Source organism: Labeo rohita, chromosome 21, assembly GCF_022985175.1.
Source record: "Labeo rohita strain BAU-BD-2019 chromosome 21, IGBB_LRoh.1.0, whole genome shotgun sequence".
NCBI classification, from domain to species: domain Eukaryota; kingdom Metazoa; phylum Chordata; class Actinopteri; order Cypriniformes; family Cyprinidae; genus Labeo; species Labeo rohita.
In genome coordinates, this window is record NC_066889.1 from 17843835 (window position 1) to 17978558 (window position 134724).

The 134724-nt window shown below is 35.7% G+C and overlaps 11 protein-coding genes across 13 annotated transcripts; 7 read left to right on the forward strand and 4 right to left on the reverse strand.

Moving 5' to 3' along the window:
• Positions 1 to 4222: 4222 nt before the first annotated feature.
• LOC127152352 (uncharacterized) lies at positions 4223 to 6038 on the forward strand. Of its 2 annotated transcripts, XM_051092966.1 has the most exons (3): positions 4225 to 4883; positions 5221 to 5408; positions 5539 to 6038. In XM_051092966.1, exon 3 carries the CDS (start codon positions 5567 to 5569, stop codon positions 6032 to 6034), a length of 468 nt encoding a protein of 155 aa, XP_050948923.1. In that variant the 5' UTR covers positions 4225 to 4883; positions 5221 to 5408; positions 5539 to 5566; the 3' UTR covers positions 6035 to 6038. The 2 variants fall into 2 exon arrangements, with proteins under 2 accessions (XP_050948922.1, XP_050948923.1); XM_051092965.1 differs by having other exon boundaries at positions 4223 to 4883; positions 5221 to 6038.
• A 7215-nt stretch (positions 6039 to 13253) lies between these two features.
• On the reverse strand, positions 13254 to 15471 carry htr1ab (5-hydroxytryptamine (serotonin) receptor 1A b). Its single transcript, XM_051092958.1, has one exon. It carries the CDS (start codon positions 14751 to 14753, stop codon positions 13482 to 13484), a length of 1272 nt encoding a protein of 423 aa, XP_050948915.1. The 5' UTR covers positions 14754 to 15471; the 3' UTR covers positions 13254 to 13481.
• Positions 15472 to 15594: 123 nt separating this feature from the next.
• On the forward strand, positions 15595 to 20144 carry rnf180b (ring finger protein 180b). Its single transcript, XM_051092957.1, has 7 exons — positions 15595 to 15742; positions 16172 to 16270; positions 16969 to 17061; positions 17137 to 17781; positions 18918 to 19131; positions 19208 to 19333; positions 19848 to 20144. Exons 1-7 carry the CDS (start codon positions 15725 to 15727, stop codon positions 20039 to 20041), a joined length of 1389 nt encoding a protein of 462 aa, XP_050948914.1. The 5' UTR covers positions 15595 to 15724; the 3' UTR covers positions 20042 to 20144.
• Positions 20145 to 20845: 701 nt separating this feature from the next.
• c6 (complement component 6) lies at positions 20846 to 36918 on the forward strand. Its single transcript, XM_051092658.1, has 23 exons — positions 20846 to 21173; positions 21747 to 21913; positions 21996 to 22126; positions 22345 to 22489; positions 24424 to 24494; positions 24595 to 24682; positions 25884 to 25930; positions 27113 to 27287; positions 27357 to 27513; positions 28895 to 29039; positions 29197 to 29344; positions 29503 to 29635; positions 30796 to 31231; positions 31355 to 31477; positions 31570 to 31736; positions 31866 to 32091; positions 32467 to 32635; positions 34531 to 34648; positions 34725 to 34857; positions 35392 to 35586; positions 35956 to 36043; positions 36123 to 36364; positions 36469 to 36918. Exons 1-23 carry the CDS (start codon positions 21024 to 21026, stop codon positions 36648 to 36650), a joined length of 3636 nt encoding a protein of 1211 aa, XP_050948615.1. The 5' UTR covers positions 20846 to 21023; the 3' UTR covers positions 36651 to 36918.
• A 39-nt stretch (positions 36919 to 36957) lies between these two features.
• c7b (complement component 7b) lies at positions 36958 to 45954 on the reverse strand. The gene is made up of 18 exons (XM_051092952.1): positions 45795 to 45954; positions 45128 to 45189; positions 44958 to 45033; positions 44721 to 44862; positions 44493 to 44634; positions 43997 to 44135; positions 43772 to 43906; positions 42980 to 43223; positions 42562 to 42675; positions 42306 to 42472; positions 41996 to 42224; positions 40118 to 40289; positions 39943 to 40030; positions 39688 to 39820; positions 39368 to 39556; positions 39199 to 39292; positions 38930 to 39111; positions 36958 to 37253 (listed from the first exon to the last, which is right to left on the reverse strand). Exons 2-18 carry the CDS (start codon positions 45187 to 45189, stop codon positions 37084 to 37086), a joined length of 2478 nt encoding a protein of 825 aa, XP_050948909.1. The 5' UTR covers positions 45795 to 45954; the 3' UTR covers positions 36958 to 37083.
• A 450-nt stretch (positions 45955 to 46404) lies between these two features.
• On the reverse strand, positions 46405 to 55681 carry oxct1b (3-oxoacid CoA transferase 1b). Its single transcript, XM_051092954.1, has 17 exons — positions 55472 to 55681; positions 54369 to 54480; positions 54063 to 54153; positions 53654 to 53789; positions 51081 to 51230; positions 50872 to 50978; positions 50603 to 50663; positions 50230 to 50337; positions 50034 to 50148; positions 49851 to 49945; positions 49707 to 49755; positions 48265 to 48337; positions 47675 to 47750; positions 47490 to 47579; positions 47321 to 47401; positions 47129 to 47230; positions 46405 to 46871 (listed from the first exon to the last, which is right to left on the reverse strand). Exons 1-17 carry the CDS (start codon positions 55565 to 55567, stop codon positions 46836 to 46838), a joined length of 1578 nt encoding a protein of 525 aa, XP_050948911.1. The 5' UTR covers positions 55568 to 55681; the 3' UTR covers positions 46405 to 46835.
• A 1984-nt stretch (positions 55682 to 57665) lies between these two features.
• Positions 57666 to 66969, forward strand: ghrb (growth hormone receptor b). The gene is made up of 9 exons (XM_051092953.1): positions 57666 to 58059; positions 59974 to 60057; positions 62238 to 62373; positions 62551 to 62717; positions 63156 to 63340; positions 63615 to 63756; positions 63866 to 63956; positions 65229 to 65298; positions 65384 to 66969. The coding sequence occupies exons 2-9, from the start codon at positions 59982 to 59984 to the stop codon at positions 66203 to 66205; spliced, it is 1689 nt and encodes a 562-aa protein (XP_050948910.1). The 5' UTR covers positions 57666 to 58059; positions 59974 to 59981; the 3' UTR covers positions 66206 to 66969.
• A 145-nt stretch (positions 66970 to 67114) lies between these two features.
• LOC127152349 (coiled-coil domain-containing protein 152-like) lies at positions 67115 to 69519 on the forward strand. Its single transcript, XM_051092962.1, has 8 exons — positions 67115 to 67272; positions 67395 to 67500; positions 67730 to 67798; positions 67881 to 67945; positions 68366 to 68468; positions 68608 to 68735; positions 68842 to 68937; positions 69051 to 69519. The coding sequence occupies exons 1-8, from the start codon at positions 67210 to 67212 to the stop codon at positions 69174 to 69176; spliced, it is 756 nt and encodes a 251-aa protein (XP_050948919.1). The 5' UTR covers positions 67115 to 67209; the 3' UTR covers positions 69177 to 69519.
• A 1383-nt stretch (positions 69520 to 70902) lies between these two features.
• nim1kb (NIM1 serine/threonine protein kinase) lies at positions 70903 to 76704 on the forward strand. Of its 2 annotated transcripts, XM_051092956.1 has the most exons (4): positions 70903 to 71560; positions 73386 to 73679; positions 73816 to 74084; positions 75022 to 76704. In XM_051092956.1, exons 2-4 carry the CDS (start codon positions 73403 to 73405, stop codon positions 75775 to 75777), a joined length of 1302 nt encoding a protein of 433 aa, XP_050948913.1. In that variant the 5' UTR covers positions 70903 to 71560; positions 73386 to 73402; the 3' UTR covers positions 75778 to 76704. The 2 variants fall into 2 exon arrangements, with proteins under 2 accessions (XP_050948913.1, XP_050948912.1); XM_051092955.1 differs by lacking the exon at positions 70903 to 71560 and having other exon boundaries at positions 72957 to 73679.
• A 1529-nt stretch (positions 76705 to 78233) lies between these two features.
• Positions 78234 to 79802, reverse strand: gadd45gb.1 (growth arrest and DNA-damage-inducible, gamma b, tandem duplicate 1). Its single transcript, XM_051092967.1, has 3 exons — positions 79514 to 79802; positions 79197 to 79404; positions 78234 to 79084 (listed from the first exon to the last, which is right to left on the reverse strand). Exons 1-3 carry the CDS (start codon positions 79654 to 79656, stop codon positions 78971 to 78973), a joined length of 465 nt encoding a protein of 154 aa, XP_050948924.1. The 5' UTR covers positions 79657 to 79802; the 3' UTR covers positions 78234 to 78970.
• Positions 79803 to 82500: 2698 nt separating this feature from the next.
• Positions 82501 to 83838, forward strand: LOC127152351 (growth arrest and DNA damage-inducible protein GADD45 gamma). Its single transcript, XM_051092964.1, is given in 6 exon segments — positions 82501 to 82701; positions 82704 to 82790; positions 82793 to 82833; positions 82836 to 82966; positions 83065 to 83266; positions 83366 to 83838. Coding segments are annotated over 6 exon segments (621 nt in total). The 5' UTR covers positions 82501 to 82655; the 3' UTR covers positions 83480 to 83838.
• The last annotated feature ends 50886 nt before the right edge of the window (positions 83839 to 134724 follow it).

Here is a 134724-nt window from a genome sequence, read left to right on the forward strand (position 1 = left end):
GCGGCGGTCAAATCAGTCAGCAGGACAGCGGAAGTTTTCCTGACTGACTGCAGGGCTGCACACATCAATGCTGTTTACATTCGAGTCCAGTCGGGTTCGAAAATAGCCTAAATGCCATCGGTTCGGTTATGACTCAGGTCTAATTTCATCGAGTCGGGTTTTTCTTTTAAAAAATTAAAGAAGTTCACTTCCAGAACAAAAAATTACAGATAATGTACTCACCCCCTTGTCATCCAAGATGTTATGTCTTGCAAAGAAATTATGTTTCTTGAGGAAAACATTCCAGACTTTCTCTTCATATAGTAACCTTCAATGGTGCCCGCAAATTTGAACTTAAATGCAGCTTCAAATGGCTCTAAATGATCCCAGCCGAGGAAGAAGGGTCTTATCTAGCTAAACGATCTGCCATTTTCGAAACAAATTGACAATTTATATACTTTTTAACCTCAAATGCTCATCTTGTCTCGTCTCACCTCACATGTCAAAAAACTCCCGTCTCATTTTCTTCTTCAATGTCAAAATCGGCCTGTATCGTTTGATGTTCTTTGCATGTTCACTTTGTAAACACTAGGGGTGGGAGAAAAAATCGATTCTTCGATGCAATTCTCTCTTCAACGATTCTGAATCGATTCTGAGCTAGTTTTTTTCCCGCATGTGGCACGTGTGCGTGCTAGTGACGTGGCGGCCTTCATTGCACAGAATTTGCCCTGTGAGAAGCAGCTTTCACACCGAACGCAGAAAGCGTTCTATTTCTATAAGCGTTCTATAACTATTTTGAAATTTAAGCGCGGCGTACGTGGCTTAAGCCCCGTTCACACTACAAGCCACAGGCAGCAACAAAGTGACACAATCTCATTCATTTCAATGAAGAGCTGGCGATTACCGGGCGACAAGCGCGACATCGAGCTACAGCGACCGTTGGCGACTGGATGGGGCGTGTCCAGCGACGCGACAAAGTTCAGAATCCCTCAACTTTATGCAAATGAAGAGCGACTTTGGGGAGCGACAGCCAATAGGAAAGAAGCGCTTTTGTCGACGCAGAAACAGTTTTGAAAACTGAGGATGTGATGCATAGTGATACTGAGTTGATAATGAAATTTGTAATTGAATTGAATCATGAAACCAGTGAGGATTCACACACCTACTTTTAAGATGACAGTACTGACATACAGAGATTTTGGTTAAATGTAAGGTTGTAAAGATGTATTTGTACAGCAGAAGAATTATTTGGGGAAAAATGTAGATCAAGAATCGTTTTGGAATCGGATTGTTAAGTGCCTGAAGATTCCTACCCCTAGTAAACACTGGGTCGGTACTTCTGCAGCGATGTAGGGCAATTTTGAAGTTGGGGAAGAAAACGAGATGGGAGTTTTTCGACATACCCTAACTGTATTGACCATATTGAACCGGAAAAAAACAGAGTTCACGCAGACCTAGACAAGATGAGCATTTGAGGTTAAACAGTATAAAAATTGTCAATTTGTTTAGAAAAAATGACCAAACGTTTTGCTAGATAAGACCCTTCTTCCTCAGCCGGGATCATTCAGAGCCATTTAAGCTACATTTAAACTGCATTTTAAATGTTCAAACTTTTGATAAGAAACATAATTTCTTATCAACTAAAGAAAGACACAAACATTTTGGATGACAAGGGGGTGAGTAAATCATCTGTAAATATTTGTTCTAGAAGTGAACCTCCTTAAATGAACTGTGTTTTTTTCAGTTGTCAGTAATGAACAAATAAAAATATCATATGAAAGTATGAAATTTTCAAATGCTGATTGTGACAGATTTGCTTATTACTGACCTAGAAATAGTTCTGAATCATCAGTATTTTTGTCATAATGTTTTGTGTTTTATTTTCTTTTTCTAAAACTTCTGTTTTAAAAGCGGTTTATTTCCTGGTTTCAATCTGATTTTAAATGAGACTTTTTACTCCGCTTTCAAGCTGTAAAACTCAAGTAACCATTCAGTTGTCCTCTTTTTGTTTTTCCATTATATGCCTTATTTATTTGAAAGATTGTATTCTATGTCAAGAACATCATCTCCACAGCAATTTAGACAAACAACACAATCTCATTTCACTCTCATAACAGGAAAAGCAATTATTCTTCTGAGCAACATCTAAATGGTTTCACAGAAGGACCTGTTTTTGTTTCTCAACTGGTGGGTCGTGACCCAAAAGTGGGTCATGGAGTGTGCAGTCAAAGAAACAGCATCAACTACAAGAAAAAACCTCCCACAATTCTAAATGTTTTTCTGAGACGTGACTTTTATTTTGAAAGACGTGTGTGAAAGCTGTTGACATTCCTGTCAGATGCAGTTTATGTAAGAAAAACACACTGTCCCGATTCAGTATCTGCGGTCAGATGAGATGTTGTCAGGCTTAATGTCAGAGTAATTATTCTGACGTTATTTTCGTACTAAATAAAAAGCCTCTTGCCTCAGAAAAACGAACTATACTATCCTGTCAAAAGCAACTGAGGCTGCTTTTTTTCTTCCCTTAATTTTAAGTTACAGTTTTAACTCACAATGTGACTTGGTCTTTGCCTACAAGACATATCAGTGTGATGTCGAAATATAGCTACTTGTGTAGAGTCCTGCAGCACCTAACTCTGATAACCTGCAGTGGCCTCTGAGAGCTTCTGCACTTTCTTTCCATTATTGCTGGGTCCATACTGACCCACCTGTCCATGGGGAACACACATGAGTGATTGTGAGCTGGCTTTAATCTGTCTTGCCGCATTGTGCCTGGGGAGGGCTGCAGGTGGCTCAGACCACAGTAGAGCCGATGCCAACAGCACAGCCCTTCCTAATACACAAACCCTCTAGAGCAGCACCACTCCAGCAGCGACAGATCCTCAACTGAACTGTGCTGCAGATGCAGATCTCAGAACGAACTGCAGTCCTACGATTAGTTATCTGATTTTGTGTATGGTCTGTGCCTACAAACAAATATTGATGTTCATTAGAGACGCTTCTCTCACAAGACTTTTGAAGTGCACGTGAAAAGAGAAGAAATCAATAGATAATTTAAATATTATTGATTAATCTATCATTTTGAATAGGAGTTTTTCATTTGTGATTTTTTTTCTTGCGGGTTGAATCAAGAAAGAGAATACTCTGAGCCCACATAATGTAAAATCTAGACATAAATGTAAAGATTAATAATTTAGTGTATTAAAAGGGGAAAATAATGTAGCATTATGACAGAAATGAATAAAATGATACACCGTGAAAAGTTTTTGAACAGTGAGATTATTAATGTTGTTTTAAGAAATCACCAAGCCTGCATTTATTTAATTTAAAGTACAGCAAAAACAGTAAAATTTTAAAATATTTTTACGATTTAAAATACCTGTTTTCTATTTGAATATATTTTAAAATGCAATTTATTTCTGTGATTTCAAAGCTGAATTTCTAGCATCATTACTCCAGTCTTCAGTGTCACATGATCCTTCAGAAATCATTCTAAGCATTCTAACATATTTTATTATTATTATCAATATTTAAAACAGTTGAGGACAGTTTCTTTAGAATTCTTTGATGAATAGAAAGATCCAAAGATCAGCATTTATCTGAAATAAAAAGCTTTTGTAACATTATGCCATTTAAAAGCTTCAATAGAAAAGTATATTTATTTATTTTTTTAAATAATTTTATAGAAATTAATGCTTTTATTTAGCAAGAATGCTTTAAATTGATCAAAAGTGATGATAAAGACATTTATAATGTTACAAATTGTTGTATAAATGCTGCTCTTCTGAACTTTCTATTCATCAAAGAAACCCTGAAAAAATTCTACTCAGCTGTTTTCAACATAAAAAAAAAATGTTTTCGTGCAGCAAATCAGAAGATCAGAATGATTTCTGAAGGATTATGTGACTGGAGTAATGATGCTAAATATTCAGCTTTGAAATCACAGAAATCAATTATATTTTTAAATATATTGAAATAGAAAACAGTTATTTTAACTAGTAAAAATATTTCAAAATTGTTCTGTTTTTGCTGTATTTTGGATTAAATAAATGCAGACTTAAAAAAATTAAAAACATAAAAAAAAAAAATTAAACATTAAAATCTGTTAGTGTATGAATATGCACTATTTATATATACTATTACTCCAGTCTTTAGTGTTGAATGAACTTTCTGAAATCAATTTAATATGCTGATTTGCTGCTCAAGAAACATTTCTTATTATTAAATTCAAAATGGTTGTTTTATTATCCTTTTTTGTTTGTTTCTCTTTTTTTGAGGATTTCTTGGTGAATAGAAATTTGAAAAGAACAGCATTTATTCAAAATATACATCTTAAAAACTTTTACTGTCACTTTTGATTAACTACAGGCATCTTTGTTGCATAAAAGTTTGAATTTCTTAAAATAATCATACAGTATGTTCTTTTACACAAACTTGAAATAGTTAAGTTCACGCTAATTTTTTAAATTCCATATTTATAATTAGTTTATATTAATTTGTATAAACCTTTTGATCTGAAATGTTTATTTGACTTTAAAATGCTACATTAATTGAATTTAAAAAAGTAAACAGTACTATGCGAAAAATGTTAACAACCTTTACTGAGCTTGAAGAGTCATTTCACACAGACTCGTGCCCCAGACAGCAAGCCTGCGTTTTTTGATAAGTCAGTTCTTTCCTCTCACATGAGAATACTTCAGCGAAACAGCCCAACATCCTTTGCCAGTTTCCTGTAACCATAGAGATACTGAGTTCAGCCAATCCCCAGGCAAGACTGAGTGGAATGTTTTCCTGAACTCTCTATAAGTTTCCTTCCACGACAAACGCTCTCTCCCGCATTTTTAGAGCGCAGCTCTCAGTCGTTACCCTCGCCGGGAATACTTCCATGGAATTCTGTGGAAAAAGTAAGTTTTTACTTCTTGTAAAGTTTGATTTCTCCACAAATAATTAATTTCCACACAGTTATAAGTTATGCAAACCTCAGAAGACTGGATGATTATGCAGTTGCAAAGTCTGTAGATAGCACACTTCATCTTATAGCAACAGCTCAACTGCCTCACAAGTGCTTCAACATTGGCTCAGCCTCGGCAGCTTTCTGGTGTGCAAGACTCACCGAAGCCTTTGATTAAATTCTATATTAGAACTGAGATCTCCACAGGATGGCCAGCTCACTAGACTGATCTCAGCAGGTTAACCACTTACATATTTCAGTCATTCACACAAAGGCTCATTCTGTTTCAGTCCTGTTTTAATTGAGCACCAGGAGTCGCCATCAGGCCCTGATCCAATTCCTGGGATTGCAAACCACGTTCTCCAGAACAGATGTTCAGCAACGGTCCACTGCATTCGCCTCTGCTGAGACACTTCCGAAAGCGGGCTTTCGCAGAAATGCAATAGAAGAACCATTTTGAGGTCCCTTTTGTGAAATGGTAAGGTTCCAATAAAGAACCTTTATTTTTTAGAATGTGTGATTGAGAAGCACGCATCCGGATCGAAGGGAGCTATGCCCAATGAAAGCACGGACAGAAATGTGATTGTTTTCCCCACTGTTCTTCTCAGGAAGCTATCTTCTGTGAATCAATCTTCCATGGGTTGTCGGACCTCAACTCTACCCCATGTTTGCGGGGACTTTGAGCTCAGTTTGGCTGTGGTGTTCATGGTTTTGGCTGGGATTTTGATCTTTGCATTGCTGTACTGGGCGCTCCTGCTGCGCCACAAGCTTCGCGCCGCTCAGGCCGGGAATGCTCTGGAATACTTTGGTTTCTACCACATGGCTCGGTATGATCTAAAAGAGCCCAACCTGTCTGTAGTGACCCCTTCTTTTTCCTCTCCACCTGTTCCTCAACCTCCTCTTCACGTCACTCCACCTCCACCACCACCGCCTATGTTGTACATGTCTCCCCCCATCATCCACACCACCCCACCCAGCCCTCACCCGTCATGCGGAGCCAGCTCGGACGCAGAGGTGTATTCGCGGATCGGAGTGCTGCGACCTTCAAGACCCTCCAGTGTGAGTCAGACCCAGGTGATCCTGTTTGAACACTCTGCTCTTTGACGGACTGCTGCTTTCAAGTACAAGCACAGCTGACTTTATTTCAGCTGTTTAAAGTCGTGTGGATGTTTTAGGCTGTTTTCTGTCATATTTAGTGTCGGCGGTAGATCAGACAATCACTGTCTGATTTTTTTTTCTTTATAGTTTTTCTGTACCCGTTTTTAGATGTGTTACATTTAAAACTTTCAAATGTGTTTCCTATGTTAGGAAAAGTAACAGGAAAAGAGTTTGTTTTGAAACAAACATACTTCTTTTTCCTGAATCTGCCTTTGCAATTTCCTTTAAAGGGTGGGATTTCCTGAGATTTTCCATTGCTTTGTTCTTTTCTGCCTCTTAGGATTTCAGTGTTTAATGTTCTTTCCCTCTCACTGTCTTAGTAAATGTACACTACCAGTTAAAAGTTTGTAATGTTTTTTAAAGAAGCCTGCATTTATTTGATCCAAAGTAAAACAAAAACAGTATAATTTTGAAATATTTGTAGTATTTAAAATAACTGATTTCTATTTAATTATATTTTAAAATGTAATTTATTTGTGTGATTTCAAAGCTGAATTTTTAGCATCATTACTCCAGTCCCATGATCCTTCAGAAATCATTCTAATATTCTGATTTTCTGCTCAAAAAACATTTATTATTATTATTATTATGTTGAAAACAGAACAATTTTTTCAGGGTTTTTTTGATGAATAGAAATTTCAGAAGAACAGCATAGATAAAAAAAATAAATTTGAATGGTATAGTTTATAACGTTACAAAAGTGTTCTATTTCAGATAAATGCTGATCTTTGGATTTTCTATTCATCATATACTCAGTACTCAGCTGTGTTAAATAATGGTAATAATAAAAAAAATGTTTCATGAACAGTAAATCTTATACAAATCATTAGCAAATCGAATATTAGATGATCTGAAGGATCACGTGATATTGATGACTGGGGTAATGAAGCTGAAAATCTAGCTTTGATCACAGGAATAAATTACTTTTTAAAATATATTCAAATAGAAAACAGTTATTTATTGTTTTTGCTGTATTTTGGATCAACTTATTTAAAACATTAAGTAAATATCAAATTAATATTTATTGTAAAGTGTATATAAGATTTTTAATGTTTTTTAAAGAATTCTGTTATACTCTGTTATTACTTGATCAAAAATACTGACAAAAAACCCAGTAATATTGTAAAATATTATTACAGTTTAAAATAAAAGTTTTCAATTTTAATATCATTTAAAATATAATTTATCCCTGTGATGCAAAGATGAATTTTTAGCATCATTACTTCAGCATTCAGTGTCACATGATCTTTCAGAAATGATTCTAATATGCTGATTTATTACTTTTATTATCAATGCTGGAAATGGTTGTGCTGCTTATTATTTTTTGGAACCTGTGATTCTTTTTTCAGGATTGTTTGATCAATAAAATTCATATTTTAAAATTAAATTTATTTAAACTTTTTTTAAATTAAAGAATCATTAAATTAAATTAAAGTATCACAGGTTCCAACTAAATTACTTTTATGATTTCTGAAGGGTCATGTGACAGAAGACTGCAGTAATGATGCTGAAAATTCACAGGAATAAATTACATTTTTAAATATATTCACACAGAAAACTGTTATTTTACTAAATATAAATAATATTTCACAATTTTGCTATTTTTTTCTGGATTTTTGATCAAATAAATGCCGCCTTGATGAGCACAAAAACTTTTTTTAAAAAAATAAAAAATCTAACTGATGCCAAACTTTTGAACGGCAGTGTTTTATTATTTATCTTTATGTGGTATAATTATTTATAGAAATATTGACCTGTGTGGACACAGCAAATACTTGCTCTGAGTTGCAGTAGCAGTGCAAATTTCAGCACATTGCAACTGTGTCTTTTATCATCTCTGAAATGCATATGTTGTTCATGTACAAACATTCCAAAGCCACAAAGTATATCTGAATAATTAATGACTCTCTACCACTTCCCTTTCTCAGAATGTATAATTTAGCATTGTGAAATAGCTGCGGGAGGAATATGATAATCGTGGAGCCAAAGTTCACGACCTCGTTTTTGAACTGAAAACTTGCCATGGATTTAATATTTTACTCCGTACAGATCAACCTTGAATATAACTGGTCTGAATCGATTTTTCCATAACATTTGATGTATTTAAATCAATGATTAAGACACTGTATGCCAGTCACAGCTACTACAGTATGACTGAATTATTCAGTCACGGTTAATGTATTGATGCTCAAAGCACTTGCTGGTAAAATGTTCAAGATTTACTGTCCTGTTTAATTGCTGTAGGTTTGCCCGTATTTGTTTATAAGTTCAATATCACTTTTGATTGTCTGCAAAAATATACTGCATTTTTGGATGTCTTTATCTAATGTTTTTAGACACACACACACATAAAAGAACAGTGGCTCCTATGCAGCAGACGTGACTTTGATTCTAGTATCACGTACCGATCCCACTTTCCCTTGCCTTCATTTCCTGTCTCCTCTCAACTGTCTCTTTCATTAAAAATGGCAAGAAGCCCAAACCTAAAATAGCAATGAACAATAAATTTCAATTTTGTAGAATACGGCCTGTTTCTTTCTCATAGCGTTTCTGATTTCGAATGAAGTGTTTTGGAAATCTTACCTTTCATGTCTTCTAACTGCAGTCGGAATACTAGCACCTGCCACCTCTGGAAAAGCTTTCATTGACATACACTCCAGCTGTAATTGTGAACCACAGAACCACATTTTTGTTTTATTTTAGGTCTGTTTGACATTGTTGCTAGTGTGCACAAGTCTCAAGAAGGACGTTTTTTTTCAATGTACCAATTCTCCTGTGACTTACGTATGGCTGAGCTGCGTTCTTGAGTTTAAACCTTTGTATCTTGCCCGCTGTGAACACGGCCACTCGAGAATCAGCGTTCAGCTGGCTGGATTACGTCGGACTTTCCGGAATCTCTTATTTTGACGGTGCATCTGCCTCTGATTATTCTTGGTTGAAAGACTGAGAAATATGCAGAATTTATAGATCACAAACTTAACTACCAGAGCTTGCAGCATTTGCAGTTCTTGCCATTTTATATGATTGCATACAGTGTAATTTTTTAAAACTGTAGGGTAGATGTAACAGATTCTTGAAGTATGTTTTACTACTTTCTGAAACTTCATATTCAATATTAGTGTTACTTGGCATTTCTTCAAACAAGAAACACACTTGAAATTGCTAGTAAATGTAATAAACAATTGAAAAAAGGCAAGTAACACATTCAATGAAACATGACATTTTGAAAGACTGAAATAGTACTTTCTTGTAGAAAAAAATACTCCAGTAAACTTGTATTTGTAAGTAATGTATTAGTGAAAATAGTTTCTAATTAAATATTATATAGGATTTGTTTTCATTGCCAATATTACACTAAAAAATATTAAGCTAAAAGTATGTGCTTACTAGTATCTGTAGCCTAGCATTATTCAAGTATATTTTTAATTATATTTCAGCTAGACTTCTGAGGGCTGAAGCCCTGCAAAAACCTAAATATTGTGATTTTTCCTCACAATAAACAACTGGATGGATTTAGAAGATTTGGAATATAGCTTGGTGGACTAATGGATTATTTCTGATGTTTTTTGCTCCTTTCAGAGATAGACTCAGTTGCTCTTTTTGGCTTAAAGAGGTTTATTTGTTAATTTCAAACTTGGCTGTAGCCAGCTATGAGATCACGGACCTCTGTACAATGTTCACGTTCAAAAAAATTAATTTGTTCAATGAAAGAATGAAAGTGTCGGCATATATAATTAAGTTTAGACAGTTTGCAAGAATGATTAGCGTCCATGGTATGAAACTGATCGTTACGAGATGTTGACGGAGTGAACGAGGCTTGAGATTTGAGAGTGAGGGCGTGTTGCCAGATCCAGTCTTTTCCACTTAATTTCAAACTTTAGAAAGTTAATAAAGTTGGAAGTTGCAGCTTAAGGTTAGTGTTATCTTTGTCTTATCACGTTTGCAAAAGATCTAAACTAATTTCGGTTTATTTTCTATATTTTTCGGTTCACATTTGTTTTCATAGCAATATCTGGCAACAGTGCATGATCGCCAGCTTTTCAAAAAAGCCCACAGATCAGCAAGCCGACATGATACCACGTTCAGTAAGGCAAACGCAAAAAAACATCATGATATTATTTTTTAGAAATGTTATCAACGTTATTAAAAATAGTAGCATTGAACATATCCATCTTATTTTTCCCATAAGAGTGGGCGCAGCCATTTGTAAATTTTACAGGTCTAGTAGGGGTGGGAGAAACAAACCTTTTCGAAGCTTCGAATCTATTGAACTAATTGCTTCGCAAAATGATTCGAAACACCACACGCTAGTGACGCCTGCTGGTCAAAAGCGTGTAAATGCAACAAAAACTCAGGCTAAAACATGCATAAAAACAGCTTTTAAACCCCTACTGCAAATGTTTTATTGAAAGTAAAATACATTAAATGCAATAAAAATAATAAAATACCATTAAATATGAAGTGTCTGTATAATGTGTGTTTTTTTTTTATAAAATATTTTATATTTGCAGGGCTTGCTTTGCACTTGCTTTGTTTTATAGACAGCTTCTATATAAAGGTCAGTAGAGACTATTAACTACTCATTCTTTTGTCTCCTTAAAAATGTCTTCAATTTGATAAAACTGGGTTTACAGAGATCGTCCACCAACGGCAAACCATTTAATTTTTTATTTTTTATTTTTATTTTTTTTGGCTAACAATTGAAATTTCAAAACAGTTATGACATAATGAAGCCTCGTTTACTGAAATCACGTGACTTTGGCAGTTTGATACGCGCTCCGAACCACTGTTTCAAAACGATTCACAGAAGTTTCAAGCTACATGAAGCAGTGCTTCGAAAGTGCCCATCACTAGCTTCCGGTCTCACCCGCATCCAGCTATTTTTAGCTGTACAAAACAGCTCGTTTTGCTGTTTGATACTGCATATAAGTGTGTCTTACCATATTATTTTAACGTATTATCTTAATTATGAACGCACTGGTTCATAGTGCAAACAGTTTTACCACGTGGTGATTCTCATTTCCCTATAGCAGCTAATGAACCGGAAATCTTACCCATAGGCTTAATTCTGCATTGAAGAATAAAGTGGATAGTACACAGATCTGTAGAACAAGTAGGTTATAGAATGAAATTAAATATGTGATCCCCCACCGCAAAACCAGTCATAAGTAGCACGGGTATTTTTGTAGTAATAGCCAGCAATGCATTGTATGGGTCAAAATTATCGATTTTTCTTTTATGCCAAAAACCATTAGGATATTAAGTAAAGATAATGTTCCATGAAGATATTTGGTAAATATCCTACCATAATTATATCAAAATGTATTTTTTTATTAGTAATATGCATTGCTAAGAACTTAATTTGAACAACTTTAAAGGCAATTTGCTCAATATTTTAATTTTTTTTTTTTTGCATCCTCAAATTCCAGTTTTTCAAATAGTTGTATCTTGACCAAATATCGTCCTATCCTAACAAACCATACATCAATGGAAAGCTTGTTTATTCAGCTGATGTTGTTGTTCTGATGTATTATAGTTAAATTTTCACAATACCATGCTAAAAACTTTTATAAAAGCACTAGATAAAGTTATCATCATTGCTGCATGGATAATAAGCTTCATTCATAAACTGATAAAATTATTCACCCCCAACCTATAGTAAAGTATTACCAAATTTTAATGCAGTATGGTATAAATTACCAATGCTCATCCCTTTAAAACAAAGAAAACATCCTTCACAAAAATCTACATGTCTATCTTTTTGAACTGTTTAGTATATTATTATAGCATAGTTAGGTCATGGTTTCAAACTGTCTCTACAGTATATTTGTTAGTAAGCTCTCAAGCCTTTCTTGCAGAGCTGTAACCCAGAATAGACAATTATGGACCTCACCACTGTTTGTTGAGCGCTCAGCAGAGGTTTCTCGGCAGGGTTTTGGAGGTTTCTCATTGTTAATAAATAGCTGTGGATCCTCAGGTCGCTAAATCATGCCAGCTGTGGGTGTGCACGTGGGCTCTGTGTATTGTCCTAGGCCTTTGATCAGATAATTGCACCTCAGACCCAGAGTTTGAAACATCTGAGTGTCGCTATGGTGACCAGCATCACTGTGTCTGCTCTGTTGAGTGGCTTTTAGCGATTCAAACACAACTGGACGGCAGGCCTGCTGTAGCAACTTTCGAGACTATGCGATCCTGGTGCAATCCAGAAAAAAAAAAACTATTCCATAGATTTGTTACTTTAATGGGACACAGAAGAGTTTGAACGCACAAGTCATAATGTAGCACAGTTGTCTGTTTTATTGACTTTTCACATTTTCATTTTCAGCACTGATGGAACAAACAGACAATTTTGTTTCTACAAGAATTTATCAGTTGACATAAACAGCGCCAGCCGGGGACCTGTTAATATAATTCACTGGAACAATTTGCACTGGCACATTCCTGATCATGTAAAAGCCTTGAGATTTCTATCAAAGAGATATGTGCGGCGGAGCATCTTGTTGCGAAAACATTCTTTTATGAAGGGATTTGTTAAGAGGATCTTTTGACCTCTCCATTGCTCCTTTGTATCCATTGTTTCACGCAGGGTTTCCATGGGGGATGAAGGCGCGAGTCAGGATTAATGGGTTTTAAAGTGCTTAAAGTATAAAGACGCATTTAAATGATGGACTGCGAAAGACTCATCAATAAATATATACCTGTCTCTTGAGAAAATAACAGCTGCCATATTTATAAAAATGTTCATATCGATGATGCATTTTGAATGCCATCAACTGTGAGCAAAGGACATCTTCTGTTTTTTTCTAATATTTGTGAAATATTAAATGTGTTCGTCAGACATAAAATGTAAAAAAAAAATACAGTGCATACTGATACTTATATAATGGATGTGCATATGCCTCCCTCCATCCCATTCAAGGTGACGATTCATACAAAATCGAATTTAATTTTCTTGCTGCTGCTTATTTAATTTGTTTGACAACATTAAAATTTAATATTCCTCAAACAATTATTTATTTTTCATTATTTAAGTAGTTTTCTTGAGCTTGATCTTCTCATTCATAAACATTTGGATTTATCATTTTTGGTTTGTGCATGTGATTATTTAAATAAAAAATTCAATCACAAGGACACAAGGTACACAACATACAGTGAGACTTTTTATTTTTACATCATGGACATGATTTTTGTTTGTCATGGACATGAAATAAACATTTTCCGTACACATTATGTAACCTGATATCATAGCATATACATCTGATATATAAAATCAATCATGTATATTTATAGAGCAAGTTTTCAGTGCTGTTAAAATACACCACTATAGTTTTCTGAGCAATCAATACTGGTTAAACTCGCGTTTCTGACAGTTAAAACTCAAAAGACATACTGTTTACGGTCTGCAAAAATGGCATTTAATGATTTTCTTGAAGGCGCTCTGAAAGTCTTTATTGAAGTACGCGTAAATGATGGGATTCAAAAGCGAGTTTGAATACCCGAGCCAATTAATGACGTCGATGAGCCACAAAGGCATATCACAAGACGGACAAAAAGGCAACACGAGTGCTTTGATGAAGAATGGCAGCCAACACACAATGAAAGTGCCCATTATAATGCCCAGAGTCTTTACTGTCTTGCGCTCCCGCGCCAGGGCGAGCTTCCTCTTCGCCTCGGTGTTCTTCTCGTGTTTGTTCTCGAACAGAGGGACAGAGTTTGGCGTGTTGGGCAGAGGCAGGTTGTTTTTGGAATTGCTGTGAACCTCGATGATCTCAAGAGACTCGCCGTCCTCAGCGTGCTTAACCGCGCCGTTTACGCACGCAGCGGGCTTGGGTTCGACTGCGCTTTTCCAGTTTTTGCCCAGCTCTCCGTTCGCCCGCTTGAACAGCGCAGGTGACACAGTCAAACACTTCACCCTCTTTTTCTCAGGTTTTCGAACGGTTTTGCGAATGCGAAACCTTGCCGCTTTGAATATGCGTCCGTACAAGACCAGCATGAGAATCAGAGGGATGTAAAACGCGCAAAACGTGGAATAAATAGTGTACCACGGGTCGTGGCTGATCATGCACGCTTCAGGATTGGCCATGTCTTCTGCTTTACTCTTGGGTTGAGATTTCATGATCAGCATGGGTGGAATTGATATCGAAAAGCCGACAAACCAGGTAACGGTGATTAAAAGAGCGGCGCGTTTTAATGTCCTTTTCTTCATGTAGTCTATCGGGTCGGTGATCGCCCAGTATCTATCCAAAGCTATAGCGCACAGGTGGAGAATTGAAGATGTGCAACATAAAATATCTAAGGAAATAAAAATATCACAAGTTACCTGTCCAAGCGTCCACTTGTCTAAAACTTGGTAAAGAGCCGCCATAGGCAACACAAGCACCGACACCATGAGGTCCGTCACGGCAAGGGATCCGATCAGGTAGTTTGCAACATTTTGCAAAGATCTTTCCAAAGCAATAGCCGCCACAACACACGCGTTTCCAAATATGGAACATAGAATGAGCGCGCCGATCAGCAAAGACGTGGAGATCTGATAACTTAGTGGAACCTTCACAGGTAAAGTCACATTGTCGATCTCCTGATCTAAACCGCTGTCGTTCTGAAATAAGAACGTGTCGTTGTTTTCTTCCATGTCGTGTAGAGCGTAAAATTTGCAAAAGCTCATTCAGAGGAGCTCATACACTTGACGGCGATGCCAACCATCAACATTGTTACTGACGACTTGTGACGACGCGGCTCCATTTATATCAGCAGTGACTCCAGACGTCAGTTACCTACGCAGGTGTGTCGGGTGGGCTCGGCATAGAATATGCACGCGCGTTTTTTCCCCCCTGAATTTATTCCAGTGAGATCCATCCATCCATCATCATCATCTGCTTATAACAACAAACTACTGAAGCAGTTCCAACCGGTGATGACTTGAACAAAACATGCCAGATAGGTATCCAACTTCCTGAGTTTCCGAAAGATTAAACTTTTTCTTTGAAAATCAACTTTTTACTTCACCCTATGCCCGTGTTTTCGATCAGCTCGGCACCGCAGTCAGCGACACCCGTCGAGCTGAAAATTGTATTGCTGCTGCTGCCACCTGCTGTAGCGCGTCTGCTGCTGACAAAACGAAACGTTTGGGGCAAATACATATTTCATTCAGACCTCCACATACTGTCCCTATACCAAGAGTGCGAATTATAAGGATCTTGACTCCACGACTGAGGCTTAAAGCTTATTTAAACATTCAAAAATGCGTATTCAAACATTTCAATAACCAAACAGTTGAGGAAGTAACAGATCGCCGCTCCAGCTCACTTCATCAACAAAACACAGTCACACAGTGACTTTTGTACATATTCACACCACAAATAACACTTCTCTTATGAGTTTCATTATTTGTGCATTCGTATTTAGGTTAGAAAATCGTGATTTATCGAATAAATGAATGAGTTAAACTTTATAAGTGAAATAAACTTTATGAATTTTTGTGCACTTACAGTATTTACGCCTGTTCCGAGATGTTTTGTTCCTCGGCGGCTTCCGTAGCGAAAGCAACTGTACTCCGAGCAGTACAGAGCCAGACTGTTGTTTTTAGCATTTTAGCTAAACAACTTGAGGTGTTCTTCAGACATCCCGTCGAAGGAAATGGCTACCTCTTTCGTGGTATGACATAATTTTGGTATATACGTGAAACAAATGTTTAACTGAGGCAAACAGGAAGTATTTAAATAATAATGACTGGAAAACACTGACAGGAAATACATTGTAGTTTTTCCATTAAGAAAACTACACGTAAAAACTGGATGTCAAATCTAGTGAGAGGTTAAATAGTAAGTTAAATACAGCAAATGTCGTGCTGTATCAATTTAGACGTTGTTTGTTGCAGCGAGATTGTACTGACCTATTTTATGCGCAAGCATAAAGTTTGCTAATGTGCAAAAAGACAGATTACAAAGCCATAGTGATGACAACTTAGCACACTACATAAGAACAATCAACTATTTATGCATGTATTATATTGTTTGTGGTACCAATCTACCAGAGGATTTGTGTAGGAATAAAAAATGGTTGACTAATGCACATTTCAAACAGACTGAGGAACAAGAACAATCAGGGACACCAGAAGATCCAACAAACCTTCGCTGCAGAAAGTGCCGCAGATGTCTAATAGACTCAACCAGCCTCCTTAAGGTGGGTGAATTACTATCTAAAATTTATAGAGTTTGCTCTTACGTCACAGTCATACTGGCTATGCTCGGATGTAAACAACAGCATGGATTGCACGATTAACACTACTGAATATGTTGTTCTGCTAATTTATGCTGTCTAAACTATGAAAAAACATGTTGAAGCTGCCAAATCATATAGAGAAGGGCTTAGCAAGCAGGAAAGGTTGCAATATTTTAGCAAACTAAAGTTTGAGCAGATATTAGCCTAATATTTCACCTACCTGACTGGAAATGATAACAACAAACACGAATGTTGTCAAGATTCTTGCCTTGTAAATCCTGGTTCTGTTTGGCTAACCACAAATGCGTTTTGTTTCTCAGACAGTGTTTTGCACTCTTCTCACTTGTTTTGTTATAACTTTTGGCAGTCTTTAGTACTCCAAATGTTTTTCCCAGTCTGACCCATTAGTACAGCCCAAAACATTACAATAATTGATCATTTTCAGCAGCAATAATCAATAACAATATGTGAGTTTCGTTCAGTTCAGCGGCATTGTTTACGCTCAGTGCCACCGATATGGCGGACTGATGATGTGTTGTGAAAACACTGTATAATAAATGTGTTTAAAAGGTAAATACTGTATATTACACATTGGGAATGGTTACACATCTTCATTTGTGTTAAATTAATGATAATCATTTATAACAAATATTCTACAGGTAGCAACATCAAGGGAGGCTGCAGCCACTTGCAGTGTGTGGCATTTGAATGCTGAAACTTTGCCAGATTGGATTTTAGCAAGTGTTGATCAGGTATGGAGTTTTCATTTCTTTATTTTTGATTGATGCAACTTCGGTCTATTCTGATAAAATGTACATTTCTTGCAGGCCAATTGGAGAGTGGGGAAATTAAACTGCCAGTACTGTGGAGCTCGCTTAGGAGGCTTTAATTTTGTAAATTGCTCTAAATGCTCCTGTGGACATGATACAACTGTACATCTCAGTAAGAGTCGTGTTGATCAGGATGTAAAACCTCCAGTTCTTTTGACAAGATTAGGAAGGACTAGAGAACATACCGTGAGGAGGAAGAATGAGGTGGAGTCTCTCCCTCAGACAATAAGCTCAGCCCCCTCTCCATCTTCAACCCTTGGCATCTCCCGTACTGTGTCCCATGTAGCCTCTGCTGAAACTGAACTTGACGTTGAGTCAACTGAAGAACCGCAGATTCTTAACACTCTTGAGAGAGGCACAGATGTTTCTTTACCTTCTGTATTGCAACCACAACTGTCTGATTATCAGGAGAGCTTAGAGGAACGGCAAATAGGTTCTACTTCCCAGAGTAGACACTCTCTGGACAGTGCTGGGAATCCAGAGGGGGTCAGACTCAGAGTGATGGAGGAGCCGTCGAGAAACACCTCACCCAACCTAGAGTCAAAGCTTTCCAAGAGAGAGAAAAACCGCCTGAAAAGCCTAAGAAGGAAGCAGAGGAAGAAAGAACGTTGGATTCAGAGAGCGCAGGAGGCAAAAGATCTGGTGAGATGTTTTAAAGACATGGGTGGCGCCTGTCTGACTCACCTTGTTCGTATTTGTGACTTTAACAGCTACCAAAAAAATTGTGGCAGTATTCAGAATTTAAGAAATGGCTTTGTTAAATTCAGTTAAATCAATTTGGCTTCCTGTCAGGATGTTCATTTGGAATTTATTGAACTGCACTTGGAGACATTCAAAACAGTCCAAAATTAGTTTTCTGCCCAAACAGAAATAATTAATTTTGAATAATTATGCTTATTTATTCCCTGGTATGTATTAGACATTTTTCATATTTGAATTGCAATTCTGCACCCTGTTTGTTTCCTCAGTTCTGAATGGTGCACAGCTCTAGTTTGTTTAATCTATGAGGTGTTAGAGAAGCACAAAATTTATGTGAGCTATTAAATGAGCTGTGTTGTCCTGAAAAGAGCTCTGGCAAAATGTCAATAATAGATCTGTGGATCAGGACAGGCATAAATCCACATAATACGCTGCTGCAAGAATCCTGAGGATCTTAAAGGGATAGTTCACCCAAAAATGAAAATACTGTCATTAATTACTCACCCTCATGTTGTTCCAAACCTGTAGGACCTTCATTCATCTTCGGAGCACAAATTAAGATATTTTTGATGAAATCCAAAAGCTTTCTGACCCTGCATAGACAGCAACGCAACTGACAAGTTCAAGTTCCAGAAAGGTAGTAAGGATATTGTTGAAATAGTCATGGAAATAGACTCGGAAGAGTTGTAATTTTTGTTTTCTTTGTGCAAAAAAAGTATACTCGTTGCTTCATAAAATCAAGGTTGAACCACTGATGTCACATGGACTATTTTAATGATGTCTTTACTACCTTTCTGGACCATGAACGTGGTGCTTGCATTGCTGTCTATGCAGGGTAAGAAAGCGCTCGGATTTCATCAGAAATATCTTAATTTGTGTTCCAAAGATGAACGAAGGTCTTAGAGGTTTGGAAAAACATGAGGATGAATAATTAATGACAGAGTTTTCATTTTTAGGTGAGCTATGTCTTTAATAAGCCATTCACAGCTGCATGTGACTCTTGCAGCAGGTATCATTTTATTTCAAACATAACGTATCAGTTCTTCATTCATATTGTATGCATTATTTCTACATATCAGGCCATGAAGTGGGACCTGACGGGCAGCGATGATGAAGAGAGGGAGGGATACACATGTGCTGTGTGTTTAGACGTATATTACAGCCCTTACAAGTGCCATCCTTGCAGTCATGTGTTCTGTGAGCCCTGTTTGAGAACTCTGGCTAAGAACAGGCCAAGCAATACCCCATGTCCCCTCTGTAGGACCCTCATATCCCATGTGCTCTTTCAGGAAGGTGAGTCGAATAAATAAATCCCTCATATTGCTTGGAAGAACTTTATGTAACCACCTGATGGGACTTTTTGTTTCAGAGCTCAATCAAACTACAAAGACTTGCTTCCCAAAAGTGTATCGTTCAAGACATGAGACCTTTCAGAAGACCAACTATTCCAAATGGCCCCTGCCCAACTGTTCAAAGCGTTTCCGGATCTTCTGGGGTTTGTCATATGTCATTTAAATTTAAAGGAGTAGTTCACTTCCAGAAAAAATTGACTCACCCCTTGTCATCCAAGATGTTCATGTCTTGTTTCTTCAGTCGTAAAGGAATTATGTTTTTTGAGGAAAATGGCTTATGAAGTTGGAGAAGAAATTGAGATGGGAGTTTTCGACATACCCTAACTGTCTTGAACTGAAATACACAGAGTTCACACAGTGCTAGACAAGATGAGCATTTGAGGCTAGAAAGTATATAAATTGTCAATTTAAAAAAAAATTAAAAAAATTGATCGTTTTGCTAGATAAGACCCTCGGCTGGGATCATTTAGAGCCATTTGAAGCCATTTTCCTCAAAAAACATAATTTCTTTATGACTGAAGAAAATAAGACATGAACATCTTGGATGACAAGGTGTGAGTAAATTTTTGTTCTGAAAGTGAACTTCTCCTTTAAGCATGTCTTTAAGACAAGTTTACAGAAACACGTTTATTTGATTGTTTTTTTTTGTTATTTCAGGATTTCAGAGACACGGAGGTCCTGCCAGTCGTTGGCAGTTCCCCCACAGAGCGTTTGGCCTGGATGCGTTGGATCTAGGGGACATGTGGGGCTGGCCATTTGACATTGACTTTGTGATCATCTCTATTTACTCTCTGCACTGGGTGATGGCATTCATCATCTTCTGTGGCCTCTGCTACTTCCTCCTCCTCTGATGTATGAAGGATCAGATCTCACTTTGTTTGGACAAATGTTGACGGTGGACATCTTATCAAGTGCCTCATACTTTTATTTCAATGTAGCTATGATGAAATATTATTAAGGTGTTTTTCTTCCTGTGGGAATCGTGTGTTTGTTTGTGGTTTAGGTCTTGCAGGGTTTGTGCAATTCATAGATATCACGTTAAGCAATTACCTTATAGCATCTTGACCTGTAAACAGTATTACAAAGCAGTAGAAAAGAAAAAAAAGCAATAATTCAGGGTTTAATGATTAGTTTGTCTGTACACTTTAATATGAGCTGTTTAGATACTTGTCTACTGCTAGAACCCAGGTTTCTTCCACTAATCTGTTGTTCAATAGATTTAATGGCTTCTTTTACACAGTAAAATGTTTGAGAACATTTTTGTTGTGTCAGTTCATTATAATAATTGGCAATGGCCTAGAATGACAGCCAAATCCCGTTTGGGAAGTTTGGAAATGTGTTTTTTCTGTCTGGGAGAACATTTGAGAAGCAATTCCAGAATGATTTGGAACCAAATCCAAACAATCTTTTGGAAGTTTTAACCATTAACTAAGATTCCAAGATTGTTGCATCTAAGTTTCTGTGTGACAACTAACTATATACTGTTTTCGAACTGTAAAACTAACGTTTTTGACTTACAATAAATATATTAAGGAGAGATTCCATATGTTCAAGGCGCCGCTTACGAATAATACCGCGAATATTTCTTTTTCCTTCGACCAAACCGTCTTTTCAGACATCGTGAAGCCCGCAGCTGTGGAGTTCCAGCGGCGCTCGGCCCTCGACAGGGGTGAAGGTGACTCGCCTGTTGGTGCGGGAGATGCAGAGGAAGCGTCACATCGTTCTAATCATCGTAACAGCCCGCATTCAAGAATCGACCTCACCCTCTCATCGAGGACAGGCGGATTAAAGACATTTTCTCAGTGAGGTGGTTTTATTCGTGGATGCGTATGCATGTGTTCTGCACCGAACGGGCGAAAGAACCGCCCCAGATCCGCAGCCAACATTTTTCAAATCGGCAAGTCTTCGCTGAGGGATCCAGAGCGCCGGGAGAGCACCGAGAGCACACGGAGAGCTCAGCGGGCGATGGATGACTGTAGAACGGTGAGCGTGCTGTAGAACAACCGCTGTCACTATTCTGCGGATGCTATGTTTGGATAAGCTTTTTTTGGTGTCCACACATTAAAATTACTATTATATGTAAATTAACTGGTTTAGCGTTACCAGTATTTGCGGGTAAATCTGTATAGCCTATTAATATTGATACTAACATATTTCTAAAAGCCTATATACGGGATGTGATCTATTGAAATATTAAATTGTGAATTGCCTAGAAGATAAATTATTTGTTCTATTGTGTTTATCATTTGCCATTTGTGTTTTCATATTGCACCATTGTTTAGAAATCACATTCCTCCCCACAATCCCATGTGTTGCTATGTGGCATCTAGATAATGGCAGCTAAACTCGTGTTTACCTTGCTGGAAAATCCAGTTTAAGCTGCTGGTTGTGTTCTGGAACAACCAACCAGCTATCATGTCAGCTTGACTAGGTGGTAACTGGTTTGGTGCTGGTCCAAGATGGTCTACCAACCAAACCAGATACATGGCTGGTAGCTTAATCCATACACACTGACTTTCTAAAAATAGACTGAGCAGGATTTGTCTCAATTTTTAGACCGTTCAGGAGTTCAACACTCTTGTGGCTCTCCATCGTGAGCAGGTCATCTCCATAGGGGAGAATACAATCGACTGTCCTTCTTTAAGGGCACAGATGCACAAGACTCGCATCAAAGGATGCGCCGTAGCCCAGGTCGCCTATCAAAACCTCATCGCAATCTCTGGGTAAGCCTGTATGTTAGAACATCCATGTGTGATGACGTGGCCGTGAGATGCCATATTATATGGTTTCTGTTTTTCTCTCTAGGCCAGAGGATGGTGAAATCCACCCAGAAATATGCAGATTGTTCATCCAGCTTCAGTGCTGCCTGGAGATGTACATTACAGAGATGCTCAAATCTATGTGTCTGTTGGGTGTTCTGCAGCTCCATAGGAAAGGTGTTGTGTCAATGACAGCCAGCAGAGGACAGCAGATTCTTTACATAAGCAGACATGAGTACATAAAGCTAATATACTGCATGGTGAAATACTACTGTCAGTCTGAAGGTGGCGGGGATGGCACAATAAATACATAAATCGGCTCCTTTGAGCATTCACTTGTTTTTTCTGTAAGCGAAACAAAGCGTAACTTAAATTTTATGTGTCACTCACTTTAGGAAACGATGTGTGTCCTGAGTCAAACATGGACTGCAAGGTGGACGAAAGCTCTGATGTGCCGATGCTGGAAGATCGGTCGTCGTCACCTGTAGATTTTCCGCAGGAATCCTGGGTCGTGTGCACGGACATTGAGAACATAGAGAGGTACGACAAACAAGATGAATGGATTAGGAAAGACGGCTTACAGTTTTTCAGCAGCGTTGGTTTTAGAAGTTCTTTTCAAATTCATTTACTCCATAGGGATATGAAACAACCTACCGGCTCTGAGATGAATCACAACATGACAAACTTTGAAGCAAAAACTATTTGAAAACCTGAGAAAAAGAAAAAGGAAGACCCTCAACTGTAAACCTTTGAGAGAAATGAGTGAATTGCAAAACATGATCAAATAAAAAACAAAAAACACTGGCCCTATAAAACTACTGAGTTATAATATTTAATTATAGGTGTTTGAATTTGAATCTTTATACACTACCGTTCAAATGTTTGGGGTGAATACTTTTTTTTTGTTTGTTTTTTTTACAAAATGTATACTTTTATTGGGATGCATTAAATTAATCAAAAATGTCAATAAAGGCATTTATAATGTTATAGAAAATTTCTATTTTTTAATAAATTGATCAAAAAATCCTGAGGAATAATACATTTGATTATTTTTTTTAAATTGCTAAATATGTATGTCTTTATACATGTATACACTACCGTTCAAATGTTTGGTGTCAGTAATTTATTATTTTTTTTTAATAAAATATATACTTTTATTTATCAAGGATGCATCAAATTGATCAAAAGTTACAATAAAGAAATTAAAAATAAAGACATTTATAATATTACAGAAGATTTCTATTTCAAAGAAATGTACTAAAAAAAAATTCTGAACAATAATACATTTGAATTTTTTCAATTGTAAGAACAATACATTTAAATACATTTGAATTTCAAAACATTTGAATAATTTTGCCAAATATTTATATATATATGCTACCGTTTAAATGTTTGGGGTCAGTAATTTTTTTCTTAACAAAGTGTATACTATTTATTACTCAAGGATGCATTAAATTGATCAAAAATGACAGTAAAGGCATTTATAGTGTTTATAGAAGATTTCTATTTCAACTAAATTTATCAAAAAATCCTGAAGAACAGTACATTTGATTTTTGTTTGGCAATTGTAAGAACAATACATTATAATTTTTTGCTAAATATGTAGATCTTTATACATGTATACACTATTGTGCAAATGTTTGGGGTCAGTATGTTTTATTTATTTATTTATTATTATTATTATTTTGTTTGTTTGAAGAAAATGTATACTTTTATTCATCAAGGATGCATTATATTGATCAAAAATTACAGCAAAGGCATTTATAATGTATATTTCAAATACATTTATTAAAAAATCCTGAAGAACGATACATGAATTATGTTTCAGTTGTAAGAATAATACATTTGAATTTCAATATATTTTAATTATTATTATTATATATATTTTTTTAACTTGTAATTTGACCGTTCAAATGTTTGGGGTCAGATTTTTTTTTTTTTTTTTTTTTTTTTTTTTTTTGAACAAAATATAAACTTTTATTCATCAAGGATGCATTCATTTTATAAAAAAAATTGAGTAAAGGCATTTATATTGTTACAGAAGATTTCTATTTTAAAGTAATTTATCAAAAAATCCAGAAAAAATGTTCAATGGTTTTCACCAAAATATTAAGCAGCACAAATGTTTTCAAAATTGATGATTACCGGAAAAGTCTGAGCACCAAACCAGCATATTAGAACAATTAATTCTGATGAAAAATTCAGCCTTGCCTCACAGGAATAAATTGCATTTTAAAATATATTTAAAAATATATATATTTAAAATTGTAGTGTTTTCACAATATTCCTGTTTTTACTGTATTTTTGATCAAATAAATGCAGCCTTGGGGAGCATATGAAACTTCAACTCCAAATTTTTAAATATATCTATAAAATGCTTTTCAGTCAATTTAATGGGGTCTTTAAGTACTTGTACTATAAATCCATTTTGCTATAATCTCAGCTGACGTCCTATGTTATGAAATTTCTTCTAGTGATATGCGAGAAATGAGAAACCTTCTAAGCAAACTCAGGGAGACAATGCCTTTGCCACTGAAAAATCAAGGTGCGTCTTCTGATACTGTACAAGATTTTTTCTACCTTCTAATAATATATATTCATATAGCTAAAAGTGTGTTTTTAATGCTGCTCTTTCATGTGTGCAGATGACAGCAGTCTGCTAAATCTGACTCCTTATCCACTGGTGAGGCAGAGGAAGAGACGATTCTCCGGGCTTTGCTGCCTTGTGTCTGGGTGAACCTTCAATACTCTCAAGTCTTCTTTTCTGATCATTGATCAATTTACGCTTCACTGTCTCCTTCGTGTCTCTGGAACTGTTTCGCTAATGTAACTTGTCCCTGGACAGTGTCAAAACTACTTAATCCCTTGTTGGAGGACACAATCCCCTCGACTCGAAACCCTGCTTATTGAGTTTTTAAGCAAAATCAACTGTCTATTTTAAGTTACCGAGAGGTTCATTCTTTGTCACGTGTTGTGAAAACATACGATTGTATAAAAAAGCAAGAGAATGAAGTAAAATAATAACATCAGTCTCTGATTTTCTTTTATCATAGTCAGAATTTGTTGTCAGTGAAAGGGCACGTTTAGTTATAGGATTTCTGGATCTTCTTGCTTCTTGGTTGTTTTCTTTTATATAAATTTAGTCACTGTGCAATGCTTTTTAATTTAGTCTTCCATAAAGGGGAAATGTTGTAAAAAAAAAAAAAAAAAAATTATATTAGTCATTTTAAGGGCACAAAAGCGCTCTGCACTAAAGCCATTGCTATTTCATTCTAAGCTTGAAACAAATATAACACAATAAAATTCACTATGTACATAATACAAATAATTGTAAATAAAACATTGTATTTATTATAATTGATTTTAAAGATTTATTTTTCATTCATCCATTCAGGTTTGTGTGAATGAATATCACAGTTTATTGAGAGTTTGCAGCATGATTTTTGCTCCTCATGTCAGGTGTCTATAAAGTATGCATAGTTTCAGCTCATATAAGCTATATGTCATTTTATAATAAATAAAGTTGTTGTTTTTTTTACTGTAATTGTTTGTTTTATTGCAGCCTTCAGTAATCCAAATTCAGTTTTTATTAACACTAACCTTTAAAAATTCTTATTAAGCAACTGATGCATGTTTAAAATAAAGTTCAAAGTGATTATGAAAATTAAGATAAAGCACAAAGATTTGGCATGAAGAAAGGCAATAACTTTGACCTGCAATAACATGTTATCCATGTACTCCCTGTCCACATTCCCATGGTCTAAAGCAGAAGCCAAATGTCAAAGTGAAGACTTCCAGCTGCAGGGGTTTACTGGAATCAAAGGGGGATGGACCAATTCTGTAGAAAAGTTCAGAGAGAAGACAATTTATTCAGATCAGAATAAGAGTTACTATTTCAGAGCAGCTTACTGTGCATCTGTCTCTGATTTTGAAGTATACTTATATTGCAGCTGGACAAAGAAACTAAAATTACAAATGATAGTGAGCTTACATGCCTTCGGAGGAGTCTGAAATTGATGCATTATTAATCAAGCTCAGGTATTATTAGGTTTTTACAACTCTTCTCAAGAAATTCTCTGTGGTAAGTCTTGATTTAATTAATTTAATTCATTTTCTTAACATCTTTATTTTTCTGCTTAGTTTTTTATGTTTAGTATCACAATGGATATTTAATATTAATATATTTAAAAAGTATTTCTTATTTGTACAAACAGTTGAAGTCAAAAGTTTACATACACCTTGTAAGATCTCCAAAATGTTAATTATTTTACCAAAATAGGAGGGATCATACAAAATGCATGTTATTTTTTTTACTTAGTACTTACAGGAGAAAATAATAGTTGAATTTATAAAAATTACCCTGTTTAAAAATTACTTTTTTCTTTGTTTGTTTAGTGATAGTTGTTCATCAAGTCCCTTGTTTGTCCTGAACAGTTAAACTGCCTGCTGTTCCTCAGAAAAGTCCTTCAGGTCCCACAGATTCTTTGGTTTTTAAGCATTTTTGTGTATTTGAACCCTTTCCAACAATGCATGATTCTGTAATCCATCTTTTCACGCTGAGGAAAACTGAGGGACTTATGCAGCTATTACAGAAGGTTCAAACACTCACTGATGCTCCAGAAGGAAAAAATGATGCATTAAGAGCCGGAGGGTGAAAACTTTTGAACAGAATGGAGATGTGTACATTTTTCTTATTTTGCCTAAATATCATATTTGTTCCATTCAGTACTAGTTGCATATGAGTCCCTCAGTTGTCCTCAGTGTGAAAAGATGGATCTCAAAATCATACAGTCTTTTCTAGAAAGGGTCCAAATACACAAAAATGCTGAAAAACCAAAGAATTTGTAGGACCTGAAGGAAAAGGAATCATTCAGGTAACAACACAGTATTAAGAAGCATTTAACTGTTGAATGGGGTCATTTTTATAAAAATGTATGTAAATGTCTTTTATGTGAAATACCTTATTGAGGTCAGTACTAAATAAAAAAATCACATTTATTTTGTATGATAAAATAATTAACATTTTGCAGATTCTACAAGGTGCATGTCAATTTTTGACTTCAACTGTAATAGCTTTCTTCGTTTGCTTTTGAGGTTTTACTCAATATATTAAAACTGATCCATATACTGGCGTATATCCTACTTCATCTACTTCCCCTTAAGCTGTCAAGTTCCAACAGGCTTTCTTCTCTATGGCTCGTGCTACCATTCCACTTGTCTTACTATGCACACTGGCTTCGTTTACCCCCATTATGGGATGTTTCTGTGACCACTACCTGTGGAGTTCATGGTCACATTGCACCAAAACCTGTGATTCTGGTACCCAAAGACGTACAAGGTAACATTTATTTAACATTTCAGATGTGGAAAGTTTATTATTGCAATATTTACATATGTTTTTTTGCAGGGCTGTAAACTATGATGACCACTGGTACAAAAACAATTGTTTTCAGCTGTGTCAGACAGATGAGTCTAGAGCGTGTAATATTGAGGCCTGTCCCATACACTGTCAGCTGACTGAGTTTGGACCCTGGTCAGAGTGCTCGCCGTGTGCCAAAAAATCAGTGAGTAAACCGCACAGGTATTAAAATTAAAAGAGATATTTATACAAAAGTTAGCATCCTTGCATCTGATTAGTCTACCAGTGTTTCACAGATATAATGCTGATATAGCAACACAACCACTTTGGGACTTTTCAGTGTTTGACCCTGTTTTCCTGTTCCTGACAAACTGTCTGTGCATTAATATATATTAATATATTTACCCAAAAATTTAAGTTTACTTAATATTTACGTACCCTCTGGATCCTCTGCAGTGAATAGGTGCCATCAGAATAAGAGTTAAGAGATAAGTAAGAGATAATAAGAGAGAGATAAAAACTATCCATCAATGCTTTATCGTTAGCTAGAAAAAAATAATTTCTGAAAGTGATTCGAACAATATAATTTCTCTGTGCCATATCCTTAATTGTGGTTTGGACTTAAGGGTTGAAAATTCTGTCATTCATTACTCACCTTCATGTCGTTTCGGACCTTCGTTCATGCTTGAAAAACAAATTAAGATATTTTTGATGAAATCCGATAGCTTGACCCTGTATACTATAGACAGCAAGGGAACTACCGTTCAGACGGCCCAGAAAGGTAGTAAGGACATCGTTAAAATAGTATGTGACATCAGTGGTTCAACCACAATAAGCTACAATAATACTTTGTGCGCAAAGAAAACAAAAATAACGACTTTATTCAACAATTTCTTCTCTTCCGTGTCATTCTCCACCGCGTGTTCACGACAACGCATGTAAGGGTGAGTAATTGATGACAAAATTTTCATTTTTGGGTGAACTATCACTTATTTTCGTTAATTTTCTAGTTATTATCATCCGTAACGTGAAGTGGTAGTGATATGCTGAAGTCTTTCTGCAGATTACATTGATAAGCAAAAAGTCTTTGATGCAGTCAACTGATTCAATATACGTTCATTAAAATGTTCGAAGTTAACTTTGCAATATTACGTACAAAATTATGTTTCTGAATATTAACTATTGTATAAAAGCAATATCACGTTCTCAACCATTCTGTTTTCCGAATGTGACCGGGTTCCCTGCTGAAAAAAAAGAAACCACAGAAATTCTAATGGTTTCCACTACAAACATTACAAACCATCAACTTTTAACCATTAAAACCATTAAAATAGGTTCATGTAGTGTGTTTTAGGACATATTCCATTAGGATTTGGTGAAAGGCGACCAATTATCAGTAGAGACTGATTACAGTTTCCATTATAACCAATAAAACTATTATAAATTCTGTGATGGTTTCTATTGTTCTGTTGTTGTTGTTTTTCAGGGATGCTAATATTTGGCAGCAAAAACATTCTTGCTAGTGTGAAAATGCTTACATATACAGTACACTGCCATAGTAAGTGTATGTTTACTGTGTGATTTAGTTCAGAATAAGGTCTGTTTTGAGACCGGCTCAGTTTGGTGGGGATGAGTGTAGTCCATCTCTTACGGAGGAAAGAGCCTGTCATCCATCCAAGGAATGTGGGATTGAGCCTGTCAACTGCAAAGACAAGTTCACCTGTGATAGTGGTAATTATCTTCATCAACGTCCTCACAACAACACATCATATTTATACCTTAGGTGTAGGTCTACATAATCTATTGATTTTATAATCTAACAAATAAGTACAGTTAAAAGTTTAAAGATGTGCATTACCACCTTGCTTTATTGCCACCAACTTGCTAGGAAGATGTATAAATGCTGCTCTGCAGTGTAACAAGCAGAATGACTGTGGGGACAACTCTGACGAGAGAGACTGTGGCCAAACAAAAAGCGTGTGTGCGAGTGAAAGGAGATTTGCTTTCATTCCCGGTGCAGACCTGACTGGTTATGGGTGAGTTATCAATTAAGATCATTTGGGTTTCTTAGCTTGCAAAAGATTTTTATGGACACAGTAAGCTTTCAGGGTGTTGTCATGTTGTCAGTTAAACAAATCTGCAAATGTGAGATTGTGTCCATCTTAAAACTGAAAAAAGTTATTTTTAAAATTAGATATGATGCTGCGGCAGAGCAGATGAGAGGTGCTGTTCTGGACAACTCATTCATGGGGGGTGAATGCATTCTACAAAGACTTAAGAGAAACTACTACAGAATCCCTGCCAACATTGAGAGATATGAAATCAAGGTGGGAAAAAGTCTTTCTGCATACTTTACTTGTCATGCTGGAGTAAAAAGATATCCAAATGACACACTATATTGGCACCATAGAGGTAGGATATATGTATTTAATTTATATATTAGCTATTATTTGATATTTAATTTCTGCCCATTTAAATGTGCAAGAAATACACAACCTTTAATGCAATTAAAGGTTGCAAAGTAATTAACCATCCGTATATTGTACACTATCAGTCAGAAGTCTTTTTGAAGAAGTCTCTTCTTCTCACCAAGCCTGCATTTATTTGATCCGAAGTACAGCAAAAACAGTATAATTGTGAAATATTTTTACTATTTAAAATAATTGTTTTCTATTTGAATATATTTTAAAATATAATTTATTCCTGTGATCAAAGCAAAATTTTCAGCATCATTACTCCAGTCTTCAGTGTCACATGATACTTCAGAAATCATTCTAATATGCTGATTTGCTGTTCAAGAAACTTTTTATTATCATCATCATTATTATTATTATCAATATTTATAATTTTTTTTTCAGAATCTTCAATAAATAGACAGATCCAAAGAACAGCATTTATCTGAAATAAAAAAAAAAATGGTTACACTATATCATTCAAAAGATTGGAGTCAGTTTATTTTATTTTATTTATTTATTTATTTATTTATTTTATTAAATTAATCAAAAGTGATGATAAAGACATTTATAATGTTACACAAGATTTCTATTTCAAATAAATGCTTTTTTTTAGCAGCAAATTTGAATATTAGAATGATTTCTGAAGGATCATGTGATTTTAAAATATATTCAAATAGAAAACACTTATTTTAAATATTAAAAATATTTCACAATTTTACTGTTTCTGCTGTACTTTGGATCAAATAAATGCATAAGAACCTTAAAAAACATTAAAGATCTTACAGTTCAAAAACTTTTGACTGGTAGTGTACATTATCAGGTTGTAATGCTAATAGCTAATTATTCCTTTTTAGATAATTTGAAACATTAATAAAGGTTTTTGCACTTTTTACAAATATAATTTGGGAGAATTCAATTTTGGTGCATCTGTAAAATGACAAAATTATATGAGCAGCTACCAATCACACAAAACACATGAAATGGATTAATGGTTGGATTTTCACATTTGATTTTATTCGATTTCCTTCTAGGTAGAAAACCTTGAGGATTTTCAAGATAAAGGCATCGAATCCCATAAAGTCGACCTGGCCGAAGATTTAGGTCATTCATATGTCAAAGAGACAGTGAAAGCATCTCAACAAAAGGCAAGGGATCTCAAACTTAAAACTACAAAGCTCTGTGTCTTTCTGGCCATTATTCAGATCTTTTTTGTCATTTTTGTGCAGGACTCTGAGTTTTACAGGGTGCGTCGGGTTGTTGCTACATCAACATTCAGAATGAAGCCTACTGACCTCTACTTAGCAGACCAGTTCCTTAAGTTTCTGAACAGTCTGCCACTGGAATACAACTATGCCCTTTACAGACAGATCTTCCAGCTGTTTGGGACACATTATTTCAGCTCTGGGACATTAGGGGGGAAGTATGACCTCCTTTTCCAATATGATCGAGAAGAACTGAAAACCTACGGTAAGTAGATATTGTCATCTGTTTGTAAGAAATTCACATTTCTTTATTGGATTGTTTTCTCTCATTTCCAAAATGCAATACAACTGTGCTCTCAAATCAGTTGTATCTCCTTATGATTCCCAGGACTGACAGAGGAAGAAACGAGTAGTTGCTTTAGCAAGGATTCCAGCATCTTTGCTATTATCTATAACAGAGAATCACATAGTTCCACATGTGGGAGAAATACATTAAAAACCAAATATGAAGGTAATGCATGCACAAATGTACTATTTAATATACATAAGGCTTATGTTTTACGGAATATAAACCCTGATTTGAAATACACTTGTCCACTCCAGGGTCAATTGTAAAAGCAGCAGAAAAGTGTATCACATCAGTGCAAGGAGGCAGAGCTGAATTTACAGCAGCCCTGGCCTGGGAGAAGAAGGGTGTATCGCCAGACAGCACCACATACCAGAATTGGATCAAATCTACAATAGACAATCCAACTGTTATAGATTTTGAGGTTAGGAAGAGAAACCTATCAATAATTTTAGTGCATAAAATACCCTTTTATTCAAAAGAATTGCAAATGAACTTAAAATAGGTACAATAAATCATCAGATTAATATTGATTTGTCAATGTCTTTTCTAGCTTTTGCCTTTAGTGAATTTGGTGCGGGGCTTCCCTTGCGCTGTGACGAAGAGAAGGCATCTTAATAAGGCGCTGGAAGAGTATCAGACCGAATTTGATTCCTGCAAATGTGCCCCCTGCCCAAATAATGCTCGGCCTGCTCTTTCTGGAACAGAGTGCATTTGTATTTGCCGGACCGGGACCTATGGACAAAACTGCGAGAAACGAGCCCGGGACTATACTTCAGGTTTACATGCATGCACAGTTTAATATATTCATTTAATAGCTAATATAATTAAAATAGAATATTAATATACATAATATGAATAAAATGCTTTTATTATGCCTCTTTGTACAATATTTATCTCAAAACCGTCTGTTTTTGTGCATATCTCTTTAAATGTATATGAGCTGCTGCTCCCCGCCCCCTTTTCCAGAATAGGGCTGTGCCTTTACAGCTCCTTCCTCAGATACTCTGCCAAAAAGCATCTGTTTGGTTTTGATTATGATGTCTATATCATGTGCTGAAATCACGCGTTTTAAACCATGTTAGTTTAACTTCTGATAAAGCTGCTGAAAATAGATAAAATGTCAGAAATAAATATCTGTCCACATCTCACAGGTGAAGTTGATGGGCGCTGGAGTTGCTGGAGCTCTTGGAGTACTTGTGACGCCACCTTGAAGAAGCATCGCTCACGTACTTGTAACAACCCTGCACCGCAGCGAGGCGGCAGAACCTGCCAAGGCCCTGAGAAACAGGTGGAGGAGTGTACCATTTCTATTTTCCAGACGTAAGTGCCCTGTCTTGTCTGTAGACTGCAAGCAGAGGTATTGGTGGTGTCAGTGGCACTCATTCACCAAAATTTCTAGCAATTGCAACTCGCACGTAACTACATGTGTGTATGCATACAAATTTGTTCTTACCTTCATTCTGATTTTGATGCATTTGTATTGTTCTAAAATAGGCAGTGTGTGCCTGCAGCTAGTCATTTGCATACAATCCATTCAGTCTCACCTCTCTTTGCTGCTCATTTGTGGTCTCACACACACACACTTTCATGATTATTGCGTAGACCTTAGAGTAAAATGTGTTACCTGGAACCACTTAAAACACGCTTTTATATAACGTTAGACCAAGAGCACGTGATTGTGCTAGTTTTTCCGTATTCATCAAAATTCGTCACGCACAGAACGTCACGGTGGTCAAAACACCTCTCTCTCTCTCAAAAAAAGCATATTTTCTTAGCAATAGATGCTATCTACATTAAATGCACATAGCGATATATGGTAGATCCTTGCACACTAAGTCCAAAATTTTTTAATGCGTTTTTTCATATTCATCAAAATTCGTCATGCACAGAACATCCTGGTGGCTCAGAATTGTCAAAACACCTCTCAAAATAATTGCTACTGGTGCGAAAAACAGAAAATTGAACCCGATCCGAATATTTTTTTATGACGGACGAAAGTTTCGCAGGCAGTGTGTAAACGTGATTGACACAGCCTGAGATTGTATTTATTTTTAACGTGCAAAAATTTCAGACGAGGAGTGAAAATAGCATATTTTCTTAGCAGTAGATGGTATTTACATTAAGTGCAAATAGCTGTAGATGCTATTTACACTAAAGGTCCTTGCACACTGAGTCCGAAATTTTCATATGTGTTTTTGATATTCGTCAAAATTCGTGACACACAGAACATCACGGTAGCTCAGAATTGTCGAAACACCTCTTAAAATAATTGCTACTGATGCGAAGAACACAGAAAATTGAACCCGATCCGAATTTTTTTATTATGCACAAAGTTTCGGAGGCAGTGTGTAAACGTAATCGACACACGAGATTGTATTTATTTTTTAATGCGCTAAAATTTCTGACGAGAAGTGAAAATAGCATATGTTCTTAGCAATAGATGCTATTTATATTAAATGTCCTTGCACACTGCGTCAGAACTTTTCATATGCGTTTTTCATATTCGTCAAAATTCGTCATGCACAGAACATCACAGTGGCTCAGAATTGTCAAAATAAAAGCTGAAAATGCAGAAATTTTAACCTGATTGTAATTTTTTAACGACGGACGAAAGTTTCGGAGGCAGTGTGTAAACGTGATTGACACGTGAAATCGTATTTATTTTTTAATAAATATGTAAAAATCGCAGTATTTTTTGCAATAATATTAGCTAGATGCTATTTCCACTACTTAGTGCAAGTGCAGATATTTGCACCTCATTATTGTAGTACGTTATAAAAAAGTATTTAATAATAACATGTTGAGTGTAAATGATCAGTTTTATTAAAATGATTCAATGGATGCCAACTTATCTAACCCTAACCGATAAACATCGGTGATGCACTTTATTTTACACTTTTCGATTATTTCCTTAATTTTTTAAAAAATACATGCCTTTCCGAACTCATATGAGATGTCAAAACGGAAAAGAACGAGTTTGGCAGTACATGGATTTCGAACTCGGGTCAAAAAGTCACTGCTATGCGCTTTACCGTCTACGCTACTGGAGTTGTTTAGCGGGCGTCTATTGTAATGTTGACAATCCCAACGGCACATTTGTGGGAGGAGCTGGTGTAAATGTGAAATTTTTATTGTAAACGTATGAATTTAAATGCATTTTAAGTTTTTGTACAAGCACAGTTTCATGTGTAATGAATGCGACACGTCTTTCACAGACAAAATGTGTGCATTAATGATGATGACTTTGAGGCTGAAGGGTCCCGTGAGAGCCAGTTGCCCCCTGGAGCTTCTGGCTGTGCAAAACCCCGTCCACCTGCCAACAGCCACCTGAGGGTGAGGAAACACTTTTACATCACATTATATTCCTGCCTGCTTCCACTAATGTCCAACTTTTTCCCTTTAATTCCAGATCAACAAACGTCAATACGATTACGGAGATCACGAGGAGTTTGTTTGCTTCACTGGTTTTGAACTGGATGGATACCAGCTCATTCACTGTCTGCAAGACGGCACTTGGGAGAAACCAAAGGGACGATGCATTAGTAAGCCATAGAAATGCTGACATATTATCAAAACGATTGCATTTGGCACTCCATACCTGACAGCTTTCATTCCGTATGTGACCCTGGACCACAAAACCAGTCTTAAGTCGCTGGGGTATATTTGTAGCAATAGCCAACAGTATATCAGTTGGGTCAAATTTATTGATTTTTCTTTTATGCCAAATATCATTAGAATATTAAGTAAAGATTATGTTCCATGAAGATATTTTGTAAATTTCCCACCATAAATATATCAAAACTTATATTTTTGATTAGTAATATGCATTGCTATGAACTTCATTTGGACAACCTTAAAGGTAATTTTCTCAGTATTTTGACTTTTTTGCACCATCAGATTCCAGATTTTCAAATAGTTGTATCTCGGCCACATATTGTCCCTTCCTAACAAACCATACATCAACGGAAAGCATATTTATTCAGCTTTCAGATGATGTATAAATCTCAATTTTGAGAAATTTACACTTATGACTGGTTTTGTGGTCCAGGGTCACATATGTTTTCCTGTCTTTCCAGAGAACGTTTGCTCTAAACCCCAAGTGCCTGAGGGCATGACGATATACCCAGAGAAAATGGAGTTTCAAGTAGGAAGTGACATCATGCTATCCTGCTTAGAGAGTGGCACGAGTCCCTCAGGACGTCAATATTACACGTGTGGGAAGAGTCTTGTCTGGGAGCCAAACATCCCACAAGACATACGCTGCATAATTGGTACGTTCGCGAAATAAATGTGCTTTTGTATAACATTTCATACAAAAGTATCCACCTTATTTTTCCCATAAGAGCATTTTGTAAAGTTTATGGGTCTGGCTTCCGGTCCTATCCAGCTCATTTTACTGCTTGATATTGCAAATTAGTGTGTGTTACCATATTATTTTAATTATAAACACACTGATTTGTAGTACAACAGTTTTACTGTTTACAACATGTTGTTATTCTTCTCGTTATTGCCTGATGGCGGCTAATAAACCGAAAGTCTCGCCCATAGGCTTACTTCCACTTTGAAGAATGATATGTATTCGCATCTTTAGCTCCTGTGATGCAAACATGGGTAAATGAATAACGCATATTTTTCCACAGATAAACCCTTTGTACCAGACAGCAGCTGTAAACTTGGAGAGATGCATGATGGGACTAAATGCATCTGCATGTCCAAAGAGAGCTGCAGGTATGAACGTGTCCCGGACTCATTTTGTCAACGCTGTGGTCTGTTGGGAAACTTGACCATGTGTTTATGTATCCTGCAGAAACTACAGAGCGGATCTGTGTGTCTTTGACGCAGACAAGGAGACTGCCATTATGATGTCCCTCTGTGCTTTTCATGCTGGCCGTTGTCATGGAGACAGATTATACTTTATGAATAACGGACCGTGCAAAACCGACGCAGGCAGTCTGGACTGGGCCAAATTCAGGGCCAGCGTATCTGAGAAGAGCTCGGTGCGGGAGCCCTGCGGTTTAGACACCTGTTACGAGTGGGAGACCTGCTCAGGTACAGATTTGCTCACGAATCCTTACGTAACGTGTTATTTTAGTATCAAAGCGTCTTTGATTTGTATTCAATTGAAATGATTCAACGTCGTCTTTTCTTCTTAGTATCGAATACATGCGAGTGCAAAATCCCCAGAGAATGCGCCAGAGATGGGAAGCAAATGTACTGCCTGAAAATTGTGAGGACGCAAAGCACACGGAGCTTGAGTCTGTGCTTCATGGCTGCCATGAAGTGCAGCAAGATGGAGTTTGAGCTTCTGCATGAAGGTCCTTGTGCAAGTTCTTAATTGTGCACCACTTTTGTACACATTTTCACAGCTGAAAGGCTCACTCGTTATTGATTTGTACAGATAACCCATTGTTATATAGTCACTCACAGCATGCTATGCAGTTATTTTTTTGAGCAATCAATGTGGAACAGCACAAAAAATGTTATTAGACTTTCTTGTACTTAAACACTCTTTCACCTGTTCAACTGTGTGTCCAATTAGTGCTTTCTTCCACCTCAGCATGTGCAGAGACGAATAAAAGTGAGCTATTTTTATGTCGATTACACATACCTGTGACTTTGATTTGTTTGTCAACCACATTGCACACAATTTAAGAACCATTTTATTAATGAATGTGCACTTATTTACAATATTTTTTATATGTTACATTTTGCTACACATTACAGTATAAAAAATCATACAGCTGCAACAAACAATTGAAAGTTGTTGTTTATGCCTGACATTCTCCAATGCTGAGTACTGTGATGGATTTGCCTCTGCATCTCCAAGCCCCCGCCTCACACTCCGAAACCATCTCAGGAGCTCCACCCATTAGAGAGACACACAGGTGGGCGGAGTCATCTGAGCAGTCTTCCGCATCTTTACATTCACATTTTGAACCTAGGGATACATATACATTTATGTACTTAGAAGTAGCAATACTTTTATCCAAATAATAATTTATAATAGTAATAATGATTTTAAAATAAAAAATGAGTATTAGCCTAAATAAAAATGTATTATTATATTATATTACACTTACAATATTATGAAATTGTTCCTATTCATTTACTTTTATTATTATAATTAATATTTTATTTATTTATTTATTTTTGTAATGAATTTTTAACATTTTCGGAACTAAAATCAGAAAGATTTTATTTTGTCGGGTTACTGGTTATAAATTCAAGAATTTTAGTACAAATAAACAATACTTGTTTTATTAAGTCATTTTATTTATTTATTTATTTCTTATTACTACATTTCTTTCCTTCATCTATTTATTTATTTTTATTTATTTTTGGTGCTCCATATGCACTGCTGTTCAAAAGTTTTGGTAAGATTTTTTAATGAATTTACTAAATTTCAACATTTTCAAAAATAAAATCATTAAGCTTTTATTTTGTCGGGTTACTGGTTATAAATTCAAGATTAAAGTTTAGTACAAATAAACACTATTTGTTTTAAGTCATTTTATTTCTTTATTTATTTTCCTATTACTATATTTCTTCCCTTCATTATTTATCTGTTTATTTATTTAGTTAGTTGGTTAGTTTATTTTAAATTTTTGTAGGTTTGGTGCTCCAAATGCACTCCTGTTCAAAAGTTTCAAAAGCTCAAAAATTTTCAAGATTTTTTATGTTTTTAAAGAAGTCTTTTCTGCTCATCATGGCTGCATTTTCATTAATACAGAAAAAAATAATATTGTAAAATATTATTGCAATTTAAAATACAGATTTTCAATATTTATATACCTAAAATAGAATTTGCAAAGCTGAATTTTCAGCATAATTATGCAGTCTTCAGTGTCACATGATCCTTCAGAAATCAATTCTAATATGCTGATTTATTATCAATACTGGAAAAAGTTGTGCTGCTTAATATATATTTTTTGATACTTTGAAACTTTGATACTTTGTCATTGATGGAAAAAAAACTTTTTATTTAAAATAGAAATCTTTTGTAACAATATACACTACTGTTCAAAGTCTGGGGTCAGAACAATTTTTTCTTTTTTTTCCTTTTTTGTTTTAAAGAAATTAATACTTTTAATCAGCAAGGGTGTGTTAAATCGATAAAAAGTGATAGTAAAGACTTATATTATTAGAAAAGATTCATATTTTGAATAAATGCTGTTCTTATTAACTTTTTATTCATTAAAGAATCCTAAAAAAAAGTATCACAGGTTCCAAAAAGTATTAATAATTAATATTAATAAATCAGCATATTAGAATGATTTCTGAAGGATCATGTGACAATGAAGACTGGAGTAATGGCTGATGAAAATTCAGCTTTGCATCACAGAAGTTTTTTATATTTTAATATTTTTAATAATATTATTTTTTTTAAATATTTTTTATAATAAAATAAAAAAAACATTTTGAATTGCAATAATATTTCACAATACTACTTTTTTCTGTATTTTTGATCAAGTAAATGGAACTTTGTTGAGCATAAGAGGCTTCTTTAAATGTGTGTGTATGTATTTTTAAAAAATTGTTAAAACCGCACACAAAATGAGCATCATGTCATTTACCCTCATATAAAAAGGTTTTGATGTTTTATAAAAAGCCTACCGTCACACGTCTCCCACTGATGGCAGTCCTGACAAGATGTGAATTTGGTTTCTGGCCAACTGCATGCAGTATCCTGTAGCAAAGTAAACGTTTGTCCCAGACACCGCAAGGCCCCGAGCTGACAGATGCTCATTCTGTTCACCCGTCCAGGACGCACAGAGGCACAAACTTGGAATGACGCCCTGGTCATAGACATTTGACATTAATTCATGCTGCTTTGTATGGTCATTATTACTTTTTGCATCCAATACCGTAACTAGTAAACTTACTTGCATTCGTATGCCATTTTGCAAACACACTGACCCTTTGCCGGTTTTTCCCATGGTTTGCACCGTAGGCTTGGTTGAGTGGGCACTGCTTGTACTATTTAGAAACATAATATTAGTACTAATTTAAATCAAGCACCTGATTGGTGTTTACTAGGAAACTACACCCTACCTGGACTGCATCGGACACTCTCAGGTGTTGGATACCAGCTGAGACACAGACGGCACATGATTTCTGCTTCACCTTCTTTCTGCATTCCACTTGGGCATGACAGGGTCACACTCTCCCCGATCAGATAAGCTTGTTTTGAGGGTGTGGCAATGACATTGCTCAGAACAGCTGGAGGATCACATGCTGTTTCTGGTGAATATACGATAAAAAGAAAAAGAAAGTAAGCAATCACTTAGCAATGCATTAGCAACTGCATAACAATGTTTTGGCAACAACATATATTTTAAAATATATGCTAAATATGTAGTTTAAATCATTACTTTTGCACTCCATGTGCGATATCCTCCAGTTCAGGTTCTCTGTACACTCAGCGATTGGATTGCCAATGCGATCATATCCGTCTGTGCAGGTGTACTCAATCTTACTGTTTACTGGATAGATGTCTTTGGGGTCCTGAATACATGATGGGTGAGATGTAAAACACATGTCTGTTGCGAGTTTTGTGTATTGAGGGGTTTTCACTAATGTGTGTATTCCCACCCCTCTCCAATTGCCTTGATTAGGGAGACACTTACCAAAACAAATCCATTTGTCAAAGGAGGTGGAGTTTTACATGTCTTCACTGGTGTCACTGAGGGATCGAAGCAGTGGGGCTCCATCGTTCTAGAATATAAAAGAAAAACTGATATGAGTCTAGGTCTAAAAAAAAAACAAAAATCTAAATAAAATGTACAAATTGTCAATCCTTACTTGAGGTGCTCAAGATCAGGGTCCTCACAGCTTTTACGCTCTATGGTCTCTCCTATGCAATTTCTGCCTCCATTTCTTGGTGCAGGATTGTTACAAGAACGAGTCCTTGACTTTTGACCTCGAGAGCAGCTACTCCAGGCAGACCAACAGCTCCAGACTCCTTCAATCACTCCTATAAAGCAGGAGCAGTTTGACAGATTTGAGACTAGATGAACAACCTTATTACTTTTGGCAAATATACTACTTTCAGTAATAATTTGCTCAAGCAAAAGTTTACACATAAACCAAATTTTTTGGTGAATTACAGCAATGTGCACAGAATCCTGTTTCCACCACTGAATAAAAAAGGTAACTGTGACCTTTTATCTTTCAGTTCTTTTTTTCTCACATTTGAAAGTTTACATCTCGCAGTTCTGATTTTTTTCCCTCAGAATTGTGAGAAAAATTATAAACTCATGATATAAACAAATTGCTAGAAAAAAGTCAGAATTGAGAGATAAACTTGTAAATGCAAGAAAAAAAGTCAGTATTGCGAGAAAAAAAGTCTTAACTCTGAGATATTACTTTGGAATTGCAAGGGAAAAAGGTCAGTCAGAATTGCGAGAAAAGTCAGAATTGTGAGATATTAACTCAGAATTGTGAGGAAAAAAGTCAGAAGTGTGGGCTATAAACTTGGAATTGTGAGAAAGGCAGAATTGCAAGAAAAAAAGTCTGAATTGTGAGAAAAAGTCAGAATTGCAAAAAAAAAATAATAATTGTGAGAAAAAAAATCTGAATTGTGAGATTCAACCTCAGATCTCAGAACTGTGAGAAAAAAGTCTGAATTGCGAGAAAAAAGTCAGAATTGTGAGATATTAACCCAGAATTGTGGAAAAAAAGACAGAATTGTGAGAAAAAAAAATCTGAATAGTGAGATTTAAACTCAAATCTCAGAATTATGAGAACAAATCTCTGAATTGTGAGAAAAAAGACAGAATTGTGAGATATTAACTTGGAATTGTGAGGAAAAAAAGTCCGAATTGTGAGAAAAAAGTCTGAATTGTGTGAAAAAAAATCTGAATTGTGAGATTTAAACTCAAATCGGGAGAAAAAAAGTCAGAATTGTGAGAAATAAACCTGGAATTCCAAGATAAAAAAGTTAGAATTGTGAGAAACGAGTCAGAATGAGATATTAACTCGGAATTGCAAGAAAACAAAAGTCAGAATTGCGAGAAAAAAAAATCCAAATTGTAAACTCAGAATACAGAGAAAAAGTCTGAACTGTGAGATATAAACTTGGATTTGTGAGAAAAAAGTCACAGTTGCAAATCTGCCTTTTCTCAAAATTGTGAGATATAAACTCGCAATTCTGAGAAATTAAGTCAGAACTGATCAAAATTTGCAATTCAGACTTTTTCTTGCAATTTTGAGCTCAGAAAAAAAGATCAGAACTGGGAGTTTATATCTTACAATAACTCACAATCGCATGTTTATATCTCACAGTTTTGAGAAACAAAATCAGAATTGCGAGTTTGTATCACATAATTGAAAGAAAAAAAGTCAGAACCTTTTTGAATTTTTTATTCAGTGGCGGAACGGGCTTCCATAGCATATAGCACAAATAGAGTAGTCTGAATTCCAAACAAATTAGCATAAAGTGCTGATTTCCAAATGCTTAACTTATCCACAATTTGTTTTAATGAATAGTTTAAAACAATCAAAGCAAGAACTGATTCATCTGATTTACTGAACTACAAGTTTTCATTAGATCTTCAGAAATGTCCACAATGAAATATTGTGGCCAAATCATTGCTGACTGATTGTTCAGATGATACTGTGTCATTAAAGACACACATATGCATTTAAGTTTACTTGTAATAAATTAATAAACATTCTTACCTGGTTGCTCTCCGAGGACATGGCCATTCTGGCAGGCGTTACCACTGGTGCCTGGCCTGCACACACAGGTGCACACACCATCAGTGAGTACAGCCATACCATTGTTCTGACATGGTCTGCAGTGACAGGGGCTCTGCACCTCCAGATAGGCCTCCAGTGCCCTCTTGAGGTGGAGTTTCTTCAGCCCGGCACATGGCACCTCTTTGACCAATTCGTACAGTGGCCGCAACTAGGAATATGACACCACCTTATTATAAATGCTTACTTCATACTTGCTTTATACTGTACACTTGTCTTTATTCTGACATACCTTCTGTTTTACTACTTTAGGGAACTCCTTCACTGACCCAGCCCATTTGGAATACATCTCTTTGTTACTGTCAGGGTTTTCCAAGTCTAGAAGACTAAGGCCAGCGATATAAGCGGGATATCCTCCGATAATGTCTGTTTTTACTGGCATCTTATGATTTCTGTTCTCTGCAAAACAGGAAGTCATAACATTCAAATCTGAAATTTAAAATACATTAATCGATTTAAAATACAAACAATCAGTTATTTGGACTAACCACTCGAACTCTCAATCGTCTTCATCAGTTTTGTACACTTGGTTGTTCTCTTTTTATAGAAAAGCCGACGCTTCACACGTGTAATACACTGGTGGAAATCAATATCTGTTTTACCTGAAATAAAATAAAACTACATTAAACAAAAAGAAAGATTCATGAATTTTACATAGGGATTTTGTTGATGAGGGAAAACTAAAATGACCATTCTGGCATCCATCGCACAAAACCTGGACTGAAGCATGCACAAAATAGATCAGAAAAGGTACTTTAAATGTGGTAATTACATCTTAATCTGTGTTCTGAAGATAAATGGGGCTTTGGAACGACATGAAGATGAGTAATTAACGAAAGAATGTTCATTTTTGGGTGAACTATCCCTTTAAATATTAACAGAGGAGAAATGGAAGTTAACACATACTCATCTCCTTCATATAACTTGCGTCCAGCTCCAACAGAGCACGATATTGGCCACCCAGAGAGCCCTCTTCCATGTAGTGTGTGCCATAACGCTGTATAAAGAATCGATAGGCCGATGGGTCATATGTGCTGGGAAGAGCTGAGAGATCCTTCCAGAAGTCTTCAGATAGAGGGAGGTATTCAGGTGCATTGTTCTGGAACTGAGCCACCTCTACCTCATTTTTTATTATCAGCAGATGATAAGTCTGAGACAGAAAGAACAGAATTTTAAATATAATATAATGATATATTTTTGCGTTTTTTAGTATTTAAAGAGTTCACCCAAAAATAAAAATTCCGTAATTGCTTATTCACCCTCATGTCGTTCCAAACCCATAAGCTCTTTGCTCATCTTCAGAATACAAATTAAGAAATTTTTGATGAAATCCCACCGCTTTCTGACCCTGCATAGACAGCAATGCAATTGAAATGTTTATGGCCCAGAAAGGTAGTAAGGATTACTACATCATTAAAATAGTCATAATACAAAAAGTATTCTTGTAGCTTCATAACATTATGGTTGAACAACTGAGGTCACATGGACAATTTTAATGATGTCCCTACTACCTTTCTGGGTCATAAAACATTTCAGTTGTGTTGCTGTCTATGCAGGGTCAGAGAGCTTTCAGATTTCATCATAAATATCTTAATGTGTTCTAAAGATGAACAAAGGTCTTACATTTTTGGAACAACTTAATGACAGAATTTTATTTTTGGGTGAACTACCCCTTTAATACACTGAATCCATCCTTACCTTGTCCTGTTTCAATTCGTTATGAAAGGTTTTATGGTCATGACCTCCTCTAATATTTTTTCTTTGTTCTTCATGCCTCATGTAGGACCAGGAACTCTCATAGTACTCGTCACTGAAATCATTTTCAACACTGACCTGAAAGGAAATACAAAAAAATGTAAGTCTATATTATAATAGTCTAACTGGCATTAGCATTTAGGAATGGATCTAAACACCAAATTTCACCTGAAAGCTATATCTGAGCAGACTCTGTGGAAGTCTGTAGAAATCTCTGTGGTCTCCACTGAAGATTTTTCTGCACTGCCCACCAAAGCTACGAGTGTTAATGACACCGGCTCTCAGCTCACCCGTCAACACATCAACCCTAATGGACGAAAAACATCGCTGCATTGTATTTTAACATGAATAATATATTTTTATAATAATTTATCCACTTTAATTAAGTAAGCCTATGAGTGAGACTTCCGGTTCATTATCCGTTATAGGAAAATAAACAGAAGAAGAAAAACAAAGTGGTGTGCTCATAACTAAAACAATACATTAAAATAATATGGTAAGACACACCAATTTGCAATATCAAGCAGCAAAACGAGCTGTTTTGTACAGCTAGAAATAGCTGGACGCGGATGAGACCGGAAGCCAGACCCATACAATTTAGAAATGTTCGCTCCCACTCTTACAAGAAGAAAAAGGTGGACACTGTGCATAAAAGCTATTTTACCCTCTTCCTGTGATGTCAGAGTTGGGCGGTGGCTTTTGCTCATTACACACTATGGTGCCGCTGGAACTACAGCGCTGCTCATCCAACCCATCTTCACAGTCATGATCCCCATTGCACACCAAAGAAGGATTGATGCACTGACCTATAAATAAACAAACCAACAAAAACTGTAAACTCACTGTAAACTGTCCACACACATTCAATATCACAGCCAGGGAAGTGACTTACCAGATGTGCAGCGAAACCTGTTTCCACATCCTGTCTGTAGAGGGCAGCTTTTCTTTGGTGAACAGGTTTGTCTCTGGATGGGCTCGCCTGTACAAGGGCTGCCTCCAAACTGCGGGAAAGTCTCTACGGGACGCATTCGAACCTGAGGGAAATACCCAGCAGGTGGTCAATCATTCAGTCGTGGCCAGAAGCAATACTCTCTAAAACTGTTTCAAATAAAGCTGTTTATTTGCTTACCTGTGTCTTGGTACAGCTGTCACACTCTGACCAGTCCCCATACGGTCCCCACCTGCAGTTTAACGGCTGCTCACACCTTGCATAACAAAAGTATGCCAGGTTAATAAATGCAAAATATGAAAAATTACATATTGCAAAGGAATAAAATCTACTTTTCTTGCAGCACTCACCAAATATAAGGCAGGAACGTGAGAAGAAGTAATAAACAGGATCTAGCAGCAGCCAGGCACATCTGCAAAACATCAGTGTTTTTTTAGTATTATTTACAGACTATTACAGTATGTTATAACTGTTTAAAGTATCGTCTAGGTTACATCTGGAACCCTCGTTCCCTGAAGGAGGGAACGGAGACGTTACGTCGAGTGACGTATTTGGGATCCCAAATATGTCACTCGACATAACGTTGGAGTGAACGACTGAAGGGGAACTTTTATTTATATAGTTTTAGTTTTTAGTAATTTCACGTGCTTTCATTTTGATTCGTTTTTTTTTCTACTGTTAATTTATTTCATATTTACTTTTAGTAATGTTAGTACTTTCATTTAAACCTATTTACTTCAGCTAGTTGCCAACCCTAAATTTCTAATGTTCAAGATTGAAGTCCACTTTAAATAGCTTGAACACTTAAAGCGACAGAGGACAAAACTGCAGCATGTTTTTATAATAAACAGAACGTTAACTATATTTAGATTTAGATTTAGATTTAGATATTTAGATTTTAATTTAGCTTAATTTCAATTATAACAACACTGGAATCTTGCCTTTTACTTCATTCTCTAGATTTGCAGTTCATTCTGTAAGTTACCTTATTAGCTCTTTATGTGAACATCTTCTTACCTTAATGCTGTAGATGATGTAGACTAGACAGATTGCGCGTTTTGGTAGATGCAGTGATGGGCCCTGCTAATATAGCAGGAGCTCTTACAGGGATAATGACATCATTTCTGCCTTGGACAGGAATTCCCAGCATGACTCAGCCAAGGGACAGTCAGTGCTGGCAAGTTTTCCCTCACGCTAACTTTGCCAGTTTATATTTCATCTCTGGGATTACTGTGTCACAGTTTCACAATCTGGTCTTTAAAACTGGAAATTCCAGTAAACAGTGTGTGCATGTTGTTTTTGTGTCTTTAATTTGAATTTAAAAAAATCATGGGGTTCATTAAGTATTGTAAGGAGGATTTTGAAATAGTATTTTGTCCCTGTGGAACACACAGACCTCTGTCTTCACAGAGTTGTGCAATGTTTATTGTTCAGGTCAATGACCAATCACAGAGTGACACTAGGGTCAAAACTTGTACTGAGCAGAGATCCACTGAATGGCCTGTTTTTATGCATTACAATAAAGCTTTGTTCATTCATTTGGCCTATTTACAGTAAATTGGGTTGCATCTTACAGTAATGAAATGACTGTAATGTGCAGACAAAGCAACAAAAAGTAAAACAAACATTACGCCAACATTATTTATTTTAAACTGTGGCAAGAACAAATGAATCAGTATCAAGTTTTTGTAGCACAGCTGCATTTTTTCACGCTGAGTAGCTTTTATTTTATATTAAATCTATTCAGATTCCATTGCTTGTGTTAAAAAGATAATGCAATTTCAGAAACAATATAGTTTGGCAATTTCTTAAACCTTAAAAGGTGGTGTTTTTCTCTCTTGGAGAGTTACTATGTTCTACTTTGTATATCTTTTGAGCAAGTCTAAATTAACATGGTGAGAAGAGTCATGCATCTATTTAACAATGAATTCTGTATTTATCCCAAATCCAAAAAAGCAAATAAATTGTTGAAATGAAGGCAGACGAGTCCTCGCTCTTGCTCTGGTCCCGTCTCAGCATACTGGCAGAAAGCCGTCAATATATATCCTCTGTATTACCTCATATCTGCTGCATCGGTCGTAAGTCTTTTGACACCTGAAAAACACCAGAATGACTTAACTGATATATTGCACACACAAACCTTTCCCAAAAATATTAGATCTAAAAGAAAGTGAGGGATAAGCATGTTCAGTCACAACAGAAAGATATAATAGTGACTGCTTTATTCCAAAGTACAAAGTTCCAACAGCTCAATATCATGTTTACTGAATGAATCATTTTTGATTGCAAAAGGACATCAAATGTTATTTTAGATTTTTTTTGTACACTTCATAAGCGTCTGTCAGTTTCACCTCAAACTCTGTCCCAGTGCATGCTCTGATGTCATCCGGTGTCAGTCCTTCCCAGATCTCGATGAGAGTTAAACCCTTGTTTTTATCAACATCAAACACCGCCTAGAACAAGCGACAACACACAACACGCTGTCCTTGAAAAGGTGGAAGATATGTTAAAAGACTTATTTCTCTCAAGCAAGTTTTACTGACCTTTTCAGTGATTATACGGTCAACACATTGTTTTCCAGTCAGAGGAAGTGTGCACTTCTCTAAGATTTTATGCTTCCCACCCTTTAAATTTACAGTGCGAATTTTACACACAGTGACAAGAAATGTTAAAACATGATGACGGTAAATTAGAGCATAAAGATTACTGTACCTTAGCAGAATGTTCCATAGTGATGACTACTTTTGTGGCGTCACTAGACACCAGATCCATTGCGCCACCCATGCCCTTCACCATTTTACCCTGAGAAACACATGGCACATGTCAAACCAAGCAAGTGAAAACATACTGCATTTTTATCAGTGATGATATAATAATATAGAGCATGAAACTCATACTGGAATCATCCAGTTGGCCAGATCGCCATACTTGGAAACCTGCATTGCTCCCAGCATGGTCAGGTCAATGTGACCTCTAAACAAAAGGGTATAAACGATAAAGAAATTAAAGTGAAAGAGGGGGAACAACATAAAAATGTTCCACAACATCTGTCCAAACAACTGCACATTTCTCAGTTCTCACACTAAAAAATCTAATTTCACATGCATTTTAATATGGCTATGGTCATAGAGATTTTTAGTTAGATGCCCAGGCTTTTTAGATCGGGTAGAATCCCAGCTCGATTGCTGGTTTCCATGGCTGTGATATGCTGTTTTCTGCTTTCTGGAAACCTGGGGTGTTGAAACACTATTAGGTAAACTGTCAGTGGTGGAATCACACAAACCAAAACCAAAAACAGACATTCCGTCATGGAATGCACATTTTCAAAGTAACTGGCTGTAGCGTTGTTTTTCAGAGAAACAAGTATGTGAATTTAGCATGTTTCCTAATATCTGTAAATTTATTTTGTTGTTTTATGCTTTGGTACAGTAAAAAAATTATATACAGCACCTTTAATCACACATGACTGATGCATTCAGACACTCACCCTCTGATCATGGCAAAGGATTCATCACTGGAGAAATAGGCAGCTCCTGGATAAACTGTTACTGTCTCCTTACCTGAACACACACAAAAGGGCCATGAAGTTGTAAAGAAGGAAAGGAGGATTAATTATTATTTTAGATTACATATTATATACGGTTGAGGTCAAAAGTTTACATACACCTTGCAGAATCTGCAAAATGTTAATTATTTAACCGAAATAAGAGGGATCATACAAAATGCATGTTACTTTTCATTTAGTACTGACCTGAATAAGATATTTCATATAAAAGAAGTTTACATAAAGTCCAGAAGATAAAATAATAGTTGAATTCATAAAAATGGCCCTGTTTAAAAGTTTACGTATGCTTGATTCTTAATACTGTGTTGTTACCTGAATGATCCACAGCTTTGTTTTCTTTGTTTAGTTATAGTTGTTCATGAGTCCCTTGTTTGTCCTGAACAGTTAAACTGCCCGTTCCCTCAGGTCACACTAATTCTTTGGTTATTCTGCATATTTGTGTATTTGAACCCTTTCCAACAATGACTGATGATTTTGAGATCCATCCTTTCACACTGAGGACAACGGAAGGACTCATATGCAACTATTATAGAAGGTTCAAATGCTCATTGATGCTCCACAAGGGAAAATGATGCATTAAGAGCTGAGGGGGTGAAAACTTGAATTTGCAGATCAGGGTAAATTTAACTTATTTTGTCCTCTGGGAAACATGTAAAACTCTTCTGTAGCTTCTGAAGGGCAGTACTAAATAAAAAAAATAAATATGATATTTAGGCAAAATAAGGAAAATGAACACATCTTCATTCTGTTCAAAAGTTTTCACCCCCGCTCTTAATGCATTAGGTTTCTTTCCTGAGCATCAGTGAACGTTTGAACCTTCTGTGATAGTTGCATATGAGTCCCTCAGTTGTCCTCAGTGTGAAAAGATGGATCTCAAAAATATACAGTCATTGTTGTAAAGTTCTCAAATACACAAAAATGTTGAAAAACCAAAGAATTTGTGGTACCTGAAGAATTTTTCTGAAGAACAGCAGGCAGTTTAACTGTTCAGTACAAACAAGGGACTCACAGCTGTAGATCATTCAGGTAACAACACAGAATTAAGAATCAAGTGTATGTAAACTTTTGAACGGGGTCATTTTTATAAATTCAACTATTATTTTCTATTGTGGACTATATGTAAAAAAATAACACGCATTTTGTACAACCCCTCTTATTTTGGTAAAATAATTAACATTTTGCAGATTCTGCAAGGCGTATGTAAACTTTCGACCTCAACTGTACATAGTGACTACATAGCTGCAATGTTGGTAGATCTCGCACTGAAGATTTTCACTCACTACTACACTTGTATATATGGAGTAGTAACTATCTAATTAACTTAACACAAAATATGATAAAGCAAAAGTAAGAGAGATCTGCACCAGCATTGATTAAATCAGGATCCACTTCACTCTCTGTTGGATAGGGACCCTAAAAGTAAAATAATAAGGGGATTGGAAATTGAAATGTGAAAATTCATTAGCCAGAAAATTACTTGCACAGGTTATTACAGAGCTGAAACTCACCAGTCCCAAAATTCCATTCTCACTCTGCAAATGAACAGTGATTTCAGGGCTTATGTAATTGCTGGCCAGCATAGGGATCCCAATGCCAAGATTTGCTGAGAGGATTGTCAAGGTATATGGGAACAAGACTGTTAGAAACTTGTACAGATATCTAACATGTTGATAATGGCTACTGAAGGATACCATACATCCCATCCTCAAACTCCAATGCAGCTCGCCGGATGATTCTCTCCCGGGTAATATCTGAGTCCTGTTTGACTTTAGGTTTCTCTTCCTTGCTAGACTGAACCAACCTTTTCTATAAATGAAAGCAGACACATTCCTGGTGTGTATGGTGAAAACAATTTGAAGTTCAGACAGGTTCAATTGTCTTTCTCACCTCAATTCGTTTTTCATAGCTGGCTCCTTTCAGTACCCGGTCAACATATATGGAAGGGATGTGAATGTCTTCAGGACCAAAACTTCCAATATCAACAATCTCCTCAACCTGTGCACCAAAGTAAGTCATTTTTTATTTTTATTTTGTAGGACCTCAAATGCGACCCTGGTGAAAAAAACAGCATATGCTGGTCCTTTGCTGGTTTAAAACATGACTAGCATAAACCGGCTAAGGACCAGCATAGACCAGCTAGGGACCAGCTTAAACCAGCATCGAAACATACCTACCAGCATATGCTGTTTTTTTCCACCAGGGGACGATTATAGTAAATGTTAAATCCACAAAGCCCATCACAAATTGAAAGGTCACAAACCTCCACTATGGTGACTTTGGCTGCTTTACACATAGGCTGGTTGAAATTACGAGTTGTTTTCCTATAAAAAATATATATATATATATCATGTTCTGTGTAGTTTAATAAAAAGTTTACACAGCAACACAGATAAAGCCTGACACCTAGTGGACAGTCTAGGGTAAGCAGGGTCTTGATTTTGAAAGATAATGAAAAATAAAATGATTTAAAAAGACAAAAGGTGTGAAAGTGTTATAAATTAAATCATTTGAATACATTAACTTCTTGACCTGAAAATAAGATTTCCCGCTTTGTCACATTTCCAAGCCTTTATTAAGGCAAAGTCACCCCTGACGGCTTTTTCCATGACATAATGTCTGCCATTAAACTCTCGAACCTGGACCAAACAATCAAAGGACAAGAACTTAGATATATGTATGTCATTTTTTCTGAGGGTGAAAATGACAGCAACCAGCAATGTAGTTATGATATCCCTCACCTCTTTGCTTTCACTTGCAATAGCAATGCTGCCATCTTTATTGTATTTTATGGGTGATCCACCCTCCTGGATAAGAGTGCCATACCCAGTGGGAGTAAAAAATGCTGGGATGCCTGCACCGCCAGCCCGTATCCTCTCTGCTAGTGTGCCCTGGGATAAAATCAAATCAGTCAAATGGTATGTAAAGTCCATCTGAATTATTGTTTGCAACCTTTTCTACCCATGTTCTGAGTAAAAAAGATATTCTGTGTTCAATTTTGAAGATTGTTCCTATTGTGGGTGTTACACACACCAAGTATGAATGCATGTTCCCTAAAGCAGTGCCTAAATAGGTATTTGGTTAATAGTTTCCAGCTTACGTTGAATACTCCTAAAGAGGTCATGACATGAGAAATCAAATTTGCCTTGATCTTTTGTACCATTAAAACATTCTGCAAGTTTCATAGCTTAAGAACGTCCTCCTCATTATAAACAAAGCATTTATTAAAACAACCTCCAAAATGGCTCGTTTAGATATGAGTTGACAGGGGGATGTCACCAGGGCACAAGCATTTGCATAAACACTGCCCCAAGAGCAAGACATCAACAAATAGTCTTCTTCTACTGGCATTCATTTGCTTAACGGCTGAAACGCTGAATGCGAGTGTCGCATGGAGTGTCAAATGGAGTGAATAAACATTTGCTTTGACGCGTTTGGTTTAAACAGCTCATTCACATCTTTGTAGAGATATCAGAAGGATTCCAGCATAAGGAACAAGTGGATATTTTATTTTTAAAGGGATCCCAGATCATGTTTGAGGATTGTTTGGTGTATTTTGTTCTGTAAATGAGGCACAGTGTCATGGAGAGTTCACAAAGAAACACTGGTTGAAAGATGAAGCAGTACTAGATCTGACTGCAGCTGCATCACAAACGGTAAGTAAATTATTTCAGAATGCTTTGTCTGGAAATGACCATTTTATTTTGATTATGTTGTCAAAACACTCACAAGCATTAGTGAGGGGGCGGGGCACTGATACTGTTTTCTATGCAATGACGTTAGCCAATCATAATAGTGGCTGATTACTGCCTTTTAAAGGACCTGCCCTTTAATAACAGGTCGTTTTAGACAGAGGGTCAGAATGAGGAGTGAAAATAATAATTTTCCAAATTTTTTATTTTTATTTTTAATTTTTTTTGTGCAAAAAACTTTATTAGCATTATAAGTAAATCTCAAGGAACATATTAAAATAAATGTAAAAATCCATGTCATGACCCCTTTAAAACTTTGGCAAGTTTGGTTTTGGCAAGTTCATAGAACATTTGCTCTTGGATGTTTATCTAAAGTTTATTAAATGTTACTACTTGTTTCAGGATGTTTAGAGAACATTCAAAAGTAACATTCCCATGTTTACAAAATGATAAAATGGAATGTTGTTTGCATAACCGAGAAAAATATGTTTTTTTTTTTTAACTGTTTTAAACATTCAGAGAGCACTGAGAAATAACATTTTCATAGTTTTTTCTTAGCAAAACATTCCTACAACATATCTTACCTGGGTTATTGCTTGACATCAGTTTTTAAAGGAGAAGTCCACTTCCAGAACAAAAATTGACAGATAATGTACTCACCCCCTTGTCATCCAAGGTGTTTGTGTCTTTCTTTCTTCAGTCGTTAAGAAATTATGTTTTTTGAGGAAAACATTTCAGGATTTTTCTCCATATAATGAACTGATATGGTGCCCCAAGTTTGAATTTCCAAAACGCAGTTTAAATGCGGCCTCAAACGATCCCAAATGCGGTTGTAAACGATCACAGCCGAGGAAGAAGGGTCTAGCGAAACAGTTGGTTATTTTCATTAAAAAAATACAATTTAAATTTTTAATTTTTAATGTCAAACGCTCGCCTTGTCTTGCTCTGCCTGAACTGAACTGTGTATTCTGGTTCAGGACAGTTAGGGTATGTTGAAAAACTCCAATCGTATTTTCTCCCTCAACTTCAAAAATCATTTCAAAATCGTCCTACATTGCTGCAGAAGTACCGACCCAGTCTTTGAAAAGTGAACATGCAAAGAAGATCAAACACCCTCAACAAAAAAGGTAAAACAGCGATATAAGACGATTTTGAAGTTGAGGGAGAACATGAGATGAGAGTTTTTCGACATGCCCTAACTGTCATAAACCGGAAAAACAGTTCAGGCAGAGTAAGACAAGATGAGCGTTTGACATTAAAAAGTATATAAATTGTATTATTTTAATGAAAAAATCAATCGTTTTGCTAGATAAGACCCTTCTTCCTCGGCTGGGATCATTTACAACCACATTTGAGGCCGCATTTAAACTGGATTTTGGAAGTTCAAACTCGGCCACCATATCAGTCCGTTATATGGAGAAAAACGTTTTCCTCAAAAAACATAATTTCTTTACTACTGAAGAAAGAAAGACATGAACATCTTGGCTGACAAGGGGTGAGTACATTATCTGTCAATTTTTGTTCTGGACTTCTCCTTTAAAGGCTACAAATTAAAGATTTTATGATAGGCATACATTTTAAAAAAGTAAAAGTCTAGACATGAAGAATGTAAACTGATCTACCTGAGGTGTAAGCTCTAATTCCAGCTCGCCTGATAGATATTGTCTCTCAAACTCAGCGTTTTCCCCAACATATGAAGATATCATGCGTTTTATCTGTTGCGTTTTCAAAAGCATGCCCAGGCCAAAGTCATCAACCCTGCCATCAGAAACAATCAGTTAGTTAGTTAGTCACACAAGAAATCATATTATGGTGTTTCAAGCCTCGATTCTTAGGAGCCCCCTTCCCTTTTTCCCTCTTTCCTGCCCCTTGACCCCACTACTTTCCAGTTCTTTTTTTTGTGTTTAAGAGTACATGACAGGAACTCGTTGTAAACATCCCAGTGTTTTCAACCACATTAGGGAATTCTCTAGAAACGCTGTGTGCCCCTTCACTTACTTTACTGAGATGTTAATTAGAGATCTTTCTCACCCAGCATTGTTGCTCACGACTGTGATGTCTTTTACTCCTGTTTTCAACAGGCCGCTGATTAAATTCTCCGGGATTCCACACAAACCAAAGCCTGAGACAGAAAAGGGGGAAATTAAGCACACACACAGGGATATCGCTTGGGGACACATTATGTTCTATCTACAGCAAAGGATATCAGTGCAGGAAATACCACTTAGATGTATGAACAACGTATCAGATAGCACTGCATCCTAGCTGTGTATATAGGCTACATGTATATAGGCCATATGTTTTGATATGGCATAAGCATTAAATTCCTCTTTATACCTCCGACAAGAAGCATGGAGCCATTAGGAATGTCTCTGACGGCGTCCGTGGGGTCCGAATAAAAACATGCCCTCCATGGCTGGGAGGTTGAGAAATGAGAGCAGTTGAATTCCTAATGTGACAGAGAGAGCATGGCATACTTTACGTTCAGAGTGAAAATGCATGTTCCCAGCTTACAAAGAATGTTCTCAGAACTGTTCTCACAAGGTTCTTTCAAAGTTATGAACAAACATTCTTTAGTAATGTCAATAGAATGTTCGTTCAGAGTTACCTGTTGTGTTTCAGAACATTCAGAGTACATTCAAATTAAGGAAAATTATCAGATGGAATGTTCCCAAAACTTCTGCATAAAAAACAGCTTTAAAATATGTAGAAATAATATTTATTTAAACATTCTTTTAACATATTTTTTGTTAGCTGGGTTTTTAATCATCTTTAATTAAAGTATCTTTGCAATAAAATGCTATCAAAATAAAACACTAAAGGTGATGTCTGATTGCTCACAGTGATGTAAATATACCTGTTTGCTTTAGGCAAAACTTCAGCTCTTTGAAGACAAGTTCAAAGCATTTGGAAGTGAATTATATTACATGACTCTTATGTTTATTTGAGGTTTTAAAAAGAGCTGTGTTAATAAAATCAATGCATATTTTAATTACGCAAAATGAAACATGCAGAATGCCAGGCATCTTGCATCACAAACAACCTGACACTGCAATGTGGACACGTAGACATACTGATATTCTGTGCAAACATCATTGCTGTTCAAACAATCAAATCAATACAGTGGAATTCATTTATTTCAAAGAATATGTTACATTTTTATTTTAAACTGTACTTCAATCTGTTCCTATGCAAAATATATAACTTTGCAAAGTTATTTGTTTGAATGATTTGCATCATTATCTCTAAACTAACTTGGGAATAAATGGTCTTTAAAAGCAAAGACTTTTCAAGGATTGCCATATATTTATTTTACTCCTTAAAACATTACACTACATACACATAAACATCTATGACTTAATATGAATTGTCTGAAACATAAATTAATGCAATTATATTAGCAAATTTTTTAATGTATCCTAAATTTAATGGTTACTTACCGCTCCACGACGATAAATACGTCCCTGGGGTGTTAATGATATTACTCTGCCTCTGAGAAGAGTATCTGTCCTAGATAGTAATCTCTGAAATGACATTTTTAGAACAATTTAAACTTTTTACAGGAAAGTAATCACTGTCTGCTACAGCACCTGGATCAATGCTGCTCAGTTTTAAAATAGGGCAAAGGGTGGGTTTTCAGGGGGTTAGGGCCAGTTTGAAGAGTACTTTTGTACTGTCATTATAGATCAAGGCCACATTTTCAGTACCCAACGTGATGCAGAGGGAGGAAGTTATAAGAGATATAAAAGCACACTTAATCACATTAACATGCCATGCAAAACTACAGAAGACTAGGGTTAAAGGACATTCCCTTCTGAGAAGGCTGACAGCTGTTGAGAAATTTCTAGACTGCCACCATAACATTCGGAGTGGAACATTTACATTCTGACACTGGACACCGCAGACACTGGATGAGTTAATGACCTAAGATATGCTGTGTGTCTGTCAGCCTGAGATTTATGGGAGCTTAAGAGTGGATCATGAGACTTTGATGACTTTGATGATTGTAAAAATTACAGTTTTGAGATTTATAATTATTAAGCTTGAATGTCTCTATAGGAAACCAAACAATCAACAAGAGACATGAAGAATGGGTTTGTGCGTTTTGGTAAAACTTAAAGATAAACCAGAATGAGATTTATGATTTCAAGAAGTCTTCTTCTGCTCACCAATCCTGCGTCTATTTGATCACAAATACAGCAAAAGCAGTAATATTGTGAAATATTTTTACTATTTAAAATAACTGGTTTTAATTTCAATATATTTTAAAATGTAACTTATTCCTGTGATCAAAGCTGAATTTAGAAGCGGAATTATAGAAATTAATACTTTCATTTAGCAAGGATGCTTTAAATTCAAAAGATCAAAAGTGATAATAAATTCTATTTCAGATAAATGCTGTTCTTTCTATTTATCAAAGAAACCTGAAAAAATTCTGCTCAGCTGTTTTCAACATAATGATAATAATAATAATTAATAATAATAATAATAATAATAAATGTTTTTGAGCAGCACATCAGAATATTATAATGATTTCTGAAGGATCATGTGACTGGAGCAATGATGCTAAAAATTCAGCTTTGAAATCACATGAATAAATTACATTTTAAAATGTACTCAAATAAAAAAATCAAAACTGTACTGATTTTGCTGTACTTTGTATCAAATAAATGCAGGATTAGGGAGCATAAAGTCTTCTTTAAAAACATTTAAAAAAAAAAAAGAAAACAAAAGTGTGTGTTGGTTGCAAACATCATATTTAAAACCTTAAATTAAAATATTTATTAATTAATTTTCAAACTAAAATTCCAATGTCATTATTTTTGTATTTGCTGTTGGATAAACAAGCAAACACAAGGGTTAACTACGATAGTTTTTAACTATATTTCTTACATTTTAAGTTAGGCAAATCACATGTGTTTTATGTAAAGCATTTTTTAAAAATAGATTTTCTGTAATAACGCTCTCATTTTTGCTTTTTATCACTTGTGTGGTGTTTCAGAATTACTTTAATGTGAAAACGCTGCTAACAGACGTGATATATTTAATAATTATCATTTTTGTAGTCAAAATGACTTTTCACTGTAATAAAATGTGTAACTAACATAAATGAATATGCAAAGACCTGACAGAAAGCCAAACTTGTCGATTCTCCACTTTGCCCCGCAAACTTCTACTACACTTCCACTTCATCTAAAAAATCTACTACACCCTTGTTCTTGTTGAATCTCAATGGCAATTTTGTACTGCAAGACCCCTTAAACACGTGCTCCACTCCAGTCACGTGTACCCATTCAGCTCTGCATTGTTTATCATATATGTCAGCGCTTATATACGTGGTGCAAACTCCCACAAAACCTGCCAATAGCCATTAGGGATGAGAATAAATTCGAAGAAAACCTAATTACACAGCTCTGATTCTGAAAATGATTTTTTAATATTTGCAATCTCAGTTTAGACTGCACGACTCGATTTAAATCTTCCGCTATGTTCTTCTAACAGCGCACGAATTAAAATATTAACAGCGGTGTAACGCTAGTGAAATGAGTAACATGCGTTCTATTTTTCCTAAAGACTAGTTGTGGGAAAACACTATGACGCTTGTTAGGGCGGAGTCCCGTGTACATTTATTTTTTCGCATGCGAAACTCTACATGCAGTAAACGGATCAAGGGTGACTTGCTGTATAAGGTTCACTTGTAAGCTCCCTACGCAGGGTGCTTCAAGGAAAAGTGGCGCCTTTCTTCGAATGTGCCCTAGATAAAAAAAAAAAAAAAAAAAAAAAAAACTAGCACGGATGCTGAAGCCAGATGTCCAGAGGGTCCCGTCACAACCACAGGACACGTTTTAGGCAAAGCGGCAGACGCGCTAGGAAAGAGGGCTATTTAATAATGTCTTTTAGAAAACGTTCATAGAAGATATATATGTAACCAAGGCGTGCTACTGTTATACGAAGAAGTCAAGCTTTCCTGAGGGATACTTTCATAGAAGTTAAGGATCTACAAATCTGAATCACACACTTGGAAAAGGTGAGTTGTAACAGACAAACGTGGATTTATTGTGTTTTCGACTTTAAGTAGCGGTTGCTGTTGTGGAAGATTATCATATGAAACGTAAATATTAAGGGCAAAACAAAACGCATATAAAAGAGATTTATCATGTAAACTTTTTACATTTTGTAATGCATGCATTTTAATGCATGTTCTGTATTTCCGTTGGGAACACTTATTTGTTAACGTTTATCATTATGAAAATACGTGCATTATAACTAATCGTTTATGAAACGTTTTCTGTGTATGATTGGGCGATATTCAATATTTTGTAGTTAAATATTGCAGGAGTCAAACTAAATATCAGCACGGCTTCAGTTCTGTCTTCGTCATCATTTTTGCGTGTGATATTGCTTTTATACAGTTCTATGATTTTTATTTTATTCTATTTATTTTTTTGAGTATTGTCAATTTCAGACACGTTCTTCCCGTTTAGTTTGTATATTTCTCCTATGTGAATATTGCCCCAAAAGAAGCCAACCTTACAAGCTTTCAGAGTCACCAAGCAACAACAAAACTAAAAGACTGGAATCCGTGGACTGGACTGGAATCGGTGTATGAGTGGAGCGGAGCTACAGAGATTTAAATTGCTCCATTTTTAAGGGCTTATTTCTATTCCCCTAATCTCTTTAAAAGGTTTCCCATCCAAAGTGAAAGATTCAAAAGGTGTAGGGGGCCAAAAAACTGTTCCTTGGAACACACTTCTGCATCATCTTGTCAATTAAGGAGGTGCTGTCATCACACAATTGAACCTGTGCAAAGAATCATGGGAGCGAGTGTCCATCTGTCGTACCCTTTGAAATCCTTCATACCGAAGGGCTAGTTTTGAGTACTTTTATTTGGAATGACGCTTCAGTATGGCAGACATGATTGTTCTTACTTCAAAATACCCTTTGGAGATGGATTTATCACATTTGGAACACAACGTTCCACTCTCTCGTGCACTAGCTTCAGCTCCACTCCGGAATTTCCAAACCACCAAGAACACTGACAGCCATCCTGAAAAGTTTTGACTTTAAAAACCTGCTTCTCGCTGGAGGCAGAATTACACAACATGATGTTACTATACAGTATGTTCACTCACTTGCTCCTCGCTCTAGGCTAACAACACTCTCCGCTCACACACTCATGTTTAGCTACAAATGGAAAAAATGGTCCCAGTGGACAGAATGCATAGCGCCACTACATTTATTTGACATGTACTACTGAAATACTATAAAGATGACTGTTTGATTCCTACACGTGTACTTCACTTTCTCAACTGCTTTTTACAATGTCAGTGGTTCATTGTTTTTTTGAAAGATAGTCTCTTGTGGTATTGTCACGTTGAACAATAAAAGGTTCACAGATCTCAGACTCCTTTCAGGAAGCTCCATATCAGACACAGCAGTTCTATTATCAGCTTCCTAATTATGCGTTTTGACTTTGCAGAACAGGCTGTACCCATTTTATCAAGAACCATGCCCTTCACCCTCAGTGAGAGTTTGTTATCTCTGTACTGCTGCACTGGGTGTGAAGGCCATTTAAATCTAATAGAGAAGTGTTGTGATCCGCATGCAGCTGTAGTGCAGAGTCAATAGATGGATTTCTAAGAAGATGTTTCCTGAGAAGATGTTTTCCAGAAGCAGATTGGAGCAAAGCCATGTTGCAGTGAGGATATATTTCACAACCACTGGCTAGAGCCTTTGGCTTAAAATGGATGTCAGAGGACTGTGTTTACTGTGATTTTGAAATCCTGTCATCGTCATGGACTGATTAGTTTCCACAATAAAACAAATGAATAATTGGTCTTGTTTATTCAAATAGTAATTAGGATTTATGAATGTTGCATCCTTTTTTTGCAATGTGGTTTGCTAACCAATTTCATAATAGACATTATTTTGGTTTTCACAGGGACTGTCATGGAGGCTGTCCTTTTTATCTGTATCTTATTGGCCTGTGCTGTGGCAACACAAAGTGTGCCTCCTACAATACAAGGTTTGCAGTTTTTTATATATACAGTCATGTTTTGCACTAACCCAGCATGAGTGGTATGGCTTGAAACAATGCCACTGAACCAAACAAAACTCACGTTTTGCTGATTATTGCTACGGATGGTCAATTATTGTCATGTTTTGGGCTGTACTAATCGGTCAGACCGGGAAAAACATTGTCTGTTTGTGGTTGGCCAAACTGAAGTAGGTTTTCCAGGGCAAGAATCTTGACAACATTAGTGTTTGTTCTTATCATTTCCGGTCAGGTAGGTGAAATATTAGGCTAATATCTTAATTAATACCGCTTGTACGTATCTTTACTACCTATCAACTTTAGTTTGTCAAAGTATTGCGCTCTTTCCTGCTTGCTAAGTCCTTCTCTATATGATTTAGAAGCTTCAACACATTTTTCAGTGGTTTAGACAGCATAAATTAGCAGATTTACCATGCAATCCATGCTGTTGTTTACATTTGAGTAGCGCCAATATGGCGCATCCAGGTAACTGAGCAAACCGTGACGTAAGTGCAAACCCTCTATACAATTGCCACTCTATTTGGCACTTCCCTACAGAGCCTTTTAAGAGCCTTTTGTACAACAGTTTATCCAAACAAAAAAACAGGATGTTTTCTTGAGGAACCCACCCTTTCTTATTAGTTGGGGAGCCATTGTAAAACTCAAAAAGCAGCTCCTTGGCTTTTTGAAAATACTCAGGGAGTCCTAAGGACCTCTGTATGATCCATACTGTTTCGTTTTTACATAGGAAATAAAATAAATCCATAAGTGAAACAGATTTTTAATAACAGACTTCAAATGCAAGATACAGAGAAACTGTATTTTTATTTAAACCCATAGATAAAGTACCAGGAGGCTGAAATTTGCGGTGGAAACAAGATTTTAAGATGCAATTAATGAAATTCAATGCACAATTTTATTTCAGCTTTTACCGGCGTACTTCCGTTCTTCACAAGACCATTTCTAAATGCTTTCTTTTTGAAGTACTATCCTGTTAACGGTTCTGTCCATTATGAGTTCAATCAGATATAATGTGTCCTATAAAACGAAGCAGTGAGTGGGAGGGAGTGCATTCTGCTATTTAAAATGGACGGTTAACTTCACAATATTACTCCGCAGGTGCTATTTGTGCTATACATTAGTTTCTATGGGAACACAGAAATGACTATTCTGATTCATTCCCATCCTTTATCGGGCAGATTATTATTAGTTTACAAAATACATGTACTGTATATTAGGCTACATAGCCAATTTAAACAAATAACAAAACAAATTTAATTTGCAAGGTAATTTGTAGTTTTAAATGTGTAAGAGCAAGATTGATCAAACTCACAAACATGAGACTACATGTTTGCAAATCAAGCAGGTAACTTTGTTCTGTAACTGAATACTAATATTGAGACATCAGTAACCCCAAACAGACACAAACCAAGCTAGTATGACAGCTCTTAATGATCATTCCTCTCTATTTCCTAGAAAAAACATGACCTACACAATAAGAGATGATGATGTAATCACCCAAAAATCACTGGCAATGTAAACAACAAGATCATACAGAATGTACTGTGGGCTATAAATAAAACCTCCACAGTTCTGTTACTGAAACGTACCGTTGGGAACTATGTTTAAATTTAGCTGTCAGTTTAAATCGTCATTTAAAGTTTTAGCAGTATTGCTATCTAAATGCTGTCAGCTGAGCAGCTCAAGATCCTTTCAAAGAGCATGCAGGCAAATGCTTCTACATGCGAAAAATGCCAGCACACATTTCCAGGAAAACACAGCTGACAGTTATAGCCCAACTGGGATTTATGTTACATCCTGTTAGTCCAAGGCTAGTTTAAACTGAAGGACATTCACAAGAATTTTTGGCTCTTTTCAGAACATTATTCTAGCTATAAAAAATTGTATCATTCTCAGCTGTGCTATACACATTAAAAAGCAACAACAAAAAAAAAAAACAAAGCAAAAATCAACCTTACTCATTTAGAAATTGATTAAAAAATATGCTGTAAAATACAGCATTGGAACTGTAAATTGCACAGCAATCTCTAAATAAAAACTTGACATTCCTGGTATTTTTTCTGGTTCATCAGACTTCATGGAAGCATGCCTTCAGGCAAGTATGTTCAATACCAGCAAGTGTTTAAGTATTTTTCGCACCTTGTTTGCAGGTCAGACTTCAACAAGGCCTCATCTGACTGGCTGCTTTTCTCGAGAGCTGATGACTTTCCGTTGTCAGTGGGAGACTGGATCCCTCCAGAACCAAACAGAACTCGACGATCTGAGACTTTTCTACTCATTAAAAACGTAATTAGTAAAACAACATCACAGAATAAAATGCAGGATTGGTACATTTAAAAATGCATGATATTAGGCACAATGCAAATAAAGAGAACTAATACAAGTTATCAGTGAAGCAGTTGAGTGGCTAGACAAATGACTGTTCTTCTACTTAACAATCACCCATTTCCCACTTGTCTGCAGGGATTCCAAGAAATGGATGGAATGTCCAAGTTACAGTTCTGTAAGGAAAAATGAATGCTTCTTTGATTCCAGTAACACCATTATATGGTACCCCTACGTGGTCCAGCTGCGTTCACGCTCTCCTGACGTTGTTTATGATGAAATGTCCTTCAACGTAGAGGACATTGGTAAGCCATGTCGTAAACACAAACCCTGACTCTTTGCCTTTTCTTTCTTGGCATGCTTTCACAATCCCTTGTGGCAAAACTATTTATAGAAAATATTTTCTTTTTCCTTTTTTTAGAATATACAAAAATATATATTGTTTATATACACTAACAGTCAAAAGTTTTTGAACAGTATGATTTTTAATGTTTTTAAAGAATTCTCTTCTGCTCACCAAGCCTGCATTTATATGATCCAAAGTACAGCAAAAACAGTAATATTGTGAAATATTTTTACTGTTTAAAATAAGTGGTTTCTATTTGAATACATTTTAAAATGTAATTTATTCCTGTTACCAAAGCTAAGCATTCCCAATATCTTTTCAGATAACTAAATTGCCTTTTCATTAATGTGCAGAATATTTGCAAGCATGTATTCACTAATATTCATTATTTTTTCAGTGTTTCCAGACCCGCCTGTAGGACTGAACTGGACTGTTTTGAGCATGGGCTCAGATGGCTTGATCTATGATATGGTTGTGAGCTGGGATCCACCCCCATCTGCTGCAGAGAATTTGAAGACAGGATGGATCTTGCTGGTATACGAGACGCAGTACAGAGAAAAGGGTTCAGACCAGTGGAACTCAGTAAGTCCTATGCAACGTTGTTCAATTGGCACCACCAGATTTCTAATAAGCTCCTAATGAGAAACAGACTTGAAGTCAAATGGTTTACTTGAGGAGTTCCTCTGAAGCTTTATGAAAAGTGTTTTCTAAGAACACTTATGACTCATTCCTTTTGATTCACCATGGTGAAGATTATGACCTGGATTTTGCAGCCATAATTAGGCCACATTCGGAGCTCATTATTTTCAAGGTTGGAGTGTTATTATGTGTCTTAGGCTTGTTTGTGTCTCTACAGATGGATAATGGCAAAGACACACAGGCGTACATCTACGGTCTAAGCAGCAACACTGAATATGAAGTCAGAGTCAGGTCGAAAATGAGAGGCTACAACTTTGGTGTTTTCAGTGACTCCATCTTTATACTCATTCCTAACAAAGGTCTGATTTAAGATCTACCTGTCTGTAGATTTTGGAAGGAAGTTACTTCATTTTTTTATTTTTATTTTTTTAATTTATTGATGTTTTGAATGTCCTGGTTCAATTTCAGAATCAAGAATTCCTATTACAGCTGTGTTGGTCTTCGCTGCCGTTGGTATCACGATTGTTTTGATGGTGGTTGTAGTTTCACGTCAACAAAAGTAAGTAACTGCTCTCTTATATATATAATATTGTAAAGGACTTTTTTTGTACGTTTTTAAAGGGTTAGTTCGCCCAAAAATGAAAATTCTGTCATTAATAACCCTCATGTCGTTCCAAGCCCGTAAGACCTTCGTTCATTTTCGGAACACAAATTAAGATATTTTTGATGAAATCCGAAAGCTTTCTGACCCTGGATAGACAGCAACACAGCTGACACACGTTCAAGACCCAGAATAGTAGTAAGGACATCATTAAAATAGTCCATGTGACATCAGTGGTTCAACTGTAATTTTATGAAGCTACAAGAATACTTTTTTTGCTACTTTTTTAATGTACCACGGCTCACAGTGATATCTGCGATATCAGAAATTTTAACAGAAATATATTACTATGATTATGATATAGTAAAATGCATGTGTTAAAATAAAGGGCTAATACTGTACTATTATTTGTATGGAATATCATTCAACCCAAATGTTTTTCATCCGTGTTTTAATATCAAACATACATTTGTTGTGCATCATCTTATTTGACAAGAATAAACATTTTATTTTTTGTTGCAAATTATTATATTATATTATACTATAAAAGACTGATTAAATTGTTAGTTTTTAGACAGGATTTTCATGATAAATTTGTATAAATCATACAAAATAAATCATAAAACACAAAATAAATTAAATAGAAAAAGAATCTAGGGAAAAATAAAGTGAATTTCATTGGGCACTCAATATAAAGTTGGCTTGAAAGAAAAAAAAATATGAAAAAAATGTGCTGAAAAAAATTTATTAAAATGTGCTGAAAATGAAAATGAAAGAAAGGGTAAAAGAAAAAAAAATACAGATTAAATAATTTCATATGCACATACATATAAACAAGTCTTGCTAAGATTCAAAACAGAATAAGTAAAATCAAAAAGTTTTATTTTAAAGGGCATTAATGAAATAAAGCTGCTGTCAGCTGTGATTGGAGAGGGCAAAAATTGGGCTAGTTTTCATTCCGTATGGGCGGGTTTTGGAAATTTTTCTGGGACCTGGCAACCCTGATGACCTTATTACCTTTCCAGGCCTTGAACGTTTCAGTTGCGTTGCTGTCTATGCAGGGTCAGAAAATTTTGGATTTCATCAAAAATATCTTAATTTGTGTTCCGAAGATGAACGAAGGTCTTACGTGTTTAGAACGACATGAGGATGTGTAATCAATAACAGAATTTTCATTTTTGTATGAACTGTCCCTTTCAAAGCTTTAACTTCATTGTTCATCTGTTGTAGGTTAATGGTGATTTTCCTGCCGCCAGTCCCTGGACCAAAAATCAAAGGAATTGACCCTGTGCTTTTACAGGTATTTGACTTCACCGCCACTTTTGTAAGACTTTGAGGTGTTTTCTAAAAATACAAGCTTTTATGTTTGGGTTGTTTCTTCACAGAAAGGTCAGCTGAGCGAATTCACATCAATCTTAGGCACCCACCCGGGCTTGCGGCCAGAACTGTACAGCAGCGATCCATGGGTAGAGTTCATAGAGGTGGACATCGACGAACCGCATGAGAGCCAGGAGGAGCTCCTCATCGCCGATTCTCCGGTCTCTGACTCGCCTCAAATGTCCAGTAGTTTCAGAGATGATGACTCGGGTCGGGCTAGCTGCTGCGATCCGGATCTGTCAGATCACGATCAGACGGATCTACATCACCCTTCAGCCAGCAGCCACGATGGTTTCCACCCATTGTCACGTGCACAGTCAGGGCCACAGCAACCTGCAGCCGTCTGTCCACAAGACAATACGTGGTCAAACAACCTTTACTCACAGGTCAGTGATGTCACTCATCGTGGTGAAGTTGTGCTTTCTCCTGAAGAGCAAGAAACGATGGCGCTAAAGGATGAAGATCACAAAAAGAGGAAAGAAATCCAACAGCTGGTGGTGATCCCTGACGAAAGAGGCTATACTTCAGAGTTTGTTGCTGGTGCAATCAGTGCACCAACAGATCAATTACAGAGTCAAGAACAACACGGTGCATTCAGAGACATTCAAAACCTGAGCACTGACATGGTTACATCCACTCAGTCCAGTGCATTTCCCATCCTTGCAAATCCTACCAGTCCAGAGTATACCATGGTAGACAGCGTGGACTGGAAAAACAGTCTCCTCCTAAAACCAAATACACCGACTGCCCCACATAAGGCAGCAGTGAAGACTTTTCCCACTCCTGAAGGGTACTTGACTCCTGACCTACTCGACAACATTACACCTTAACTAAAAGTGGAGCACGCTTGCTCGTTGTGAGATATCTGACATGGTTAGCCAACACCGAACAAGACGTGTGATCATGAGAAGGGAATCTTGAAACAAAGCCAGTTCTCAAGTGTTCTCCAGTGGAATGGATATCATGAAACAAATCTATTGGCAAACTAATAAATGGCTGTATTAGGCGTATTAGGCTGTATTAGGAGTCTTTTCATTATTCTCCTAATTTGGAGAGTTAACAGCTTCAGAGGTTATTTTGAGCAGAAGTATGTAAGCTGTCATAAAACAGATAACTGATATTTTATGATCTCACACGTTGTAACAGCTATATTGCTGCATCGCTTGTATTCATCTTAAGTGTACTACTTACCAATGTGTCTGTGTAAACTGTAAAGTGCCTACTTTAGATTATGAACATCAGTGTTAAAAAATAGTGCACACTTAAATCAAAAGTGGTTTATGTGAACTGTTACAGGCTTTTGTGCTCAGTGCCATTTTTCTTCCATAAAAGACCACACAAGGTGTTTGTGCCAAAATGATGTAAATATGGTCAATTTGTTTTCATGACAAACTTTCTTAGCTGAAAAAAAGTGGTTTTGGGCCACTTTCTAGACAGAACGCTTTTTTTTAAAATTTTGTCTGCAGGGTTGTCTACTTGTTTCTATGTTGGAGCCTTGATTCAGTATTGTGTATCAATGCAAAAAGAATGTTTTAAGCTATAATGTGACTACATTGTGTATACGAGGTATCTCTGAATAAATGGCAGCAATGAACTCAGAAATACTGGTTTTTGCACTCAGCCACCTACCACTCCCGTTATATTACCTCCAGGGATCACGTGATTGATATTTCGAAGAAATGACCTGCGAGGATTTTCCAAGAATATCTGGTTTCACACGTGCTCCTTTCCAGCTGTTGATCTTGGAAACAAACATACCGTGAATATACACTGAGAAAGTCCCATACATTGTTTACTGTATTTATCGTCAAAGATATTTACGACTTTCGTCAAGATGAAAAAGCTCACTGTCGTCGACTTGACTAAACTTGTCAAAGATTTCATCCAACTGGAACATGTAAGGCCTTTAAATCTATAGTTAAGATATTAAAATAGGCCTTGTGAAGAACGTAGTGTTGTTATAAAAGCTCAATGAGCGCGCTAATCTTCTGAGGTAAATCATTGTTTTGTATGATTAAGAAAATTACGGAGATGAAAGGGGAAAATACTACTCTTGAAGTACAGCTGGACGAGACTAGCAGACTTTTAAAAATCTCACAGAACAAGGAGAAACAGTTGATTGAAGGTAAGACAATTATGAGGTAAAAAACCGATATTTACCACAGAAGTGGGTCAGGCTAATCTCGGCTGCCATCCAGCGGTGTAATTGCACAAATGTTAAAGCTTTACAGTTTAAACTTGTGTTTAGGTTTTTCTGTTCCCATACCTGAATCGTAATAAAGTAATTTGTACACAAAAAGTTGCAGCTATACAGTATATTAATAATATTCGTCACGGCTTTGTTTACTTGACAGAGAGAGATGGGCTTTTGGAAACTGTCAAAGGTCTACAAAACACCTTACAACAACAGTGCGACCTCAGAGGTAACCTGAACCTGAATATTATTTGCTTAATATAATGTAATTCCCTATCCAAATATTCACAAAAAACCACAACTCTATCTAGTTGAAAATGAAGGCCTGAAAAATGCAGCTCTTCAGATGAAGAAAGAAAACGAAGCTCAGTTAAAGGTAAGATTGTAATGTATTCAAATATATTAAAGGAATAGTTTACCCCAAAATTAAAATTCTGTCATTAATTACTCACCGTCATGTCGTTCCAAACCTGTAAGACCTTCATTCATCTTCGGAACACAAATTAAGATATTTTCAATTAAATCCAAGAGCTTTCTGACCCTGCTTATGCAACTGACACGTTCAAGGACCAGAAAGGTACTTAGAACATCGACAAAATAGTCCATGTGACATCAGTTGTTAAATAAAGTTATTTTAGATTTTTGTGCAATGTTATTTTGGATTTTTGTCGATGTTCTTGGTACCCGTCTGGACCTTGAACGTGGTAGGGCCTTTGTTGTCTATGGAGGGTCAGAAAGCATAAAATCTAAGAAGTTTTGAGTGTCTGTGCTCGATTCTGCCCCCGTGTGGTTCTAGGAAAGCAATACTCGCCTACAGAGGATGGCAGCTGAGATGAAAGCTCTACAAGATCAACACCAGAGGGAGTTAGACGACTGTGTTAAAGAAACACAAAGGAAACGTGAGGGAAAATCACAACTCTTTTTATCAACAGGAACGAAAATGAAGGGACAGCAAGTATAGCTTCTGTGCTGTACAGATGCTGTTAAACAATTTACAGTATTACACATTCAAAATGAAAAACATTTCTGTTTTCTAAGTGGATGCTAAAGATACTGAGCTGACAGAAGCACATGAGAGAAATGAATGCGCTTTGGAAGAAATGAAAAGGCAGATGAGAGAGAAGGAGAAAGAAATACAAAGCCAAATCATTAAACTTCAAATGGAGGTAGAATTTAATTTGGTTACTTAGTTAAGTTTAACTTTCAATACACTAAATAGTAGGTGAAAACACTATTTTTTAATGGTTTGTAAAAATGTTTTTTCTTTTGCAGTTTGGTGCTAAACTTGCAAGGGCCCAGAGCATATCCGCAAAAAATCAGCCGCAGACACAATCATCTGCTCCTCGTCCACAGAACATCTTTAAAAGAGTGAGTCGCACCTCAGTATTCATCAGAACACCTCATGGCATTGAGGACAGCAAGGTTTCTGGTCACACTTTTATTTCTCCCTCTATATTGGATCATTCTGTTTGCGTCTGCAGAAGCTCCAGTTCATTCAGGAGGAGAAAAACAAAGAGATTGAGGCTCTGCGTCAGAAGGTGAGAGAGCTGGAACAGCAGAGCCTTCACGGATTGATGGAGTCTCGTCTGAAGAGGAGGAAAAACTGAGACTTATTTTAATCTGACCGTTGATACGTGAGGGCCTTTTATCTGTTTTTATTTTAAAAGCATTTCCCTCAGAATATGTTTTAAATATTATGTTCTGTTTTGTTCTTAATTTCAATGTACATTGCCTATCCACGATAATAAATATACATTTATAAACATATAGCTGTGAAGACTGCTATATGAGAGGTCATTCAGAAGGGGAGGATATGGCAGGTGACATGGAGTTCCAGGAGATTACAGGCCGAGCGCTCTTGCATTGGTTTGGGACACCTGTAAACACAACCGCCATTTTCCAGATAAAGCTTGTAATCTCATCAATAGAGACGGCTGGTAATTCGGTGCCTTATGCAGGAACACATGCACACAGTAAATCATATACTAGGAAAATGCTGGTTCGTTCAGAGAATCAACTATTTAAATTAATTACTTTTAAAGTACAGTTTAAATCACTCAGCAGCTCAACGGTTACAATTTTCTAAAGAATTATTTATTCCATGCAGACATTATTGCATGCTACATTATCAATGTTATTTTAGTAATATATAATTTAGTAAAATATAGTTTTTTATTATATATTTTTTAATAAGCTTTTTTTTTTCAGTTTTAATTTAATTTTAGTCATTTTGTTACGTGTGCTTTAGTCATTTTGATTTTTTTAAATTGTTTTATTTAGATTTAAGCTTTAGTTCAGTTTTAGGTCATTTTAATACTTATTAGATTTTTAGAAATGACAAAAAAATAAATGTAATTTAATCACATTCAAAATAAAAGTTTGTTTACATAATATGTGTGTGTACTGTGTATATTTATTATGTATATATAAATACACACAGATGCATGTGTATATTTAAGAAATATATGTTTATATAGTAAAATATTTATATTTAATATCAATTATATGAATATAAATATATACATAAAATATTTTTAAAATATATACTGTATGCGTATGCATTTATACATACATATACACAGTATACACACAATTATTATGTAAACAAAATAGTGCTGTCAATTAATCGCATTAATAGCAAGTTTTTGTTTACATAGTATATGTGTGTGTACTGTGTATATTTATTATATATATATATAAATACACACACATACAATATTTGGAAAATATTTACATGTATATATTTATATTCATATAATTTATATTATATATAAATACATTTAATATATAAACATTTTCTTAAATATATACATGCATGTGTGTGTAGTTATATATACATAATAAATATACACAGTACACATATATTATATAAACAAATTGGGATTAAAACCAAAAACTTTTATTTTGGATGCAATTAATCGTTTGACAGCACTATTTTAATCTAATATTTATTTAATTTTTGTCAGCTTTATTTCAATATTTATTTAATATAATTTATATTATATATAAATCTATTTAATATATAAACAACATTTTTTTCTTAAATGTATACATGCATGTGTGTGTATTTATATATACACAATACATATACACAGTACACACACATATATAAACAAAAACTTTTATTTTGGTTGTGATTAATCGCGATTAATCGGTTGACAGTACTATTTATCAGTACTTTTATCAGCTTTATTTCAATTAACAAAAATGTTAACAATGTCGTATTTTGCTCACGAGCGACACACATGCTTTCCAGAATGGGAATGTAAGGCCTCATCATTCACATTAAGAGACTGACGGACTAGTAATAATCATATCAGCCAAACCCCTTTATGTGTCAAAGAGGTCCTGCAGTAATCTCATTAGCAATGCTGTTACGTAACGTCTGATCCTACGCTGTAAATTCAGAGATCAGCCTCATTAAGATCACTGACGATCACGTCTCTAAGATCTTCTGACCTCCTGTATGATTCTATCCCACCAGATCAAACGTGAGAATATCTCCCACCAGTGCTTCAAAAGAATCAGTGGTGCACATATTTGCCGGTTATTTGCCCTCTTTTGGCTGCAGTTCTTGGCTTTTGTTCATCACAGGCATCGTCTAGGACAACAGAGAGGATTAAGGTAACTCTAAATAAAGCTGGCAGATTAGGAAACATGATACCCGCATGTTCTGTTTCACTCTGACAGAGTCATGGATGAGAGCTGAAGACTTCCCTGGAGACAGGAAGACTATCCAAGAGAAACCACATCAATGATTTTTATTCATGCAGTTACAGAATAGGAGAGTTCAAATGAATGCCTGCATGATGGTCATACATGACCTTAACAAAAACCTAATGTAACTTTTATTTTTTCTGTAAAAGAAGCTAAATATTATCGTACAGACTTAGATATGACAAAAAATATGAACATGTGGACATATTCTTTGACTTCTAATCCTATAAAAAAGAAAAGCAGCCATGCATTGGTCTACTACAAGAGCACAACGGTAAGATCATTTGTTTTACATATGTCATTGTTTAAATTTAGAGTCAACAAAGGTATACTGACATGCTTGTTAACTTTTACAATAAACAGTATGATAGACAATATAAATGATTAAGATTAAGTAAAATGATTTATACGATAATAATTCAATTTTCATTGATTGTTAAATAATTATTCCATTAACAGCTATATTGCATAATACGATTTAAACGCATTACTGTCAAACGATTAATAGTGATTAATTGCATTCAAAATGAAAGCTTGTTTACATAATGTATGTGTGTACTGTTTAAATGTATCATGTATATATAAATACACACACATCCATATATATATTTAGGAAAAATGTTTATATACTAAAAATATTTATATATAATATCAATTATCTGATTATAAATATATAAATGTAAATACATGTAAACATTTTCAAAATATATACTGCATATGTGTGTGTAATTATATAGTAAATTTATATTGTACATAGTAAATATACACGCATATATTATGTAAACAAAAAAACGTTTTGATGCGATAAGTCGCGATTAATCGTTTGGCAGCACTAATATAAACGTACATGAAAATATTTTCAAAATATATACTGCATGTGTGTGTACTTATATATACATATTGAATATACACAGTATACACACGTATATTATGTGAACAACAACTTTTATTTTGGATGTGATTAATAGCGATTAATCGTTTGGCAGCACTAATATAAATATATACAGATAATTTTTTTTTAAATATATACTGCATGTGTGTGCATTTATATATACATTGTAAATATGCAGTATACATGCATATTATGTAAACAAAAACTTATTTTGGATGTGATTAATCGTGATCAATCATTTGGCAGCACTAATATAAATATATGCATGTAAATATTTTCAAAACATATACAGCATATGTGTGCATTTATATATACATAATAAATATACACAGTACACACACACACATTATGTAAACAAAAACTTTATTTTGGATGCAATTAATCACAATTAATCACTTGGCAGCACTAATATAAATATATACATGTAAATATTTTCAAAACATATACTGCATGTGTGTGTATTTATATATACATTGTAAATATGCAGTATACACGCATCTTATGTAAACAAAAACTTTTATTTTGGATGCGATTAATCAATCATTTGGCAGGACTAATATAAATATATACATGTAAATATTTTAAAAATATATACTGCATATGTGTGTGTTTATGTATACATAAATATACACAGTACACACATATTATGTAAACTAAAACTTTTACTTTATACGCGATTAATCACGATTAATCATTTGGCAGCACTATAATAAATATATACATGTAGATACACAAATATTCTAAATATATATGAGTGTGTATTTATATATACATAATAAATATTCACAGTATACACATGTTATGTAACCAAAAACTTTTACTTTGCATGCTATTATTGCGATTAATCGTTTGACAGCAATAAAAGGGATCACCCAAAAATGACAATTCTGTCATAATTTACTTAGCATTAAGTTGTTCCAACCTTGAATGAGTTTCTTCTGTTGAACACAACAGAAGATATTTTGAAGGACGTTGGTAACCAAACAGTTGCCGGTAACTTCTATATTATGGGGGAAAAATAGATGATTTTTGAGTGAAATCTCTTTAAGATTGTTTATTATGGAGGTATTTCTCAATCAAGAACAAGAATATCAGTTATTTTCGCTGTTACTTGCAACGCATAATACAGTTTTCTCTTTTCTGTGCAAACAAATATCATGGGCTGTAACTCATTTTTCTCTTGGTTGCTGTTGGTTCCTGTTTTTAGCCTTAAGCAGCTGCAAAATGCCTGCAAGGGCAAGTCAGGTGATGCCGCAGGTGCACCGGTACAACATTTACACTCTGACGGACAGCTCAGAATGTATGTCAGAGACGGAAGAGGACACACAGCCTTCCAAGCGTCTGACACCGCTGGAAAAGTTGACGCTGGACATGTGCAATGACGAAAATGTCATAAAGGAACTGACGGTGGGCAGAAGGGTGGGCTTCTACAAAGTACGCGGTCAGATCGGCTGTGGGAACTTTTCGAAGGTCAAACTGGCCGTCCACGCCCTCACCAAAGGTAGAGGAGGTTTAGCATAATCAAATTGTTTGTGAATAAACACTTGGCATTGTTAATCAAGGTTAGAATTAAGCAAGTAACAGGATTAATGTGTAATGACCTCACCCTGATTTTATTCCACATGCTTGTCCTGTAGACAAGATTGCCATTAAGATCATGGATAAGATGAGGCTCGATCTGCAGACCCAGAGGATGCTGTCTAGAGAGATCTCTAACATGGAGAGCTTGTATCACCCAAACTTACTGCAGCTCTATGAGGTACTTGAGACACCAAGTCGGTTGTATCTGGTTTTGGAGTTCGCTGGAGGAGGAGATCTCCACACCAAAATCAGCTCAGGAGGAAAACTCTCTGACCAAGAAAGCAAGATTGTATTTGCCCAAATCCTGTCGGCAGTCAAATACATGGTTAGACCTTCTATATATCACTTTTTCAAATTTGATTACAGAAAACACACCAATATTAAGTCATAATAAGTAAAATTAAAAATGTTAAATGGGTCAATGACATGATGCTCATTTTTATCCAAATATATTAATTCAAAAACACTTATAAATGTGTGGTTTAAATACACTTCTTCTATAAAGTAAAAACAGTCATAAAAAGAAAAAAAACTGAATTGTAAAAAAAAAAAAAAAAAGCACACCTTAAAAAATGTATTATCTTTTATTATGTCTCACAAAACTATTATATGTAATTATTCTTATGTATATGCATATTTCATATTTTTAATATTTAATAACTGTAAAATATAAAACTAAAAACATTGTACAGTTTATATATATATATATATAAACTAAAACCATTATAAAAAATACACACACTTATTAATATATAAATAGTAATAATTCATACATACATACATATATATATATATATATATATATATATATATATAAACATTGTAACATTTCTATACACACACATGTAAACTAAAAAAAAAAATATGATTTTTTTTTACAAAAAAAACATATTTATATATATATATATAAAATGTTTTTTTCGTAAAAAAAAAAAATATATATATATACACACAGAGACTGTATTTGTGAATTAATTATTACTATTTATATATTAATAAATAGTAATAATATTAATTATATATTAATAATGTATTAATAATTATATATATATATATGTGTGTGTATATATATATATATATATATAGTTTGAAAAGAATTCTAAGAATTCTCAATAAAAAGAATTCTAAGGTGTTTTTAAACAAAAATTTTAACAGTTTTTCACCCCATTTTTTTATGGTGTATGTCATTGACCCAAATAATTTTAATCACTGGATGAGAATGTTGAAATGATGACAGTTTCCTGAATTTATGTTCATTCCAGCATGAGAATGACATCATCCATCGAGATTTGAAGGCGGAAAATGTTCTTTATACAACCAACTCCTGCATAAAAGTGGCTGATTTTGGCTTCAGCAAGAGGGTCAACAATCGCAACCAAGCCTTAGACACCTTTTGCGGTTCTCCTCCATATGCAGCTCCAGAACTCTTCAAAGATGAGTCTTACATTGGGCCACCTGTGGATGTGTGGGCAATGGGCGTCCTGCTTTTTTTCATGGTGACTGGCACATTGCCTTTCCGTGCTGACACTGTGGCCAAATTGCGCCAAACCGTGCTGGAGGGTGCCTACGTCCTGCCAACCTGGGTATCAGCTCCATGTCAGCGGCTGATCAAAGGGATCTTGAAGCCAGAACCTTTGGAGCGATGCGCACTGGACCAGATGCTGGGCTGCGAGTGGCTGCTGCCAGTGGAACTCTTCCGGCCTATTCCTCCCTTATACCAGCTCGACCCCATTCATCTAATAGAGGCTGGCCCAGGGGAGTTAGACAGAGAGCAGGAGGAGGTCAAAGATATCCTGGAGAAACTGGGAGTGACTCAGGAACATATTCTCAATAACCAAGGAAAGCGCATTCGCAGTCCCATTACAGGGGTTTACCGCATACTACTGCACAGAGTTAAAAGAAACAATGGAGCCGAATCTGCACCTATAATCAGTGGAGTCGTCAAGGATCCTAAAAGAGACAGTCTCCGTGCCTACAGGAATCTAAGGCACTCCTCAAAACTCTGTGTGGTTTCTTAAAGGCATAGTTCATCCCTTTTATTCAGTCTTTTTGACCATCAATGGGGTCAATGGGGTCCAAAACTATTGCCTTTTTTTTAATGTTGGAAATAAGTGATTTCAACTTGTAACACAAACAATTTAATAGACCAGATCAGTGAGAAACTATATGCAAATTCTTATTAACTTCAACAGTACTTCTAAAATAGTTTCCTTTTATTAACACTTTACCAGTCAAAAGTTTTTGAACAGTAAGATTTGTGATGTTTTTGTTTTAAAAGTCTCTTCTGCTCACCAAGCCTGCATTTATTTGATCCAATGTACAGCAAAAACAGTCAAATTCTGAAATATTTTTACTATTTAAAAAATTAGTTTTCTATTTGAATATATTTTAAAATGTAATTTATTCCTGTGATTTCAAAGCTGATTTTTTAGCATCATTACTCCAGTCACATGATCCTTCTGAAATCATTCTAATTTTCTGACTTGCTGCTCAAAAAACATTTATTATTATTATTTTGTTGAAAACAACTGAGTAGAATTCAGAATTCAGGTTTCTTTGATGAACAGAAAGTTCAATATAACAGCATTTATCGAATTACTAGAAATGAAAATACTATGTTTATCATCACTTTTGATCAATTTAAACCATCCTTGCCAAATAAAAGTATTAATTTCCAGAATTTCTTTCCAAGAAATCAAAAATAAATCAAAAATAAAATAAAATAAATATGCTGACTGCAAGCTTTTGAATGATAAAGTGTTTAATGTTATAAAAGCTTTTTATTTCAGATCTTTCTATTCATCAAAGAATCCTGAAAAAAATTACTCAACTCTTTTAAATAATAAAAATGTTTCTTGAACAGCAAATCAGCATATTAGAGTGATTTCTGAAGGATCATGTGACAGTGAAGACTGGAATAATGATGCTGAAAATGTAGCTTTGATCACAGAAATAAATTACATTTTAATATATATTCAAATAGAAAATAGTTATTTTAAATAGTACAAATATTTCAAAATTTTACTGTTTTTGCTGTGCTCAAAAATAAAAAAAATGCAGGCTTCCTGAGCTTAAATAAACATTAAAAATCTTACTGTTCAAAAACTTTTGACTGGTAGTGTACTTGCACAAGAAATTTTACTTAATTGTCAGTGGCTTAACCTACAGGGGTTGGACAATGAAACTGAAACACTGGCCAATATAGTGTTGGAGGTTTCATGGATATGTTTGCACAGCCTGGTGGCCAATCTTCACTGATTGCACACTGCACCAGTAAGAGCAGAGAGTGAAGGTTGACTATGTGCACCCAATGGATCAAACATTGTACCCTGAAAGTAGTGCCTTGTATCAGGATGATAATGCACCAATACACACAACAAGGCTGGTGACAGAGTGGTTTGATGAACATGAAAGTGAAGATGAACATCTCCCATGGCCTGCACAGTCACCAGATCTGAATATTATTGAGGGATGTTTTGGAAGAGCGAGTTAGGAAAAGTTTTCCTACGCCAGCATCATGTAGTGACCTGGCCACTTTTTTTTTTTTTTTTTTTTTGCAAGAGGAGAATAGCTTAAAATCCTTCTGGCTACTGTGCAGGACTTATATTTGTCATTCCCAGGATGAAATGATGCTGCATTGGGCACAAAAAGGCTCAACAACGTACTAATTGTTTTTTAAAAAACAGGTGTTTCAGTTTTATTGTCCAACCCCTGTATGTGTTTCAGTCAGCCAGCCTTTTTATTTTTTGCAAATAAAAGCGTCTTACACTGTTTTCGTCCGTTTTTGTGTACACAAACTTTCACTAAACAGCCCTGCATATTTAGTCTACAGGCTGTCTGTGCTTTCATTGAAGCCCCTCTCTCTGCAGCAATCCGTGCAGAAGCCGTGGGCGGTTTGTAAACAATACCGCAACTGACAGGGAGCCATACGAGTGCCAGCCCAACACTCACCCCCGCGACACCGCCTTCACCTCCCATCTGCGCTGCTTGGCAGATGGAGTAGCGTCGTGGCTCAGACATCTGCCGAGGTAACAATGAGTTCCTTGTGCCGGGGCCCCCAATTTAACGGGACAGCGCGCTACTATTGTGCTGTAGCTATACACATGCAGATCACCAGCGGCTGCAGATGGCAGCTGACACTATATGCTGCCCCCAATCCAGAATTTAAAACTTTAGGGATGGACATTGTTCACTATAGACGTCATTTTGCGTTTCGGGAATGAAAACAAGGCTGGGGGATACGCGTGCAGTGAGTTTTCACGTTTTTTTGTTGTTTTGCAATCCCGTGTCAGCTGAGCAAGAACGTAGATCCCTCACAGCGTCGTTTTCATTCTCAAAATATAAATATATCCATGACATACCAGATATGGTGTGTGAATGTGTTGAGAATGCATTTAAAAAAGTGTTTGTAATCTGCTGAAGAGTGAACACATGACACGTCAGTTTATTTTAAAAACATTTATTGATTTTATGCATTATCGCATCATTTCTACAATGCACAAAGTTGTAATGCAAAGTCTGAAACAACACATTTAAATATTTTCTTACATTTTATAGCAAATATTTCTAAAGTGAAACCTTTAGAGATTTTAAGTTAGTTTTTTCTTTCTTTTTATAATATTAATATTCTAAAGTGAAACCTTTAGAGATTTTTTAAGTTAGTTTTTTTTTTTTTCCTTTTTTGTTCCTTTTATGTCATATTAGTATTTCTAAAGTGAAACCTTTAGAGAATAAGACAATTCTGGAAAGTGGAAAGCACATTGCTGACAATAAGGTACGTTATATTGTGCAACAATTTCATTTTTAAAAACGTCCGAGATGTTAAAGTCCATTTTTAAAAACGCTGCTTCGACGCACCGCCGCGTCCTCTGCGTGTCCAACGCATGCGATATTTGCTCTGTGGAACAGAGGCAAAACTCGCTTCTCCTTTCTCTCCAAACCTCATCCGCACAAAGAATGAGGGCCATTGTGTCGCTCTCGTGGCATGCCTGACCTCGTTCACATAAAGAATGAGGATCATCTTGGCATGGACGGGACGAGGAACGACGTAGAACCGCGAGGGCCACTCGGGCCTGCCTCGCGCTGCCTGGACGGTTCAGCCTCCTCAGGAGCATCCAGGGATGTGGAAACATCAGCATCCTTGCTTCGAAGGATGAGTAGAGTATTCCTCAAGGTTTACAGCATCTCAGCAGAGAAGAGTAAAGCTCCAGATCAACGCTCGGGCAGAGTGATCTCAGGAACCCACTCGTTATAGCTGCGACTTTCTTCACAGAACAGGTGGAGCTTCTCCAGAGCTGGGTCCTCCCAGGAGTCCTCAGCTGGTTTCTGTTGTGATGAAGAAAAACGCAAGTTTAGCATGGTGCCCCAAACGTTGCAAATGCATACAGTTTCTGCTTTTGCTCAAACGTAGGAACTATGTTCTTTTCCGCATACATACCGTGATAAGCACGCAGTGGGCATCTTCAAAATGTTCTGCTTTGTCACCAACAATCTCAGAGAGACGTTGCATGTCGTTCACACGAACGATGCTGATGTCGTTGTCAAAACAGAACGCTTGGATGAGAGTGAAGTGAATTTGCAGAGCGATGTCGCACTCAAACTCCTCATCCATCGCCAGGACGCAAAAAGACACGCTGTCTGGGTCACTGAAATTGAAGGAAAAGCCAATTATAAGCACAAGTTGCACTATTAAATCAATCGAAAAGCTTGATTAAAATGTGCATGAAGAAAACAAACAACGGACAGCATACTCACACATTCATAACTTTGGCAGACTCGTAAACGCCAATGGTAAGGCTGTCGTTCGCTCTGGCCGAAGCCAAAACTTCTTCCAGTGCCTTTCCAGTGCACTGAGCTCTCTCGCTGGGCTTCTGGATGAGAACCTCCTCAAGAGTCATGATGATGCCGGTTAGTAATTCCACAAGGAGCAGATAGCAGAACTGAAGCTGGATGTAATCCGAAAGGATTGGTGCTCTGACGGCGTGGGCTCGCAGCTTTTATACTCTTCGGCTCGTGGTGGCTATGAAAGAAGCGTCCTCTGATTGGTTCTTCTGAATGGTGCATTGGTATGCTAATGTTATTGTCACACTCCGGCTCGTGGCAGATTGATGATGGCTGTAATGTCACTTTTTAAGACTTGCTGCAGACTTCAACTAATTATTTTTATCATTTATCTTACAAAACCAAATGCATTGATATGTCTACTTTATTTTTATTTAGAAATAACTAGTCTATTTACAAAAGCATATTTGTTTATTTTGCTATGTCTTGTGTGTTTTAGTATGTATTAAAACATTTTATCTTCTCTTTAACTCTGGACCAAATACTTGTTTAAAAGCAATATCACTTCTTACGCTCTCCAACACATTTTAGTAACTTTGTTATATTTAGGTTATATATTCCCTTTTTGAGCTACTTTGTTTAATCAAATATTTAGTAGGTATTTAGTGAGATATACCAAATTACATAATATCAGATTACACTTAGCTAGGTATTTGTTGAATACTTTCGCGTAAACTTTAGTATTTTAGTAGAGAATTTTAATGGTGAAAGTGAGCAAATGTGGATGAGGGGATCGCATCCCCCCGCCCTCCGCGCAAAAGACAGGTGGAGTGTGGCCATCTGTGGACACACTGAAACGGCCCTATTGTGAGTTCAGAAACTTCTATTATTAGACGCCTTTACAAATGCAAATAAGATGCGCGTGCCATGACGCCCCGCTGCCCAATCTGGCCTGCTGCAACCACAGACCACGTGACCAGGGGCCACTTTCCAAATGTAGGCCACCCTGAAAATTCAGCAGTGTTTATATTTGTATATTCTCCATGAGCAGAAACAGCGCAGCTTTAACGCATTTAATGATGTGCACACGCGCTTATGCTTTTAAATGCGCTGATATTTTGGTCATTTTGTTAACAGGTGATTTTAAAATCATTAGGAAAAAAGAAACGGTTATGAGTCACGTAGAAAATCATCAGGATCACACATCATTACAAATGCAAGCTTAAATGGAAGGAAAGAAAAGAGTTTTAGGTTATTTGAGAGGCTCAAGATAACAGGTTGACGGTGACTGATGCAGGCCTATTGTTACCCTGCAGAACAGGAGCAGATGGAGAGGCCTCACTTTAGGATGCCCCCATTGGCCCCTCGCAGCCCAGCAGCGCATATGACTATTGTGTGCAAGTTTTTTTGTGTCTGCTTTAGAATTAGATTCAGTTGAACTTTTCGTTAAAGTGAAACTGCAGCAATACCAAAAACTAGGACAGAATGTAAAGTATAGTTTTACATGTTTGATTTTGAGTTTTAAACATGCAACTGATATAAAATATAGCTTAAAAAGAGTGCATGGGAGTGCAGTAATATACAGAACGCTGTCTACCTGATTTATATTTTCTCTCTTTTACTTCTCCAGCTATTTTTAGCTGTACAAACAGCTAATTTTCCTGCTTGATATTGCAAACTGGTGTATCTTACTATATTACTTTAATGTATTATCTTATTATGAACACGCTGGTTTGTAGTGGAAACAGTTTTACCGCTACTGCACTGTTATTCTTCTCCTTATTTCTCTATAGCGGCTAATGAACCGAAAGTCTCGCACATTTACAGAAAACGGCTTACTTCCACGATGAAAAATATGGTGGACAGAGTGTAAATTTGTGCTTTATTTACACAGTACATAGTACAAAAAAAGTAAAGAAAGAGAAAGAACTGGTTTCAAATAGCAAAGACACTTGCAACGAGTAGAGATGCATTGTCCTAGTATCACATCTGCAGTCCGGGCATCCCGTCCCTGCCCCCCCTTAAAGTCCGCGAGTGTGACAGGTGTTCCAAGACAAACCTGCTCGAGCGCAAAGCAGACTAATCGAACAATTGCTTTTACTTAGTCCCTCCTGCAGCTGCAGATTAAGACAGTCATCTGTTACAAAGCTATTGCATTTTTCTCTATATGACTTAGCTGTCATCAAAAGAATAAAAGTCAGCTAAAAGTTTGTTCAGATGTTTGCAAGACGATTTCAAACATGCAAACTAAACAAATACATAACTTACGCATTAATTAGGATAAAACCATGATTCTAAATGCAGTTAAGAATATTTATATCACGTTTATTATTAAAAGGCACTATTAAAAAGCATGTGTAACTGCAGGCATATCTAGTCTCAATTGCTAAACACAGTAGAAATTTGCTCAGCTGATCCTTTATCTTCCCCCATCAGCAGATGGGGAGTGTTTCCATAGCAAAAGAGAAGCACGTCCAGATGCCACGCGTCGTAAGTCCGGTCATCTTTGGGTATGCAAATTAGCCACGCGTATGTGATACAATCAGCAATAGCTAATAAATAACCTTCAGCACATAAAATCAACACCAAAGGTTTGATTCACCCATCTGTGATAACCACAATATCCAGATTTTATTTTTAATAAAAATCCTTGCTCATGCTATATTCTGTTTGTCATTAATAAATAACACATTTTATTTGCTTAACTTTTTTTTCTCTCTAGAAACAAAACTAGAAAACGCATATATCTATTTACAGACTGAACAATGATGGAATGTATAGGACTAAATGTTCGTTAATTCACTCACAATGTATTTATTAATTGTTTTGATCAACTACAATATTCTATAAGGAACATTCTATAAGGAACTATTAACTTTTTTGCATTCGCTAGTTCATAAAACAAATAAAAACATTAAAATGAACAATATTTATTTAAAACATAGCGTAAACATTTCTAAACTTGCTATCTCATGTCAGCTACACATGCAACATGGGCGCATTACTTCTCAGCTTGTTGGATTTGCACCAAGTCTTTTGTGTAGAATAAGTTGGTCTATTTAATTAGGACAAAAGTGAAAGGATCAGAGTTTGATCCTTTCTTACAGTTCTATAGATGTCGTGCATGTCTAAAGGCACGCGTCTTGGATACGTCCGCTTCTTTATTGTTCTGAACAGCCAATCAGAACGCGGGGCGCAAACGCGTGCCACTCTCCCACTATAAATACTGGTCGCGTGTCAGCTGGAAACTCACAACTTATTTCGCTCTGTTCGAGCCACTACTGTACTTCAAACACAGCTACTGCCTACCTCAATCCAAACCAAGATGGTGAATGAAGGAAAATCTCTGTCTGAAGCCCTGCTGTCCGCCAAGGCGGAGGGTCGCCTCACTGTTGGCGTGTATGAATGCGCAAAAATAATGAACGAGTAAGTTCCATGCAATAACCTATACGTCTTGTCTATTTAAGCATATCGCTATGCTGCTGTGCGGGTTAACTAATTTCAAATCTACTTTTGTTTCACAGGGATCCTGATAGCGTGTCTTTCTGCCTTTTGGCCACTGATGACTTTGAGTGCGACATCGCCCTCCAGATCCATTTTACTCTGATCCAAGCGTTTTGCTTTGACAACGACATCAGCATCGTCAGAGTCAACGACCTGAAACGTCTCAACGCTCTTGTTGGTGGCAAGGGTCAACTTGAGGACGCTCATTGTGTCCTTATAACGGTGAGAACATGTTCATACCTTACATTAAAATCAATGCAAGAGCATTAAATCAATGCAAAGTTCATTTGTTCCAAGACTAATTCCGCTCTGTTTTAGCAGAACCCTACCGAGGACTCCTGGGAGGATCCAGCTCTGGAGAAGCTTCACCTGTTCTGTGAAGAAAGTCGCAGCTGTAACGAGTGGGTTCCTGAGATCACTCTGCCCGAGCGTTGATCTGGAGCTTTACTCTTCTCTGCTGAGATGCTGTAAACCTTGAGGAATACTCTACTCATCCTTCGAAGCAAGGATGCTGATGTTTCCACATCCCTGGATGCTCCTGAGGAGGCTGAACCGTCCAGGCAGCGCGAGGCAGGCCCGAGTGGCCCTCGCGGTTCTACGTCGTTCCTCGTCCCGTCCATGCCAAGATGATCCTCATTCTTTATGTGAACGAGGTCAGGCATGCCACGAGAGCGACACAATGGCCCTCATTCTTTGTGCGGATGAGGTTTGGAGAGAAAGGAGAAGCGAGTTTTGCCTCTGTTCCACAGAGCAAATATCGCATGCGTTGGACACGCAGAGGACGCGGCGGTGCGTCGAAGCAACGTTTTTAAAAATGGACTTTAACATCTCGGACGTTTTTAAAAATGGAATTGCTGCACAATATAACGTACCTTATTGTCGGCAATGTGCTTTCCACTTTCCAGAATTGTCTTATTCTCTAAAGGTTTCACTTTAGAAATACTAATATGACATAAAAGGAACAAAAAAAAAAAAAAAAAAACATTAATTTAAAATTCTAAAGGTTTCACTTTAGAAAAATGCCATAAATAAACGAAGACAAAATATTTAAATATGCTCTTAAATTTGTTTGTAGAGGAAGAAAAAAAAAAAAAAAAAAAAAAAAAAAAAAATGTGGAAATGATTACATTTGTCTGAAGATTTTTTACTTTAGATTTTTGTATGAGACAAAAATGAATAAAAATAAAAGAATTAGAATTAAACTTGTTTGTGCAGCAACTTATTTTTGTACATGTCATGAAAACTACTGCGTCAGCAGGAAAATGTCAGTGACTTTATAGGCCTCATCTTTACTTGCAATGCTTGCAGAAAAGCTTAATAAGCAGAATATTTTATTAATGTCATGAAATTTAGACCCTAAAACTGAAAACAGTACATGTGACTCTGGATCACCAAACCAATCGCCTTTAAAGTTGTCCAAATGAAGTTCTTAGCAATGCCTATTACTCATCAACAATTAAGTTTGATATATTTATGGTAGGAAATTTACCAAAATACCCTAATTGAACATGATCTTTACTTAATATTCTAACGATTTTTGGCATAGAAGAAAAAACGATAATTCTGACCGATAAAGTGTATTTTTGGATATTGCTACAAATATACATGTGCTACTTAAGACTGGTTTTGTGGTCCGGGGTCACAGTTGGCTTTTATTTTAAAACATCTTCCCACAAAGGCCTAAAAACTAAAGTTACTTACAATCTACATTTCTTAATGTAGGCTATATTTTTTTCTCAATCAGCCTGATTAGCTTGTGCGTTCATGATGAGTTAGTTGGACATCTCTTATACAATTAACCAATAATATTTAGATCTTATAATGATAGTTGCACTTTTATCTAGACACTTGCTTAATAGCATCACTTGCCAGAAATCATAATGCTCAACCAATATAATCTGTAATGGGGGACAAACCTGATCTCATCTATAAAGATGTAATTTTATAGTCCTAATTAACTCACCAATGCATCTGCAGTTTAGATAGAAGTTTTGGAGTTGACATCATCATTTGCAGCAGTGCACGCAGTGGTGGCAGAAAAATACTGGTAACAAGTCGTGAAATGGGTAAAATCCATTGAATAAGAGGAGAATAACAGTAGAATGCCAGAATCGGAATACAAATAATTTTTAGAGAATACTGTCAAAGACGTTAAACGCAGATGTTTAAACGGACAGACTATGGATGAAAACTGCTATGATTACTCAGTTACTTTAAAGCATAAATTTTATTTAAACAACATGTCTACATAATATTCACATATGCTGCTCATGGTGGATGCATTATATTAGTCCAACAGTTACAGCATGACATAATACTCAAATCTATTAATATTAACATTTTACATAACATTTATTTGATTTTATCTCACAATTCTGGCTTTTTATCTTGCAAATGCAAGTTTATATCTGCTAGTTTGGACTTTAGAACTTTTTATAATGATTTAACTCAACAATAGTGAGTTTGTCAATTCTCAGGGGTAAAGAGCCAGAACTGAGGGAAAAAAAGAGAAAAAGATGAGTTGTTTTTTTCTTATCAGAACTGTGAGATTTAATCTTGGAATTGTGAGAATAAAGTCAGAATTTTGAAATCTAATCTCAAATGTATCTTTTTGGTCTACAGAATTGGGAATGTAATACAGAAGGAAGTTTAGTTATTCAACAAATTACAGGCCAGGCTGAGCAAACAACAGGAAAAATATGTTAATTTACCCTAATATACAAGTATTAAAACAATTGAGAGGCCCTAGTTACATATTTGGAATCATGAAATAAAGTATTTTCTTTCAACAGCTTCAAAATAAAATAAATTAGGATTCCATAATAACTCAGTATTACTACTTAATATCTCAGACTGTCGATATATGGATGGCCCAAACATGTAGATATGCAAGTAATTGTTAGCTCTGTCTCCTGTTGTTGATGTTTGTTGTAAACAGTCTGCAAGAAAGAAAACCGCAATAAGAGTAAAACAACAGATTTTGCTGCAGTAGAGAAAATAGTCATAGCTTCTTGTTTTCTCAATTACATTTTAATGCATTTTATTATTTTTAGCCAATTTAGTTGAAATCATTAAAGGGGTCATCGGATGCAAAGTTCACTTTTACATGTTGTTTGAACATTAATGTGTGTTGGCAGTGTATGTACAAATCTACCCTATAATGATAAAAATCCATGCAGTGGTTTTTAATTAATCTGTAAAAATAATATCCCCTTTTTTCAAATCAAGCCATTCTCAGATGCCTGTCGTTGTGGCGTCACACCCACAGAGGCCGCTCCTACGATAGTTGATTGACATGAGCATCTTACCTCAGATCAGCTATAACAGTCTGACCTCCATTATTTCAATGATGGAGCAGGGACTTAAATTAGACAAGAATATCTTCGATTGAGCGATTGAGGTGTTGTGCTGTTGGATGTAATAATGAACGTAGTGGTCGTCATTTACTCCCGACATCTGAGCCACTGAAGATGCAGTGGATTAAGTTTGTTTATGAAGGGAATGCGTCTCCCGATCTAACAAATTTTCCCTCAGTTCTGGCTCTTCACCCCTGAGAATTGACAAACTCACTACTGTTGAATTAAATCGTTATAAAATGTTATAAAGTCTGAACTAGCAGATATAAACTTGCATTTGCAGGATAAAAAGCCAGAATTGTGAGATAAAATCAATAAATGTTATGTAAAATGTTAATATTAACAGATCCCAGAATGGGATGATGTTTGCTGATTTTGACAAGGTAAAAAGGGTGTTGTTTTACACAACAGTTGAGAATTTTTAACCAAAGTATATTATAGACTTTTCATTAAGACCCTAAACAATCATATCAACTTGTGGAAAATGGGCATCTGATGACCCCTTTAAGCAAAAAGAACACTATTTTATGCAATTCATTTTACTATATAGCAACTATTAACTCATTGGAGACTGCACTGAAATCATTACACAAGTTTACATGTTTTTACTCAACTGCTTTGAAACTTCACATTAACAATTTTTTAAAAACAAACTGTATAAAAATGTCTAAATAAACATTGTTATTCAAGATATTACAGAATAGTCTGCATTTGCATCAGGCACATTAATTTTCAACCAAAATTTAAGCCTTTCCACAAGAGCGATAGCTCTAGAAAGCTTTGGGAAAGAGTAATTACCTGCAAATTATACAACTAATGAATTGTGTCTGATTAACAACAAAAGTTACATCAGCCTAGATGAATCGTCAGCATATATTAGTGTTCTGATTCAAAAGAATCTCTAATTCTGGCAGTACTTCCTCCTGCATATATTAGTGATTTCCTGCTCTCGGCTCAGATGACAGAACCTTCCTAACAACAGCATCTGATTGGTCAAGAAAGTGCCATCTGGTCACCCTCCCACACTTCCCCCATACAATCTCAAACTTATTATTATGTTGTGAAACAAAGTAATTCAGTATTTTCAATTGTAGTTTTTACCTTACAGTTAACTGACATGCTGTCTGTAGACTTTTAAAAAACAAAATATTTATTTATACAGTTTTAAATATGAATGTGAACTTTTAAAAAAAATGAAATATTTATTTATAATGCAGTTTTTAAATAAAAGCAAAAAAAGTGAATGAATAACGGAAAGCCATAAAACCTGCACCTATGCAAGACTTAGCAGACTTAGTTTGAAACAGATTTAGATTGAGCATTGCATGCAAGCTGTCTGATTGTGCAAGATTGCACAAGTTATAAGAAACTCTTTCTAAACTTCTAAGTTATCTCTTTTAATCAAGCTATGTATTTTAACATTCACAAACACATTATGACCTTGCCAGAGTGCAGCTGAACTTGCATCACCCCTGCAACTCGCTCTTTGTTTTAAACTAGCAAAGGGGTAAAGAAGCAATCAAATAAGCCCCTGCAGAACAATACGTCAGCATGCAGGCGAGCTCCATTGTGCTCCTTCAGACAGCCAGCGCCCTGCAGAATACAAATAAAGCCAAGCCCTAAAACCTAAAACCTACCCAGAGACTATGCCACAAAAACCTCTCCATCTGCTCTGCTGCATAATGAGCTGGAGTAAAGGTGCCTAGCAGGGGGAGGAGAGGAAGAGGGACAGGGCGGCCCTGTGCCTGGCACAAGCCAGTCCCTATACGACCGTTCCCCCATGGGATATATGCCTCTCACCCCCCCTTACGCCACAGAGTGGCCCTCACAAAGACCTCCAACGGGGGCGTGTTTTACTGGTGGAGGACTGAAGGAGGGCCTACACATGTTCCAGAGTTGAGGTCTGCTGTCAGGTCCAGACACTGATTGATATAAGAGCACGCCGTCTGCGTGGACGAGTGCTGCTCTGCATACAACACCCCCCCAGCTGTCTTGGTCTGTAAGGGGCTTTAACTGCCTTATTATAATATTACATTATCCCTGTGGTCCTATCGCATGGCTTGGAGTGGTCTTTTCAGCCAGCCCTCATCCCCTCCTCCCAAAGTGGAGACACCCCAGGAACAGCAGCAGATGGTGGTGAAGGGTGAATTGGGAAGGGCTCTCCTGTTGCCCAGGCTACCGCCAATGGTATTTCTGTTGTCCCAACAAACACCTTATCAAGAACCAGCCCTGGGGTGATACAAAATGGAGCAAACTGAGGAATGTTTTGATTGTGATGTCAACAAAATCAACATGGTTTTCGATGAGGTACACTGTTAAATGTGTTTGTAAACACTACAGTGCACTTCTGCTATGCATAGATTTTTTTTTAAAGATTTATAAATTAAAAGTTTTTTTTAATGTTTTGGAAGAATTTTGAAAAACATTAAAATTGTGGAATATTATTACAATTTAATAGAACTATTTTCTATTTTAATATATTTCAAAACGTAATTTATTTCTGTGATGGCACAGCTGAATTTTCAGCATCATTATTCCAGTTTTCAGTGTCAAATGCTCCTGCAGAAATCATTGTAATATTCTGATTTGGTTTTCGAAAACATTCTTATTAATGTTTTTGTTGCTTTTTTTTTGTTCCACAATTTTTGTGGAAAGCATTTAATATTTTGGGGTAAGTATCTTATTTTTTAATTTTAACATTTATTGATTCTATTCTAAATTGATCAAAAGTGAGAGTAAAGATGTTTATAATGTAACAAAATATTGTTGTTTTTTTTTCAAATAGATGCTGTGCTTTTGCACTTTCTATTCATTAAAAAAGCTTGACAAAAATCTTTCATGGTTTCCACAAAATATTAAGCAGCAAAAAACAACATTTTAACACTCACAATCATAGGAACCATTATTAAAATTGATTTCTGAAGGATCACGTGAGACTGAAGACTGAAGTAATGGCTGCTGAAAATTCAGCTTTGCCATCAAAGGAATAAATTACATTCTAAAATATATTACAATTTTAAAAAAAGTATTTTAAGTTGCAATAATATTACACAATATAACCATATCACTGTATTTTCTACCAAATAAATGCAGCCTTTGTGAGAATATGAGACGTTTTTCAAAATTATTTTAAAAAAAATCTTAATTACTCCAAAGTTTCATAGTTAATTCTGGCTAATTCATTCTGGTCGTGTGTTGCCCTGGCAGGCTGGAAAGCAGGCCTGCAGATTATAGTGTGTGGTAGGAGAGGCTCCAGTCTGCAGTGTATGGTAATCACTCATTATGTGAGCCAGCTGTCTTTATGAACAGGGTCAAAAGGTCAGGCCTCCTGCCTAATGCTGACAGCCCCGCACGAGCGCCAGAGCCTCCACATCACCTGCTCAAACATTCAACTACATGTGGAGCTTTAGTCTCAATAAATCTCATTTTGATTTAGCAGGCAACACAAAGTCCTAGCTTAATATACAGCAAAAGATGATGCAAATATTCTCAAAATATATAACAAAATATACTCAAACATGTAAATTCTGTCATTAATAACTCACCCTCATGTTGTTCCAAATTCGTAAGACCTTTGTTCATCTTCAGAACGCAAATTAAGATATTTTTGATGAAATCCGAGAGTTTTCTGACCCTGAATAGACAGCAACAGAACTACCATGTTTGAGGCCAAGAAACATAGTAAGGACGTCAATAAAAAAGTCCATGTGACATTAATGGTGCAACCTTGTGTGCAAAGAAAACTAAAACGACTTTATTCAACAATCTATTCTGTGTCAGTCTCTCAGATTTCATCAAAAATATCTTAATTTGTTGTTGTGAGGGTAATTAATGACAGAGTTTTCATGTTTGGGTGAACTATCCCTTTAAGTTTCAGTATTAATAAACTAATTAAGATGGCAGCAGGTGACTATTTACACTAAAGATGGTCATATTAGCCCAATTTTACAAGCCAATAAGGTTCAATAATATAAAGATGCTTTCAAAACTTTCAAAACAAGTAGCTTTCTGTTGTTGACCAAATTGAACCCATTGCAAAATCTGCATGGGGAAATCCTTCCCCCTCACACAAAATTACGACTTGTGGGATTCCATATTGAAAAAACTGGATTTAACCTGCTAAAATTCATTGAACAACAGTAAATGCGACCACTATATATGCATAAAACGATGTAGATGTTAATTATACAGAGTGTAAATAGTGGCAAATGTTTGCACCAAGCATAAATAGTAATAAATCTAAAGCACTGCATCTTGTTTACACTAATTGCAAGTAGGGTTGTCAAACGATTAATCGCGATTACTTTTACTAACAAACTTTACAAACTTTTGTTTTTAAATGTGATTAATCACGATTAATCACTTGAGAGCACTAATGCAGTGATAGATGCTGTTCACACAGTGTAAATAAGTAGCATATTACTTATTTACAATTTGTTTGAACAGCATCTATCACAACTTAAGTGCTGTCAATTGATTAATCGCAAGTATTCGCATCCAAAATAAAAGTGTGTGTTTACATAAAATATGTGTGTAATGTGTGTATATAAATACACCCATGCATTTAAAAAAATAGCTTTAATTATATATAAATCACACACACACACCTAAATATTTGTAAATATATATATTTACCCCTATGTTGTATGTGGAACAACATAGGGGTGAATAAATGAAAGTTTAGGTGCACCGGCCGTTTAACAGCTGTTGCTCAGTAATTGCATATTGTGTACTTCTGTCTCCGTCTACACTTGCAGCAATAGTGCAGCATGTTTGTATGTGTACGCAATCCATTGTCTCATTACAGAAGTGCTAGCCTCATATCAGCGCCAGATCAAGGGCGTGCGGAGGTGATCTATGCTGGCAACTGTTGACAAAATGCAGCTCTATCTGCCAGACATTGTTATGGCTCTTGAAGATTGCTGGAGGCTTACCACCCTAGATAGTGGTGGACCAGGCCGGATCGCTTGTGGTTTTTTGTGTATGTTATAGGGGGTTTGGGTCAGGGAGTTTGTCTGCAGTGGCCAGCTGTGCCGTGGCTCTGTTGTCGGGCTCAGCTTGGGCCCTGAGGGTTGCAGAGGAGCCGTATCAGATGGTTAAAAGGAGGAGGTGCAGAGAGGCTCCCCCCATCTATGAGCAGACAAAAGCTGCAGCCTCCTCTTCTGCTCCTAAACTCAAAGACTCAAAGGAGGGGGGGCGTTAGAACACAAAAGTGCACAGAGCCTCCTGTCAAAGGAAAAAAAAGGGAGAAAAAACTCCCCTCCCTTTGTTGAACTTCTGAAAGAATGGCGTGGTCACAGTGGCAGCTGCTGCGCCTGCACGGGACATTTGAGATGCCCCCTTTTCACAAATACAAAGTCTGGAACCGGTGGGGGTATGTAGAGGACAAGGGGTACTGAGGATTTGTGTTCAAAACGAAAGGCACACTTTGGAGATACGACCATCTCGTGGCAGTAAAGGAAGGCGGGGAGGGAACGGGGGAAGGTGTGGTGGTCTGATCTCCTGAAAGGAAAAAAAAACTTTTGGAGATGACAGCCTTTAACGTGAGTATATCCATCACTTCACAAAAGAGTCCCACAGGGCGGCCATATGGGTAGAGGATCCTCGTCTTTTGTCTGGAAATCACCGGTACCTTTTATCACAGCTTAAACAACCACTAAGAATTCAGCAAACATATTAGGCTTTGGGGTATTTATGAATTTATTCCCCTTCAAAGCAAGTATGATAGTGGGTGCTTTCGTTCTGATGTTCTTAGCAGCAGAACTTATTTAGCTTTAAATGACTCTTTTATAACGAGCAGAATTTCAGGAATTTAAAAACAGCCTGTTTAATAATACTTTTGTGAAAAAGAAATGTCTGCAGTACATTTATTATACATGCAGCTTGCTTTGTTTGGCAAAGTGCATGTGAGAAGCATCTACACAGTTGCTATTTTAAGGCAAAAGTTCAAAAAGGCCGAAGATAATTAATCTAGAGAGCCTTGAAGATGCTTGTCAGATCTGGCGAACTTGCAAATAGTAGTGACTAATATATAATGTGCGCCATCTAGTGGTTCTTCTGTAAAATACAAGGATGTTTATTTGAAGCTTCAGTTCTCAGTACAGTGTGTATGCATAATATAGAATACTTAATATAAAATGTATACATATCAGTCACAAACCATGAGTGTTTTAATTCAGAGGCTATTAGTTAAGGGAAATACTATACTATAGACTACACTATACAATCTCTAAATCTAAAAAATAAGAACAAATCTGGAGGTATTTCATGGTTTTGCTTTTCTGACCTTTTATTAGTGCTTCTTATAATAATAATAATAATAATAATACATTTCTTTTATTTGCAGATATGCCAAGTTTATAATAATTTGTATATTTTTCTGTTATGCCGTTCTGTGTTTATGCACTAAAATTTCGGCTACAATTCTATACATGATATCTATAATATATTTACAAAGACTAATAATGCAATAAAATGTAATTTATACTATAAAATCTCTAAATGTAAATCTCAGTCAATCAATCAAATAAATAACTTTTATTAATTATATCATGATTTTCTTTTCTGAATGAACTAAAAGAAAACTGTTTATGCAACATAACTATAAATATATAAATTTTATACCTGATATCATTAAGATGATATCATATTTACACATTCTGTAACATTCATTGGTACCTATTATAGTAATAACTGTAAATAACAGTAAATCACACACATTTAATTTAATTACATGCATAATTAATAATAATAATAGATTTATTTTATTTGCAGATATGCCCAATTTTTAATAATTTGTATTTTATTTCTGTAATGCCGTTCTTTATGCACTAAAATTTCAGCTACAATTATATACATGATATCAATAATATATTTACAATGACTAATAATGCAATAACAAAATGTAACTCATACTATAAAATCTCTAAATTGAAAAAAAAAAAAAATCAAATAAATAAATAAATATTTTGAGGCATTTTATCATGATTTTCTTTTTTGAATGAACCAAAAGAAAACAGTTAATTCAACATAACTATAAATATTTAAATAAATATAAATATGCTGCAATTCTATAGCCAATATCATTAAGTTAATATAAAATTTACACAGACTAATATTGTAATGTTAAAAAATAGTTCTTGTTACACATTGCATGTACTTATTATGGCAATAACAGTAAATCATGCATAATTAATAATAATAATAATAATAATAATAATAATACATTTATTTTATTTAAATATAATATAATAATAATGTTTTTTTTCTGTAATGCTGTTCTTGTTTATGCACTAATATTTTGGCTACAATTCTACACACATTCTCAAAAAAAATAATAAAAAAAAATAACTCATACTATAAAATCTCTAAACCTGAATCTAAAAAAACCCACAATTGAATAAATAAATAAATGCTGCAATTCTAAACCTGATATAATATTTACAAAAACTTATAATGTAACTCACAAACATAACTTAATGTGCTTATTATAGAAATAAGAGTAAATTATGCATAATTAAATTCAAAGCAGCTAACCCTAAGCTACTATAAACCCTAAACCTACATGTTGTTAATTTTTATCACTCAGTACTTAAATGTGTAATTACACTTAAAAAAAGACACCTTAAAATAAAGTGTAACCAAAAATGTAATTAACCTTATGGAAACACAGTATAAATACTGGTTTTAATTTCTAGCTTTGATAGACAAAAACATTGATGGTGAAAGTCTGTCATATGTGTTGCTGTCTCCACCTAGTGGTTACAAAGCCCACTTACATTGAACTACGTCAATGCAGTAACCTCGCGTTTATCTTATAGTCTCAACAGGCTGTGTGGTCAAGCTAGCCTAAATGATTGCATGGTAGTCTAACTTAACTACAGGTTTTATTATAGGCCAATATATATATATGTATATATAAAACTCTGCAGCTAACCACGCAGTTGCCTGGGATTGGATTATATAAGAAATACGTGTGAACAGATTACGTCAGAGCTACCCTGTTGCGTCTTTATATTGTGAAGAATTTAATATAAAATCCCTTATGCTAGTGCCACCCAGTCCGTTTGATCGCTAAAAATAAAATATAGTCTTTACAACACTCTAGCCAAAAAGTTTAGTACTTTAGAAAGTGTATATATATATTATAAATGACCTTGGCTCATGCGATTAAATTCTTGCATCAGTGATTTGTGGCATCATTAGTACAGTGGCGCATGGGATAAAGAGATGGCTCGCAAAGATTTTTGTTTCTCTTTAACCAAATTATTAAACTAAGTTAACAGTCCTGGCCATGCCTCAACCCAAAATCCCATACCAGCGCAGAGAGACTCCCTCTGAGGAGCCGGAGATCAAATGAATTCTTGTGGTGTACTGTATTGAAGTTCAGTGTGGGAGTACACATGGACCACAGATATCGTACCACTGCTGCCTGCTGAAAATTATCATCTTTCATTTCTGGATGACGTCGTCTATATAAAAGGCAAATTTAGCGCTAAAGTTACTTTTGCAGGCCAGTGGATCACACTGTACAAGGAAACAAAGAGCATCGGGAATGATGCGTGTCCAAATACAGTATGAATGATATCATAAATGAAGGTCTTGGCATTTCAATGCATGCTGCATGTGCAGATATGTTTTTTTTCGTGCATTTCATGCACTGGATTGATTTTTGCTTTCATCTAGGCATGTTATTAAAAAAACAGTTTTCCCCTGCATGTTGTCTTGTCTCATGACATTTACTTTTGAACAAAAGCTTAAGGCTGAAAGCACCACCTACATCAATGGGACATTGGGGCTCTGTTGCATCACTGAAGGTTATTTTTCTGAAATATAACAAGAGGAGTCTTAAATAAATAAAGCCTTAAAAAGAAAGCTTCAATACAAATTAAACTCAACAGAATTTGTGGGATAAGGTTTATTACCACAAAACAATTTCCACCAGTAACTTGTTTAAAAAAAAAAAAAAAAATGTAAAAACTCGGAAGTCGGAAACTGGATATGGCATTTTTTTGGAGGAAGCATGAAGCTTATAATTAAAACTATAATTAGCTATAATTAAAATAATACACCGGCTCTGCAGCACAATGTGCAGACAGACAAGACAGAACAGGTTGCTTTTGGTATAAAACAAGCCTCAGCTTTCAAATATTGTCATGTTTTTAAGAAATTCAAACAATAAATACCGTTTTGTGGCTCTTTATTGTGTTGTGACAGATCGCTGTAGACCCTCAGATCATGCGGCACATGACCCAATCATCATTTCCTCTTTAATAGTTATAGCTTTGAATAAACGTGAATGATATTTGTTTAAACGCAGAAAGGCATCAATACACACCATTTTTTAAGTTCAAGTCCTGTGACGTTAATCCACTCTCTCTCTTGTCTGGTTTGCTTGTGGGACAAAATGACAGATTCGGTGTTATGATTGGTCAGATCGCCTGTCAATCAAACTCCCAGGAGGGTCAACTGATATCTGACCAATCATAACGCCGAATCCACCATTTTGTCCGACAAACAAATCAGACAGGAGGGTAGATTAACTTCGGTGGACTTAAAAAATTGTGTGTACTGACTTCTTTCCACAGCTGGAATAAAATACTGTGACGAGTGGGGCGGGGCCGAGAGCCGTGGGAACAAAACGATGAGCGACACCTGCGCCACTCACCGGTCTCGAGTCCCACGGAGGAGCTCCGGAAGGATAAAAGGAGGAGCGACGACAGTGGAAGACGAGAGAGGACCAGGCCTGGACTTTATTTTGCGTTTTTGTGTGCGGCAGTCGTCCGTGAGGGGCTGCCGCTTTACTTTTGTGTTTGTTTATTTTATTATTAAAGTGTTTGAGTGTTCGCCGGTTCCCGCCTCCTTCTTCCCATTCTACGAACGTTGTTACAAATACATTTTGATGTTCATTCATGATTTTTTTCATGACAATCAGTTGATCTAATAAGTCAATATAGTGAGCTGTCACGACACAAGAGCCACAAAATGGTATTTATTGTTTGAATTTATTAAAAAATGACAATATTTTGCTCTGTCTTGTCTGTCAGCATGTTGTTAATTTCCTCTTTGCTCAGCTTTAAAATGTTGTCATTTTTTTTACGAAATTAAAACAATAAATACCGTTTTGTGACTCTTTAAAGAAGAAGTCCACTTCCAGAACAAAAAATTACAGAAAATATACTCACCCCCTTGTCATCCAAGATGTTCATGTGTTTCTTTCTTCAGTTGTAAGGAAATTGTTTTTTGAGGAAAACATGTCACAATTTTTCTCCATATAGTGGACTTCTATGGTGCCCCGAGTTTGTAAACAATCCTAGCCGAGGAAGAAGGGTCGCATCTAACAAAACTATCAGTTAGTTTCATTAAAAACATACAATTTAAATATTTTTTAATCTCAAACACTCATATTGTCTTGCTCTCCTGTGTATTCTGGTTCAAGACAGTCAGGGTATGTCGAAAAACTCTGACCGTATTTTCTCCCTTAACTTCAAAAATCATTTCAAAAAGCATCACTGCAGAAGTACTGACCCAGTCTATGCAAAGTGAGCATGCAAAGAAGATTAAACACCCTTAACCAAAAAGGTAAAACAGCGATATAGGGCAATTTTGAAGCTGAGGGAGAACATGAGATGGGAGTTTTTCAACATACCTTAACGGTAATGAACCAGAAAGAAACAGTTCAGCAAGACGAGCGTTTGACATTAAAAAGTATACAAACTGTATTATTTTTATGAAAATAACCGATCGTTTTGCTAGATAAGACCCGTCTTCCTCGGCTGGGATCGTTTAGAGCCACATTTAAACTGCATTTTGGAAGTTCAAACTCAGGGCACCATAGAAGTCCACTATGGAGAAAAATCCTGAAATATTTTCCTCCAAAAACAATTTCTTTACGACTGAAGAAAGAAAGACATGAAAAAAAAAAATTGTAAATTTTTGTTCTGGAAGTGATCTTCTCCTTTATTGTGTCATGACAGATCACTGCATTGCCTTAGTAGATCAATGACATGTAAACTGGTCGTCTTTTCTTCTTTGCTTAAAGCACAAAAAACATGAATAAACATTAGAGCGTATTATTTCAAGCATGGAAAGACATTAATACACACAACATTTCAAGTTGAAGTCCACTTAAGGCAATCTCTCCTGTCTGATTTGTTTGTCGGACAGAATAGCGGATTTGGTGTTATGATTGGTCAGATCGCATGTTAATCAAGCTGTTTGCAAAGGGGCAATTGTAACATGTATTGAACACAGTATTTCCTTAAAAGAATAGTTCACCCAAAAATGAACATTTGCTGCAACTTGACCGACATCAGCCAACATTTGTTTAATCTTCTGGTATTGGTTATTTGGCAGGCACACTTGTGTTGTTTGCCGATCGAAACAGACCGGAGGGCATAACTGTGTACTAATTTTATTTTTGTGAAATGAATATGCTATATTTAATTTTAATAATGTTTTTTCTTTAATATTTATTATTTTGAGCGTATTTCATGTTGCTCATTAATATTCATGTCTAAATTATGGACTATTTTCTGTACAAAATGTAAAAAAAAAAGAAAGAAAAGTACATACTTTTCCAATTAATGCAGTATTTAAGTTGAATTGAGGCAAATTCGTTCCACCTTGTGGATAAAAATTATGAAAATCACCTGTAATACCATGGTGTAGCCTGTAGACTGAATAGCCATATATATTCAGTGCTGTGTATTAATTTTGACACCCCTTCATTGCTGTGCACTTTTTTTCTGCATTGTGGCTGCTCTTTAGATTTTACACACACACACACACACAAAAAACATTTTTTGTATTTTTGCCCATTTTCCATTCATTTCCTGTCATTTTTGACTGTGAACAACACTAATGTGACTTTTTTTAATCACCATTTAACTTTTTCAAATCAAAATCAAGTTACAGAATTTCGTACCATTCTGATGAAGTAGCAATTTTTGATATTTCCAACCTTTTTCTGGTCTAAAATGACCGAACAACACCAGAGAGTTAAAACTGTTTTGGACTATTTTCACTTGTAAAAGGTGTTTAATCTGTGTTTTTCTCTTGATTCAGATGAGGCAACTTTTTTATTGGAGAAAGCAATATTTTGGATAGAGGACTCATATTTTAGCCAGAAGCAATGGTTTGAATATAAAAACATCTTGATGGATTTGTCTCCTACAAACATGCAGCTTTTAATTAAGACATTAATTGATGGACTGGAGTCATTTGAATTACTTGTGGATTATTGTGATGTTTGAATGCTCTGACGGCACCCATTCATTGTGGAGGATCCATTAGTGAGCAAGCGAAGTAATGCTAAATTTCCCCAAATCTGTTCTGATGGAAAAACAAACTCATTTACATCTTGGATGGGCTAAATTTTCAGCAAATGTGTGAACTCATTTTTAGGTGAACTATTCCTATAAACCCTTCCTTTACATTACTGCAGAAGCAAAGTGAAAATAACTGTGACCCTGCCTTTAGCACAGCAGGTCATAAAACTTACATCGCCTCCTGTAACAAAACACCTAGACTGCTGCTGTGTAAAGGATACTTTAATCTGAATCGGAAATAAAAGTGATCGAGTGAAGTCATATGCTCAGATCTACGTCTATGCTCGCACATGTTACGCATAATCAAACAAATCAGCCCACAAGCAAACCCCTCTGAATGTCACAGCCATGCCAGATGCCTCAGTGGACCAACAGAAAATGATTATGCACATAATGTGAGCTAATAACGTTACCGGCAAATTATGCAAAGAGGGGGCTGGGAAAGCATCCGCTTCCTAAATGATGAAATAAATAAACCCTGATGAGTTCTTTCTGTCCTGAAGCGAGCATCTGACATCACAGAGGTCAGGTTGTCTAATGAGGCAGCCAAAACGGCAGCGTTTATAAGCTTGATTAGAGACATTTAAGAGTCAATGGTTCTGAACTGCATGGAAAACTTTGATGAATGTTAATTTGATTTTCATAAGAGGCTTTGAGAAGCAGACGTTTGAAGTGCAAACAGAAAAAACATGCTTTGACCTGTTGTGTAATCTACAAATATTTTATGCAGCTTTAAAATTCAGCATTTGGAAGAAAACTAATAAAGAGAAACTTAATAGCCTCATTTGTTTTTATGTGCTTGGTAAAATGATTCTCTATCTCAAACCGATTCTATTGCCAGCTGAATTGTAACAATACTGTTTTATCATCTTGTTTCTCCTAATTCATCAGTGTGCACTCAATACTGCGTTTGCCTGAGGAGTCAAGCATTAAAAACGCATTGCCATTATTCCCAACATTTTGCTTTGTTAATATATTCAAGGGCTCCAAGCGCCACAATGTGTCATTGGTGATAAATGGAAGCAAAACAAATGCAAACTTGTTGCATATTTCATATTCCGATAAATGATATGCTGATGGTCCATTATTGCCACGCTGAAATGCAGCCGTTCATTTACAGTGAGGAATGTTTTTAAACCCCGGCCATCATAAATTACACTCATTCACACACACACGTATGGGGGGTGGGGTGCACGCAGAGGGGGGGTGGCGGTAATAAAATCCCAAATAAGAGTTTTTACTCTTACATTACATCAGAATTCTTAGGAGACCCTTTAGGCAATAAAGCTTTGAGTGTGAAATTTATTACCGCTCAGTACATGTGAACATCTGTAAAATACAGATAATGTGATGTGATTAGATATTTCTGAAGCGCTAATGATACAAAGGGTGAAATTAAGCTGCAAAGAACTACAATTATACATGACAGCAATAATGTATCCGCTTACACGACATCCCATCAAATAAATGTATATGTGAACATTAAAGATTTTTTAGAGTTTTAAAGTCTGCCGAGTTCACTTCTACCCAGTTTTAAGTTGAGAACTAAGGCACAAGATGACAACATCCACGGTGTGATACACAAGACATGAAAGTAGTTTTGGTTTCACCTTGTTGCATGGCCTGATATATTGCATTGTCACTGACGATGGCTAATATTACAAAATATCCGACTACTGAATGCAGAATCAAACATTCAGTGCCTGCCCACTTGTTTTCACAGTCCTTTGAAAGTAGTTTTATCCACCTCCCATATGGATTTTTAAAAAGTCTTTGATTAAAGATTATAAGCCATAAACCAAACCAACCAGCTATGGAATGAATCATAACATTAAAATTTTGATTTGAAGCAATAAAGTATTTGAAAATCAGACAAAAAGACAACAACTTAAATGAAGGAAAGAATAACAATACCATAAATCATTGCGAATTACATGATCAGATTAAAAACAACAGATGGATTGATTTATGGGCCATTCTACAGAATTGCTGCAAACTGCTGTCCCACAATCAAAAACACATTTAAAAAGCATTTAAGTATTCAAAAGATCTTTACTAAGATCCTTTTATTAGGGCCTGAGCACCGGTGGTGCAAGGATCCGATTGGAATTGCTCAATTCTTTCTCCAAAATAAATTGTATTTTTGAGGGCCTAAACATGCTCGAAAACTCATTAAACTTTCCACACATCAAAAAGGTAAAAATTGTACATCTGATATGGGTTTAAGATATGGGTGTGGCAAAATGGTTTGATAGCGCCACCTATAAAACTTCAACAAGGTGCCCCTCGAGCTATGTTTCACATACATGTATGAAATTCGGTAGACACCTGTAACACACCAATACCTACCAAAAAGTCCCATGGCATGAAGTCCAAAACCCAACAGGAAGTCTCTTATTTTCAATTTTCTCTACTAATTTTGTACCGTGTTTGCCATTTTTAGACGTTGAATTTAAACAAATTCTCTTACAGATTTACACAAATCAACACCATGTAATGTAATGTAATATCATCGTTTATTTGGGTACTTGCATTGTTGTATATATATATATATATATATATATATATATATATATATGAAAAGTTCAGATGCAAAACCAGCTAAAAGCCATCTTGGTCAAAGATGAGATAATGATACTGAGTGAATGCTCCTGACACATATTATACATCCATCAAATACTTTTACTTCAAACTTGCTGAATTCCAGCCTCAGCCCAGTCAGAAGTACCAGTACTTACATAGAAACCTATACAAAATAGCCAGAAAGAAATGCTAATTTTAAAGAAATACGTCAGATGGATTTAAGGGCTTTTGCATCTGAACTCTTCATATATATATATATATATAAAAGGAAATATTTATGTGTCTCTTTCTCTCTCATAGCTACATAATGTGTGGACAGACCCCATCATTTTGAGGTAAATATGTTGTATATATTATGAAAAATCTGTAACTTGTGTGTAACTTTAAAGAATGTCACTACCAAACACCATTTTCTATAATTAAACACATTTTTTCAGAGTTATTCCATAACATTTAGTTTTTATACGTGTACAACTTTTCAGAACTGTGCTAGCTAACAATATGCTGATTAGCATGTTTAAACTAGATTCAAAGGTATCCAAAATCGTCACTACCAATTTCGGTAGTGACATCTTTGGTTTTTTGGGTGTTATCCTGTAAATTTGTCACTACGGAAACAGTCACAACCGAAACAAGTCATCATTGTTTCGGAGGTGACAAAAGGGAACAGGTAATACTTTATTAGGGGGAAATAAACAAAAATTTAGCACAATTATGCAATTTTTTAGTGTTTTAGTAGTGTTTCAGTATGTGGGTTAAAATTCTGTAATGTGGTCGCTACTAAAACATTACTGTCACTACCGAAAATGTGCAGTCATGATGGAAACATGGCATGTTTTGTCAAAAATAAAGTATACTAAATTATCAAAAAAGATGTTATGATAGTATTTGGTTCAGTGTATATTCAAACTAATGAATCTTTAAGTTTGAATTCAGTATGATCAACTTTGCCTGTTACAAAGAAAAACTGGATTCAAAATACAACAAACCTCAAAAATCATACTTGAGATATAAAATAAATGAATTTGATATAATTTAAATAAATGTATAAGTAAGATGTAATCAAAATCTTAATAGGTCAATATAACACTTCTCATTACATTTTATATTACTGTATTTTGGTAGTGGCAAATTTGGGGAGAGTACAAATATTCCAAAACTTTCTGAAAATAAGTTAACCGCACAATTACTAGAAATGTGTACCTTGGCTATTATACAATTTGCATATATACAAAAATTGCAGACAAATACATTTCCAACTCATTTGTCATTTGCGCTGCTGTCTATGCAGAGTCAGAAAGCTCTCAGATTTAATCAAAAATATCTTAATTTGTGTTTCGAAGATGAACAAAGGTCTTATGGGTTTGGAACAACATGAGGAAGAGTAATTGATCACAGAATTTTTAATTTCTGGGTGAACTATCCTTTTAAGTTATTGTTAACAATCAGTTCCCCTATGGAGAAAATGAATGGGACATTTACTTCCAAAACCCAGCTGTTGCACTCTACTAGAAAACAGCTGATTGCTGAACTGCAGCGATTAACCAAGATCGAGTCTGTAAGATACACTAATTCTACTTTACTTTAAACGTTGAGGTCTGAACTCACTCTTTGCAGACTTTCTCTTTTTCCTGAATGGGTAAGAACTTAAACTCAGAGAGCGATGTATTGACTCAAATAAAAACATTGTCAATCTCATCGCTGCACATATGGCTTTTACGAAGGCTGAAATAACAACACGGATTTGTGTATACTAATAGATGAGGTGAGGCAGGCTCTCCCTCCAGGCGGCTTTTATTGGTTTGGCCTCTGTTTTCCTTTTCTCTCTCTTGGCTTTGTATGGCTCAGAACTGGAGGTGGAGAATTGATGGACTGAGTGAAATAATTTATGGATGGGGGAGTGAGATCTAAGAAACGTTCCACAATAAATAAAGGTGGAATTCTGGCATGTGTGGGTGAGTGGGTTAGTACAAGGTACACGCATTAAAAGACCTAATCCAGCAGAGACGTGGGGTGTTCAGCTAACTGACAGAGTGTTTGGCAGCTCCTAAAACCGGCTAATCAGACAGCTTTACTCGACACTACCTTACTGCAGGAGAACCGCATTCCCTGCCAAATGTACGAGAGCGAAAACGCAGAGTGCACATTCCACGGGTCAGCACTGGGAACCACATGCCTCGATTTGGGTTTAAGCAGCGGGACCACATGGTATACGGCCAGATCTAAAATCCATCGATGTGTTTGGATAAGGTCTGATTCTGTTACATGTCAGTCAGTTATGAGGGCAATAATACCTTCAGTCAAAAACACTTCCAGAGCTCAAGCTGTAATGCTGTCTGACCTTCAGACTAATTTGGGACATTCTCTACAGGGTTTATTCTATTCCTTCTAGACATTTTCTTATCCATTAGGCCATTTTACTGAATGTGTACACATGCTGAATGTTGACTACTGTTATTTTATGACAAGGTACAAAATAAAACAAATGAGGGTTACGCCAGGCTAAGCACATAAAGGAGTACAACTTACCTTGTTAAAAAGACATTGCGGGTTGATAGTGCACACCGCACAAAATACCTATGACTCATGGGAAAACGTGACTTTTCTTGGCAAACCATGAAACACTGCAGTTTCCAGGTAGTGACAATAACAAATTTCTCTTTCTCTTCCAATAACAAATGGTCTGTTCCTCACCCAAGCTATTATGTTGCTTCAGACAACCTATTCTGCAACAAAATATATTCTTAAGAGGTGTTTGTCTAATTTTCCAGTAAAAATATCCAAACATCATCCATATAAGACAACCTTGAGAAGCAGAAAATCATGACTTGTTTTCGGAGAACGTATCAGAGCTTTTGTATTACTGCATCAGCAGTATAAACAAATTAGTAATGTAAAAAAATAAAATACAAAACTGTCAGAGCAAGACAAAATATACTTATTTCAAACACAGCGCCAATGAAAACTAGTCTTAATATGTAATGCAGCATTGCTTGTCAAGTAAATTGATATATATATATTTTTTCCAACTGAAAAATTACAACTTTTTTGGTAACTTTTTAAAAACTTTTTTAAAACCAACTAGGGCTGTCACTAACAAATATTTTTGTAATCAAGTAACCTGTAGATTATTCTGACAAACAAACATGTAATCGTATAACTATAATTAATTTGAGGTGATAATAATAGACCTAAGCAAACAATAGCCTTTAAAATTACTTAAAATACATATAGCCCTATAACAGCAATGAATCAATAAGAACTAGTTCAGATAAAGCATATAATCATATGGTTTTATTAAACAACACTGTTAAAACACATGATGCATTATTAACATAGAGCTAATGTACTTTACGCATAGTAACAAATGACTGCAAAGGGCGCCAACGGTCTGACGATTGTTTTACACTTTACTGCGCGATCAAATCCTTATTTAAAATTGACTAAACAACATTTCATTCAAACGTCCACTTAATCTTTAATATTTGGCCATTTTTTACGACAAAAATGCTACAGCCACTGTAATTCCTTGAATGTGTGGACATCAAAATGTATAAACTCAAAGCGTTTTATTGTAAAATTGACGTTAAAAAGATATTGACGAATTCTCCTGTGTTTGCGTAGGTTTATGAATGATTTACCTTATGAACCTGATGAAATGGCACGTTGCTTCGCAGATGAACGTTATAATACATCCAAAAATCACAACAATATGCAGAGATGGGTCTTGAGAGGCTCCACACATGTAAATGATAACAGTTAGTTTGAATTCCCGTCAGTGTAAATCGGCACTTCCGGTATTTTGGCGGTTACTCGACACGGGCAAAATGTAAAGGATTTATCACGAATTGAATCGAGGAATTGTGACAGCCCTAGTACAAACAGTTTTTTTATTTTGCAGATTTTTAATTTTGTAAGAGACTTAAATGCGTCAGAAAATGTTTTAAGTTGAAATTTAAAATTATACTTTTAAATGCTGGTACATCTGAATTTATTTGAAAACAAATGAATCGGTTTTTATGAAAAGGTAACACTTTAGGGACCAATTCTGATTGTTTATTAGCATGCATATTGGCTGTTTTTAGCAAAGCACACATTAATTTAGATCTCTTAATCTTAACTACCTTACTATCTACTAATACATATCAAATTATGAGTTAACTAAGGCAAAAGTCATTGTTAATAGTGAGAAATGGATCTTAAAATAAAGTGTGACCAATGGAAAATAAAGTATATGTATTATAAACTCACTTGACACCTGAAATCGCAGAGATGTGTTCCTAGGGTAACAATGTATGCATGGCCATGTTTTCCTCATGATCGGGTTTGCATCAAGCATCTTGACCAGTGTTTAGAAGAGAACTGATAGGATTTATGAGTAGGCTGATTTTGTTTTTACAAACTAACACTATTATATATAGCTGTGTCAAAACCAGTTGTTTTAGACCTCTGATCTCCTGCACTGGTAGACATAACAGCAGATGTTAATGAAAGATGAGCTACAGGGACTAAATGTTATGGTTTCAAAAGAGATGGTGTTTATTTTATATTACCATCATCTGCAGATCTCCAGATTTAACTTGTATTTTTGTCATAACAAAAACAAAAGTAGAAGAAGAAAAAAAACTAAGAGGCTTGTGAAAACAAAACAAGTTCGTTCTTGAGTCTGAAACATTTCTGGAACAATCCATGTTTTTCTACACAATAGGCAGGATTTTTCCGTCCCTTAGTACAGCAAGCAATAAAATTCAGCTTTTGAATGTCTGCTAGCATATTGTTCAGGTCCATATGAGGTCAGGCATCAACACGAGTCCGAAATAAAAGACGAAACTGGATCAAACACAGACACGAAGCTTTTCTGGCCTTCACCCTCATTCATACCTTAACCTGTTAAACTTCACATAGTTCTCACACAAAGAATGTGCTGCAATTAAATAGATAAAAATCACACGCTGAACAAAGTAACAGGTATAAACAACCACGTACAACGTAATGACTAAGGAATGACACATTAAAACTTCACAGATAAGATTCTGTCAAAGAACAACATCAGATGTGCCAAAAAACCCCACAGTGATTCATGTACAAACTATGTATCATTGTTAACAGCATATGCTAACAGACAAGGACACCATTCCCTTTGCTGTTACACCAACACTGTTTTCTGTCCTTTGTACTCCTCTACTGTGTTTATATAAAGGTAGCTGGACTCATTAGCGTCTAAGTGGACATAATTTGGAGCCGTTTTGCGGACAGCATTTCTTCGTAACTGCGGAAGAGGTAGGCAGATCAAAGACAGAAGAGAAATATTCTGATCTCACACATGGAGAAACGTTTATGTACAGCATTGCCATGAAAATAATTTTTAGTTAACAAGACAGAAGACCAGGAACGAGATGTTACATGTCATATTCATGGCACCAGTGTTTAAAAAAAAGCAAGTAGTCGATGAAAGTCACCTTTAAAAGCGTCATCATGGTGGGCTGTGAAACCTAAAACTTTTCTGAATCTAGTTAATAACCACTGGAAGGCTAGTCGTCACTTGACTGCGATGTTTAAGGGCCACTCATAAACCCTCACGCTCCGGTGCTCATGGGTCCAATTTAGATCCGTTCTCTGAGTAGCTCTCAACCAACTGTGAATGTACACAACCTTCAATTCAGTGAAAAATATCCATCAATGATTTCTTAACTGCGCTTTGAGTTTCATTGTTAACAAGATGCGGTAAGAAGAAACCCATTCTATCTGCATCTACATGTGTCCTGAGGAGTCAGCACCCAGACGTTCACGTATCGCATTTCGTTCATTTTCCTCTTTACTAGCTTCTGCTGGGCTGTTTATAAGCACAATATGAGACTTAACTCTAAATGGGTCTTTGAGGCAGCAGCTGTGTCGAACAAAACGCATTTCAGACAGTGTTATTATTCTATTTCACGCTTTTCTATTCTGTACCTGGAGTTTTTCAGATCGGCTGTGGCAAAAGGGAAGCGTTACTTGATCCATCTCCATACGGGCTATTATCTTTCTGGCCAAGAGTGAAATAGTGCCTTATTGAAATCCCACAGCCAGATCCGCTCGGTGCCATCACACAAAACATGTTTTGGGTTAATCCCCCTGTAGGAAGCCGGGTTACCGACCCCTGCGAGAGGAACATGATAAGGGCGGTGAAAGTGTTTTGGAGGCCAGCTTTCTAAAAGGATCTTGTGCTATGCTGAGAAGAAATTATTAATATCAAGAATACATGTTTAAACAAACAGCGGTGGGAGGGAAAGCAATCAAGCGTGGAATATTGAGCTTTTGGCAGGAGAGGAACTTGAGGAAGCCCATTTCTGACATATGAGAAAAAAAGCATGCCTTGGTAAATCATAATTATGAGGTAAAATGTCAAAATTATGAGATAAAATAAAAAGTCAAAATTTTTAAGCCTTTATCCCCTGAGATACATTATCAAGTCATAATTTTGACTTTTTATAAGATAAAAAGTCAATAATAATTTTAAGCCTTTATCCCCTAATTTTAACTTGTCATAATTTCTCATAATTTTGTCTTTTTACCTCATAATTATGATTTACCTTTTACTTATATCAGTATATCATATTACTTTGGTAAATTGTAATTATTATAAAAAATAAAAATAAAAATCAAACTTGTCTCTTTTTGACTTTTTTTTGTCAAAATTTCAATCTCATAAATATGGCAAATCATTATTATGATATTTACGTCCTAATTTTGACTTTTTATCTTATAATTATGATTTACAAAAAGTAACATGACAAACCTGTATCATGTTACCTATATCAGTATATAATATTACTTTGGTAAATCATGAAAAAAGTAAAAAAATAATAAAAATAATAATAAATAAATAAATAAATAAATAAATAAATAAATAACAAAAAAAGAGACATCAAGTCATAATAACAATAAGATAAAAAGTCATAATTATGGCAAAATGAATTTAATTTGTATATAATTGTCAGCTTTTATTTCCTAATTTCAACTTTTCACAAGTTTGACATTTATCTCATATTTTTGACTTTTTATCATAATTATGATTTACCAAAATAACATGACATACAAACTTATATCATGTTACTTCTATGAGTATATCATATTATTTTGGTAAATAATAATTATGAGTTAAAATATCAAAATTATGAAATACCAAGTCAAAATAATTATACAATAAGTCATGATTATGGCAAAAATGTCTTAATTTGTACATAATTTAGAGCTTTTATCTCCTAATTTTAATTTGTCACAAATTTGACATTATCTTAATTATGACATTTATCTCATAATTATGATTTACCAAAGTAAAATGACATACAAACTAATATCATGTTACTTATATCAGTATATCATATTATGTTGGTAAGTCATAAGTGAGATAAAAAGTCAAACTTATAATTACAAACTTATAATTTTGAATTTTAATCTCATAAATATGAACAAAACAAGTCTGACTTTATCTCATAATTGACATTCATAACATAAATTGAAATTATGAAATAAAAGTCATAATTATGAGATAAAAACAAAGTACATTAAGTGAATAAGTAAATTAAGTAATTTTGTCATAATTACAATTTCTTTTCATCAATTTTCATATTTAATATAACTTACAGTGATTTATTTAAACCCCCAGAGACTGTGGTACTTTACAAATACAAGCTTTTCTGAAGATCCAGGACTAAAAATTGCAACAGTTTACTGGCATATTAAAAGTGATAATATCAATAATCTTTTTCAAGAGAATTTCTGAATAACACAGCTAGGTCATAATTATTCAACCCCTATTTAACATTGCTGTTTTTAGGCACTTATCTTTATGGTAATGAACAAAATTAAAGTCTTTAAAACACAATTAAGCCTTTAAAAACTATTTAAAAAAGAATTTGCTTGGGGTTTTACACATTCATACATTTAGGCCATGCATGTGCTGAAGTTAAGGAGCAAATATGGTAAAGTCAACAGAGCTCTCACAAAAGCTAAAGAGAAGAAATAGTTTCATTATTTTAAAAAGTCTAAGGCTACATGGAGATTTCCAAGTTCTATAGAGACACAGCTGGCAGCCTTATTCCTTAGTTTAAACTGTGTTGTACCAGAAAACCTTCAAGGGTGTTGAACAAAAAAAAGCATAATATCATAAAATGTTTGATCAGAGCAACTGAGAAAAACCTGCAATGTACAGCCAAAGGCTTGCAAGATGACCTGACAAAAGTATGGCCTTCAAGTTGAGACATCTTGCTGAATACCACTCTTAACCAAGAAGAACAAAAAGGCAGACTTGAACATGCTAAAATTCATTCAGATAGACCTGTGGAGTTCTGGAATAATGTTTTATGGAGTGATGAGATTAAACTGGAACTTTTTGGACCTGTGGTTCAGCAGCATGTCTGGTGCAAAAAATAGCAGAATAACACCATCTCCATGGTCAAATATGGAAGTGGGCCAGTCCTGTTATGGGGTTGTTTTACTGTAGCAGGAAGTAAAAAACAAGACCGTATGAAAGATATCACAGATTTTTTGAAGTATCAGGCCATTTTGGGAAGAATTGTGGTGCAATGACTGAAGCTAATGATCAATGGACTTTCCTGCAGAACAATGTTTTTGAATGGCCTGTTAAGTCTCCACATTTAATTCTCATTGGGGGTTGGGGGTTGAATAATTTTGAACGTGAACGTTGAAAACCAATTGTATTTTTTTTTTCATTATTCATCAGAATGACTCAAATGGGTATTAACAAACTTTCTCCAATAGTGTACTGATGCCTTTGTTCTCTGCAGCAAAATGTCTTGCAGGTCAAGGGGGTTGAATAATTTCGATTGCAACTGTAAGTCATAGTTATGATCTACCTGTTTGTTTAATTACTTTATTTATTTATTTATTTTGTGGCAGACATAGGGAACTGGATGCATGAGGGAAGATTTTAAAGAAAAAAAACATACTGTATCCATTATATGATACAGGCTGTAGGGTAATATATTATACACACTGATAGTGAACAGACAGTAGGTCATATATAAATATGTGGATGCAAAATATTTACTTGAATTAAAATTATTTTATAATTCTACCTGTATGTTATATTAGAGCTTCTAAAGAAACAAATAGTCCATTGTCATTTAAGTGCTCAGTGGTCATTTTTGCTACAATCAATAACTGACACGATTGTACTTGTTGCATTTTTGCAAAAAAACAAAACAAAACATAAAAGTAGTGCAATTTTTATTAACCTGGATAAGCAGTCTGACAGCGTTGCCATGGACGACACAACCGACCAATCAAAACAGAGTATTCCAGAAAGCTGTGTAATAACATTACATATTATAATATTAGACTGCTTGCAAAGCTGGGCCTGCTTTCTGAATACAAGTTTATATTAGGGCCAAAGCAAAATCCATTTAAGAGCATATATTCATGCTATTACATTCTTAGTGACCGCCACTGCTTCTGTCTCCCAGCAGCCCCAAAATAATAATCTAATGACGTTATGCTGAAATCAGATGTCTGGCATGAAATTGTGTACATCTATCAATAGCATCTCATCCAACTATGAAATCTAGTATTTGGGAAATGGGGCCTGAAATGACATCTTCAGTAATACTCGCTGAGCCTTACAGTCTGGATCTCTGGAGCGCTGCTGTCATGCTGCTTAACATCTAAATCTTATCAAAACACGCAGGCGCATCGGGAATACTAGCAGCGATTTTCTGTTTTCGTACATGCTTGAGGTCAATGGCAATGCTATAATCAAGCAACTGTGGCTCTATCTGGGACCGCCGTATTGTGGTTGGCATGGGAAACTCAACTTCACCAGACCTAAGATTAAATTTAGAGAACAGCACAGTGGCAGTGGAATGAAAAATGGACTGAGTGAAGTGTAATTTTATTGGTCTGGATATCACAGAAGGCAAGGCTAAAGCATAGTCTATAATTACTCTTGAGGGAAGATCAAGCACAAATCCTGCCGCAGAAAAAAGGCAAAATTATGATTCCGATAGAGCAAGTGAGATGGAAACATGGATCTCACCACCCCCGGGACCCCCCCTTTTCATCCCACAGAACATGTCATTAACAAAACGCACCCTTGTTTAATAGCCTACTATTATACAAGAAAAACCCTAATTATCTTTTATGAAAATCATTATTAGCTCATTGCATTAACCTTATTACATAAACACGCACCGTAAAAACAGCAGTACCACCATATGTTTAAAAACGCTAATAGCAAAAGCAAACTGCAGTAGATTTTATCTACATGATAGGTCAAGCAGGAAAGCATTTGTGCTTAACCTTTGTTTGCAATCAAGCTCTAAATCAAATCTCAGACTGCGTTTACTGAGGGGAAAAAAACTCTGAATGCTCTTTAGTGGACAATTCCTATAGGCTACCAAGCGAAAAAGAGATGATGTCCAATTAATGCTCATTTATTTACTCAGTGGGCAGAATGCAAAGCACTTCCTATGGTAGAATACAAGCCACAAATTGTATTAGTGAACCAGCAGAGGGTGCAATAATCAACCGAGACGGGTTTATATTCTTATGTTCCACACATATTCAGCAGATGATAAAATAGTAAAGTGTAGGATGAAATAAACATCACTGAAATGGAAATATACATCCCGGTGATTAAATATAGTATTTTATGCTAACATTAGCACGGTTTGGTTGATATTGCAAGAGAAAGACGTTAACAAATGTGAAATAATAGATGTACGCAAATTCTGAGTCATTTAAATGAAACAACCCTGGTGAAAAAAACAGCATATGCTGGTAGGTATGTTTTGATGCTGGGATGCTGGTTAGGTAGGTTTTGATGCTGGTTTAAGCTGGACCAGCTTAAACCAGCTGCTTAAGGACCAGCATTATTACGATAAAAACTTCGTCTATAGTTTTCTTACCAGAATGAATTATTCCCAAAAGTTTCTTAATTTAGAAATAAACCCAGATTCTCATTTGAAAGCCTCCTAATATCTTTTATACACATAGCTTAGCACTTCGTGTTAGCTGCTATTTTAAAATCTTGAGTCAGTAGCTACCCCCTCCATCTTCTTGACAAACCCATAAAACTGGGAGGACAGTCTCATAAATCAGCAAATATGGCTAGTAATTTACAGCATTTTTTGCCGTTCTTGATCCATGATTCATTGTTTGTGTGCAATTTTAACTAATAATGCAATCCCAGTCTTGCGCCTTCAATCTGTTTCACCACAGACAAGATTAATACAAACAATATTCATTAAAAGCCATTAATGTGTGTCTTCTGCACTAATAGAGGCCAACAACCTGTGCTTTTCTCACCCCCTGCATGTGCCAGCAAATGAAGTATGTTTCAATATGCCTATTAAACCAATCAAAAAGCAATCAGGCCTATTTTCTTTGTAATTATGATCTGTTTGTGTGGCACGGTAGTTCGAGGGGGCGAGCGCGGGGATTTGGCCTTCACCGCTCTGGAGTAAATATGAAAATAAACCACCTCTCAGGAAAGACCTAATTAGTCTGTCGCTCTTGGTTTTCCATTCGTTTTGTGGCCCTGACAGTTGCGGTCATGAGTGTCAGATTTAATCTGGCGTTGGGGTCGCGTGAGCCCTGGAGCGCTGGTGCGAGATCCATCACTCTGAGGGGAAGCAGCACCCATGAACATTCAATAACCGTCCCTCTATTGCTTGCTCCTATCTGCGCTGATAGATGTTTTTTATATAGCTCATTACAATGTCTTCATTGTTTATTGACATCCCCAAGTGACAAAAATATCCCTAATTTTGCGTTTCACAAACGTCTGCATTTATTTGGCTGGAATGTGCAATCGCTATCCCAAGGCCTGCCTTCAAATGATGTAGAATTGCAATCACTGATGCTTTGTTTGTGCTATGTGTGCATGCATTCATTCTGCATTATGATGGAGGGTGAAATATAAGCATTCATAGACCTATGACTCTGTATGTGAACTCACAGAGAAGTTCACCAATGAGTAATGTCAGGAAGATCACAGCTGAAAACAAAGAAAGAAATCAGAGAAGTTACCTTTAAATTAAACTTGACTTCTTGTTTGGTGAACACTATCTTTATCATATCTTTCTTTGGCATGTCTTAAACTTGGACTGAATACTCCCACTGTGTTTTAAGCTTATCAGTGATACATAGGTAATTTAATTGGTGACCTAGTTAAGTATTGGCACCTTACAGGCAAACTCACTAGGTAACAGTCTGGCTATATTTGGAATAGCGTGCATAATATTTCTGTAGTATACAGTATGAACAAAATTTCTATACTTCACTTCCTCCACTTCTGACAATCCAGAGACAGTAAATATGTCAAAAACTGCCTTACTATATTATAGTAAAATATTATCAATAAATACACTATCATTACCAAGTTTTTGAAATTAGTTTTTTATGTCCTACAATGCTGCATTTATTTAATACCGTTAGAACAGTAGTATTGTGAAATATTATTCCAATTTAAAACAGCTGTTTTCTATTTCAGTAAATTTTATAACAGTTTATTCACTGATGTCAAAGCTGAATTTTCAGCAGCCATTACTCCAGTCTTGAGTCATGTGATCCTTCAGAAATGATTTTAGTATGCTGATTTGATGTTCAGAAGCATTTATTATTATTATCAATGTTGAAAGCAGTTGTGTTGCTTAATGGAAACCATTTTTAAAGGATTCTTTAATGAAGAGAAAATTCAAAAGAACAGCATTTATTAGAAACAATAATGTTTTGTAACACTGCACATTTTTTACTGTCACTTTTGATCAATTTAACACATCCTTACTAAATAAAAATATTCATTCTTAAAAAAAGAAAACTTACTGACGCTAACATTTTGAACTGTAATTTGTATGTTACTTGCTATTCAGTTGTTTAGTCAGAATATATCTGGAAAAAAAATCTTAAAGTATTAGTTCACTTACAGAATAAATATTTACAGAAAATGTACTCACCCCGTTGTCATCCAAGATGTTCATGTCTTTCTTTCTTCAGTCATAAAGAATTTTTTCTTTTGAGGAAAACATTTCAGGAATTATCTCCATAAACACTGTAAAAAATAAAAAACACAATTTGTTGAGTCAGCTTAAAATAATTTGTTACCCTGCTGCCTTAAAATTTTAAGTTCAGTCAACTAGAATAAGTTTAGTCAACTTGAAATGTTAAGTTGTACTAAGTAACAACTTAGATATTCGTGTTTGCTAAACTTAACAAATGGGTAAATAACCAGTTGTCACTTATTATAATTTAACATTTCAAGTTGAATAAACTTTTTTTTTGAGTTGACTGAACTTAAAATTTTAAGGCAGCCAGGTTACAAATTATTTTAAGTTGACTCAACAAACTGTTTTTTACAGTGTAGTGGACTTTTGGAGTTTGAACTTCCAAAATGCAGTTTAATTGCAGCTTCAGAGGGCTCTAATCAATCCCAGCTGAGGAATAAAGGTCTTATCTAGCGAAATGATCAGTCTTTTTCTAAAAGAATGAAAATAAAATAAATAAAAATTATATACTTTTAAACATCTCAAATGCTTGTCTTGTCTAGCTTTGCTACACGCATGTCTACTCTGTGTAATCCAGGTCAACACAGTTAGGGTATGTTGAAAAACTCCCATCTCAATTTCTCCTCCAACTTCAGATTGTCCTACACCGCTTTGCCCGTTTACAAAGTGAACGTTCAAAGGTGGTCAAATGCCCTTTACAAAAAAAGGTAAAACAGCAATGTAAGAAAATGAGATGGGAGTTATCTGTAAAATGTTGTTCTGGAAGTGAACTACTCCTTTAAGTGGTATATTTACAGATTCTACTGCCAGTGTTATTTCATCTACAGATCTTAAGTGAACTGACCTCAGTGGCCCCTGTTGAGAACTCCATTGGTCACGCAGCTGATGACCCTAGCAGTGACCTCCTTGACTGACACGTTTTCAAATTGCCTTTACTAACATAAACATATTACGCAGATGGCAGACTCAGCTTTTAGTCTTTAATCTTCAAAAAAAGTTAGTTTCATCTGAGTTTTTTTGGTTTGTACACACCTGTAACAAGCATTTTTGCTCATGTGTGCCAGCACCTGTACAATCCCTGATAGCATTCTGAGCGAGCGGGTCTCCACACTCATTAGGTTTCATTAGTGAGGTCTGTGAGAAATCCCTGAAAGATGCACACAGATGTCTTTAGAGGAAACACATGCTAGTGCATCACTAAGTAAGTTATTGAAGAGTTTTTCTGCCATCAACAACAAACTAATTTATGCTTAATTGTAAACTGGAAAAGGGTGTAAATGAATGTATGTGAATGAATTAGTATTTTGTTGACTTTAACAGCACGGCTGCCAGATACCCATTACAACACTTTGAACTGCAAACGCATTAATTCCCTTTTGTTTTCCCTGTGCCAAATCAACTCATAATGGAGTATATTTTACTCACAGCAGGTGAACGTAATTATTTACTGCATGTGGTGTTTATTCTAAAATGTCTTATGAGTTGCTACGCTTCCATTACTTGAGTTTAAACTGTATATTGTATTACTTGTATTCTTTATAATATGTGAGCATGGAGAAACTTTTGACTGACAAGATTTAAGACAGACTTACTGAAATAAAATGAATAAAATTTTACATTTGACATTTATTTCAAAATAATAACTCAACGCAGTAACAGTTTAAACAAAATATTTTATTTGTGAACTTATGTTTGCCTATTCTTTTTATTAACTACTAAAAACTTTCAACTATTTTTGAATTTTTTGGATTATCAGTCATCAAAGCTCTGTAAATATTGGTCACAGACAAGAAGATTTACTTTACATTTCTCCAAGCTGATTACTCACTACAAACTCCCACAGATTGTGTTTTAATGCCATTTTAAGTCTTATTTTGATATAACAAAGTGGTTATATCTAAATGTGCAAGTTGTTTACTTACGTCTTCCCATTAACGCCATTATATTGTTCATTCAGACTGATACGCAAATGCGGAATGCAAACGAATGCAAGAGACGGTATTTATTGCATGAACCAATCACAGCTGAATATAACCAGTCATATCCAGTCATGCCTTGTCTCATGTGACTTTCCCCCATGCATTCTCAATTACTCCCCACCAAACTCACTGCACGCTTTAGATGATTTGTTAAAACTCAATGGGCTCAGGGGAGGCAAGAGAGACGCGAACTCCCGCTGTAACTTTACCTGCTGATGTCGCTGTCACAACAAACCCCACCCAACTGCTACTCAAAACTATTTGCATTTTCAGGGGGGGTCCCCTGTTAAAAATAGCATTCCAGGGGGTAAAATACACGTCTTTTTGGTGGGGTTCCCTTCATAAAATTAGCATTCTTGGGGCTAAATATTACGTTATTGGAGTCGCTTTAACACGTGGACATGAAAAACAACCCACGGCAACAGTGTTAAAGTTTCTTGGCACAGACTGCCGTTGGTCAATGTTTCTTTGGAAGAGCGAGTGATTTATACACTTTTAAAATGTTATATTTCATATTATTGACGTTATTACACCACTATTTTATTTTCTCATCCAACATTTTGAGGAGGCACTGCCTCCATTGCTTCCTCGGAGGAAATGCCAGGGTTGCCAGATTTTCACACCAGATTTTTCACCTGCCCAATTGTGTTTTGAAGGGGGTCCCCCATTAAAAATTACGTTCCGGGAGATAAAATGCATGTTTTCTTTGTGGGGGTTCCCCTGGTAAATTCACATTTCAGGGGCTAAATATGACATTATTGGGGTTGCTTTGACCAGCACGCATCAAAAACTACCTGTGGAAACAGTGTAAAAGTAGCCCAATAAAAAAAAAACAAGGACTTGGCAACATTGGGAAACGCCCCTGAAAAAAAAAAATGTACATGGTGATAAAAAAAATATAAGTTGTAAGGAAAAATTACATTTCAATGATTTTGTGTTTGCTCTTAAAACTTTTAAGCAAATGCAAAGTTTCCTGAAGGGACACAAAGGTTTTGCGAGTGGATGCAAAAGCAATATAATTTTTCATCAATTAAGCACAGTTTAGGGTTTTTTTTCCCCCTGAAATTTTGTATAACAATACTAAATGGGTTGGTTTTTATGTTTACATTTTTATGTCTTGAAATGAAATAATGGTATGGCACAAACAGCCACAAATGTGTGTGATCAGGACTGCCAAATAAATAACTGTCAAGCTAAATTTTATGGATTCAAAACAACTGAAATATTTAACTGGCAACGCTGGATTTTGGCAAGGCATATGTGAGTAGTTGCCTTCTTTGTTGGTGTTCAAATGGGTCTTACTTGCCACCCCAGAGTGACAGGAGGTTAACCAGAGAGTGTGGGAGACTACTGGCTCTCTGCCCCCTCAGGGTGAATGTGTCAAACGGTGCCAAGACAGAACTGCCCTGCTACCCCACAGGTCACTTCCAGGTGTCGGTGTGGAAAAAGCTAGTACCACTCTCAACCACTAGGCAACAGTCTGTCAGCCTATTTCATCATCATAACCCCCAGGAATTCTCAGCAGTTGGTTTTTTACACTTTCGTCTCTAATCAATTTACACACGCTGTGAACACTTAAGCTATCCAAAGTTTCCTTTCTTTGCAGAGTGGTATTTAAAATGCTAAGTCTGCTTGAGGAATACATTCAGCTCGTATATCATTCCTAGGGGGGTCCGCAATTTTCTGGAATACTTTAAATTAATGAACCAGATGGTAGTTTCACAACAACACCTGCGATGTTTTGGCAGCATATATCCCAAAATAAATTTGTACCTGGAAAAAAAAAAAACTTGGCAGTGACAGTTAAAATGATCTAGAAGCACCCTGGCCCTTGCTAACCTGTTAATATCTCTCTAACATCTCGACTGACTCTAATGGAGGTGATTTTTTATTTTACTTCTTATTTTTTTGCTTGCAGTTCAGTGTAATCTTTCAAAGAGACACATCTGTCTGGGACAAGTTCCAAAGGAGCAGAGGGGCAGAAAATGTAAAAGCCAATTTCCATGTGCCGGGTACTTATAAGTTAATGTGCGGTAAGAGCTTTGCAATGGGAAACCTGCTGTCAGCGTCTCGCTGTTTGGGGTAAATTTATTAGCTGGACAGATACGACCGCATGACACGCTGGGTTAGGAATGCTGGATTGTCCGAGCGAATGAGTGTACGGTTTCCCCCATTTATTTTCATTATTTTGTCTTCTGTAAAATTGCCAATTACTGTTAATCTGTCTCAATTTATACACCCCCCACCACGCGTCATTCAGAATAAACATATTCTGGTATATTAAGGTACAGCGTACACATGTCAGGATATTTAAGCCACCTGGACTGAGACTAGACACGGAGAGACTAGAAAAGCCATAATGTGTCTACTGTGTGTGCAGACTTCATAAACATGAAATGAACATCAGAGAAATAAAATAACAAGCACAAATCTTTTTCATTCTGGCTAGTAGATTAATATAAATATTTTTTGGATTTTACACAGTATTTTAAGATTTTAGATGCCAAACTGATTAAAAATGAATAATAATAACATTCTTCTTATTTTCTAGCTAAGATACACTACCAGTCAAAAGTTTTTGAACAGTAAGATTTTTAATGTTTTTTAAATAATTCTCTTCTACTCACCAAGCCTGCATTTATTGGATCCTAAATACAGCAAAAACAGTACAATTTTGTATTGTAAAAATATTTGTAAAATATTTTTACTATTTAAAATAACTGCTTTCTATTTGAATATATTTTAAAATGTAATTTATTCCTGTGATCAAAGCTAAATTTGATCATCATTACTCCAGTCTTCAGTGTCACAGTATGCTGGTTTGCTGTTTAAGAAACATTTTTTATATTTTTATTATTTTTATTTTATTTATTATTATCAATATTTAAAACATTTGAGTACATTTTTTCAGAATTCTTTGAAGAAAAGAAAAATCCAAAGATAAGCATTTATTTGAAATAAAACGCTTTTGTAACATTATACACTATACCAATAAAAATCTTTTTTTTTTTTTTTTTTTGTTCGGGAGAAATTATAGAAATTAATACTTTTATTTAGCAAGGATGCTTTAAATAAAGACATTTAGATAATTCGATAATTTAGATAAGATTTCTATTTCAGATAAATGGTTTTCAAAGAAACCTGAAAAAATTCTAATCAGCTTTTTTCAACATAATAATAAATGTTTTTTGAGCAGCAAATCTGAATATTAATGATTTCTGAAGGATCATGTGACTGGAGTAATAATGCTAAAAATTCAGCTTTGAAATCACAGGAATAAATGATTTATTTTTTAAACATATTCAAATAGAAAACAGTTGTTTTAAATAGTAAAATTGTACTGTTTTGCTGTAATTTGGATCAAATAAATGCAGGCTTGGCAAGCAGAAGAGACTTCTTTAAAAAAACATTAAAAATCTTACTGGTCAAAAACTTTTGACTGGTAGTGTAAAGACAAAACTATTTAAATTCCTAAAAAGAAAGTTCTTAGAAATCATCATAACGTCCTAGGATAATCTCCTAGTATTATCTATCTATCTATCTATCTATCTATCTATCTATCTATAATTGCACTTCCAAACATCTTAGAATTTCCTCTAAGAAACTTCTTTCTTTACATGAATTTGGCTCTAGGATTCTTTGATGAATTAAAAAGTTAAAAAGAACATCATTTATTTGAAATAGAAATCTTTCGTAACATTATACATGTATTTAGTCACTTTTAAACAATTTAATGCATCCATGCCAAATAAAAGTATTTATTTCTTTTTTTATTAATTAACGTTAGTGTACATTTTAGAGAAAGAAAATGGTGGGAAAGTCAAATAATATGGGACATTTCAAGAGTAAAAGACACCTCTGATGCCTCAGGCGTCACAGTGATCTGACAATTAACTTAGCTGCCCTCTCCCCAGGTGGCTTAACTCAAGACAAGGGCGCTAGTCTAACATCAGGCTAAAGGGTAAAATGAGGAAGGAAGCACTACTACGTGAGGAAATGCATTATACTTTTTCAGTGTTTACATAAAATCGAAACTTCTAAGCCAGTGATTAAAAACAAGCAGGGTGGGATGCAAGACTCATTAATTTTGTTGTCTTTCAGACAGATCTATTAAATAATAATAAATGAAAATGCTAAATGAAATACGGAAATAAAAAGTGAGCTTGTCTCTAAAATATTCCATAAAAAGTAAGAACTGCAAAGTGAAAACAAGCTAATCAAATAAATCAAATAATTATCTGTGGGCTTTAGTGATAAAGGCCACTGCAGCGCTCAGAGCAGTAATGTGCAGTATCTAGTGATTTAATTAGAGCATAATGGATTTGGCTAATCAGTGACACAATGTGTTGTTTTATGATCGTCCGTTGAGAATACTGCTCATTTCAGAGCAGAAAAAGAACCGGAGATTGTATCGCTTCTCACTGACAAATTGCAACCCAATTCATTACCGGACCAGGATGTGTCGCCGTAAAAGATCAAATAAATAATAGCACCACTGGACAATCCTCTAATTCATGGCTTTAACTTTACATAAAATGTTGGGTTTCCCTCCCTGAATCACCAGGATTAAGTATCGCATGAGTCACTCTCAGATAGTACCACATGAGAGGCAGAACTGGCCTATTATGTCTCCGTCAGCCTTGAGCTTTCTCCAGAAATCATTACTGTATGCGGCCCACTCATAAACCTTGACTTTTTTCTCGGTTAGACTGCCATGACAGTGTTTTTGATCAGGCAAACATCAACAGTCCTGTTTATCTAAGAGTCAAAATCATTTATCTTCAAGAACAATCACAAAAACACCTATATGAAACTATATTCTCAAAGCACATGTAGTATTCGCAGGATTTGAGCCTTTAGGTTTTTCAAAAATAGAAAAAGTCACATTGACAGACTGTCCTTTTCTATCTGCCAATCTTTCCAAGTGTGCCAATATCCTGTCTGTGCTGGCACCATGTGGGGATTCACATGGGGCGCCTGAGGCATGGAGATGTGATTAATTTAACTGTGTCAAATAGTTTTACTACCAGGTTTCACTGTGTTTACTGGGAGGAAAAAAAAACGGTGCTTATACAATTATATCCAGTGGAAAGTTCACCTTCTGTGACCGATATGGGCAGTGCATTTTATTTTCTTACTTTCTGGAGTTAAATATACGGATTTTAAACTGAATAATCATTTTCTAACTTACACAGTAAAGCTTAACTGATATAATACAACTTGTTCAACATTGTTACTATATATAAATTACGTTTTTATGTACACTTTTTTTTTAAACTTCAGAAATTAGTTCAAAATCTCAGAACCTTAATTCTTAATTCATAATTGACAATGGGCCGTTAAATTATTATGAAAATAATGCTCACCCAAGACTATGATGTGGCCACAACGCTTATACTACAGTTACCACATCTCAAATATTGTTCAGATGTTGTATTTAAAAACGTCCGTCAAGTTTTCTGTGAGTAATATTGATTTCATACGCATCTCATCCAACATCATTGCTAATTCTAAAACGCAGTTAATAATGAAGTTATTAAGACAGACAGACAGACAGAGAGAGAGAGAGAGAAAGAGAGAGAGAGAGAGAGAGAGAGAGAGAGAGAGAGAGAGAAATACCTGAGTCTGTGCGTCTCTCAGTTTTTGGGAGCAGCGTTTCTACTAATAGCGGAAACTGCAAGATCATCATCTTAAAGGATAGCTTGCCGTTATTAGTGAGAAATTAATGCTTTTCTGTGCGAGTTTCTATATGTGCGAGTGTGTGTCTGTACTATGTGTGTGTGTTTGTAAGGGAGAGAGAACGGGAGTAACAGAATATGCTTTCCATACGTAATAAAACGTAATTTGGTGGCAAAAACATGGAAATAATTTGGCGTTTTTATACTTTTTTTTTTTTTTTTACTGTATTTATTTGTTTGGTCATTGTCGTTGTAGGTTTTGACTGTAAGGACCTTCTAAATAATTGAAATCATTTGGCGAAGTGATATTAACATGTAATGCGGTCAAAACCTACCTGGAACTACTTTTGCTGTGCGTTTCCCTGAAAATAATTGCAAACCTGAGAACGTTCGTCAACAAATCAGAACCAAGCATTCAACAGCGCCGCAGTATCAATTTCAGTAATATATAAAAGACCTTCAATGAATTGTTCTTTTAAATCAAATCTTTTTAATAATTCAGTTGATCCAAAACTGGCCTGAACCCACAGCAGGTGTGTTTCCATTACAGATTTGCGCAAAAAGTTTGCATTGTTTTATAAATGCCGAAAAGAAAACTATTGCGAAATGACAGCGTTTTCATTAACCGATGTTATGCGACTAAAACACATTTTTTTATCTCTCGCGGTAAGTCATGACATCCGATGTTGGTAGATTTATGTACATTATATCGCAGCCACCATACTACCAATTATTTCTAATCGAAAGAAAGAGATGTAGATGTGTATCTTCAGCAAAGCAGCTCTTTAAGTAGGTTCACTTCAAGAGTTTTCTACATGCATCAAAAGCGTTAAACAAAATATGTTGAACCACAATATGTGAGAATCACTTCTGGGGCACTTCTCAAATGTGCCGTGGCATGGCTGATATAAACAAGCAATATAAGGTATAAGGTGTTTCTTGGAGGTTATAATATATTAAAGAATGATCATGTGACTTTTACGTGCAAGTGAAATGCGAAAAACTGTTTTCATTGCAGTTTTGCAAAATATTCCTTTTTCGAATTGCCTGAAAAACGACCTCACGTGAGCGTAAAAACATTGCGATATATGGGAGTTTTTGCGAAATTGACGTGTTTCCATTGGGCGTATTTTCAATTCTCAATTTCAAGGGTAATGGAAACGTAACTAGTGTCAGTGAGTTCAGATTCAGATTCGGTTTAGTCAAATGAATCAACTGATTCATTTAAAGATTTGACTCAAAACAACGATTCACTCATGAATCACTACTTATCTAATGAACTCTCATGAATAAAAGAGCTAGTGCAGATTTTATTACGTTTACGTTGCTTTGGCATTCTTTTCTAAAGCTTATTTCATGGCACAAATAAATAAAGTCCTGCAGGTTTGGAATGACAATAAACAGGTGAACTGTCCCTTTAAGAAAAGTCTAGATTCAGACCTAGACTGTCTGCTTAATTAGCAACATATGCAAAGTCTGAAGAAACTCCAGACTTACACAGACGTCTTGGATCTGACTGTTAAATCGGATCCAGTTGGAGAGAGAAACCTGATAAACAAATGAATTAATCTGAGTTATACTGATGAATTGCAAGCGGTTGCTGTTACTGGGTAACATTTGTATTCATTTCCTTTCATAACCATATTTCCAGCTTTACTCTTTCGTTTTAAATGAAATTTACCATTGTACAAAGTAAAAATGCAATTTCACCTGATATTTAAAAATACAATGAATATGAATTCAATTTGCAGTAACACGATTCATGTTTCTGATTTACAGTTTGCAAAGCTGCAGGTCCTCCCTTAGAAGAAACATCGCATTGAAGATCAATATAAAAACTGTTATTAGTTGCTTAGCAACATGTCATCATGACAGTGTGCCATTTCATATTTCTTAAGGCTATAATCTCAGCGGTGCTGCTGGACTTTTGTTCTTCCACCTCTCTGCAGACACAGAGCGTGTGTGTGTGTGCGCGCGCGTCTCTACGGACGTGCGGCCTAACAAAGCCTCATCGTGCAACACCCAACTACATTTCACAATATACACAGTGGGTGAACTGAAGAAATCTTTCACCGACCCCTTCACATGTCAACACGATAACAGGGGCCATGTGTCTTTCCAGTATATTGACCAAAGAAATCAAAACACCATGCCTCATTTGCTCCGCCAGGGGATGGACTTTGAATTCATTTTTGGTTGAAGAAGCATCAAACTACTCTTGATTAAGCTACTAATGATGCGTCAGTGACAACAAGCTGCCTCGTGGCTCTAATTGATCTTCCAATCTTCCTCTGCGGAGATCTCTCCTACCTGCAGCGTGGGACGGGCTATTTTAAGAGATGATATATTATTCCTCTAAAAGTCAGTGGCTGAGATGGTGAAAAAAGGGAGAAATGACGGCTCCCCTTACAAGATGGCATAATGAGCCTCGCCTGTGACCGAGCTGTGAGATCCGCCCATTAAAACGAAACCCCATGTTTGCCATCGTTAAAAAAGCAGCTGTATTTTCACAGGTCATGACTGATAGGCCACTCCGAGCGCTCTGATACAGGCTAAGCTAATTGTTGAAATGCTCATTAAATCAGATAAAGTAGCACATAAATCAGACTGAAGGTTTGAACTATGGTCAGCCTGCGCCGTTTGGCGGGAGTAAATCTCCCAGGGACATTTGTTCAGTGCCTTAGATCTCATTACATCTTTGTCTTGACAAAGTTCCAACACCTCTGATACTGTACAAAGCCCGGACTTAAACACAGCTGGTTTCTGTGGGCCTCGGATGAAAGAGGAGCTTGACATAATGTTGCAAATCTGAGCATGAAATGAGAATTGTTTTATGTGTTGGATTTAGGTTTAACGGCCTTGTTGGTAAACCTGAGACAGAAAAATGGCAACAAAACATGGTACGGGCCATAATTCTTCGCATAACGTGGCCCAGGCTCCGTCGTAAATTCAACCGAACAAGCAATTAAACAACATTGACGTCATGCTGTGTATGAATTGGAAAAAAATCTCATAAATATTGATGGGACGGATTGAACATTTGGTTCCGAGAGTCCTGTCATATATTAGGCGACCAGATGTCGTAAATAAAGGTTAGCAATGATGAATGAAGCACATATGAAGCATTGATTTTATTCATCCTCCTCTGACTCTGATTCGTGACCTGTTGGCGGTCTGAAAGCAACACTCCATCAGATCCTGCTGCTCTTTTGGAATAGCAGGGAAATGCATTAAAAGCCTCATTTGGAGCACATGTTTTGGGTGGGGGAAGCCAAATGTTGACATGCAACACAATTTGAGCATGCCTTGCTAAATCTGCGATGTGATTAATAACTCACTGGCTTTAGCGAACCACATGCAAACGGATATGTCATCTCTCATTACCGTTTTATTATTGACTAATCGATATTTTACCGCTGTGATGCTTCTACCAGATGTCATCAAGCAAATTGAGATACAGTGTTTCTTAGATTGAAAGTAATCCAACAGGCTTTGTTAGCGTCATGATGCACATATCAGCTCTGTGTTTTGTCCGAGGCTTTTTACAAACAGCCTTGCTGCCTACCAAATAGGCCTGAACCAGACTTTGAAGCTGTTGTAGTCACAAAGCTTTAAAATTGTATATAGATAAGAAATTTATGAAAGCTTGTTTCTGCCTCAGAGTACAAAATACAAAAGATAACTATGAGAAAAATATAACTATGAGTTGAAAGATACAGTAACAATGCAATATTTATAGTCACAATTGTTACATATAAAGTGACATTATGAAAAAGATGCAGTTGGACTTAAAATTGTAAATGCAAGATATAAATTCACATTGTCAAATTTAAAGAATTAGTTCACCAAAAAATTTAAATTCTGTCATTAATTACTCACCCTCATGTAGTTCCAAACTCATAAGAGCTTTTCTGCTAAGAGAAAAGATGAAATTGTTAAATAAAGTCATTATTTTTGCACAAAATGTATTCTCATAGCTTCATAACATTGTGGTTGAACCACTGATGTCACATGGTATATTTTAATGATGTCCTTACTACCTTTCTGGGCCTTGAACGGTTTGTGTTGCTGTCTATACAGGGTCAGAAAGCTCTTGGATTTCATCAAAAAAAATCTTAATTTATGTTGCAAAGATGAACAAAGGTTTTACAGGTTTGGAACAACATGAGGGTGAGTAATTAATGACAGAACTTTTTTGGTGAACTAATCCTTTAAAGTCGCACTTGTTAAATATGTAGTCATATTGTATGATACAGTATTACTAAAATTAGTTTTATTTTTTCCCAAATTCATTCCGTTATGTCATTTTTATTTTTTCTGGATTCGTTTCTTTCCCCCATTTTAATTTTTCTAGATTCTGTTTTAATGGTTAAATGAAAAAATATTTATCAAAAAGCATGTCTAATTCATTGAAATTATGAAATATAGACAATTAAGCAGCAATTTATTAAGTTTAACAAAAATTTACATTTTGGAGGCCATATCAAAAAATTTTGATCAAATTTTGTGTTTTCCATTAATTTTCTAGACTTCATTTTAATGGTTTTATTAAATTTTAATAATCAAAAGCATCTCTAAATAATTGATTTTATTAAAAAAACAATTTTCAAGTTAAACAGAACTTTAAGTTTGACTGGTTGCTTTAAGCTTTAAAGAACTTTATGATGATAGTTTTTCTCCAAAGAAACGGTAAAATGCTCATGAAGTGACTCATTAGAGAGCAATAGAGATTATTACTGTAGATTGTTTGTGTGTTCATGTATTCACGTACTGAGGCAGCAGAGGCTAAAAACACCGCAAGCGTCACGTGTGCTTCAGTTTGTTGGCCTACTCACTTAAAAATAAAGGTGCTTCACGATGCCATATAAGAACATTTTTTGTTTAAATGGTTCTATAAAGAACCTTTAACATATGAAGAACCATTCTGTTTCACAAAAGGTTCTTTAGATTCTAAAAAGCTAAGAAAGAGATGTTTCTTTAAAGAACCTTTGACTGAATGGTTCTTTGTGGAACCAAAAATTGTTCTTCTATGGCATCGTTTTATTTAAGAAAGCACCTTTATTTAAGAAAACTGCACGTCTGCACCATTTATTCATGCAGAACAGGCATGATACATATTTAAATAGTCTTTTGGCAGCTTAATATTCACAGACACTAGTCCATATTGCATTTTGGTTTAAGTGTACTGACCTACTTTTGATTTATTCATCCAAAATTTGGCAACTTCCGTGACATTCCGCGCTATAATGTGAACTCTATTTTTATGACTTGATTCCACGATTCTGTCCACATTTTCCACATTGTGGAAATCAAAGGGCCCTAAAAGATGCAAGTGCAAGATATAAAGTCACAGTTGTCAGAAATAAAATCAGATATAAACTCACAAAGTGAAACCAAAAGTTGCAATTGCAAGATCTAAAGTCGCAATTACAAGAAATAAAGTTGTAATTGTGAGAAAGTCACAATCACCTTTTAATTTATTTTTACTCTGAGGCAGAAATTGCTTTCCACTAAATGCGGAAATAAAACACAGAAAAATAAAAAATACCAAGCTAAATTAAATTGTATAATCAATTCCCAGAATCCTGCTGTGCACCACCTGGGGCAGTCTGTGTAGCCCAGTTAGAGAAGAACTGCTCTAAATGAAAGACAGCAGGGTAACTCCCTTTTCTCACACCTCTCTCCGCTTGGCAGAGCGAAGATTCTTGAGACAATGTACAACTTTGACACCAACCGTTATTTTAGCGAACGCCTAATTTCATGCTGACAACTCCAGAGCCAAGAGAAATATTCATTTCAGCCGTCTCCAGGAGTTTAGATAATCTGGCAGTCCAAGACAGCATATGGAAAAACTGAAGTCGAGGAACTGTGTGCGACCAGGGTGTTTAAATCAAGACCTCTGAGGAGAGGATAAAATATCTCTCGCGAAATGTTTACATTCACAGTATTTCTTTACACAATGTATTCATGTGCTTTTCAAAGGCTCGCTCTGTGCAAATAAGATTTAAGTAAACGACACGGCTTGCGTGAAGACCGCTTTGTATTTCCAAGCAAACCAATCGCTCCCCACGCAAAGATCCATAGATCTTTTAACAAGTTTGTACAATGCAGAAGGCGAGAGGTTAAGTTTGTACTTTCTGCGTTTTGCAGTATGTCCAAAAAGCGGTACTTACCGAACATATTCCTACGGGACGTAATTGGTCTCGCTACATCTGTAGAAAGGAAAATTCAGATTGCTGTAAATCAGGCTAGAAAAAGAGCAAACATCATACTCTTTCCCATAATGATATGAAGTTCATGTCCGAAAACCACATCCTTCACATTGCATCTGGCTGCTTGGTCAATGTTAAACCATAAACCACACCAGCGACTCAGCACTCATCAGTCCACCCATCTGCATATAATTACAGATACATAGAGCTTGGCAGAGAAAACTTGCTAACTACTTTAAATCATCCTCGAATTGGCAGCAGTTATAAGCGTTGGGTTTGAGTAGATGCATGGTCAGGTCATTATATGTCAGGCTCAAAATACATGATCAAATTCCTTCCTGTCATCATGTCTTACTATTTGGCAGAGCAAACACAATATCTAGAGCTCTGACAGTGCTATTTTTTAACAGTCTCTTGTGCCAGTACCATCACCAAGGTAACACTAATAAAGATTTAGGATGTTCATTATTTACCAGCTTGTACAGACCGCGTAAGCTCAGTTCAGAATTAAATGTGTTTTTGCTCTACAAAATGACAATTTAGGCTAAATTGATTCGTCCCTGGCTCCAGCTGTAATGGCGAGCTCGTGTACTTAGAATATTTTTGTTGCTGTACTACCTGTGGTCAAATGGAAACTATACGCACAAGCTAAATGAAGCAGTGCTAATGCAGCTCTTAGGAAATGCTTATTAGCTTCAATATATGAACAAACGACTATGACGTACTATATTTTGCCATCCACACAGAGGAGAAATTCAGTTCAGGTCTGCTAGACCTAGACTCAACCTCAGGTGGGAAGTGTACGGGCAGCCACAATCCGTTTGCTGTCTGTCTGATGCATATTGTGCACAAAAATAGCAAGCGCTGACTGAAACAATCAGTTTCAATCTGACTGGCTGGAGGTAACCTGGCAAACTTTGTCAAGTCATCTTATTTCATCTTCAAAAGCACTCATTGTATCAACCCAGTGTTTCTGGCATCCAGTCTTTGAAAAATGTTCAGTTTTGATTTAGGCACTTACAAACAAGGAATTTTCGAAATCTTTGACGCCAGGAAAACACAAATATCATAATCCCCTTGCAACGTTCTCAGAAGAAAAATGGCACAAAAGCTGTCAGTGGAGCGGTACCCTTTCAAAAAGCACTAATATGTACCATTTAGGTAATAATAAGTACCTTTAGGGGTAAATAATGTACAAAGGTGTACATTTTGAAAGGGTACAGCCTCAGTAGAGCCCTATGATTTCCACAATGTGGAAAACGTGGATGGAATCCAGTCATAAAAATGGAATTTACTTTATAAAAAATTAATTTTTGCTAAATATCTTATACATTGCTGTTAAATTGTGTAAGTTTCAAAGTATCATGATTTTAATTATTTAGACATGCCTTTTGATTAATATATTTTTTACATTTAACCATTAAAGCAGAGCCTAGAAAATTAAAACGAAAAAAACAAAACCAAAACAAACAAACAAAAAAAAAAAAAACACGTAATAAAGAAAAATTAAAACAGAAAAAAACGAATTTGGAAAAAATTAAAATGGAATTTTGAGAAAAATGTGACACTGACAGTTTTTTAAAACCTTTTTTTTTTTTCTCCTGAGAATGAACGGCCCCCCTTTTCAAAATGTAAATGCAGCTATATATTTCCATGTGAAAAGACTTGAGACATGAAAAGAAAAAAAAAAACAATGAAAAAAAATATTAAAAAACCCAAATGATTGGAATATAACCTGAAAAATATTGATTTTGTACATAAAAAATACCTTTTTCTACCCACGATTAGTTTAAATATATTTTAATTAATTTTTACATTTTTTATTAAAAATTATTCTTTTTTTTTAATATTGTTTTGTATAGCACTTTTTATATAACACATTTACATGTATATGTAAATATCATCAATGTCATTGAAATAAATATGAAAATATCATTATCATTCAACATTTAACTTGTTTCTAAAAATAAATTTCCATAAACCCTCTAGTACCCTTTGAACCCTACTGGGAGTCCCTAAACCCAAGTTTGAAAACCTCTGAACTTGACATCCACAAACAAAACTCTACTATATATGAGCAATATATGAGTTAAGCCTGTGAAATTCTGATCACAAAGTCTATTTATCTGAGCTTTTGCATGGCCATGTGCAAAATTATTTTAATATTTTTTTTACCACGCTGGTATGTTAATGTTGTATAATGGATCATATCACATCTTAAATAAGGGCAAAATGAGTTATAATGAGTCCACTTTCAAAGTCAGAGATAAATTTATACATAACCTTTTTACTAATCTCACTTTTGGGTTCAATTAAGGGATTTCTTTTTGTATGTGAAAACAACCTAAAATCTCAATTAAACTGATTAAGAGATCAACACGTAAGTAGCGCTATTTGCTGCTTAAAACTAACAAAAGAAACTTGATTCCATCATATACACTACAAAAGAAAGGGTTCACCTCTCAGCCCACGTAAATCCAGTACAAAGGAGACGGTAAGCACAACCACAACAGACCACAATAGAGCCATAAGAGCCTGGACCAGACAGGATAATGTTCCTCTAACACACTTAGAGCAATTGACTTAATTATACCGCCCTTGGTGTTTGACGCTTTCTAGAGATCAGCATGGTTAAAGACACTTCATTCGGTTTCAAGCTAATACACCAGCATGCATCTGCTCACAGACAGGACCTCCCATGGCAGCTCTCTCCTGAGAGCAGTTTGACATCTCCCTCACCCCTGAACGTACACACGCTCAGACGCTCTCCTTCCTGTCCCGCATATGACACTGTCCTGTTTATCAGCTTTAATTTCACTCTGTTGTCTCTGCTTACTACTGTAATTGAGCTGTCCTGTCGCTGAACCGGCCCAGTGGGATCTGTATGTAATCAGCCAGGTGCTCCCAAGGGCCTCTCACTGTCTGTGACAACTGCTTCAGATGCCTGCGGCGCTCTCCTGCTCACCTGTTCCTTGTGCCACATTATGTCCTACATCTAAAGCATTCATGCATTTGTTTAATTGTTAATTAAGACTTGTAATTGTTTATTAGGACATTTTCCTTAGCAAGAATATTTTGTATGGTGGACTCAATGAAAGATTAAGAACACGTAAGTAAATATATGTAAAGTGTTTTCACGACGCGTCATCAGTCGGCCATATTGGCGGCACTGAACGTAAACAATGCCACTGAACCGAACAAAACTCACAAATATTGCCAATTATTCCTGCTGAAAATGATCAATTGCTGTCATGTTTTGGGCTGTACTAATCGTTCGGACCGGGAAAAACATTTGGAGTACTACAGACTGCCAAAAGTTATAACAAATCAAGAGAATAGTGCAAAAAACTGTCCGAGGAACAAAAGGCATTTGCGGTTGGCCAAACTGAGGATTTCCAGGAAAAGAATCTTGACAACGTTTGTGTTTGTTCTTATTTCCAGTGAGGTAGGTGAAATATTAGGCTAATATCTTATTTGATCTCATCTCGTTTCTTTTGAGAAAAACTATTGTCATATCATATACAAACATAAACTAAAGGTCTTCACAGGAACCCGTTGAAATAAAAGTTCGGTTTAACTTGAAGATATTGTAACAGAAATACATTACTCGATGATAGTACTACTACTACTAATAAAATTATTTAAACATGTTTTTTTAAAGGAATATTTACCAGAAAAATATATTTACCGGAATTTATTTACCAGCAAAATAATACACAATACAGTATTTCTAGGGGAAAAATAAATAAAATAATAAAATAAAATAATTTTAATTAATTAGAGATTATTTTGATTATTAAAACTGAATGAAAATGGAATCTGGAAAATTAATGCAAAACAGAATTTGGTAAAAATAAAACTGAAGTTGTGAAAAACAAAGAAATGTATATAATTGGGCCTTAAAAACAAAAAAAAGTGAAAAAAAAAATGGAATTTGGAAAAAAATAAAATGAAATTTTGAGAAATATGTGAACGTTTGTGTTTGTTCTTATTTCCAGTCAGGCAGGTGAAATATTAGGCTAATATCTTATTTGATAATACACAATACAGTATTTCTAGGGGAAAAATAAATAAAATAATAAAATAAAATAATTTTAATTAATTAGAGATTATTTTGATTATTAAAACTGAATGAAAATGGAATCTGGAAAATTAATGCAAAACAGAATTTGGTAAAAATAAAACTGAAGTTGTGAAAATCAAAGAAATGTATTTAATTGGGCCTTAAAAACAAAAAAAAAGTGGAAAAAAAAAATGGAATTTGGAAAAAAATAAAATGGAATTTTGAGAAATATGTGAACGTTTGTGTTTGTTCTTATTTCCAGTCAGGTAGGTGAAATATCAGGCTAATATCTTATTTGATCTCATACGTATCTTTACCACCTATTAACTTTAGTTTGTCAAAATATTGCGCTCTTTCCTGCCTACTAAGTCCTTCTGGATACGATTTAGCAGCTTACACATGTTTTTTCTGTGGTTTAGACAGCGTAAATTAGCAAAACAACATATTCAGTAGTTTACAGATGTTTACATCGGATCACCAATATAGCCGCACATCTGTGTAAAATATCAGCCAACGAGAAAAATCACGTCTCAAACTATTTTCCATGTATTTGTCCAAAATCTAAAGGGAACTTGCCTTGCTACAACAATTCTCAGTCAATTAGCTACTAAATAGTCTGCGTTTTGTACGTGAAAGTACCTACTAGTTTAGAGGCGTTCAAACGCAAACAATGGCGTCATTTGAACATTTCCGGTGCAGATTTCAGTTGTTCTTGAGCCTCGCATGCTTGTCCACAATTGAAGAATTACGTTCCTTTCACACCGAACGCGGAAATTCGGCGCGACTTCGACTCGTTTTTTTGTATCGCGCTCAGTTTGAAACGGCTTCAGTCGGCTTTCGACGCTTCAAACCCATTTGCCGAATGCGTGAGAAGGGGCGGAGCTTATGTGTATTTCTGAGGGAGTGTAAAAAACCGCCAAAAAGTGACGTTAAAAGCGTGATAGCGCGTTTTGATAGCGCGCCAAGAGAAAGAATAAACAATGCTTCAGGAAATGAATGTTATAAAAGCCAATTACAGTCAAATGTTCTTTAAAATAGATTTGAAAGAAGGCGTTTTGTAAATAAATGTGCTTTATTCAGCTTCTCTATCAGACGCCGTTTTATTCTACGAACAAAAACTAAACCCCACTGGATTCAAATGTGTTTTGTTGCCTTCCTTTCTCTATGTGATACCTGTAAAGGCATAATTTTTCAGGTTTGAGAGAGAGACAGCTTTTCTGTTTACCGTGCAGGTTGTTTGTCTGATGGTCAAGGAGGCTTGACTTCACATTAATACACTTTGGAAGTATACACTAACTCACTGGGCCTTATTTTCTGCATGATCTTTGGCCTTGGAAATATCACATTGCCCCAGGCTTTCCCTGTATGAAAGGAGAAATGAATCCTCTCAGCTGTAGTGTGCGGTTATTTTTAGAAAGCTGAATGGAGTTGCAGATACTCCATATAAAGCCGGATACTGTTTCATTTTAGAATTAAAAGGAGCGGGCTAGTAAATTATTTTGTTTCCTTGAATTCCGTACACTGAGCTGAAGATTGTACATTTTCACATTGATCTCTTTCCTCAGCGGATAATGCTTCACATGGCCTGAAGAACATGGGTCAAGTGTGCAAATACAACATGCAGGATCTTAACTAGCTTTAATACATAATCCAGCCTCATTTCGCTTAGAGAAAATCAGTTAGTTGAACAGAGTTCAAAGGTAAACCTCTTTTCTTTACAGTTCCTTAGCAACCAAGAACTTATTTGCATATAACTGTAAAAGGATGAACAAACACTTTTGTTTTTTTTTGTTTTTTTTGTTTTAAAGCAATCGTTTACTTTAAAGGCCAATAAGTGGGCACACTGCGCTTTGATAGCCAATGCATTTCCAGCATGCGTTGCTTCTCTGCATAGTTTGCTTTTTATCACACACACACAATAGCTATAACTAAGCATATAAATAGTGACAATAATTACATCTAATAATAATCTATACTCACCAGTTCGTTTGAGGTTAAAAGTAGGAAATTGCTGAAATGCATAGTGTGGAATAGATTTTTTACAGCATTCTGTCTGGCTTTTCACTAAGTGCAGAGGCCAGAAATAGAACAAGGTACAAGATATTTAGAGGCAAATCAGTGAGAACACCAGACACCATTCAACACCATGTCACCAAGGAATCCTCCTCAAGCCTATTCTTGTTTAAACTGGCCAATGCCCAAGAGCGTGCACTCGCTCATTAATATTCATTGACTCCTGAGTGTAATAATAATGATGGGCAAATGTTACCATTTCTATCCCTCACTCATAGAACAATCAGTTATTAGAAATCCCAGTATGCCTTGGTATAATTCTCTGTTTAATAAGGATTTGAAAGAAAACTGTGCAGGTTTCTAAAGGCTCAGTTAAATCATACAACGCTGAGATAAAGAGAAGCCCTGGAATTTGCTGCAGAAGAATAAACATTGTATTGTAACCCACTGGATATCTTAAAAC

What these genes read in the sequence shown, in the direction of transcription:
- LOC127152352 (XM_051092965.1), top strand. Translation starts at nt 5,483, where the DNA reads ATGCCCAATGAAAGCACGGACAGAAATGTGATTGTTTTCCCCACTGTT.
- htr1ab (XM_051092958.1), bottom strand. Translation starts at nt 14,753, where the DNA reads ATGAGCTTTTGCAAATTTTACGCTCTACACGACATGGAAGAAAACAAC.
- rnf180b (XM_051092957.1), top strand. An exon ending in TTTTAGCAAGTGTTGATCAG is followed by an intron (nt 17,062 to 17,136) that starts GTATGGAGTTTT and finishes CATTTCTTGCAG; the next exon opens with GCCAATTGGAGAGTGGGGAA. An exon ending in CGCAGGAGGCAAAAGATCTG is followed by an intron (nt 17,782 to 18,917) that starts GTGAGATGTTTT and finishes TCTACATATCAG; the next exon opens with GCCATGAAGTGGGACCTGAC.
- c6 (XM_051092658.1), top strand. Translation starts at nt 21,024, where the DNA reads ATGTGTTCTGCACCGAACGGGCGAAAGAACCGCCCCAGATCCGCAGCC. An exon ending in CAAGTTCACCTGTGATAGTG is followed by an intron (nt 29,040 to 29,196) that starts GTAATTATCTTC and finishes CCAACTTGCTAG; the next exon opens with GAAGATGTATAAATGCTGCT. An exon ending in ATTAAAAACCAAATATGAAG is followed by an intron (nt 31,478 to 31,569) that starts GTAATGCATGCA and finishes TGTCCACTCCAG; the next exon opens with GGTCAATTGTAAAAGCAGCA.
- c7b (XM_051092952.1), bottom strand. Translation starts at nt 45,189, where the DNA reads ATGTGCCTGGCTGCTGCTAGATCCTGTTTATTACTTCTTCTCACGTTC. An exon ending in GACGATTGAGAGTTCGAGTG is followed by an intron (nt 42,473 to 42,561) that starts GTTAGTCCAAAT and finishes CCTGTTTTGCAG; the next exon opens with AGAACAGAAATCATAAGATG. An exon ending in CCTGATCTTGAGCACCTCAA is followed by an intron (nt 40,031 to 40,117) that starts GTAAGGATTGAC and finishes TTTATATTCTAG; the next exon opens with AACGATGGAGCCCCACTGCT.
- oxct1b (XM_051092954.1), bottom strand. Translation starts at nt 55,567, where the DNA reads ATGTCATTTCAGAGATTACTATCTAGGACAGATACTCTTCTCAGAGGC. An exon ending in AGAATGGAATTTTGGGACTG is followed by an intron (nt 49,756 to 49,850) that starts GTGAGTTTCAGC and finishes TTTTACTTTTAG; the next exon opens with GGTCCCTATCCAACAGAGAG. An exon ending in TGGCCAACTGGATGATTCCA is followed by an intron (nt 47,580 to 47,674) that starts GTATGAGTTTCA and finishes TGTGTTTCTCAG; the next exon opens with GGTAAAATGGTGAAGGGCAT.
- ghrb (XM_051092953.1), top strand. Translation starts at nt 59,982, where the DNA reads ATGGAGGCTGTCCTTTTTATCTGTATCTTATTGGCCTGTGCTGTGGCA. An exon ending in GTTCAGACCAGTGGAACTCA is followed by an intron (nt 63,341 to 63,614) that starts GTAAGTCCTATG and finishes GTGTCTCTACAG; the next exon opens with ATGGATAATGGCAAAGACAC. An exon ending in TATACTCATTCCTAACAAAG is followed by an intron (nt 63,757 to 63,865) that starts GTCTGATTTAAG and finishes GTTCAATTTCAG; the next exon opens with AATCAAGAATTCCTATTACA.
- LOC127152349 (XM_051092962.1), top strand. Translation starts at nt 67,210, where the DNA reads ATGAAAAAGCTCACTGTCGTCGACTTGACTAAACTTGTCAAAGATTTC. An exon ending in ATTTCATCCAACTGGAACAT is followed by an intron (nt 67,273 to 67,394) that starts GTAAGGCCTTTA and finishes TGTATGATTAAG; the next exon opens with AAAATTACGGAGATGAAAGG. An exon ending in AAAACGAAGCTCAGTTAAAG is followed by an intron (nt 67,946 to 68,365) that starts GTAAGATTGTAA and finishes GTGTGGTTCTAG; the next exon opens with GAAAGCAATACTCGCCTACA.
- nim1kb (XM_051092955.1), top strand. Translation starts at nt 73,238, where the DNA reads ATGGAGGTATTTCTCAATCAAGAACAAGAATATCAGTTATTTTCGCTG. An exon ending in CGTCCACGCCCTCACCAAAG is followed by an intron (nt 73,680 to 73,815) that starts GTAGAGGAGGTT and finishes CTTGTCCTGTAG; the next exon opens with ACAAGATTGCCATTAAGATC. An exon ending in TGTCGGCAGTCAAATACATG is followed by an intron (nt 74,085 to 75,021) that starts GTTAGACCTTCT and finishes TGTTCATTCCAG; the next exon opens with CATGAGAATGACATCATCCA.
- gadd45gb.1 (XM_051092967.1), bottom strand. Translation starts at nt 79,656, where the DNA reads ATGACTCTTGAGGAGGTTCTCATCCAGAAGCCCAGCGAGAGAGCTCAG. An exon ending in TCTGCCAAAGTTATGAATGT is followed by an intron (nt 79,405 to 79,513) that starts GTGAGTATGCTG and finishes CTTCAATTTCAG; the next exon opens with TGACCCAGACAGCGTGTCTT. An exon ending in CCCACTGCGTGCTTATCACG is followed by an intron (nt 79,085 to 79,196) that starts GTATGTATGCGG and finishes TCATCACAACAG; the next exon opens with AAACCAGCTGAGGACTCCTG.